Genomic DNA, 144,179 nt, shown 5'->3' with positions numbered 1-144,179 from the left:
GTTTATCCCACAAATGCAAGATTGCTTTAATATTTGAAAATCAGTGTAATTCACCACATTAATAAGTAAAAGGGGGAGGTGATTAAGTCATGAAGGCAGAGCCTCATGGATGGAATCAGAAACCTCATAAAAGGACTTCAGAGAGCAGTTTGTTCTCTTCTGTCCTTCCATCATGTGAAGACACAGGGGTCTGCCTCCTGCCTCCTCCCCTCCAGAGGACACAGTATTAGAGGACACGGTACTCAAGTACTATCTTGGGAGCAGAGACAGCAACCTTCACCAGACACCAAGCTTGCTGGCACCTTGATCCTGGACATCCAGCCTCCAGAACCGTGAGAAATAAATTTCTGTTTTTTAAAAATTACTGAGTCTCAGGTTTTTTTTTTGTTTTGTTTTGTTTTGTTTTTTGAGACGGAGTTTCGCTCATTACCCAGGCTGGAGTGCAATGGCGCAATCTCGGCTCACCGCAACCTCCGCCTCCTGGGTTCAGGCCATTCTCCTGCCTCAGCCTCCTGAGTAGTTAGGATTACAGTCACGCGCCATCATGCCCAGCTAATTTTTTGTATTTTTAGTAGAGACGGGGTTTCACCAAGTTGATCAGGATGGTCTCGATCTCTTGACCTCATGATCCACCCGTTTTTTTAATGGACACATTAATGGACTAAGGCAAGACTTGGCTGGACACTGTGGCTCACACCTGTAGCCCACCTTTGGGAGGCCAAGGTGGGCAGATCATGAGGTCAGGAGATTGAGACCACCCTGGCCAACATGATGAAACCCCGTCTCTACTAAAAATACAAAAATTAGCCAGGCATGGTAGCTGGTGCCTGTAGTCCCAGCTACTTGGGAGGCTGAGCAGGAGAATCGCTTGTACCCAGAAGGCAGAGGTTGCGGTGTGCTGAGATCGCGCCACTGCGCTCCGGCCTGGTAACAGAGCAAGACTCAATCTAAAATAATAATAACAATAAAGACAAGACTCAACACAGTCAAGTTGTCAACTTGCGCCAAATTGATCTGTAGATTTAATATGTTCTCAATAAAAGTCCCAACAGGATTAATGTGGAAATTGACAAGCTGAATACAAAACACAATGAAAGGCAATGGACCTAGAATAACAAAAACCCTTTTGAAAAAATTAATATCACCTGACATGAAGAGTCAGCATAAAGTTACAATAATAAAGACAGGGTGTTACTGGTACAGGGATAGACATGCAGACCAACGAACTGAATAGAGAATCCAGATGTATATATCAAGTCAATGGGGAAAAAGCATAGAATAAAAAGGTATTCATACAGGAAAAAGCAAATCTCAAATTTTACTTTATATCATACACAAAAACAACTCTAAATGGATGGTAGTTCTAAATGTAAGAGCTAAAGCTATAATATTTCTAGAATAGGAGTTACAAATTGTTTTCTTTAAAGAAACAGATAGCAAACATTGTATGCTTTGCAGGCCAAAAGATCTCTATTGCAACTACTCAACTCTGCTACTGCAGCACCGAACAGTCATAGATAACACACAAACAAACAGGGGTGGCTACGTTCCAACTAAACCTTATTTACAGAAATAGATGGTGTTCCAGCAAAACTTTGTTTACCAAACTAGGGGCTGTAGTTTGCAGATCTTTGTTCTAGGAGAAAGCAAAAAATAAAATACTTTCGAATTTAGGTCAGAGAAAGATTTATTAGATTTAACACAGACAGCATAAACCATGAAAGAGGCCAGGCACAGTGGCTCACACCTGTAATGTCAGCACTTTGGGAGGCTGAGGCAGGCAGATCACAAGGTCAGGAGTTTGAGACCAGCCTGGCCAATATGGTGAAACCTCGTGTCTACTAAAAACACAAACATTAGCTGGGTGTGGTGGCATGTGCCTGTAGTCCTAGCTACTTGGGAGGCTAAGGCAGAAGAATTGCTTGAACCCGGGAGGCAGAGGTTGCAGTGAGCTGAGATCGCACCACTGCACTCCAGCCTGGGCAACAGAGTCTCCAAAAAACAAACCATGAAAGAAAATATTGATAAATTAACCTTCATCAAAATGAAAACTTCTACTTTTCAAAAGAAAATGAAAAACAAGTCAAAGGCAGGGAGAAACTATTATATGTATATATATAATAAGCAACATATAAATATAAATATATATATATATATATATATATAATTTCTGAGACCATGAGATTTGTGGAGGAAGAAAAAGGAGAGCTTTATTTCCTATAAAAGGTTATAAACTGCAGATTGAGAAACAAAGCTCCCATCCCAAACCAAAAGCATATGCTTTAAAGATGAAGGGGAGAGGCTGGGATACATGTCCGATGGAGTTAGCGATACATATATACTTCGCAGGTTATAGGAGAAACTATGAATATTTATGAGAGGAACTAAATGCATGCTAAGTGAGTAAACATATATTTTAAATACATCCCATGTTCACTTTGGGGTGGAGATTTAATATTAAAATGAAGTAAAATTTGGCTGTTTACGTCAAGAGGCAAAAGACAGGACGCACGAAGGCATCTCATGCACAGTCTCTGTGGACTGGCCAGAACCAGGCCGTGGCTGGTGGTCGTTTACCAGGAAGGAATGCTTCGTAAGGCTGGTTGGTTGTCACGGAAAGACCATAATAAGAGAGGGAAGGTCAGTTACGATGTCAGACAGTCTGTCAAGGTTGGTGGGGAAATCTCCCATACATTGTCTCTCAGGAACCAGTTTCTGTTTAATTATGGGAAAGAAAATCTTGTGGCAGTTGGCAGGATAGGGGAGTGTTGAGGGGTGACTGACCTCCTGCCCGTCCAAAGCTGTAGAATCTTGTTTTAACATTTTCTGGGTCTCTTTTTGCTGCAGGGAGTCCATTTCAAGGGCTTGGCCCAATATATAAAGTCTTATAAGTCATTAATAAGTTTAACAATGCAACTAAAAGAGATTAAGACAGATATTTGACAAAAGAGGATATATACATGTACAATATGTACATAAAAAGACACTCAGTATCAGGGACATTCAACCTGAAACTACAGTAAAATCCCATTACATGCCAAGGTGGCTAAAATTTAAAATACTGGCAATGTCAAGTGTAGGGCAGGATACAGAGTAACAAGAGTGCTCACACACTGCCAGTAGGAGTGCAAAACAGGACAGCCACTTTGCAAGACAATTTGGCTGCTTCTTAGAAAGATAAACATATATTTACTATATGACTTATCAATTCCACTTCTAGGTAATTGCCCAAGAGAAATGAAAACATATGTCCACACAAAGACTTTTACATGAATGTTCATAGCCGTGTTTTCATAATAGCCCTGTATCAGTTATCTGCAATCAAGAGACAGAAACCACACGGTAATTTTTATAAGTTTAACATGAAGTTTTTTATGTTAACAAAGTTTAAGAAGTTTAACGTAAAGAATTACTAAACCATGATAAGAGAGTAACTATATGATCCTAGAGCTGAAAGAGAATACTTAAAGAAAGATCAAACTTGGAAGGGGGATTCTTCCCAAGCCTGGGATTTGGACCTTTGTTGGAGAAGGGGTGATCACATCCTGCTGGATGGGGAGGAATGTTGATTGGTTGCCTTGGCCGGAGCTGGTCCATAGTTCCTGGGCAGCTGACAGCAACCGTCTGGGGAACAGGAAAGCTGATGCTGATGGGAAGATGTGTGGAGTGATCAGGGCACCACTGTGGGCACAATGCTTAGAACATGCCAGTGTCCATGTCAGGAAGGGCAAGCAGAGGTTGTCACTGGGCCTAGCCAGGGCTGTGAGGTTGCTGAGGGCCTAAATACTCTGAGTCGACAGCTGGGACAAGCACCAATGGATCACCCTGCCCCCTGCTCCCCACCTCACACACACAGACACTGCTGAGACCATATAGCAAGAGCAAGAAACAGCACAACACAGCACACCAGCATCAGAAAGAGAAACCCCCTTCCTCCTGCAATGTCCTTCCAGCATCGTCTGCTCACAAAGTATCATTAACATCATGTTCACCATAAAAGAGAAGTGCTTACAGAGTCCAGGGTGTTATTGCACAGCAGATATAGGAGGATGACTTTGAGCTGAGAGGTAATAAATTAGCCATTGCCACCATCCACTTCCATGGCTACTTATTTTCCATATGTGCTCTCTATATACATTTGAACTCCTATACAACAACGAAACAACTTCACACTTCTTAACAAAATACAGCCATCCTTCTCACAAGTGAAGTTCTCCTCCCTACCCCACATGAGAAGACTCATTCCGAAAACTCATTGCATCCACTGCCAGTTACATTAATCACTACTCAATTTCATTTAGGTTCCACTGAATATTCTACTACCTAAAGACTAAAATGCAGTTAACTTCCAGCAACTTGAATATTTAAAAAATAGGAGAATGAAAAAATGGTTCGTATGTATAAATAAACACACGCATTTAATAAACCGAGAGAAAATATTCAAAGGTACTACATTTCCATTTTTATAATTGGTCATGAGGTTGAAGCTGACCTCTCTGGTTTCCTTCTTCAACTTCCGATTCCGTATTTCCCTTTTCCTCGGCAAGACCTGCAGCTTCTTGGCCATCTTCACCTTGGGCGGTGACCCAGACCTTTATTCCCAAGGGCCTGAGTCCTCAACTGTCCCGCCCTTTCTTTTAGTTGCTGCGGTTTTCCATGAACTTCATGACAGGGCATGGATTTATGGAGAGGAGCCCCAGAAAAAGCTCCTGGGTTCCAGAACTAGTTCCCCTTGTCTTTATTGAGCAGGAGTCACTCCATTTCCCCTTCATAAGCACCACTTTGTAAAGCGATCAGAATCCCTCTTGTGAGTAGATTCACTCCTTTCTGTCTATTGATTCAGTCGCATAAAGAGCTCACAATGACATAGCGGCGGCCTCATATTCCGATTTAATGGAATCATCATTGTGGCCCCAAATAGAAGCATTCCCTTCTTATGGGCTAAGAGCTCCAACACAGCAAAGTCTAAAATTAGGCAGTAAGCAAACAATCTGTGAATGACTGTTTTATTTGGCCTGATAGTGAAAGGAGTCGTTCCCATTTCCACCTCTCGATACCCAGATCCATGTGTTCTGGCTATGGAAGTGACAGGACCATGTAACAGGGTCTGATTTACTGCATCCTGCAAAACAGTGCCCCTTCCTTTTAGGGTGCTGTTTCCAAACTGGCATCATAAGTGAGTCTTCAACAAGCCATCCCACATTTCAATGAGAAGAAGTGCTTCTGGGGTGACAGAGTGTGTGGCAAGACCAATTTATTCCATGGGTGTGCGCTCACTGCCACACTTTCTTTGTTGTGAAATGAGTTCACTGATGAGACACAATGTTGTAAGGGAGGTCTTGATGGGGAATAAAGTGTTCTGTGAGTTTATGGATGGTGGTGCGGACATGATGAGTGAGGAAAGAAAATCTATTCCAGCATATGTGTCTATTCCAGTGAGACCAAACTCTGGCCCTCCGTATTAGAGAGGCTCCATGTAATTAACCTACCACCAGGTAGCTATGGATCCTTATCAGGGCTCAATGTTGTTCCTTCTGTTGGCAGATTAAGCACTCAACAGTAGCAGTATCAGCCAGGTCAGCCTTGGTAGGGAAGGTTTGTGTTGTTGAGTCCATGGATAGTCTCTACTTGGCCACCATGGCAGCTTCTTTATGGGCCATTGGGCAAGCATTGAGGTGGCTTGGGAAACAGGCTGACTGGCATCTACAGAACAAGTCATTTTTTTTTTCACTTGGTTAGAAGCCTCCTCGGCAGTGAATGTCCCTTTGGTGGTCATTCACACGGCACACAAATATATCTTCACATTTCTGTGCCTGATCAAAGAGGTCTGTCCACATACTTTTCCTTCCATTTCTTTATTGCCAATCCTCCAATCCTGTTCCTTGCAAGTGCCTGACGACTCAAGCAAACCATTGCTTACCATGAATCAGTTTAGATCTGTACTTCCGGCTCTCTCTTTCTCCTTCTCATAATCAAAATCACTGCTCAAAGTTCTGCCTACTCGGACAATTTCCCTTCACAGTGTCACTAGTCTGTTCTTGCATTTCTATAAAGGACTACTTGAGGCTGGGTAATTTACACATTAAAGAAGTTTAATCCGCTCACAGGTCTGCAGGCTGTACAGGAAGCATAGTGCTGGTATGCTTTACTGGTGAGGGCCTCAGGAAGCTTATAGTCATGGTGGAAGGTGATGAGAAGCCAGCATGTCATATGGTGAGACTGGAAGCAAGAGAGAGGAGGAGGAGGTCCCAGACTCTAAAATAATCAGATCTAGTGTGAACTAACTGAGCGAGAACTCACTTGTCACCAAGGAGATGGTGCCAAACCATTCATGAGGAATCTGCCCTGATAATCTAATTACCACCCACCTCCGACACTGGGATTCACATTTTGACATGAGGTTTGGAGGGACAAACATTCAAAGCATATCAGCTGTCCTTCATGATCATTCTTTAGTGGGGTGCAAAAATTAATCTGTGGGTCTAATTCTTCTTTCCTGGCTAACTGGTTTTAAGAAACATTGTGGGAGCCCAAAGGCACGTGTTAAGGGAGCGAAGAGAATGCAATAGAAGAAAACGCATTTTGAGTCCCAAGCAGTTGAGATGGAGGAGTCTGAGTCACCTGCTCATGCCACTTGCTTGTACTTTCCAGAACTATTTGAGTTTGGTTTCTTACATGCCATTTCCATTCGATAATAGAATGCTGCTTTGTACAGTAAGACTTTTGACTAGGTAGATCAGACAACATCAAATTCATGATGCAAAGCCCAGGTTACGTGGTTACCTGGCGTTCCATGGTTAAGCATTCCGTCTCTACAGAGGCCGAGTAGCAAGTCAGAAGCACTTTCTCAAAAATAGAATAATAGATTTACTCCAGAATCCTAGAGGTCTTCGCTGTCTGCAGTACTGTTCTGCTGGTACTTGCCAGAGGCTCCACAAAGCAATTCTGTTTAGCATTGATATTTCAACTATCGAAGGCTCTCCTGGGTCACAGAACCAAGTGGAAGAGCGGCTTGCCCTGCAGCCCGAACCGCAGCAGAGCCTTCTCTTGTTCTGGGCCCTGCTTGAAACTGAAAGCCTTTCATGTGATTGTGTAGACAGGTCAACATAGCATACTTAAATGTGATATTTATCACCTCCCCAAATCCCCAAAGACCTAACAAATGAAGTGCCTATATTAGTCAAGGTTCTCCAGGGAAATAGAACTAATAAGACAGATATGAAAGATATAGAGATAGACAGACAGATTTACCATACGGAATTGGCTCACACAATTATAGAAGCTGAGAGGTCACGTGATTTTCCCCCCTGCAAGCTGGAGACTCAGGAGAGCTGGTGGTAGAGTTCCAGCTGAAGTCTGAAGGCCTGAGAAGCAGAAGAGTTGATGGTGTATGTTCCAGTTCAAGTCTGTCTGAAGGCAGGAGACCGATGTTCCAACTCAAAGACAGGCAGAAAGATTTTTTTTCTTACCCAGGTTTCTGTTCTATTCAGGCCTTCAGTGGAACAGATGTGGCCCACCCACATTGGGAGGGCTGTCTGCTTTCCTGAGTCTAACAATTCAAAGGCGAATCTCATCCAGAAACACTGTCACACACACAGTCAGAATACTGTTTAACCAAATATCTGGGTACCCCAGTCAAGCTGACATAAAACTATGACGGTGCCTCATCTTTGTGTGTGTGTGCTAGCTGGTTCAAGGAACAGCAATTTGCCTCATACCAGAAAGAGGATATCCCAACATGCTTCAGACTATTGAATCCCCAGAAATTTATCTGAGGTGACAGGCCCCTCTCACCACCTGAATTTTTGTGGAGTGTCTACTACCCTCTGGTCTACATACATCTTATTAAGGCATCTAAAGTATGTGTACTTCTTACTCATCAGATCCATCAGCATAATGTCATCGGTAGAGTGAGCCAGTGTGATATTTCATGGAATCTCAAGACAATCAAGATCACTTAGACTCTATTATGGCAGAAAGCAGCAGAACTAATGTAGCCTGCAGAAACACCGTAAAGGCATACTGCTGGTCCTGTTGGGTAACATCAAACCACTTCTGCTGGTTCTCGCAAACTGGTATGGAGGAAGAGACACTAGCTGGATCAGTAGCTGCATACTGACTGTCAGAGGCTGCTGTGTTGACCCGCCCCAGTAAAGATGCTACATCTGAGACAGCAGCTGAAATTGGAATCCTCACCAACTGCATTTACGACAATCCGTGACCACTCTTCAAGATTCATCTGGCTTCTGCACAGGCTAAACTGGTAAGTTAAACTGGAGATATTATAGCTATCACCACCTCCGCTCATTTCAAGGTTTTGATGGTGGCATTTACCTCCGCATCTCTCCTAGGAATGCAGCACAGCGTCTGGTTTACTATCCTAGTAGAGAAGCTCCTGGTGTAACCACTTAGCCTGTCCTTCCACAGCATGCGTCAGAGAACCAGTGTGGGAATGTGCCAGTTGCCATGTGTGTCTGTTCCATGGTGTGTACCTATTCCCATAGATCATGCTGAGATCTGACCTGACTTACAGATCTCTCTACATTTAGGAACTGGGAAATACCTGCAGGGTGAGTCTGTGGACTAATCTGGCCCACTGTTAGTGAGACATAGGACTCCATCTATCATCTTACCACCACAAACCTCTACTTTGACTTGCTGACTGTAGTGACATTTTGAATCGCTAGGAATTAGCACCAATTCAGAGCCAGTTTCCAGCTTTCCCTAAAAGTTCTGGGCATTTCTTGCCTTCCAAGGCACAGTAACTTTAGTAAGTGGCCCACAGGTCTCTTTAGGGAAGGCTTGGAGGAAAATGTATGGTATGAACCTGGAGTAACAGTGTAGGGCTGTCTTTTCTCAAGGGAATCAAGTCTCCCCTTCAATCAAGGGCCTCAAGATCTGTGAACTGACTTACGAAACTACATTTGGAAACAAGTTTGGAAACTAGGTAAAAGGCCATGACTCTCCACCGTGGTCCCTCGAGTCAGGTTTTTGGCTAAAGATCTGGAGTTTTTCCTTTCCTGCAGCTCAGGCTACGCTCTAGTAGATGACCCAACTATTTTATTCCTAGGCAGAAGAAGATCAATGAGAAACCACCAGTGGGTTCTGCAGGCCGACGCATTCTGATCATCAGCACATTTCTTCTGCCTTTTAAAACAAATGTACTCATCTCCTTTTTGATGGCTAAGTGCTGTTACATGTTCTCCCTACTCCAGAATCTCGTCATTCCAATCGAAGTCAGGGAGCCTGTCTCAATAAGAACTTGCTGCAGTCATGCCTGGCCTGCCACGGTGCACTTTTCCCAACCCAGGTACTCCTCCCTGTCACATATTTCCCAGCGTCTTAGGGAGGGAAGTGTCTTCTGGGCCCTCTTGTGGAACACAGCCGGTCAGCAGGTTGGCAGGTCACACATGCTAAGACCAGTCCGACATTTTTATCTCCCTAAGCCTTTGGATTCCTCCTTCACATCGTGACAGGGAAGCACTGGCCTCTCAACCTCACCTAAAGTAAGCCAGGGTTAAGCCCACATTTCAGTCACTCACCTGGGTAAGCTATGAGGGCCACCTCGACCTAAGACAATCAAGTCAAACTCTCAAGTAAGTACACCCTTGTCAATGAATTCAGCTTATCTGGTGTTATATGCTGTCTTCCTTGACCTAACACCCTTAGAAACCATTTCCACACACATTCTCCAGGTTTCTACTGATATATATCAGTGAAATCTTGAAAGTCTTTTAGTGTTTGAGCTCTGTTCTCCTGGATCATAGTGTATACCTATTCTCATAGATCATGCTGAGATCTGACCTGATTTATAGATCTAGTGGCAACAGGGAATGGCTGTGGTGAGACTTGAGAAAAATGAGTATCCCTTTTTGAGGCAACTGTCCCAGGTGAAGTTGCCACCTTTAAGTAGAAGAAGTTATCTCCTTGGACAACAGAGGGCAAACCATTTAGAGGGAGGTTCAAAATGATCCATGGGTTCAATATCGTCAGATTCATCTGACCCAACCAGATTTCTCTAATCCGCCTTTCAAGATCCCATTCTTTCCTGATCAATACCCTAACTTTCACATGAGAAGCATGGCAAGATTGTGAGTTTAACTGTTACTGTTAATTCAGAAACGTGTATAGCTAAATTTTGTGTTTGGTTTTTAGCAGTGTTGTGACGATAAGAAATAAGAGACTTTTGGGGGCTGCCACGGAGCCCTCTGGTTGTCAGAGATTTCTTGAATTGAAGGTTAACAGGCCTGAGCTTCTCATTTTCTCTCTGCAAGAGCTCAGTGTCCCCAAAAGAATGAATTCCACACCACAGCCCTTACAGTTATCGTTACTGTCATAATGGTCAGACGCAGCAGCCATTTGGCTCACCACCAACCACAGGGATGCCGCTGGGCTACTAGCCTCCCATTTCCCACTAGCAAGGAGTTCAGCACTGCATATGAGCTGGAGGGCAGGATCCATCCCATTCTCAGACTCCATGTTCACAGGTCTGTATTTCCTGAGACCAATCACAGAACCAATTCTATGTCAGTTTGGAACAAGAAAACTAACAGGCAAACCAGCAGTTGGTCGTGACTCAGGAAAGCAGTCACTGTAGAGTAAGCAGGGGAGGTAGAGTATAAAGGATTATTAAACTGTGATTCGGCGAGTGCTGTAAAGATGTAAAGAAAGGCCGGGCGCGGTGGCTCAAGCCTGTAATCCCAGCACTTTGGGAGGCCGAGGCGGGTGGATCACGAGGTCAGGAGATCGAGACCATCCTGGTCAACATGGTGAAACCCCGTCTCTACTAAAAATACAAAAAATTAGCTGGGCGTGGTGGCGCGTGCCTGTAATCTCAGCTACTCGGGAGGCTGAGGCAGGAGAATTGCCTGAACCCAGGAGGCGGAGGTTGCGGTGAGCCGAGATCGCGCCATTGCACTCCAGCCTGGGTAACAAGAGCGAAACTCCGTCTCAAAAAAAAAAAAAAAAAAAAAAAAAAAAAAAAAAGATGTAAAGAAAGCTCTAACCAGTAGCTTAGGGTTGGATAGACACTGTGGTACAGGAAAAAAATGTGATATATGATCTTACATATGGTATGTACGAGAAAGAACACATTTGGAAAGGGCTCTCTTTCCCCAAGAATGGGATTTGGACACGGTTGTTGGAGGTGTGGTTGCAGCTTATCTACTTGATGAAACCGGATTTTGCTGGGTTGCACGGCCAGCGCTGGTTGACTGTCCCTGGGCAGCGCAAAATAGCCCTCTGAGCTTGCCAGCTCACTGGCAGGACAGCACACAGCCTCAGCTGCACGGTGTCCATGTCGGGAGGCCTGCGGCAAGGCGGCCTCTAGGCCTTACCCAGGGCAGTGCGGTTGCTGAGGGACAGCACACCCTGAGTGCATGGCCGGGGTGCGGTGCCACTGGGTATGACCAGAGGATGTGCAAAAGCAAGAGAAGGCAGAACAGAGCGCAGCAGTACCCGGAAGAGCCCCTTCCTCTTGCGGTGTTTCTCTAGCGCCCTCTGCTGACAATGCTCAACATTTTGCTCACTGTAAAACGGAAATGCAGGCCCTTAACATGGAAAAGGTACTCTTAGGGCAAATCCACAGCTAAGAGGCAATTAATTGATAACTGGCGCATGCCCCAAAGTAGAAACCACACAAATGTCCATCAGCAGGTGGCACACCTTTACAACGATATACTACTCAGCAATAAAAAGGAATGAACTACTCTATGCATAACAACACAGATCAGATGCATCTCAGAAACATTTTGCTGAGCACAAGAAGCCAGGCCCCAAATAGTACATCCTATGCGATTCTATTTATATAAAAACTTTAACAGGCAAACCAGCACTTGGCTGTTACTCAGATAAGGCATCACTGCAAAAGGGTATGAGAGACTTTCTGGAGTGATGGAAGTGATCCATATGTTAATGGAAAACTATAGCCTTTCAATAAATGCAGGACCATTGAGAATTCAAACCCTTCAAAGTTGCAGGTTTGGGTCACCACTGGGTTTAGTAGTATCTCAATCAGCTGAAGTATACTAGCCAATAGCAGAGAGAATACGGGAAGGGAGAGTGAAGGAAGAAAATCACAAATATTGACTATAGCCTCAAGACTAGTTGCATAAATGAAAACCTTAAAATATGGCATCATTTTATGGTGTGTGTAAAGCAAGCATTTTCCTTCCTTCTTTCTTATTATTTAAGTAGTCGTGGTAGTAATCTTCACTTTTTGGGTCACAGAATGTTCAGGTAAGATTTTAAGTGAATCAGAAAAGGAATTAATATCCAGACAACATTATGATGACTAATGTGATTCTGTGTTCCCCTTTGCAGGATGAGAATGACAGCAACTCCTCCATCAAGTATGGTTGCGTCATATTGGAAGAAGAATGACGTTTTGTTATTTTTGTCGTATACAATTTTGCATATAGGTAGTGAGGTGTGTAGCAATGCTGAGCTGTGAAAGGAGTGAACACATGAGCTATTTTGTTGTAACCTAGCTCCATATTCGCCTTTTTTTCTTTGCCCTCCACTATTAGAACTGGGAGTCAAAAATCTACATATCCTAGATTGACAGCTGGAGTCATCAGTTTCTAACAATAAAAGGCATCAGCAGGAGATCAGAACTGAGGAAGACATACACTTCCTGCTCCTGGCTCACATACCAAGTAGTTGCTTAATGGCTGTGGGCGGGGGCCTGCTGAACTCCCATGGCCAGTCCCAGCACCTGCAGCATAGGAGTGGGGAGTAGCTTCTGGATTCCTGGATATGACACCTTCCTTTTGGCTCTTCCAGCACTTTCAACTCATTTGTAACCAATTCCTCATATAAATGCCTCTCTGTTTAAATACCTAGCGTGGTTTCTGTAATAATAACATCCAGCATCAAAAATTGTGGTTTGGTAAAGATGGCAGGTGGAAAACATATGTTCAACTTCCTTATCTCCCAGAACCCAACTGAAATGAAGGTGTATATATTCACAAAACTTATCAACCCAAATAGCAAAAGGAACAAGAAGGGAAAATATCAACAGGTGAGAGTTCAAGCCATGTACTGCAAATTAAATGTGGATAGAAATCTGTCAATGTTTGAAATGACAGAGAGCCACAGTCCAGACACAGTGGTTATGAGTAGGCGGCTGTCTTAGTTAGCTCAGGCTGACATAATACAATACCATAGACTGGGTAGCTCCGACAACAGAAGTTAGTTCCTCACAGTTCAGGAGGCTGAAAGTCTAAGGTCAAGGTGCGAGCCCATTTGCCTTCTGCGGGGTAGGGAAGACTCTCTCTTCCTGGTTTATAGACAGCTGCCATCTTGCTGTGTCCTCACAAGGTAGAGAGAGAGTAATTTTTCTGGTGTTTCCTCTTATAAGGACACTAATCATATTGGATCAGGGTCCCATCCTTATGATCACACTTACTTCCTGACTCCAAATATAGTCACATTTGGTGTTGGGGCTTCAACATATGAATGTGAAGTTGGGGTAGACACTATTCAGTCCATAGCAGCAGATCAAATAAAATATACCCCATAATTTCTACTTCTTGAAGCTCTTAGATTCTTTCTAATGTAGATTATGGCAGGTAAGTCTTGGCATCTCAATTTTATTGAATGTAGTTGATTGATGGACTCAGGTTTGAGCTGGCCAGGCAAATAAATGTTAGAGCCATCCCCTCACCCCCATTGCTGGAGCTGAGCATTTAATCCAGAATCTCAGGTACTGGCATAATACTGGTAAAATTTTCCCAATTCAACATTATATTCCATCCTCATTGAACTACCATCTTTAGAATCTTTTCCCATATGTATCATTCTGTTGTTGCTGAATGTTAATTGGCCAAACTGTTTTGTTCTTTTTGTGGTTGAACTATATCTATTTGGGTGAGATTGAGCACTTATCTACAGTGGGATCTGACTCTAGTTATGAATCCAGAAGCAAAGAGGGTGGTAGGCTGGGTGTTGAGGATAAGAAGCATCACCCTCAGGTGGGGTTATTACTAGGTCTTCAGGAAAGGAAGGATAATCTCTGGTCAGATCAGGTCAAGTAAGTGTAAAGTACTTAGCAAAATGCAGACAAATAGTAAACATTACGTAAGTCTTTATACTCTGTTTACAGTTGCTACTATCAGCTGAGTCAGCCCTGGTGAGCAAGGACTTGGAAATTTCCCAGTCTGTCCCCCCACCCAGCCTTGGCATGGGCACAGAGGAAGGAGGAGCTGTGAGGCCAAGGAAGAAGCCCTGAGGAGTCAGATGCAGGAACAAAGTCCAAGCCTGCTACATCAGAATCACCTTGGGAGATTAAAGCAGATTCAGACTTCTACCTCAGCCCTCTAAACCAGAATCAACAGGTGAAGTCACAATATTGGTGTTTTTAGAAATTCCCCACACAAGTCTGATAGAGTAGGTACCTAGATGGAGGAAGAAGGCCCTTAGTCTGAGGTCTGGATGCAGGTCACCGGTCCTCACAGAGAGCATTTGGCATGGCTGTGGGACCAGAAGCCAGCATGACGGGGCAGTGTGCTGAGATGCAAGAGGTAGAAGGTGGAGGTGCTTGCTCTATTTGCTAAGTGATTCAGCAGCCAGGCAGAACAGGATGGCACTCGGGCTTACAGGGAAGAGTCAGAGAACAATGTTTTTGGGATGGTAGCATCCTCATCATTTTGTAGTGTAAGGGGAAGAATCAGAGGAAGAGATTAAAGATATAAGAGAGGGGTAAAAGGTTTGAAAGTGGGGTCCTATAAAGGGGGAATGAGATTTGGAGCAGGTAAACCCTTGTTTTTGGAGAGAAAGACCGGCACCTCTTTCTCTAGAAGTGAATTAAAAAGAAGTGCAAGTAAACGGAAAGGAAGCAGAGGAAAACCCAAGCGTGATGCCTCCCGTTGCTCGGTGAAATGCAAGGCATGGTGGCTTTCAGAGAGTGGAAAAGACGGAGGGAAGGTAGTTCACCTTTTGGCTTTATTACGCACTACAAAGGACACTAGATTTCACCCTCCTCTCTCAACCTTGAACTTAGTTTTTGCTTATGTTAAATGAGTATCATAATCCCTGCCTCACAGGGTTGCTATAAGAATTTAGCAATATCAAACCTATAAAGCAGCAGCTTCTAACCACCTCAGAAGTGCTACTGCAACTGTCTACTCCACTGAGACTTTTTAAGAATGACATAAATGTATTCTTTTAATATCTTATTCAAAAATTGACAAAAAAGGACTTCTGGTTCTGGACAAGATAGACTCATTTCTTCCTATTCCTCCACCAAGTAAAACTAAAATCCCTGGAGATACATGTAAATAACAAAAGAATAATCTTAAAGGTAGAGAAAAAGAGAGACTGTCCAGGGGCCTTGAAGTCTGAGGAACAACATAGGGATGGGGGTTCCCTGGGTTTTCTCTTTGCCTCCTATATCCCACACTTGGAGCTGAACAGGCTGGCAGCCCACAAATACTAGTGGGCACAAACAAAAAGAGGTCCCCGAAAAGTCTCTTCTCTCTAGCCAAAGGAACAGGAAGCGGGCAGCCTAGCAAGATAGAAAATATTTAGACTCTAACTTTTAAAGAAGAACTAAGTAGAAATTTTAGAACTAAGATACAAATGAAAAACATCAAATCCCACAGATATCACTGGAGCTCCACCCCCACTGGCCAAGAGCTAGTGTGGAGCCTAGACTTCCAACTTGACCTACGTGGCTATAACAAGGTGACTCCCCCCACCCACTGAGATGGTGTCAGAGAAGGTCAGAAGCAGGGAGCATGAACTTCCACACCTGTTCTGAAGTCATGAGGAACTGCCTCCCTGGGGTGTCACCAGAGGCTGGGGAAGAAGCTAGACTTCCATCCCCACCTGGCAGTACCAAGAGAGCACCCTCCTCCCACTAGTGCAGTGCCAGAGGAGGATTGCTGAAATAATGGATTTTGATAAGAACCTGGGTCTCATAATATAATACTCGACATGCTCAGAACGTACTAGAAAATCACTAGTCAAATCAAGAACGAGGAAAATCTCAACTTAAATAAGAAAAGACCATTAACAGAAGCCAACACAGAGAGGGCATGAATGTTGGAATTATCCGGTGAGGATTTTAAAGCAGCTATCATAAAAATGCTTCGGTGAGCAAACATGAATACACTTAAACAAAAATACAGAAAGTCTCGGCAAAATAATACAAGATGTAAAGAAGAATCAAGTGAAAATTTTAGAATTAAAAGATCCAATGAAAAACTCAATGGATAAGCTCAATGGAAAATGGGAAGAACAGAGTAATTAATCAGTGAAGTTGAAGTTAGAATAATACAAATTACACAATCTAAGAACTGACCCAATCTCTGAGAAATGGAGAAAAAATAGACCGAAAAAAAAAATGACTGCAGCTTCAGAGTCTTATGTAACTACAACCAAAAAAAACCCCTAATATTTTGCCATTGGAGTCCCAGAAAGGGAAGAGAGACAAGGTGGGGCTTTAAAAAGTATTCAACAAAATAATGGCTGAAAACTTTCCAAATTCAGCAAAAGAAATAAAAACAGATTCAAGAAGGTGACTAACTCTGAACGGTATAAACCTAGTGGAATCTATGCCAAGACATATCATAGTCAAACTCCTAAGACAAAGGAAAAAGTCTCAAAAACAGTGAGGGAGAAACACCACCTTATCCGTAGGGGAAAAAGTAAAAATGGTAGCAGATTGCCTCTTGAAAATCGTGATGGTCAGAAGGGAGGGCACAGTATTGTTTCAAGGAACTGCAGGAAACTGTAAACCCAGAATTCTACATCCAGTGAAAATACCCTTTAGAAATGAAGGGGAAACCAAGACATCCTCATATGAAGGAAAACTAAGAGAATCTGTCAACAGCAAATCTGCATAAAAGATCCTCTTGAGACAGAAAGGAAATGATAAAAGAAGAATTTTGGAACATCAGGGAGGAAGAGTAAAAAAATTGAAAAAGTAAAAGTATGGGTAATGAAATACACTTCCTTCTTCTCTTTTTTTTTTTTTTTTTTTTTTTTCTGAGACCTCTGCTGCTCAGGCTGGAGTGCAGTTGTGCCATCTCAGCTCACTGCAACCTTCGCCTCCTGGGTTCAACTGATTCTCCTGCCTCAGCCTCCCAGGTAACTGGGACTTCAGGCTTGTGCCACCATGCCTGGCTAATTTTTGTATTTTTAGTAGAGGTGGTTTTCACCATGTTGCCTAGGCTGGTCTCGAATTCCTGACCTCAAGTGATCCACTCATCTTGGCTTCCCCAAAAGCCGGTATTACAGGTGTGAGCCACTGCACCTGGCCTCCTTCTTGAGTTTTCTAAATTACATCTGGCAGTTGAAGCATATCAATGTTACCTCGAGTCTACTAGATAACAATAAGCATCCGTGTCAGGCATGCCCTGTAACTGAGGTTTCAAGCTGCATGAAATAGCTTATATGCGTAAAACGTTTAGAACAGGCCAGGCACGGGGGCTCACACCTGTAATCCTAGCACTTTGGGAGGCCAAGGCAGGTGGATTACTAGAGGTCAGGAGTTCGAGACTAGCCTGGCCAACATGGTGAAACCTTGTCTCTACTAAAAATACAAAAATTAGCTGGCCGTGGTGGCGGGCACCTGTAACCCCAGCTACTTGGGAGGCTGAGGCAGGAGAATCACTTGAGTCCTGGGGACGAAGGTTGCAGTGAGCCGAGATCATGTCACTGCATTCTAGCCTGGGTGATAGAGCAAGACTCAGTCTCAAAAAAATAAATACTTAAAACAGCACCTGACACATAAAACAATAAATAAGATATCTAAATGCAGTAAATGTAAAAAAGACAAAAAAAATCAAGAGAGGGCCACCCACTAGCAAATAAGGCACTGAATCCTTTCCTCCCCTAAATGTGGGCACAAAGCAAGTGCAGGCAGAAATCCATCTAGCTTTTCCACTGGAGTCCCATACTGAATTATCTGTTCTTAGCATACCAGGATTGAGGTGACCATAGAAACTATTTTAGTGTGCTTAGGCTGCCTTAACAAAATGCCATGCATTAGGTGGCTTAAACAACAGAAATTTATTGTTTTCACAGCTCTGGAGGCTGGAAGCTGAAGATTAAGACACAGCCGGTTGGGCTTCTGGTGAGGGCTCTCTTCTTGGCTTCTAGTGGACACCTTCTCACCATGTGGTGACATGGCCTTTCCTTGGTGCATGGGAGAGGGAGTGAGCAATCTCTCTCTTCCGCTTCCTCTTCTTATAAAGCCATCAATCCTGTCATATTGGATCTCCACCCTTACGATGTCATTTAATGACCTCCTAAAAGCTCCAACTCCAATACAGTCCCATAGTGGGTTAGGTCTTCAACGTATGGATTGGGTAGCGGGAGGGCACAATTTAGTCCACGGGGTACACGTTTGGGGGTAGATGTGAGTTCTTCTCAGTCTTTACCCCCACGGGCTTTCATGTTGCCAGCTCCATCCGAAAGCTAAAATCTGTTCTCAGAGAAAAGTCCTTCCCTTCATTTTCCATCCTGAATATACACTTTTCCCCAGGCCCTGAGCCACAGAGCCTGGAACATAAGGAAAATATTCTGCTCTTACTGCTCTTATCCAACTTCTTTCATCTGATATTTCAAAATGTCCTCACAGCTCTAATTAGGTAATGAATGAATCAACAAAGTCACTGGTTAATTGGCTTTCATTTTTGGAAGTACTTCCAGAAATGTCAGGAGCAATGACATTCTTCAGAGTTTAAAAATGCATTGCTCAGCCTGAAATGAAAAGGTTTCCTGTTAGACTAGATCAGAGCAAACAGCGGGGAGGTGTAGGGGGCAGGCTTTTCGTGGCAGTCTGCTGCAGGCTGGAGTGCGCACCCTATGCTCTCTCCTCTGATTCTGTTTCAGCGGGCTAGAAGAGAAACACCGCATTCGAAGTCCGAAGACCAAGGCCCCAATCTCTGACCATAACCCAGCTCTGTCACTAACCAGCCACCTTACCTTAGACATCAATTCCCCAAGCCGTGCCTACAAAGTGGATATTAATCTACCCCATCTAGCCTTTGGAAAAGAATTAAATGATTATGTACGTAATCCATAACATGGATATATATTGACACAATCTAGCCTTTTATAGGAGTTAAATGAGTATATATACAAAAGAACTTTGTAAACCACAAAATACCATTACACAGTCCTTTTCACAGTATGGGCACCCAACTCAGGCTGGGGTAGAGAAGTTGAGGCAAGGCTTCAAGGAAGAACTAATAACTGCGTTCAATCATGAAGTATGAGGAAAGGAAAGCAGGGACATTCTGGGCCAAGACAGCAGCATGGCAACAGTGAGACGGGGCCTGGCACATCTGGCAAAGCGCCTGATGTTTGCATAGCTAGGCCTAAAAATTAAGGGGAATGGGGTAGGAGGAAGGATGCTAGAGAAAGGGTGAAACACTTTGCACGCCATCCTAGGGAGTGTGGACTTTTCACAGGTGTAGGAAACAGTGAAAGCATTTAGAGAGGAAATGCCATCAGATTTGTAGTTGGAAAGCTCACTTGGTGGAAAGCAGTACAGCAGACAGATTGGAAGCGTCTAGACTAGACAGAGAGGTCACGCAGGAAGCAGGTGCAGTAACCTTGTTGAGGATCTAGGGCAACTGTAACAGAAGTGGAGAAGAAGAGTTAATCAGTTCATTCATCCGAGTGGTTCTCAGGAGGTGGAATCCAGAAGACGCATGGCTGGTAAGCATGGAAGCAAAGGAAAAGCTCAAAATTGACTCCCCAGTTTCTGGTTTGGGCTAACAGATAAATGGTGGTGGTTTCATTCATTTGGCTAGAAGGAGCAGTTAGGAGGAAAAAGACTAAATCAAGTTTTAGAATGTTAAGTCTGCGGGATAAGAAGTAGAGGTGTCTAATGACTGTTAAATATAGGGTTCTGGAGCACAGGAGAGAGATCTGAAATGGATAAATGGAAGACAATATGTTTTAGAATCACATTATTCACTTATAGCTAATATGAAAGATACTCTATATCTTTTTCAAACTCTGCACTCACTTTCACAGATTTTTTAAAAGAAATTAAACTGGAATTCCAATATCTAAAATATGTTTTAAAAGTTCCTTGGATGGTTTAAATCTTCATCTTGCATGCACCATGGTTTTAAAGCCCTCTGACTCATAATAATCTGAGAATACTGTTGCCTCAGTATGCTTTTCCAGGATAGAGAAGCCTCAGTAACATGGTCAGTGTCATATAACTTTTGGTCAAGAATTGTCCTCCATATCCAATGTAAATTTCTTTTGTCTACTTAAGCCCATTGTTTTAGGTTCTGGTCTTCATTGGAAACAGATTAATTGCTTGTTGTCAGCTCACACAATAATTGTTTACAATTTTAAACCTGTGATTTGACTATTACAAACATGGATGAAAAATTTTAAATGCAGTTGTCCAGATGTTTCCAAATTTCAACTGATAACATTGACATTATTTATGCTCATGCCCCTAGGATAGGGACCAAAAAAATAGTTAAAATTGCCCTGAAGGCCCTTCGTGGTGTGAGCCTGGCCTACCTGTTCAACCTCATTGCACAGCCTTCTCCCTCTTGCTTACTCTACTGCCACGGTGGGCTTCTTTTTATTTCTGGGTGGCACTGGCCCTTATTTTCACTGTTTGTTTTTTTTTTTTAATAATAACTGCAAATAAGCTGATACACAAATTAAGATCAAGAACAGAAATGAGATCACTTCCTCTTAGCTGTTAGTTTCTTCATCTATAAAATAAGAAAGTTGAACTAGATAAAACTCTAAGGTTGGGATCCCTGAATTCCTGGGGTGGGGAGCTCAGCAATATGAATGGGAGCTAGTACGCTTACTAAAACCAAACTTTTGCCCATGAGAAGGCTAGAAAAAGGGATAAACATTTACTAACTACCCTCTTAACAGCTCATTTTTCCTCACAGTTCCTTAAAAGTAGGTGTTGTTATATCTATTTTACGATTTCCATTTTCAGATGAGGAAATGGTCCTACAGAAAGACAAGATAGCTTTAAGGCAGAGCTAGAGTTTACAAGGCCAAACGAAATACAAAAACCAATTTCTTTGCTTTTATAGGAAATGATATCTATAAGATAATCCAGTTCGAGAAAAGAAAAAAGGAAAAGGAAGGGTATCAGGCATGGCCTGACGGCTCATGTCGGTAATCCCAGGACTTTGGCAGACAGAGGTGGGAGGATTGCTTGAGCTCAGGAATTCAAAACCAGCTGGGCAATACAGCAAGACCCCATCTCTACAAAAGATATTTTTAAAGTAGCCAGGCGTGGTGACATGCGCTGTAGTCCCAGCTATTCGGGAGGCTGAAGTGAGAGGATCACCTGAGCCTGGAAAGTTGAGGCTGCAGTGAGCCATGATCATGCCACGGCACTCCAGTCTGGTGACAGGGTGAGACCATATCACAACACAAAAACAACCAACCAACCAAACAAATCAGTGTATCTTTGTTTAACAGAAATCTTTCAAAATATGGGCTCATGTGGGAAGCAGATCATCAGTGGTATCCCTCTCAACAAAACCTGGAAGCCAGTGGAATAGCCTTTTCTAAAGCAAAGATCTACAGTTCAAAAAGTACTAGGAGTCTAAGAAAACCTGTTGACACAGTATGTGCATTGACAGCCAACTGCCACAAGATGGCAACATTCTCAGGAAAAGGAATGAGGTGGTTCCAAGTCTGAAATCTCACTTTTGCCTTCTCCACTTAGAATATCCTTTTTCTTTTAGATATTGTCTTGAGATTTCAATTTAGTAAGAGCTAACTTATAAGAATGTGGTATTTCTTTGGCCTAAAATCTCTTCCACCCTCTCCTCCCTCCCTCCCCCGTTAACTCACATTCATACTCAGTTATCACCTAAGATATTATTTCCTTCGAGAACCTTGCTTCCCTGGACGAGGTCTGTGACCCTATGTATACACTCACTCCCAGAGCATCTTGCCCTTAGCTATCAAAATACTTTACACTGTTGAACTTTCTGACTTCTAGATTGTAAGCTTCATATAAGGGCAAGGAACCATATTGATGTTTTTTGCAGTTCAAACCTAGAGGCCAGCTCAACGTTTGAGTCACAGTGGGTACTCAATAAGTATTTGGTCAATGAATAAATTAATGGTAGATTTTAGTGGGAAAAAAAAATCTTTCCACCAAAAATTAGCAGATAAACTTGCAGCTACCAACTCTGTATAATGGTGGGAGACTAGGAATGCATATGAACTAGTTAGCAATTCTTTAGTATCATATTATTTTCTATAATTGTTAATGTAATCTAACCATCAACTCTTGGAGCACTCAGCTAGAGTAATAACTGAGTCTCTGGTGGCTCATAGAACGGCTTGGACCTAATGGGAAGAGGGGATTTCCTCCTGGCTGCCAGAAGTGGCAGCATCAGGGGTATGAACTGTGGCATTCTCCTGAAGTGTGCTATAGCTGCTCCGTGCTTTCCAGCCTTTTGGGTTTGCTGTGTGCAAAAAGCCTGAGCACAATCCATCAGGAAGCTCTGAAAGGGATCCCTGCTCCTTTTTTATTTGTGTGCTAATTTCAATTTATCTCAAATTAAATTTAATTAGACATTGAGCACCTGCTGTATGCAGGAAACTGTGCTGAGTGCTTTAGGTGATATTGAGAAGTGAAAGGAAGTTTGCAAGCCAGTAATTCTTATTTCAGCCCTGTGATTCTGTCATTCACATTCAGGTTCTATTTTGGACAACAGAGTCTTCAGGAGAGCCTAATAGGATCCTGTGTTAGGTGGCAGGTGGGAGCAGGGGTAAGTTGTGAAGTCACTGCAAAGAATATATTCAGTATGTCCTTATTGATTTTATCATTCTAACTACAGAAAGTCAAGCTCAACAAAACTATCCTTCAGAGGTGATAAGCACTAGATTAAAGGATTAGTAAATATTGATTACATTAATTTAAAATTAGTGAGGAGCCAGGCACAGTGGCTCACGCCTGTAATCCCAGCACTTTGGGAGGCCGAGGTGGGCAAATCACTTGAGGTCAGGAATTAGAGAACAGCCTGTCCAACATGGTGAAACCCCTTCTCTACCAAAAATACAAAATTAGCTGGGTGTGGTGGCAGGCACCTGTAATCCCAGCTACTTGGGAGGCTTAGGCAGGAGAATTGCTTGAATCAGGAGGTAGAGGTTACAGTGAACTGACATGGTGCCACTGCACTCCAGCCTGGGTGACAGGGTGAGACTCAGTCTCAAAAAAAAAAAAAAATACATATATACATGAAGTAAAATAAAATAAAATAAAATTAGCGAAGTTCAACTGATGTTCAACATTTTCAGCATAAAGGTATTCTATTTACAAAATCCTGTCTCCAGCTTCACCACTCCAAATACTCCAGCAATAATCTATTTTCTAACCGTTCCCAGTTACTGAATACCTGCCCTAAGCTTAAGAATCAGCAGGTATCACCTGCACTGCCCATCTCACTCACGTCCCATGCCTTCCCTTATGCTGCTACCTCTATTTGGACTGCTCCAGCACCAACAGCCTGGTAAACCACATAGCTTTAAAATCCAGCCCAAGCTTTACATCCTCCAACTAAGACTCCCTCCCTCCTCTGGGACTTCACTTTGTAGTCACTGCTTATTCACATGGACACCAACGCTCGCCCCCACTACCCAGAGTGTGAGGGCAGGAACCTTGCCTTATTCCTGTGGTACTTCCGAGCTCTAGCACAGGGCTGAGGACGCTGAAGAACCTCATTCTCTCATGTGCTCCCTAAGTTCTCCACAGATGAGCTGATGGCCTTTGAATCAGGAGTCACAAACTCTATCTTCCCAACATATCCATAGCCACAGCCCTGAAATACAAATTACTTTTCATGAGAAACTGTTTTAAGAATCTTAGAGTCATCTGAGCTGGAAAGAACCTTAAAGATCACATCTGATCCTCTTTCAAGTAAAAATTAAGACCAGGAAAGTTCAAAGATTTGTCTCAAGTCCCAAGATCTTGCAAGAAAAGCAAGGTGTGTGTTAGTTTTCTATTGCTGCATAACACGTCACCACAAACTTAAAGGCATACAACTACATTCATTCATTAGCTCATAGTTCTGTAGCTTCCGAGTCCAGCATGGTCTGGCTGGGTTCTCTGTTCAGGCTCTCACAAAGCTGAAGCAAGATGGCAGCCAGGCTAAGTTCTGGTCTGGAGGCTCTGGGAAAGACTGCCTAAGCCCATTCTTGTGGGCAGGTTCAGTTCCTTTCAATTGAAGAACAAAGGTCCCATTTCCTTGCTGGCCATTGGCTGCGAATTGCTCTCAGCTCCTCATGGTCTCCTCCATCAAAGTAAAAACATTGCAGCAAGCCCTTCCCATTCTTTGAATCTCTCTGACTTCTGCTACTACTGCTGGCCAGAATGAAATCTCTGCTTTTAAAGGTCTCGTCTGCTTAGACCAGGCCCACCTGTGTACTCTTTTAACATCAGCTGTGCCTTTAATATTTACTGCCCTATAATCATGGCAGTAAAAGCAATCAAATTCACAGTCCTAAGGTTTATATAGAATGTGTACGTGGGATAGCAAAGAGGGAAATCTTAGAAGACAAAGAATCCTGCCTAGCATGCAAGGATTTGGGAATCATTCAGACATAGATTTGATAGCAACATTACCACTTAACATCTCCAACTGGACAAATCATTAAATTTCACTGAGCCTATGTTTCTTCCTCTGCAGTAAGAGAATAATAAATAACCCACATGCCGATACATGCCTTTTGTAAGGGTTACAGAGAAGACGGATATGGAAGTGCCTTTTAGTTTTTTGAGATGCAGTCTTGCTGTCACTCAAGCTGGAGTGCAGTGGCCACGATTCACCGCAACCTCTGCCTCCTGGGTTCGAGCAATTCTCCTGCCTCAGCCTCCTGAGTAGCTAGGATTACAGATGCATGCCACCACGCCCAGCTAATTTTTGTATTTTCAGTAGAGACAGGGTTTTACCATGTTGGACTGGCTAGTCTTGAACTCCTGACCTCAGGTAATAAACCTGCCTTAGCCTCCCAAAGTGCTGGGATTACAGGCATGACTCCACGCGCCGTCTGAAAGTGCTTTTAAGGTATAAGGTGCTACCTGGCACGGTCTAAAGTATTGTGTGCAGGTATATGGCATCCCTTAGAAAAATCTTTAAGGTTAGAGGCTTAAGGATGTGACAAAACCAGGGACTGCCTCCTCTGCATGAACCTTACTGTCTTTTATTGACAGTGAGATGGAAGTTTAGGGTACCAAGAAACAAGACGGTAGATAAGTTTCAAATGGCCATTTATTTCCTATCTAAGGCAATGCCAAGCCACATTCAGATATATCTACACTGCTCTGGTGCTCAGCTGAAGGTGGGATTTCTTCAAGTGGCTGGACAGTCCTGGACCTCCATACTGGTATGGCTCATCTAGTACAGTTGGGACCTAACTCAGATGATTGTCCTACAGATTAGAGCAAGGCACTGCAGAGGTGACCAGGCAAGTGTTTCAGCAAGGAACACAACCTGTCTACCCCTCCCTGCTTCTGAACATTCCTTAGGGCAGAAATTGTGAGTTTTGATAACAAATCTAAATTTAGAACCCTGAGGGGCAAGATTCTCTGTTGTCTGAAAGAACCACTGAAAGCAAGCCAACATAAGCATCTGCAGGAGCTCCATTTTTCTCTTCCTTCAGGGTGGCTTAGTTTCTGAGAAAGGAGCACACAGACTTTAGTGCAATCTGCTTAAGAATGATTATAGTACATGAACTGTTTCCTCCTTAAGCAGAAGAAATCATTATGTGATGGTCTCTTTCAACTCTTCCTTGCTAAATACACAGGGCCTGGCACATAACAATTATTTCAAAAAGCATCTACAGAATGAATAAATGAAACCAACCAGTCAGTGAGCTGGAACCCAGTTCTTTCCACTTCCCATCCAACACTTTTTCTAGCATACAATTCTGTTTCCCACTATACTGGCCTCATGGCTGCCTTCTGAACAGAATTAATAAGTAAGTATTGAGGCTCTAGCTAAACTTAAATGTGCTAGCTCCAAGAGTCCCTAGAAATTCTAAGCCAGGCTGTCAAGTTGAAACCATACTGGACAATAGCCGTGCAGCTGAGGAAGTGAGCAGCACGCTGACAATCTGCTCCCTTTCTTCTCTTGAGAGCTGAGCTGATGGAATTCACGGAGGTTAATGAGCCCTCTCTGGCTCATGTAGTCTTGCACAATCTGTGGGTCTGGGTCTCATCCATTTTAGAAGATAAACACACACATGAAATGCCTCTGGTGTGCACATGCCTATGCAATGATTAGAGCTCTCTTGCCAAAGTGATATGTGAACTTTTGAGAGGTTCTAAAGGAATACTTGAAAACTACTCAGCCTTTGTAGTCAGACAGGCCTTTGTAGTTCAGGGTTATGACCCTTGATTTCTCCACTTATTAACTGGGTAAACTTTGGTTCCTTTTACCTCTCTGAGCCTCTGTTTCTTCATATATAAAACGAGAATAATACAAAGAGTTATGCTTTGCAGGGCTATCCTGAAAATTAACTGAATTAAGTGTGCAAAGTGCTCAGTACAGAACAGGCATTCAACACACGGGCTACTGTGGTTATTGGTATGTAACTAAACTCCCTCTGGAATATATTTCTATACATTTACTTCTTCAAACCATCCATGGTATTGACACCAAAGGTTTGAAACTATCCCATCAAGATTCACTAAGTGACTAATACACGCAAGTACCTGCACTGAGTGATGAAAGCAGACATTACTGGACATCAATCTATTTTCAGTAGACATCAATCTATTTTGAGACAAATAAGAGAATGGCATAGGATAAAGGGGGAGGAAAATAACATTTATTGAGAACCCATATCGAACTAGGCACTGTGCTATGTGCTGGGAATCCCAGGCAAGTAAGTCACAGCATTGGAATTTAATGAATTTAATGCTTATTTTTTCATTTCACACATTCATTCCTTAATAGAAATCAAGTTCATGAAAGTTCCTATGGCTTTCTGGTTACCAGAATCTCTTCTCTGAACGTCACTAGAGCGGAAGAATGTACCTCAGAGACTTGCTTCACATTCCAGCCAGGCCTCTCCTGAAGTCTCAGCTTGCCACTCCTCTCTATCCTCAGTTGCCCATTTGCAGTGATGAATGACTCCAGTGTCTGAGCCCTGGGTGCCCTTGGCCTCAAAATTACTGATTTTGACAGTAACTGTGTTGCAGCGGTATCATCCTGCCCTCTTAATTAAGGGCATTTGTGCTTTGGTCCTTGTCCCATGTCCTCCTGGTCAATTAGACTTATTTATTCCCTATTGTCAATTCATCACTAGTAAGTCCTCTCATATAATGTTATTATAACACAAGCGATACGCTTCTATATAATTTCAGGAAAAAGTAGACATAACTGGAACGAAAAGTGCTTACAGAATCACATGATGAAGAAAATATTTCAGTGTTGGTTTGTTCTCTATTTCCCACAAATCTACAGTAACAAATTACAGCTTTTAAAAATAACCCTAGAGTAACCCCTCTCAATTGAATAGCTCAGTTTTTTAAAAAACTCATCACAGTCCCAACAGCTATCTATTTTGCAACACAATAATTCTAGAACAATTAAAATGTAAATGTTAAAAGAAACCATAAACATTCCAGAACAAAAAATAAGTGAAAAGCTTTATGCCCTCAGGTGGGGAAGGCATTTCTAAGCATGCCATGAAAAGTAAAAAGCATTAAGAAAATCAACAGAATTGATTTCAAAAAACATTTAAAACTTTCTATGGCCAAAAATCCTTCATAAACAGAATTATCCACTAGAAACAAAATAACAAAAATTTAACAAACATAAAATAGGAAACATATTTGCAATCCACAAAGAGCACTTAACATACAAAGTGCTTTCACAATTGCAAAATGGGCAAACAATTAAAAAACCACAATATCCAGTAAACATATGAAAATATGTTTGAGTTCACTGATTAAAACAATAAATTTTTTTTCACTCATTAGATTGGCAAATATGAAACTTATGGGTAATGCCAATGTTGCATACAAACCAGCATTCTCAAACATTCTTAGAAACATAAATGGGCTTAGTTTCACTGTTTTGCAATACACAAAGAAAAAGATTTAAAAAGTATACCATCTGACTTAGCAATTCCACTCTGGGCATTATCCTAAGGAAATAATCACAGAAGTCACAAAGGTATATGCATGAGGACATTTACTATAACAGTTTACAATGAAGAAAAACTTAAAACAACCTAGTATCTATAGAGGATAGTTAAATAAATCACATTATAGCCACATAGCGGAATACTGTTACTATTAAAAATTATAATGATTCTCTCTCCCTTGTTGGCTTTGAAAAAGTAAGCTGCCATTTCTGACGTCTAAGGAGAGGACCACAAGGAAAAGAATTGAGGGTGGCCTTTAGAAGCTGACAGTCAGCGAGAAAATGATGACCTATTTATAGCTGCAAGCAGATGAATTCTGTCAGTAACCTGACGGCACATGGAAGTGGATCTTATCCCAGTTGAGCTTCTGATAAGATTGTAGCCCTGGCCAATACCTGGATGGCAGTCTGTTGACAGAAACTGTGACAGGACTGATGATGCACAGAAACAGATAGTAAATGTGTGGTGTATTTTTGTTTTTGTTTTTGAGCCAGAGTTTTGCTCTTGTTGCCCAGGCTGGAGTGCAATGACACAATGTCAGCTCATCCAGCCTCCACCTCCTGGGTTCAAGTGATTCTCCTGCCTCAGCCTCTCGAATAGCTGGGATTACAGGCGCCTGCCATGGCGCCCGGCTAATTTTTGTATATTTAGTAGAGACGGGTCTCACCATCTTGGCCAGGCTGGTCTCAAACTCCTGATTTCATGATCCACGCACCTCAGTTTCTCAACGTGCTGGGATTACAGGCATGAGCCACCACTCCCGGCCTAAATGTGTGATGTTTTAAGCCATTAAGTCTGTGGTACTTTGCTATGCAAAGCTGTGTTACGTAAAAAATAAGTTATATGATATAATCTTATTTTAAAGTACTTTTATATTTGAATAACAGTACATATGATATAAAGCACATTAATATTTGAATAACAGTACATATGCTATAATAGTATTTTAAAGTCCATTTATATTTGAATAATTGTTCATAGAAAAATGTCTTGAACAATGTAAACCACTATGTGTATTCCTCACCGTTTTCTGCCTTTCTTGAAACTTACTTTTAATGAACATATATTTTATAAAGATAGATGTGTTCTCATTTTTAAGGAAAAAATGATATTCAAAACTTTGATAAGTTTGTGATGGTGTAATTTTTGTGTCGTCATGACGCTACAGTTTTAAGCCCTTAGAAATTTAGAAGACTAAAGAATTTATGTATAACATAAATAATACAGTGATTTATTTTTTTCCCCCACTGAGGAGTCTTGTTTTTATTGAGTTGGAACTCCAAGAAGGTTGTTAGGTAAACATGTAATGAAAGTAAAACTCAAGACGGCTTTTCCACATATGACTCAAATCTGTGGAATAACCATCCAAGTTATAGTCATGATGTCTACATAGTCCACATTTCCCATTCAGTGCTTACTTAAAATACTAAAGTCATTGAATTTTTGGTTACAAAATATAATCCGAATAACTATAGAATATACCTTTCGAAGGCCTGAAATACACGGATGGAAGGAGAGAAAAAGTGAGATTTTCGTTAGAGAAGACCTTCTAAAGAAATGATGATTGACCCGAGCCTTGAAAATCTGGCTTGAGAGGATCAAGCTACGTAAGCGGAAGGGCAGTCCTAGTAGAAGGCCTCCATCACTTAGGAATAAGCCCAACTACGGGCACTGCTCTCTGTGGGACCAATGCTGAGAAACACCAAGCCGACGTTTTCAAATCTCTTCTCATCGGCTGCTCACTAAAACACATTTTTTACATCCCCATACTGGTGTTCGGATGTCACACTATTTTTGCATTGAGGTATTATGCGGGGCCCGTTTCCGGAGCTACAGAGCAGAGTCCTACGCTCATCTCGTTTGTTGCTTCCTGTCGTCTTTAGGCAGAGTGGCCTTTGTGGACTTGGTACAGAAAATTACATTGTTAGGTCCATGTGCTTCCAACTCTGCAGCCAACTGGCATCAGACCATCTGGTCAAACAGCCTCTCTACACTCACAGTTCGCCACCGTTTCTATCCTCCGGTGTCATCTGCAACGCGGGGCTGGTAATCCCTACCTAGAGAAAGTAAATGTGAACATATATGTAAAGCATCTGGCGCAGGGTCCGCCAGAGAGCACTGGTTTGCCTAACGAGCTGCTGTGCGGACGCCGGGGAAGGGCTTGCTTCTTCTGAGCCGCGAGACGCAAAAACACCAGCTGCGGCTGAGATCGCTAGTCGCTGAATCACATTCACTCTTCATTTTGGAAAAAAGCTTTTTCAGGGAAATCCATGTGCCCAGTTGAGATGACCGCTCCCAGCTCTGCGAGGCACGTTGCTAACTCCGAGCCTACAAGCTGCAGTTGGAAGCGGCTGCGTGGGGCTTGCAGAAAGACCCTTTGTAAAGGAAGGACGTGATGGCTGGCGCTCCAGCTGCTGCTTTGGTCCACGAGGCGAGCGCGCGGGCAGAGCCAGGCTGCACAGGTGACCGAGCCGCACGAGCCTGGGCACCCGCCTCCCACGTGCTTTCGCAGGAGAGGGGACACAGCTTTAGGATGCCGGCGTCCGGGGCTTTCCGTCACACGCAGGCAAACGCCGTCGGCCTCCGCCACCTGCCGGGCCTTGCCCTCACCCAGACTCTGCTGCTCGGACTTCTCGGACCCACGTGGGGCCGCGACGCCGTGAGAGCTGGGCCGACGGGACCCGGAGCAGCAGGCGGAACAACGCCGGACCCGCGGCCCGACGCCCGGCTCCGTCCGCGCCGCTCCGGGGCCCTCCCGGCCGCGCCTCCTTCACTCACCCCGAGAACGCGGGCGGAGCGCGCTCCGCCGCCCTCCTTCGCCGGCGCCCCTTCCCGACCCGCGCCGCCCGCTCAGCCGGGGTCCCCTCTCCGCCCCCGCGCCTTCCCCTCAGCGGCCCTCACCGTTCTCTCACCTCCCGCGCCGGTTCGAAAATGCCCCGAGCCGCCGTGCGCGTCACTGTCCGCTCCGGGCCGCCGTTGGCCGGCGCAGGTCACGTGCGGCGGGCGGCGGCTCCCATTGGCTGGCGAGCGGGCGCGCGGAGGGCGGCGCCGGGGACGCGGCCTTCGCGGGGGCGCCCCGCGGCGGGGAGCAGCCTCGGCGCCGGGAGGAGGACGTCGCCTGGCGGGCGGGGCCGGGACCCCTGAGCCGCCGGGGCGCGTCGGGACCCGCAGGGATCCGTGCCGCGCCGCGAGGGTGCGAAGGGGCCGCGCCCGGGCCCGCTCCCCGCAGACCCTCCGCGGGGCGGCGTCTCCGGGCCGGCCGCAGCTTGGTCCGTCGGCCGCAGACGACGTGCGAGACAGGCGGCGCGTCCCGCCGACCCCAGCCGGCGCCCGGGGCTCGGAATCCCGAGCGGGAAAAGGTTCGGAATCCGCCTCTAGTTGAGCGGCGCGCTCAGCGTGGCGCTTTCAGATTTGGTGTTGAAACGTCTAGTTGTTAAGTGACGCGTGGTTGGAGGCAAAGCGGTGATGGCCGTGAGCTCGAAGCTAAAGTGGAAACGTCTGGGGTTGGAGGGTCTCGCGTTCACGTGGCTGCTGGGAGGTGCGGGGAGAGCCCCCACGTTCCGGGCTGGCGAGCGCCCCTAAACGGCCGCGCAGAGCGGTCTCAGATTCTTCGTGAGAAGTTGAATATCGGGATGTTTATGTGAAATCTCTTGATTTGTAGATGTTGGCAACCAATTAAAAAACGAAATACTGGAAGCCAAACAAAAGACGTGTATAAGCTGGTCCTCGTCTGCCAGTCTGTGGCTCGTCATTTAGATCTAATTCTGCCGCTAAATGAGTCACGTGACCCAGACCAAGTCGCGTAACTGTCGACCTCTCGGACTTGCGTTCCCGGCAGGGGTGGTGGTGCTCATGTTCTTACGGGGCAAAGAGATCGCAGATATTACCGTTCTCTGTGGCCTTCCAAGGAGCCTCAAAACAAGCAGATGCACGTTATACCTATGGCACTGAAATTTTATGGGGTTGGCAGATTTGGAAATGTCTAAAACGTCTCCTGGGAAGAGAGGGAGAAAATGAAGAAAAGGTTGAGAAACTGCTTTAGGGAGGTGGATAAGCAGATGATCCTGTGGCAGTTGTGTGTGTGGAAGGATTAAAACGTAGTAGCATTCATAGGCTGAGGGCTGGAAAACCCCAAGAGGTCCATCTTGTAAAAGTTCTGTGCCAGGCAGCGTTAGCACACATACGCACATGCATAATACGCACACATACATATGCCCACACAATTTTATTTGATCTCCACGACAAAGTGTCATTTCATTTACCCCGTGGGAAAACAAGCTCAGAGGGTTTGAGTGACTTGCCACAGTCAGAGCTGTTAATGTTAAATGGAAGAACTGGGATTTAAATCCATGTCTATATGGCTCTAAAACCACCCACGCATCCCGTTGGTTCCCAGCTTGTCCAGTTGTGTCCAAACCTCTTTGTGCACAAGAATTCCACCTTGTGGCTTTTTAAAAATGCAAAATCTCAGCTCCCACTCCAGATAGGAGGATTCAGTATCAGGGACTGGGCTGGAGGATCTGAATTTTCATATCATCCTAGGATGATTCTCACATTGGTGACTCAGGGACCATTTTAAGAAAAAGTGTTCTAGTCTAATTTCTCACCCAATCCCAAAGGTTTCATGGGGTTGTACCCAAGGGTCTCAAATTTCTCCTCCCAAGCAGAGATTCCATCTTCTTTTCCAGACGAGTGACCATTCAGGCTTTGGAAGGAAATCTTTCGTTGGAGGAAACCAGGGTTTAGGAGACAGCACCCTATGCCGTGGAACAGCTCTCATTTTGAGAAGGTCCTAACAGTTTTGCTTTGCTTTTTTAAATATGAGCTTCCTTCTATGCTATTCTCATCCTCCTTGAAAACTTTCAAGGAGGTTGAGAGCATTTACTTGAAAGTTACTATTAAACTTCTATTATTTATTTACTTATTTTGAGACAAGGTTTCACTCTGTCACCCAAGCTGGTCTCATACTCCTGGGCTTAAATTCAGCCTTGGCCTCCTGTAGTGCTGGGATTGCAGGCATGAACCACCACACCTGGCCTCACAGTTGTCTTAAAAACACATCCTTTTTCCCTCCCTCCCCTTCTCTCTCCCTTCCTTCCTTCCTTTTCTTTCTTTCTTTTCTTTTCTTTCTTTCTTTCTGTTTGAAGCGGAGTCTTGCCCTGGTGCCCAGGCTAGAGTGCAGTGGTGAAACCTCAGTTCCCTGCAACCTCAGTTCCTGGCATCCTCTACCTGCCAGGCTCAAGCAATCCTCCCACCTTGGCTTCCCAAGTACGTGGGATTACTGCTGTGTGCCACCGTACCCAGCTACTTTTTTATATTTTTTATAGAGGTGGGGTTTCGCCATGTTGCCTGGGCTTGTCTTGAACTCCTGGGCCCGAGTGATCTCCCTGCCTCGGCCTCCCAAAGTGCTGGGATTACAGCTATGAGCCACCGTGCCCAGCCTGCACATCCTTTTTCAAAACCAACTGCCTCAAAGTCTGAACATTTTCTTTGCTCTAAATTAAGCAGTATAGAGGATGTGAAAATGTATATATTGAAATGTTTCTTCAGAATTATGTTTTATGTAATTACATATTTCTTTTTCTAAAAATGATATAAGTTGAATAATCAAAACATTCCTTTGCAAGTATTATCTGGATTGTTTCATGTACTTAATGTGTTGTTACTGAAAACATTATATTTCATTTTTCTGGTTTCTGTGGAGGCAACATGCGGTAGAGGAAATAAAGTGGGTTGAAGGAAGAACTGGTGTTCTAATCCCAAATCTAGTACTTTCTAGTTATATGACCTTGGGCCGGTGACTTCCTTTCTGATTCTCAGTTCTTCCTCTCTGATTCTCACTTTCCTAATCTTTCAAATGGGGACAGTGCCTCCAGGGTTGTGACAGTTATATGAGACAGCTTGTGTGATGCCCTAGCAGAGTGCTGAACACAACTGTTTTCTATTAATATTAGTTCTTTTCCTCTCTCACTCTCTTTAGAGCAAATTTATGAGTTCCTGTCTTGCTGTAATATTTAAGATCATTTTCATTTCCAAAAAGATGCATTTTCTGAAGCACTTAACTGAATGTGAGATGTAAAAAATATATATATATATAAATAGTGGGCCATCTTTTTTAAGAACTTTGCTGAGAAAACTAAGGGTAAATTGACTGTCTAGTTCTTTATCAGGTTTTGCTCTCTATGACCAAAATCATCCATTTGTTAATTCAGCAGATATTTATGAACACTTGTTATGTGCCAGGCAGTATGGTAGATGTAGACAATATAACTGGGAAGAAGATAGACAAGGTCCCTAACCTAAAAAATTAGATAAGGAAAAGATAGTAAGTAAATAAAACAAAGTAATTACAGATTGTGATAAATGCTTAAACACTAAAACTGAATGATGTCCATGGATTTAACATGGTGAAAAGTGTGTGCCTCACTGAGTTTAAATTTGCGAAAAAATATTAAGAAATTGTCTTAAATTCTTAAATCTCAGTTAAGATTTTGAAATTAGATTATATGTCAGAAAATGGGAGATTTGTGGCCAGGCATAGTGGCTCATGCCTGTAATCCCAGCACTTTGGGAGACTGAGGTGGGTGGGTCACCTGAGGTCAGGAGTTGGAGACCAGCCTGCCCAACGTGATGAAACCCCGTCTTTACTAAGAATATAAGAATTAGTGGGGTGTGGTGGCATATACTTGTAATCCCAGCTGCTCAGGAGACTAAGGCAGGAGAATCTCTTAAACCTGGGAGACGGAGGTTGAAGTGAGCCGAGATTGCACCACTGCACTCCAGCTGGGTGATAGAGTGAGACTCACTCTGTCTCCAAATAAATAAATAAATAAATAAAAACAAAAGAGAAAATGGGAGATTTAAGGAAAATAAATGAGAACACAGTTAAAGATTTCCTAGGTCTGAAATGTTTTACAGTTGATCCAAGGGATGTAATTTACATTTTTTCCATTAATATGTCAATGTTTTGATAATTTTTCTGCTTCTAAGAAGTTATATCCTTTTTCTTAGAAATCATTCTTTTTAATAACAATATGGACACTTAATTGTGCCACCAATAGTCTTTCTCAGTGGTTTCTCTGACATTTTTAAATTTTATTTTAAATTGATAATTTATAATTTTATGTATTTATGGAGTACAAAATGATGCTATGATTTATTAATTCATTGTGGAATAACTAAGTCAAGCTAATTAACATATTCATCACCTCACATACTTATTTTTTGTGATGAGAACATTTGAAATTTACTGTTATCAATTTTGAAATGTATGTGATTCATTTAGAATCATCTTCTGCAGTCAATCATAATGTGTTTCTTTTATACCTTATAATGACTAATTCAACTCTAAGGTAGAAAAGATTCTAGGAATTTACATTTTCTCTACTTCTTTGAGTCTTCTGTTTTAGGAATTAAATTGCCTGTTTAATTGATGTTGGGACTGTGTTTTTATTTTATTCTGTTCCCAGTACTCTTTCCCAAGAAGTTTTCAATATAGTGTAATATACTGTTACTAACTATATTCACCATACTGTGAATATAGTTTTTAAAAACCCAATCCTCCTTGTCTAACTGATGCTTTGTACCCTTTTGCCTTCATCTTCCTAGTCCTCCGAAGTGCCAGTTTCTGGTAACCACCATTCTATTCTCTGCTTCTATGAATTCAAGTGTTTTAGATTCCTAAAATAAGTGGAACATGTGGTATTTGTACTTCTGTGCCTGGCTTATTTCACTTTGCATAATGTTCTCTTAGTTCTCTTACTCCATCCATGTTGTGGCAAATGTCAGAATTTATTTCTTTTTTAAGGCTGAATAGTAGTTCATTGTGTATATATATATCACGTTTTCTTTATCCATTCATCTGTTGATAGACCCTTAGTTTGAGTCCATAATTTGGCCATTGTAAATACTTCTGCAATAAACATGGGCATGCAGACGTCTCTTCAACTCATTTAGAATATTTTGGGTAAACACCCAGAAAAGGGAATGCTGAATAGAGTGGTAGTTCTATTTTTAATTCTTTGCAGAACCTTCATACCGTTTTCTATAGTAGCTATACCAATTTACATACCCACCAACAGGACACAAGGGTTCCCATTTTTCCACATCCTTGCCAACACTTATCTTTTGACTTATTCTTAATGCCATTCTAGCAGGCGTGAAGTGATATCTCCTCATGGTTTTGATTTGCACTCCCTCACGATTAGCGATGTGAAGCAGCTTTTCGTGTACCTGTTGGCCATTCGTGTGTCTTATTTGGAAAAACGTCTGTTAAGGTCCTTTGCTCATTTTTAATTGGATTATTTGCTTTATTGCTATTGAATTGTGTGAGTTCCTGATGTATTTTGGATAGTAATCCCTTATTATATATATGGTTTGCAAACATTTTCTCCCATTCTTTAGGTTGTCTTCTCATTTTGATTGCTCTCTTTGCTGTGCAGAAGGTTTTTGGTTTGTTGTAGATCTGCTTTTTTGTTTTTGCTTTTGTTGACTGTGCTATTGGTGTCACATCCAACAAATTATTGCCAAGATTAATGTCAAAGAACTTTACCCTGCTCTTTTCTTCTAGGAGTTAGTTTTAGGTGTTAGATTTAAGTCTTTAATCCATTTTGAGTTACATAATTCATGTAAGTGGTGTAAGATAGGGATTCAGTTTCTTTCTCTCTTTTTTTTTTTTGGCATGTAAACTTCTAGTTTTCCCAGCGCTATTTATTTAAAAGATTATCCTTTCCCCATTATGTACTCTTGGCACCTTTGTCAAATATTGACCATATATGCATTGGTTTATTTAGATTAATTTTTTGTCATGGTTTAAAACCTAACCATTGTGTTCTTGGATGGTAAACCTTGTGATACTAACCTGCAACTTTTTGAGTGAGAAGTTCTACCACAAGCCATCACCTGCTTTGATTCTGGTGGCTACAAAAGAATACTTCCTCTCTGTTCTTTCTGTGTGGAATGAGTAAGTATCAATCTCTAGATTAGACTTCCCTGGCTGGATGCTGCAGTGCACAGCACAGGGAGATGGCTACTGTAGGTGGAGAATGATTAGAAGACTCACGAATAATTAATCAAGGGAAACAGAATTGCATTTTTTCATCTGTAAGAGTCATTTCTATACGTTACAATTCAAGCAGCACCATTTGCTCTCTTGACAACTGTTTTATCCGGTAATTTGTGTCAATCTTCCCTTCAAAAGGAAAGTTGCCTTGTCCTATATGTTATGAACTCAGAACATTGTTTTATCAAATTTTGAGCACTTACTATGTGCCAGGCATTGTAAGGTTTAAATGGATCTACTACAATACTACGTGGCTAAATGCTGTATGCTTAAGAAGGTCCAGGTAATGTTAGCTTTCATGGAAACATTTTCTCATTTAGAATCATGCCTTTGCAGTCAATCTTAATGTATTTTATACCTTATAAAGACCAATTCAACTCTTAGGTGGAAAAGAGTCTAGGAATTTACATTTTCTCCATTTCCTTGAGTCTTCTGTTTTAGGAATTAAATTGCCTAATTAGTGCTTTGACTGTTTTTACTTTATTCTGTTCCCCAAGAACTTTGCAGTATGTATTTTAAAAATAACATTGTTTTCTTCTCAAAGTAGTATGTATTGCCAAATTTAGAAAATACCAGAAATCAGTAAATAAAAACCACCCATAATCCACTCTGTTAATATTTTGGTTTATATTTTTCCAGTCTTTTATATATGCGTATGTGTGTGATTCTTTTATAAAAATGAGATCATACTCTGTTCTCTTTTGTAGCTTGTATTTTTTTAAATCTAATATGTGGTAAATAAGTAGGCTTTTTACTCACATGATTCTTTTTAAACAATTTTTTTTTTCTAGAACAGGAACCAGAAGATTACTGTTAATAAATTACTGTACAGTATAAATTCATAAACCCAAATTGTGACCCAAGAACAAAATCCACTTCTCTGCTCCTTTCAGTCCTTAATTTTTCCTGCCCCATTCCCACCCCGTAAGTGCAGCGTAGGAGGGCTCTGTCGGAGGAGTCACCGAAGTAGGAGGGCTCTGTCGGAGGAGTCACGGAAGGGAGGTCACCCAGTCAGAAAAAGAGCGCTTGAAGTTCTCTTCTTTCCAGAGCTTTTCAGCTGACTCTTGAGGATGTTCTGCTGTTAATGTACAAATATATTTGATTATTAAATTATCTGTTTTGGAATACTCAGTGTTTTTTACTTCATTCTAAATGTCTTCATAAGAAATTATATACAAATAACCCAGGCCACAGGTTAAATAACTTTATACTAGCTATTAAAAACAATGCTATAAATGTATTTTAAAATGTAGCATGAAAGTATATTCCTAAAAATGTACGTAATAGTAGCCAGTGCAGCCATAGTCATTTGAAAATTGCGTTTTTATTCCCATAAAAGTAAAACATTGACTATGAAAATGTAGAAAATACCGATAAGGGTCAGGTGTTGTGGCTCACACCTGTAATCCCAGCACTTTATGAGGCCAAGGCAGGAGGATTGCTGAGCCCAGGAATTCAAGACCAACCTGGGCAATATTGTGAGACCTTGTCTCTACAAAAAAAATTTAAATGAGGCAGGAGGATTGCTTGAGCCCAGGAGGTTGAGGCTACAGGGAGCCATGATCATGCCACTGTACTCTTGCCTGTATTACAGAGCAAGACTGCCAAAAAAAAAAAAAAAAAAGTAAAAGAAAATACCAATAAGCAGAAAAGAAATCATTTACAATTCTACCATTGTGAATATTCCATTAGTTTACTAATCTGTCTCTTACTTAATCTATAGTAAATTCTATTAAAAATGGTTATATCAAAGGATAGCTTCTTTGACTGTTTTTTGACCTTTGTTAAAAATCAAATTTCAACAAATTTAACTTAAACATCTTTTATTAGGGATTTATGAATTGGGCAGCATCCCATCTAATTACTTCAAAAGCCACTCCAGTGAGCTGAGCAAAGGAGATGTAATTTATAAGTAGAAAAAGGCTAAAGAAAGCAGAAAGAAGGAGCAAAAAACAGATTGGTAGTTACAAAGTTACTTTCTTTACAGGATTCAAACAGAGGAGACTTCTTTACCATGCCAGCTCAGGTAAACTGGGCCTCTACTGATTGCTGTGAATCTCTACTTTTTTTGGAAAATTGGCTCATTTCAGAGTTCAGGTTAATTACATTCATGAGTGACTCCATTCTGTTTTGGTCTGGCCAGTTGAGCCTAGTCCAGGATCTCAGTCCAAAACAACGGCCTCTTGTAATTTTTATTTGACATCCTCTTTATTTAAATTGAACATGTATACATTAAGTATCTATTTTTAACCTAGTCCATGAACAAATGGTGTTATTTCTGTTTTAAGATCAGAATCTTTTATCCACTCTGTGAATAAACCACAGCAGGTTTAATTTAATTCCAGATTGATTTCCCCTGGATACCTGGAGATATGTGGGCCATCATGTGTCTTTAGTGAAAGGTGTTAATAACTAATTTTTAAAGTTTGTTTTAGTCATTTGAGGAATAATATAATAACAAGACTATATAGAAACATAAAAAGGAAAAAACCTATACTCCCATCATTAGCATTTTGGTCAATGTGTTTCGGTTTGTGTATATTTATTTTTACATACTTGTACACAGTTTTGTATTTGGCTTCCTTTAAGTTATAGAAATTTTTACCATTAAAACATTGATTTTTAATATATTGCCATGATAATGTTCTGCAACTAATGCCAAAACATATCTTTTCCAACTATTCATACCTGAAGACTCCTAGGTACTGACCATCCTGACTTGGATGATTTGTAATATTCACCATCATCATTGCTGTTACTTCTTGAACAATTCTTATGCTTCTGATACTTTGTATCAGTGGCCTACCTGAACAAGATCTCCTTCACCATGTTCACTGAACATTATTATTGGACAGCTATCTTCTTTTTTTTCTACCTTATAATTGAGTTGGTATTTTCAGCCCCTATGCTGACTGATCTTTACATCTTCCTTCATTCTATATGCCTATTTTGCAAAAGTTCTGTCATTGCCTCCCGTGTAATCAGCTTTAGCATGCCAGGCTGTACAAATCAACTGACTCTAGTTCAGTGTTTTCTTTCCTTTGAGCAAAGTCTCTTTGAAAACAGAGATAACAAGCAAGGACCACAGGGGAGGTTTTCCTCTCTCTGTGATTAATTGCATTTGTTGCCTGTTACACATGGGGAAAGGATTGCCATTTAGATAATTTTCTTCTGTCCCATCTGATGCCACTGTTTAGATAGTTCAAAACAGGGAAAACAGAGTCCTGCTAATTACTTGTGTATTTTTAAAGTGTGAATGCCCTTGCTTAAGAGATTGTGGAATAATTACCCTTTTAGCCTATACCTTCTAAATTCTGTTTTCTAAGTGATTAGTACTTAGATCCATGGTAGACCTCCTTAGTAGACAAATAACTTAAAAATCCCTCAAATTTGTAAAGCTGTAGATAAAATTGAACTGTTTTTATTAACTTTTAGGTTTTCTGTTGCTGGCCAGTTTTACTTGAATACTGCATTGTTTATTTTGTATTTCTACTTTTGCTGTTGGGAGCTCTTTCAGTTGCTTCTGAATCTTTTTGATATTCTCACAGTCTCTGTGTTTTGAGCACTTTCCCACTTTCTGGCACTACTTGATGCTCCAGGCTAATCTTTTATATTCTCTGCTCTAGCCCTAAAATTAATCACTTCAACAAGGACCCCTGGTTTCTTTTATTGGAAAATAGTATTAGAAACCAGATTTGCTCTGATATGCTCATCACTCTTGGAGTGTCATTGCTTTTAGGCCATGCCAGTGACCACAGGTAGGAACTGTATGTATGTATATTAACCTGTGTATGCATACATATTTTAATTTTTATTTTTACTCATCAATGTCTGTATTAAGCTAAAGAAGATTTCATCCTGATGTCTTAGAATCTAATTGAGAACTACACAGTATTCTTACCTTTCCTCCTTACTTATCATCTGTAACTACCCAGTCCATAGTGAGAAACCTGTCTCCTAGCATTCACCATCCTTTTACTTAGTTTTTCAATTCCAATGTACATGTACAGCAGTATCAGAACCATTACCCCATATTTCCATAAAAACCATTACCTACTGCAGAACAGTGCTTATATACAGGGTTTTGTTGTTGTTGTTGTCTTCTTTTACAGTTTCCATTCATTTTAGAGTTTCTTACACTCCATTCTCCCCTTCCCCTTCAGTGAGAGTATGTCATGTCATGCGTTTTTTATACAGCGCACCTCAGAGATATTGCAGGTTGTTTCCAGACCACCACAGTAAAGTTAATATCACAGTGAAGCAAGTCACACAAATTTTCTGGTTTCCCAGTGCCTATAATAGTTATGTTTTCACTATATTGCAGTTTATTAAGTGTGCAGTAGCATTAGGTCTAAAAAAAATAATGTATATATGTTAATCTTTAAATATTGCTAAAAAATACTAAGGATCAACTGAGCCTCCAGTGAGTCATAGTCTTTTTTTTGGTTTAAGATCTTACCTCAGTGATAATGGCTGCTGACTGATCAGGATAGACTTCTGCTGAAAGCTGTGGTGGCTGTGGCTGTTTCTTAAAATAACAATGAAGTTTGCTGCATCAGTTGACTCTTCTGTCATGAAAGATTTTTCTATAGCGTGTGATGCTGTTTGATAGCACTTTGCCCACAGTGGAACTTCTTTCAAAACTGGAGTCAGTCCTCTTAAACCCTGCCACTGCTTTATCAACCAAGTTTAAGGAATATTCTAAATCCTTTGTTGTCAGTTCAGCAGAGTTTGCAGCATCTTCACTAGAGTAGATTCCCTATCAAGAAACCACTTCCTTTGTTCATCCATAAGAAGCAGTCCCTCATTCATTCAAGTTTTATCATAAATTTGCAGCAATTTAGTCACATTTTCAGCTCTACTTCTAATTCTACTTCTCTTGTTTCCACTACATCTACAGATACCACTGAAGTCTTGAACCTCTCCAAATCATCCATGAGGGCTGTAATCAAGCTTCTTCCTAACTCTTGTTAATGTTGATATTTTGACCTGCTCCCATGAATCACAAATATTCTTCATTGTGATTCATAAACGAGAGTTCCTGTTATTCTCCATTCTTGTCAGTACTGATATTGCTAGTTTTTACAAAAAAATCCATTCTGGGCCGGGCACGGTGGCTCACACCTGTAATCCTAGTGCTTTGGGAGGCCAGGATGGTGGATCGCAAGGTCAGGAGTTCGAGACCAGCTTGCCAGTATGGTGGAACCCCGTCTCTACTAAAATACAAAAATTAGCCGGGTGTGGTTGTGGGCACCTATAATCCAGCTACTCGGGAGGATGAGGCAGGAGATTTGCATGAACCCAGGAGGCGGAGGTTACAGTGAGCCAAGATGGCACCACTGCACTCTAGCCTGGGTGATAGAGCGAGACTCTGTCTCAAAAAAAAAAAAAAAAAAAAAATCCATTCTAATAGATGTGTAATGGTATGCATTAAGGTTTTAGTTTGCACATCCCCTATACTGAGCATCTTTTCATATACTTATTTTCTGTCTATATGTTTTCTTCAGCAATGTGTGTGTTCAGATCTTGTGCCCATGTTTTTCAGTAATTTAAAAATATAGCCAGGTTTTATTTATAATTGAAAATAATTATAAAGTTCAAATAATACAGAAACGTATAAAGGGAATAAAATAGCACATACTCTCCGTCTTTGCTCCACACCTGAATCTCTGAAAATGACTTCCCTGTCTCTACAAAAAATATAATAAATTAGCGGGACATGGTGGCTTACGCCTGTAGTCCCAGCTACTCCGGAGGCTGAGGTGGGAAACACACGTGAGCCCAGGAGATCAGGGCTGCAGTGAGCCGTGATGGCACCACTGCACACCAGCCTGGGTGACAGAGTGAGATCCTGTCTCAAAAAAATTAAAACTCCAGGAAACCAAAGATCATGTAGCTTTTCTCCAGTATTTTCTTCTAGAAGTTTGATAGTTTCTGCATTTACATTTAGTTCTGAGATACATTGAGTTAATTTTTATGTAAGCTGTGATGAGGTTGAATTCACTGCATATAAACATCCAGATGTCTTGCATCATTTGTTGAAAAAATTTTTCTCCATTGGATTGTCTTTGCGCCTTTTTCAAAAATTAGTTGACTCTATTTTTCTGGGTCAATTTCCAGTCTCTCTTCTGTTCCATTAATTGATGTGTCTAATGTTTTACCCCTCTATATTGTTGTAGCTTTACAGTAAGTCTTGAAATCAGGTACTGTAAATCCTGCAACTTTGCTCTTCTTTTCCAGAATTGCCTTTCCCTTTTCATGTAAATTTTAGAATAAGCTCTTATATGTCTACAAAATACCTGGCTGGGATTTTAATATGAATTTCATTACACCTGTATATCAGCTTAGAGAGAATTAGTATCATTACTATGTTACCTTTCAATCACAAACACAAAATATTTCTTCATTTATTTAGATTTACTATAAATTCCAGGGTACATGTGCAGGATGTACAGGTTTGTTACATAGGTAAATGTGTGCCATGGTTGTTTGCTGCACAGATCAATCCATCACCCAGGTATTAAGCCCAGCATTAGCTGTTCTTCCTGATGCTCTTCCTCCCCCCACCCACCGACAGGCCCCAGTGTATATTGTTCCCCACCATGTGTCCATGTTTTCTCATCGTTCAGCTCCCACTCATAAGTGAGAACATGTGGCCTGTGTCAGTTTGCTGAGGATGAACTTTGTATCTTGCAACCTTGCAAAACTCACTTGTGCGGGATTCTCTGGGGTTTTCTGCATGCATGGACAACCATGTTAGACAATTATGTTATCTGTGAATAAAGAGGCTTTCTTTCTTTCCAACCTGTATGCCTTTCTCTTTTTTTTTTTTTTTTTTTTTTTTTGAGACGGAGTTTCGCTCTTGTTACCCAGGCTGGAATGCAGTGGTGCGATCTCGGCTCACCGCAACCTCCGCCTCCTGGGTTCAGGCAATTCTCCTGCCTCAGCCTCCTGAGTAGCTGGAATTACAGGCACGCGCCACCATGCCCAGCTAGTTTTTTTTTTTTTGTATTTTTAGTAGAGACAGGTTTCACCATGTTGACCGGGATGGTCTCGATCTCTCGACCTCGTGATCCACCCGCCTCGGCCTCCCAAAGTGCTGGGATTACAGGCTTGAGCCACCGCGCCCGGCACCTTTCTCTTTTTTTCTTGTCTTATTACACTTAGCTGGGGCTTTTACTATGATGTTGAATAGATGTGTTAGAGAGCACATCTTGCCTCGTTTCTGATTTAAAGGGGAAACATCAGGTAAACACTATTAAGTATGATATTAACCGTAACTTTTTAAAAATAGTCTTTATTAGGTTAAGGAAATTCTTTATTTAGTTTCGGTATTAGGTTAATGCTAGCCTAACAGAATGAATTGGGAAGTGATCCATACTCTTCTATTTTCTGGGAGAGATTACAGAATTGGTATTATTTCTTCCTTAAGTTTTTGGTGGATTCACCATTGAACATCTAAGTCTGGTGTTTTCCTTTTTGAGGAAGTTTCTTTTCTAATTTCACTACTAATTTTATTGCTTTTTTAGATGTAGGACCATTCATTATCCATATCTCCTTGAGGGAATTTTAGTAGTTTTTGCATTCCAGGAATCGGTCCATTTTATATAAATAATCACATTTACAGGCATAGATTTGCTCATAGTATTTTTTTATTGTCTTCTTGCTGTCCATGGGGTTACTAGTGATAACCTCTCTTTTATTCTTGGTACTGGCAGTTTGTGTCTTCACTCCTTTTTTGTTGGTTAGTGGTCTGTCATTTCCTTCCTTCCTTCCTTCTTGCTTTAGGTTTAAATTGGTGCTCCTTAGATTCCCAAGGAGGAAGCGTAGGTTATTGATTTTAGGTCTTTCTTCTTTTCTAAAATGTGCTTTTAATACTATAAGCTTATCTCTAAACATTACTCTAGCAGCATCCCATAAATTTTGATGTTGTATTTTAGAAATTATTTTTAATTGTAAAATACACATAATAAAATTTATCATCTTCACCATTTTAAGTGTGCAGTTCAGTGTGATTAAATACATTCACATTGTTGTGCAAGGTATATATATATTTAACTTTTATTTATTTCAAAATATTTTTAAATTTCTCTTGAGACTTTTTAATTTATGTGTTATTTAGAAGGGTGTTGGGTATTTTTCAGATGTTTCCAGTTATCCAACTATCTTTCAGTTATTGATTTTAGTTTAATTCCGGTGGGGTCTAAGAACATACTTTGTATCATTTCTCTTCTTTTACATTTGCTGCAGTGTGTTCTATATCCCAGATTGTGTTCTATCTTGGTTTTCTCTTCTACTGTTGGATGGAATGCTCCGTAAATATAAAGTAGATCAAGTTTGTTGATAGTGCCATTCAAGTTATCTGTATAATTACTGATTTTTCTGCCTGCTTAATCAATTACTGAGAGAAAGATGTTGAAGCCTCAACTATCAATGTAGATATATAGTGGGTTTGTCTATTTCTCCTTTAGTTTTTGCCTTGTATTAATAAAGTTATATTTTTAGGTTCTTGCGATTGGATGTATGATCAACTTTGAGTTAATTTTTATATGTGGTATGAGAGATTGTTTGAGGCTCATGTTTTTGGTATATGGATTTTCAGTTGTTCCAGCACGCTTTGTTGAAAAGACCATACTTTGCCCACCTCATTGCCTTTGCATTTTGTCAAAAATTATTTGTCCAGTAGATGTGGGTATATTTGTCCAGTAGATGTGGGTATATTTGTTGTTCTGTTGCTCTGTTGCTCTGACTTTAAGCTACTACCTCACTGGTTTTATTACTGTAGCTTGAAATCGGCTGGTGGTGTTCTGACAACTTTTTCTTCTTTTTCAACGTTCGTTTGCCTAATGTAGCTCCTTTGCACATCCATATGTTTTATTTTATTTATTTTTATTTTTCATAGAGACATGGTCTGACTCTGTTGCCCAGGCTGGAGTGTAATGGCAGAATCATAGCTCACTCCAGTTTCAAACTCCTGGACACAAGCCTCAGCCTCCTGGCTTAGCTTCCCAAGTACCTGGACCACAGGTGCGCACCACCACACCCTGCTAATTTTTATTTGTATTTTTTTCATAGAGGTGGAGTCTTGCTCTGTTGCTCAGGCAGAGTGCAGTTGTGCATTCATAGCTCACTTCAGTTTCAAACTCCTGGGCTCAAGCAATCTTCTTACCCCAGCCTCCCAAGAAGCTGAAACTGCAAGCACATACCACCACACCCTGCTAATTTTTATTTGTCTTTTTTGTAGAGATGGGGGGTCTCACTATGTTGGCCAGACTTGTCTTCGACTCCTGGCCTCGAGCAATCCTTCCACCTTGGCCTCTCAAAGTGCTGGGATTACAGATGTGAGCCACCACTCCTGGCCCTTATAAGTTTTAAAATTGGCTTACCCATTTCTACAAGAAACCTTGTGGGATTTTAATTGGATTGTGATCTGTAGGTTATGATGGAGACAGCTGATATCTTAACCTGTAGTCTTCTGAATTGTGAACACAGTAGATCTTGCTATTTATTTAGGTCCTTTTCAGTTTTTCTTAGTAGCGTTTTATAGTTTTCAGTGTACAAGCCTTTCATATCTTTTTTCAGATGTATGGTAAATATTTTATACTTTTTGATGTTATTGCAAATGTGTTTTTAATTTCAATTGCATTATTCATCTCTATTAATAAGATGACTAATTTTTATATATTGGTCATGTTTACCACAACCTTGCCAAATTAGCTTACTATTTTAGTAGATTTTTTGCAGATTTCACGGGATGATCTGTGTAGCTGAGCATACCACCTCTGGGTAAACATAATTTTACCTCTTTGTTTCCAATATGGAAGCCTTAGATTTCTTTTTATTGCATTATTGCTCGGGCTAGAACCTAATAATATGTTGAATAGAAGTAGTAAGAGTGGACATGTGTGTCTGCGAAGGGAAAAAACATTAAATAAAAACCCAGCCTATCAAAATTTGTGAGCCACAAGTAGAGCCTTGTTGAGAGGAAATGCAAAGCTGGTCCAGTATTTGAAATTTAACCAGTATAACCCACCATCATATTAATAATAGGCTAAAGAAAAAAGTTATAGGACTGTATCAGTTAGTGCCAAAGAAACATTTGGCACAACTTGACACCTGTTCATTATTTTTTTAAAACTCTCAGAAAATTAAAGAATAAAATGGAACTGCCTCAACTGGAAAAGAGATCTTTTTCTTACAGAACTTACAGAAATACAGTCAAAATTGAGTTTAAACTTATAAAAGTATTACTGTTTTTATATATCAATCTTGTATTCTGTCACCTTGCCGAACTTGTTTATTAGTCCTAATCATTATTTTTAGTGAATTCCTTAGAGTGTTCTATATGCATGTTCACATCATTTGTAAAAGGAAACAGTTTTATTTTTCCTTTTCAATATGGAAACCTTTCATTTCCTTTTCTTACATTATTACACTGGCTGGAACCTCCATTACAATGTTGAATACTGCTAGTTAGAGTATATATTCTTATTTCTGATCTTAGGGGGAAAGCCCTAAGATTTTCACTGTCAAGTATGATGTTGTGGGTTTTTCATAGATGCTGTGTATCAGGCTATAGAAATTTGTTTATAATCATAGTTTATTAAGAATTTTTATCTTGAAAGACAGATTTTCTCAGATTTTTTTTCTTTGTCTATTGAGATGGTCATGTGGTTTTTGTCATTTAATCTATTAATAATTGTTAATATTCTACATTAATTGATTTTTGAATGTTAAACCAACCTTGCATTCCTGAAATAAATACCAGTTGGTCATGGTGTATATTCTTTTTTTATGTTGTTGGATTCAGTTTGCTAAATTTTTTAGGATATTTGCGTCTATATTCATATAAGATTGGTCCTTGGTTTTCTTGTAATGTCTTTTTCTCATTTTGGTATCAGTGTAATATTGCTCACTGAATGCATTCTAACATGTTTCCTTTTCTTTTTTTTGAAAGAGTTTGAGAAGGATTGGTGTTCCTTTTTAAATATTTGATAGAACTCATCAGTGAAGCCTAGCTTTTCTTTGTGGAAAGGTTTTGAAATATTTTTTTACATGTTATGGGTTTATTCAGATTTTCTGTTTTCTTCTTGAGGCATTTTTGATATTTTGTACTTTTCTAGGAATTTATTTTACCTTCATTACCTATTTATCTGCATACTTTTCTTCATAGTATTTTCTTATAATCCTTTTTGTTACTGTATTTGGTTATAACATCACCTCTTTTGTTTCTGATTTAGTAATTTGAGTATTCTCTTTTCATTGGTTAGTCTAACTAAAATGTTGTCCATTTTGTTTCTCTTTTCAAGGAAACAACTTTTGGTTTCATTGATGTTCTCTATTGGTTTACCTCTTGCTATTTTATTTATTGCCACCTTAATCTTTTTTATTTCCCACTTTCTTAGTCTGTGTTGTGTTGCAATAACAGAATACCACACACACTGGGAAATTTCTAAAGAAATGACTTATTTTCTTACATTTCTGGAGGCTGGGAAGTCCAAGGTTAAGAGGCCCATATGTGATGAGGGCCTTCTTGCTGCATCATCCAATGGCAGAAGGCAGAAGGGCATAAAAGCATGTGTGTTAGAAAAGAAAGGGGTGGGACTCATCCTTTTATTAGGAACTCACTCTTGTGACAACAGTGCTAATCCATTCATGAAGGCAGAGCCCTTATGACCTAATCACCTCTTAAAGGTCCCATCTCTTAACAGTGTTAAATTAGAAATAAAGTTTCCAACACATGAACTTTGGGGTATACATTCAGACATAGCACCTACCTTTTGCTTGTTTGGGGGTTTATTTTGCTCTTCTTTTTCCAGTTACTTAAGGTGGAAGGTTAGGTTATTGATTGAGATCAAGATCTTTCTTCTTTTCTAATATGCACTTATAGCTATAATTTTCTCTGTACACTGCCATAGCTTCATTCCTTAAGTTTTGGTATAGCGTATGTTTGTTTTCAGGCAACTCAAAATATTTTATATTTTCCACTGTATTTTTTTTACCTTCACTCGTTACTTATTTAAACATATGTTTTTCTTTGACTTTCACCCATTAGTTATTTAAACATGTGTTGTTTAACTGGTATATATTTATGATTTTTCCACATTTTCTCTGTGTTGTTGACTTCTAATTTAATTTCATTATGATCAGAGCACATACATTGTAATTTTATTCCTTTTTAGTGTATTGAGGTTTGCTTTATAGCCTAGCATATGGGCATATGGTGTACACTGGAGAATGTTCCGTGTGCACTGAATGTATATTCTGCTGTTGTTGGGTCTAGAATTTTCTATAGATGTCCGTTCTGTAAAAGGACTAAGTATGCAAAATGACCCGCAAATGCTGAAAGAGCAGAGAAACCAGAGAAGGAGGCAGACAGATTTAATTTGTTGGTATTGATGGATTTATTGAGGAAACTTTGTGGTCATTGGCAGCCACAAGACAGCTGGAGATCTGTACTGTTACTCCTCAGACCCAGGGCTTATATACCATAGGGAAAGGGTATACATACTGTAGCAAAACAAAGGCAACCCTCCAGAATAGTCAAGGATGCTAAATGCATTATAGCCTATAATTGATGTGCTAACATCAAGGCTGCTTTGATCTAAAAGCAGGAGTAGATGTTCTTACACTAGAGACAGTAAATAAACTGGGAATCAGCAGGCATTCACAGGACTGGGGCTAGTCAGAAGTCATTGTGGTGGATTAGCATCACAAATGGAGTTACTTTTGTCTCCACAGCATCTCTTAAGATTAGCTAATTTATTGTGTTCTTCTGTTTTCTTGTTGATCTTCTGTTTTGTTTTTCTGTCCATTATTGAAAATAGGGTATTGAAGTCTCCACCTATTGTTGAATTGTGTATTTCTCCCATTAATTTTGTAAGTTTTTATTTGATGTATTTTGGGACTCTGTTCTTAATTGCACAAATGTTTATAATTATTATATCTTCCTTATTAATTGACTCTCTTACCATGATAACATATCCTGTTGTCTCAAAACAATTTTTGTCTTACAGTATTTTATGTAACATCAGTATTGCCATGTCAGCACTATTTTGATTACTGCTTGCATGGTATATCTATTTTCATCTTTTTATTTTCAGTCTATTCATGTCTTTAAATGTAAAATGTGTCTCTTGTCAATAACATAGTTTGTTCATTTTTTAAATCCATTCTGCCAGGCTCTGCTGTCTGATTGGGATGTGTAATCCATTTTAATTTAATGTAATTACTGATAAATTAGGATTTATTTGCCTACCTTTTTTATAGCTTATATCTTTTGTGTTCCTTTGTTTCTCAGTTCCTGACTTCTTTTGTGTTAGGTATTTTCTATTATACCTTTTCATTTCCCTTGTTTCTTTTCTGTATTTTTAAATTTATCTTTCTAGTGCTTCCTCTTAGGATTACAATTAGCATCCTAATTTAAAACAGTCTCTTTCAGATTAATACTTAATTTCAATAGTATGCAAAAAATTTCCTTTAGTGTACTTTCATTCACTTCTACCTCTTTTGTACCATTGTTATAAATACACATTACATCTTTATTATAAGCTCATTAACTCATTTTTATAATTATTGCTTTATGCAAGTGTACTTTAAAACAGGTCAAGAAAAAAGCTACATATATGTATTTTTATAATATCGATTTATTTATCTTTATTGGTGTTATTTCTTTGTATGGATTTGAGAATTAAAATTTACTGTTTTTTCATTTCAGCCTAAGGGATTCTCTTTACTTTTTCTTCTAGGGCAGGTCTGCTACCAGCAGATTCTCTCAGGTTTAGTTTTGTTTTGTTTTAATCTCGAGGTGTTTTAATTTCTCTTTAATTTTCTTGTTTTTTTTTTTGAGACAGATTTTTTTTTTTTGTCGGCTGGAGTACAATGTCATGATCTCAACTCACTGCAACCTCCACCTTCCGGGTTCAAACGATTCTCCTACCTCAGCCTCCCAAGTCGCTGGGACTATAGGCATGTGCCACCACACCTGGCTAATTTTTTTGTATTTTTAATAGAGATGGGGTTTCACCATGTTGGTCATGCTAGTCTCGATCTCCTGACCTCAGGTGATCCACCCACTTTGGCCTCTCAAAGTGTTGGGATTACAGGTGTGAGCCACTGCACCCAGCTCTCCTTCATTTTTGAAGGGGAGTTTAACTGGATATGAAATTATTCACTGACATCAATTTCGTTCAACACTGAACAAATGGTCATCTTACTGTCTGTGGCTTCCATCTTTTCTGATGAGACTCAGTCACCTATACTAGGACCATAACTTCCCCACTTTGTTTTAGTTGCCCCTTTACTTTTGTGTGCTTTCTGTCTTCTAAAAGCTGACGAGATAGCAGGTTCTTGGATAACCAACTCTTGTTCCGTGCTCTATGGGCTTATTCTTTATAAAATTTCTTTACCAGTCTTTTCACCAGAGTCTCAGGAGGAAGGGAAGGCTAGTATATGAGTTCAATCACTACCTAAACCAAATGTCCGGTGTATCTTGCTATGGATGATCTGATCTAAGCCTTTGAATTCCCAAGAGCTACACACCTGCCTGTGTTTTAAGACACCCAGGCTTGCCTCCCAGACACATGAAATAGGTTTCCCAGAATAACTATTAGAAAAATAGAGAAATAGTTCAGGAATTGAAGAAGTAGAAAATCTTGTTATACTTCCTAGTCTGCATATAAATAGGGATGAAGTGAATAACAAATTCTACTATACTCAGTATTTTGAGCTTTTCCCTGTCGAACTAGCTGAAATTATTATTATTCTTTTTTAAGACAGGATCTCACTCTGTCACCCAGGCCGAAGCGCAGTTGTGTGATCATGGCTGACTGCAGCCTCAACTTCCCAGACTCAAGCAATCCTCCTGACTCAGCCTTCTGAATAGCTGGGACTATTGGTGGTCACCGTCACACGTGGCTAATTTTTTCTATTTTTTGTAGAGATGAGGTCTCACTGTGTTGCTCAGGCTGGTCTCAAATTCCTGGGCTCAAGCGATCCTCCCATGTCAGCCTCCCAAAGTACTAGAATTACAGGCATGAGCCACTGCACCCACCCAGAAATTATTAATTGAAAAACATTTCAAGCAATGTCACAAAAGTTGTATTCAAAGGTAAATATGATTATGTATCTACAATATTTTTATGTTTATTAATACGGATATTCAGATAATGAGCATGTATTGATTATAAAGTCACTTTATGGTGTCCAAACTGTGGTATCTGGTACTTCACTAAAAAGTGTCTGATATTTGGGGAGTCTTTGATCCTGTTGATACCACCTATATAGCAATGCTCAGATTTCAAGTGATGTCTTTATCCTAAAACAGAATTTTGGTAGCCAGGTCTCATCTAGGAATATGAGCCTCCTTTTAGATCTGGTTGGTGATGTAGGTCTTCTTAACTGTATTTCATGATTTTGTGAAGGTTGGCTTAGGAATTGTAAAAAGAAGGTTTTTAGTGTTTGATAACTAAATAGAACCCAGGAAACAGACCTTCACAGTAACCTATGTGAATATGAATACTTGCTGTTAGGTAAAGGCAAACTGCGTGCCTAGTACAGTGATTCTAAAAACATCAGCATCACATGGAAATGAGTTAGAAATGCAGAATTATCAGTTCCACCCTATAACTACTAAGTCCAAAACTCTAGAGGGGGTGCCCAGCAGTTTGAGATGTTAAGAAAGCCATCCAGGTGATCTGATTGATGTTAATTAAGAATTGTTGGCTTTTTGATGAGCTTAGAAGTATCTTTGGTAGTCTTTGATTTGAGGTTGATAGAACCTATGGGAGTAAGTTTTAATCAAATAAGCCATGTGTGGCTGCTTGTGGGAAAAAGGATAGGAAATACAGAAACCTTAGTTGTAACAAACAGCTTCATCTATAGTTAACATCTTACCCATTCTTTATTATAATGTGGTTTCTGAAGAATCCAAATCAAATAGCCTATTTCTTTAAATGATGAAATAGCAAGGTTCCTGCTGAAGTGTTGTTTTTCCCCAGTCTGTGACTAGTCTCCTGAGAGCCCTGGAGACTTCTCTAGGGTGTATTCGAGGTGTGAAATCACAGAAGCCAGTGAAGGTAATAGTGTAGTAAACTGCCAGATATAACACATTTCTAGGTGGCTCTCACTCCTTTCCCCAGGACTAACCTAATCAGAAATATTGAAGGGTCTGAAAAAGGAAAAGAGTGTTTTTTAGTGTTGCCTGGCTTCCTCCAGGATGATTTGAAAAGAAAAGAAATTTTATATTGTCATGTCATTTTTTAGTTTATAAATTCAGAGGTGAGGACATTTCAGTTTAAAATAATCTATTTTTGTTTAATTTTACTACATAAGGAATCAAACAGTGCTTTGATTCTTTAAGAAGAAAATACTACAGTTTTATTAAGAGGCTGTTTTTGTAGCATCTGAGTCACATAAACCTAGGTGGTACAGTAGATCTTCGCTCAGCCATACCTGATGAAGGGATGTGAATAAAATATGTAATTGGTATTAGGTAAGGTATCCTAAAGGAAAGAAAATTTGGGCTGAGGGTTGAGGTTTTACTGCTGTCATGCATATTTGGCTGAGAGGAAAACAAATCTGTCATTTAGAAAATGGGCAGGAAGTTAGAGATATAAATGTGATCAGGAAGACTAAATAAGGATAATCCTGTTTCTTGTATTTGCGTAGTGCTGCCATATAATTATATGTGTTCTTAGTAATAACCCTGAGATGGATAAGTTCCTGCCTTACAGATGAAAAAGCTGACATTCAGAGAGATTAAGTGATAATAGTGTTGGTGGTGGTAGTGGCAGTTACCTTTTATTGAATGTTTATTCAGGCATACATCCAACAAATACAGAGCACCACTATGTGCAGGTCCTGTTCTAGGCTTTGGAGATAAAGAATTGACAAAGCAGACAAAAAAATCTCTTCCCTCATGGAGCTTACATTCCAGTAGGAGAAGGCAGGCAATAGACAGGACAAATAAACAAAGTATATGATGTGTTAGATGTGTTTTCACCGTAAGTCCTGTGGAGAAAAATGAAATGAGGAGGAGTTGATTTAAATTTTAATTAGGATTATGTGGAGGGGTGACATGACTGGCTAAAGTTCACAGGATTACTGTAGCTGCTGTATTGAGAAAGACTGACTTACATGTTGAAGACGGAATTAGGTCTGCATACAGGTTGTCATGTCATCTTTACAGTGACCCAGTATGGTAGGTAATAAGTCTCAGAGATACTAATAAATGTGCCTAAGATCACAAAGCTAATAAGTGCCAACTCCTCTATTGAAAATGTGTTTGGATTTTATAATCTTGAATTATAATCTTAAATCTTAAATTATTAACAAGACTAGCGTTCTTGTTTCTGTTAGGAGGTAGGAGGCTAAAATGTGTGAAGGGGCCACGTTCCTGATACTTGTCTTTGGGACAACAGTGAGTGAAAATTTGGATTAAAAAATCAGTAAATTATTAATATCTGTACAAAGGAAAACAGATTTGAAAATCTCATAAATAGGGACAGCTGTAAAGTGTCTTTTAAGTGAAGAAATTATAAATGGAAATTAATGGTACAAAAATGCATCTGATTTAAGTGAATCTGATTTAAAATACATAAATAACAATGAAATTTCTATTTAATGTGGGATTTGGTAAATAAAATTTATGCAAGCCCATTGATTTGGACTAAGTTCCTGCGTGAGACCCTAATAGACCAAACCAAAATGGAGTCATTCATGCTACATGTCACGTAATTAAACTGAAACTTAAAAAACAAACCAATAGGAAATCCTCAAATGGGCCAGTTTTCTAGAAAAAAAAACAAAACAAACAGGAGATTTGTAGCAACCAATGAGAAGGGGCCCAGTCAACTTGGCCAGCATAAGAAAATCTCTTCTGCTTTAACTCATACAAGGAAAGTAACCTGAGGATAACAAATCTGCTTTTTGTACTGGGCTGTTTTCCTGTTTCTGCTACAGCTGCCTTATAAAAAGCCAGTTGTCCTGCCACACCCATTGGAGCTCCTTTCTATTTTGTAGCGTGGATATTATGTTGCCCAGTTCGTGAATTGTGAATAAAAGCCAGTTAGATCTTTAAAACTCTTATTTTTTCACATTTTATTCTTTCATAGGTCTTTATCATTCAGAAACGATGTGTGTAGTCCTTAAGAAGACAAACTCTAGCGCTGAGCTTTGGGAATTCGAATTCCACTTCTCGTGCTTAATAGCTGTGTAACTTTAGACAAATTATTTGACTTCTCTTTGTCTTAGTTTCCTCATCTATAAACAGGAATAATATACAGAACTGAATACATGCTTACTGTACAATCAGCAGTTGTGCTACTTGGTATTTACTCAGATGAGCAGAAAACTTAGGTCTACACAGAAATCTGCACATGAATGTTATAGCAGTTTTATTCATCATTGCTTAAACCTGGAAGCAACCAAGATGTGCTTCAATAGGTGAATAGATAAATAAACTGTGATATATCCATACCAAGGAATATTATTCACTGCTAAAAATAAGTGAATAATATTAATTTAAGGTTTAGTAGCCATGAAAAGATATGGAGGAACCTTAAATGAACATTATCCAGTGAAAGAAGCCAGTCTCTAAAGGCTGCCTATTGTGTGATTCCACCCCGCGGCATTCTGGAAAAGATGGAGATGGTAAAAAGATCAGTGGTTCTCAGGGTTTCAAGGAGAGGGAGAGATTCACAGTTAGAGCACAGAGGATTTTTAGGGCATTGAAACCACTCTGCATAGTGCTATTATAGTGGATACATGTCATTATACCTTTACTAAACCCACAGAATGCACAACACAGAGTGAGCCCTAAGGTTAAATATGGACTTTGGGTGATAATTTTGTATCAGTGTAAGTTGATTGTTAACAAATGTACCACACTGTGTGGGGAGTCTGCTGGGGATGGGGAAACATGGGCATATGGGAAGCCTCTGTACCTTCTGCTCAATTTTTCTGTGAACCCAAAACTGCTCTAAAAAAACGAAGTCTAGGCCGGGCACAGTGGCTCACGCCTGTAATCTCAGCAGTTTGAGAGGCTGAGGTGAGCAGATCACAAGGTCAGACGTTCAAGACCAGCCTGACCAAAATGGTGAAACTCCATCTCTACTAAAAATACAAAAATTAGCTGGGCCTGGTGGCGCATGCCTGTAATCCTAGCTGCTTGGGAGGCTGAGGCAGGAGAATTGCTTGAACCTGGGAGGCGGAGGTTGCAGTGAGCTGAGATTGTGCCACTGCACTCCAGCCTGGCAATAGAGCGAGACTCCAAAAAAAAAAAAAACCCCTCTATTTTAAAAACAAATGGGAATGCTAGTAGTACTGAATGTGTGGTGAGGATTAGATGAGCTAAGATTATATAAAGCACTTGGAACAGTACCTGGCATGGAGTAAGCTTATGTGATTTAGTTATTGTAATATATTATTAAAGAGTATAAAATATTTTTATGGCTTTTATAGGTTCATTCAGGTAGTTGGGCTTCCAGTTCTATTTTTTCCCATGAAAGCTTAAGTTTTTCAGCCTAAAATTCTTCTGCTATGATTGCTGTCTAGAATCTAATCACATTGACAATATTTATTTAAGTGTAGGTAGAGGGCCTCCTACATCAGAATCAGCTGGAGTATAAATTGATAATATGGATTGTTACATTCCTTCAGATTTACATTTCCACAAGCATCCTGCACAATCCTGGTGCATTCCAGAGTTGGAGAGCTAGTGCTATGAGAGTCTGGGAAGAATTATACCATTTCTGACCTCCCAGGCACTGCTTAATGTAGTTCCCCGACAAATTTGCTCAAAAAATACACATGTAGATTTTGGCAGAACACCATGTGCCTGAGAAACAGAAAGGAAAGTAGTGACCTAAGAATTATTCAGTCCGTCTCAGAACGTAGTCTCTTTGTGAAACGACTTTTATAAAGTAGAACATTCTTTGTGTTCTATTCTTCTTAGAATGAGTGATAGTCCATTCCTGCACTTAAGTTTTAAGTATTCTGTACTAATTACTGAGTGTGTGGCTATTTCTAAACAGTTGAGTAATTTGGGTGCTTTTAGGGATAAAAGGAAACTGTAGGCCTCGGCGAACAAAATGTGTGTTATTGACAACAGGAAATAGACTTAAATAATATTTGATTGTGCAGTGAAATGACAGGATTATTATTCAAACCCTTCTCCTGATTCTACAACCAGGCATATGAAATAAGTTCAGTTGTGAATGGAAATAATGTTTTTATAAGTCAGAGGAGTTTCCCATTACTAACATTTGTTTCTTTTTTGTTTTTGAGGCTAGGGTGCAGTGACACGATTACGGCTCACTGAGGTTGCAGCCTCAACCCCCTGGGTTCAGATAATCCTCCCACTTCAGCCTCCCAAGTAGCTGGGACTACAGTAGACATGTGCTACCATGCCTGGCTAATTTTTAAAAAAATTTTTTTATAGAGACAAGGTTTTGCCATCTTGCTCAGGCAGGTTGGTTTTGAACTCCTGGGCTCAACTGATCTGCCCACCTCAGCCTCCCAAAGTGCTGGGGTTGCAGGCATGAACCACTGCTCCCAGCCTATTACTAACTATTAATAAGACTATTGGACAGGTATGAATAGAATCCTTTACAAATTCTCATAAAAATAGGAGGAAAATAAAGTGAGTACAGACTAAGAAGGTAAAAAGCAAAAAGATATTGCAGATACTGGTTTGCAAATTAAAATAACAAGTATTTATTTAAAAATACTTTAAAGCCGGGTGTTATGGTAGGAACACACACACACACAAACACATACACACACCCCTGTCTTTATCCTCACAACAACCAAGGAGAGTAAATATTGTAGTCTTCATTTTATAGAAGACATTGAAGCTCAGAATGGTTCATATAGCTGACAGTGAACAGTCAAGACTTAAACACAGAACTTTTGATTCTAAAATATAGTTTAACATACTTGAACTGTAATTTTTGATCACCAGTTATATATAGTTGGACTATAAATGAATGTTTTTATGCATAGGTAATGCATATTTGGCACTGTTTCACAGTACCCCTGGATTTGAGTTACTTGAAGAAGGCCGGAGGGGATTTTCACTTTCAACCAAGATGAAATAAGAGAGACTAGATTTATTAATATCTTTCTGCCTAAAACAACTAGAAAACTGGACAACATATATAAAAAAATGTCTTTTGGATTCTGGAAAGCAAGCAGCTGAGGACCTGGATCTCTAAGAGAAGAGAAACAAGCACTTTGCTACCCCAAGGTATTTGGTTGAGTACCGATCTGCACAAACTCCTCTTTGTAGTAGGAATCCAAAGATCTTGGAAGAAAAACATCTTCAAAAAGCAAGTAGGTAGTATGATTAATTAAGAAGCTGAAAGATTGTAGGGCTGTAGTGAAGATTTGTATTACTTTAGTCAGAAAAAAAGCTATTGGGCTGGGCGCAGTGGCTCATGCCTGTAATCCCAGCACTTTGGGAGGCTGAGGCGGGCAGATCATTTGAGGTGAGGAGTTCAAGACCAGACTGGCCAACATAGTGAATCTCTGTCTCTACTTAAAAAAAATAATACAAAAATTAGCCGGATGTAGTGGTGGGCTTCTATAATCCCAGCTACTCAGGAGGCTGCAGCAGGAAAATTGCTTAAACCTGGGAGGCAGCGGTTGCAGTGAGCTGAGATTCTGCCACTGCACTCCAGCCTAGGGGACAGAGCGAGACTCTGTCTCAAAAAACAAACAAACAAAAAATGTATTAAAACCTAGGGGTACTTTGGGAGGCCAAGGCGGGCAAATCACCTGTGGTCAGGAGTTCAAGACCAGCCTGGCCAACATGGCAGAACCCCATCTCTACAAAAATACAATAAAAATTAGCCAGGCATGGTAGCGCATGCCTGCAGTCCCAGCTACTTGGGAGACTGAGGTAGGAGAATCACTGGAACCCAGGAGGTAGAGGCTGCAGTGAGCCAAGATCATGCCACTGCACTCTAGCCTGGGCAACAGAGTGAGACTCTGTCTCACAAACAAAGAAAAAACATGCAGAAAGTCTACTTACTAAGAAACGTACTGTCCAAATTTACAACAAAACAAAATACGTCTTTATTTTAAGCAACTGATGGAGTGAAAGAAAAGATAATCCATTTGACACTCATGCTTGGAATATCTTTAAGCGTCACAGGTTTGGCGATACAAGATGGTAAAAAAAAAAGTGCGTATGCACAGATTACATGTATATATGTATTTTATATGATAGTAATAATTATATTGTATTTTGTCTCACGTTTTAGATTAAGCCTACAGAAAAAGCTTGAGAAAATTATAGATTAACTGAAATTTAAAAGTTAATCTTCATATAAAAATCGTATAGTTGGCAGAACTTGAAAGTGAAGGGGAAAGGAAAGTGAACAGTAGTGTAAGTTAACTAATTATATAGAGGGAATTAAGATACTGTTTAAAATTTATGATAGAGTAAGAGATGGTTAAAGGATGTTCACCTTTAAAATTTACAAAGAGAATCAGAATTTAAAATTACAGAGATAATCAGAAGACAAATATTTTGGTGTAATAAATAGGGGAAGGTTTGGCATGATGGAAGGTAGGGAAAATGAGCCAGTGTCCTCATCTTTATATCAGGAATTCAGCAGTATTGTTTAAAGATGATAGTGTAAGAACCAGAGGTCTAAGTATAGTGACTATTACCCTCAGCCCCAAAATAACTAAAGTCGGAGTTTAAATAGTTTACCTCTGTGGGATAAAACTTGGTTTTGGGGGTTATGAGGTGGAGACTTTTATTTTTCATTCTCTATCATTTATTCACTTTAAACTTTCATACATGTATAACTATCCTTAGTGATTATCTTTTTTAGCCTCAAAATATATGGACCAGCTTTATTCTTTTTTTTTTTTTTTTTTTTATGAGAGGGAGTTTCGCTCTTGTTACCCAGGCTGGAGTGCAATGGCGCAATCTCGGCTCACCGCAACCTCTGCCTCCTGGGTTCAGGCAATTCTCCTGCCTCAGCCTCCTGAGTAGCTGGGATTACAGGCACGCGCTACCATGCCCAGCTAATTTTTTGTATTTTTGGTAGAGACGGGGTTTCACCATGTTGAACAGGATGGTCTTGATCTCTTGACCTCGTGATCCACCCGCCTAGGCCTCCCAAAGTGCTGGGATTACAGGCTTGAGCCACTGCGCCCGGCCTATTCTTTGACTGTTGTTGTGTCTTGATGTCTTGAGATTGTTGAAAATACTAATGCGATAATAAACCACATAAACTTTTCCAATAAGGAGGATGACTGGTTTTTTTTTTTTTTTGAGATGGAGTTTCGCTCTTGTTACCCAGGCTGGAGTGCAATGGCGCGATCTCGGCTCACCACAACCTCCGCCTCCTGGGTTCAGACAGTTCTCCTGCCTCAGCCTCCTGAGTAGCTGGGATTACAGGCATGCGCCACCATGCCCAGCTAATTTTTTGTATTTTTAGTAGAGACGAGGTTTCACCATGTTGACCAGGATGGTCTCGATCTCTCGACCTCGTGATCCACCCGCCTTGGCCTCCCAAAGTGCTGGGATTATAGGCTTGAGCCACCGCACCTGGCCACTTTTTTCTTATTTTTAATAATCATTCCACATCTGGAGACTAGACTTCAGTTCTGGGCACTAGAATATTAATAACTACAGAGTGTATATATAGAAAATGGCATCCAAGCTGGTGAGGAGGTAGAACCATTACTTATGATGAAAGGTAAAGGGAACTGCTGATGTATCATCTGGGAAGCTATACATCAGAAGTGAGGGGAGCATGATCACTAGCTTTAGATACATGGAAGAAAGGATGTATTGTTCTGTGTGAGCAGAAGTAGGACCAGTGAGTAGAAATTACAGAGTTGGTAATATAAAAAGCTTTCTAGCTATCAGAGCTGTATAATGATGTCACTGTTACTGTTTAAACAAAGATTTTGTGGAGAGTATGCTCATGTTTGGTTAGGATTCTCTTAGAGGAATTCTGCAGTTAGAAATCTTTAAAGCAGTCTGTAATTATACCTGTACTCTTTGTGACCCGAAAGAGTACAATTAACTCAACGTACACTTTTTTAGTAGTCATTGTGTTAGTCCGTTCTCACGTTGCTGTAAAGAAATACCACAGACTGAATAATTTATAAAGAAAAGAGGTTTAATTGGCTCACGGTTCTGCAGGTGTACAGGAAGCACGGCAGCATCGGTTTCTGGGGAGGCCTCAGGGAGCTTTTACGCACGGCAGAAGGCAAAGCGAGAACAGGCGTCTTACATGACAGAAGCTGGAGGAAGGCAGGGCGAACATTTACATACTTCTAAACAACCAAATCCCATGAGAACTCACTCACTGACTGTACAGTACCACAGGGGTATCTTGCTGAATCATTCATGAGAAGCCTGCCTCCATCCGTGATCCAGTCACTTCCCACCAGGCCCCACCTTCAGCACTGGGGATTACAATTCCATATGAGAGTTGGGTAGGGACACAGATCTAAACCATGTAATTCCACCTCTGGCCCCTCCAAATCTCATGTCCTTCTCACATTGCAAAATATACGTATGCCTTTCCAAGAGTACCCCAAAGTCTTTATTCATTCCAGCACTAACTCAAAAGTCCAAAGTCTCATCTGAAACAAGGCTAGTACCTTCCACCTATGAGCCTATGAGATAAAAAACAGATGAGTTACTTCTAAGATACAATGAGGATACAGGCATTGGGTAAATACTCCCATTCCAACAAGGAGCCATCAGCCAAAAGAAAGGGGCTACAAGTCCCATGCAAGTCAGACCCAACAAGGCAGTCATTCAACCTTAAAGCTCCAGAATACTCCATGAGCACACTGAGAAAGGGTGGGCTCCTAAGGCCTTAGGCAGCTGGGCTCCTGTAGCTTTCCAGGGTTCATCTCCTAAGGCAGCTCTCAGGGGCTGGCACTGAGTGCCTATGGCTTTTCTGGGTGCAGGGTGCAAGCTGCTGGTAACTCTGTCATTCCAGGGTGGGGAGGACAATGGCCATCTTCTCACAGCTGCACTAGGCAGTGCCCCATTGGGAAGTCTGTGGGGGGGCTCCAACCCTACATTTCCTCTCTGTGCTGCCCTGGTAGATGTTCTTGAGGGCTCTGCCCCTGCAGCAGGCTTCTGCCTGGACATTCCAGTTTTTCCATTCGTCCTCTGAAATCTAGGTGGAGGTTTCCAAGCTTTGGCTCTTGCATTCTGTGTACCTGCCCACTTAACGCCACGTGGGCGACACCAAGGCTTATGGCCTGCACTCTCTGAAGCAGTGTCCTGAGCTGTACTTGGACCCATTTTAGCTATGACTGGAGCTGCTGGGGTGCAGTGAACAGTGTCCTGGGGCTGCACAGAGCAGCAGGACCCTGGGCATGGCCCACAAAACTATCTATCTCTCCTAGGCCTCTGAGCCTATGCCTAGAAGGTCTCTGAAATGCCTTCCAGGTGTTTTTCCCATTGTCTTGGCTATCAGTACTTGCCTTCCTTTTCAGTATGCAAATTGTGGTAGCTGCTTGAATTGCTCTCCTGCAAATGGACTTTTCTTTTCTACCATAAGGCCAGGCTGCAAATTTTTCAAACTTCTAAGCTCTGCTTCCCTTTTAAATGTGAGTTCTAGTTTCTGGTCATGTTTTTGCTTATGCATATGCATGGCCTTTTAGAAGTAGCCAGGTGACTGACTTCTTGAACACTTTGTTGCTTAGAAATTTCTTCCAATAGATACCCGAAATTCTCTCTCAAGTTCAAAGTTCCACAGATACCTAGAGCACGGACACAATCCAGCCAAGCTCTTTGCCAAGGTTTAACAAAAGTGACCTTTGCTCCAGTTCCCTGTAAGTTCCTCATTTGCATCTGAGACCTCCTCAGCCTGGCCTTTGCTCTGCAGATCACTATCAGCATTTTAGTGACAACCATTCAACAAGTCTCTAGGAAGTTCCAAATTTTCCCTCATCTTCCAGTCTTATGAGTCCTTCCCACTCTTCCAACCTCAGCCTGTTACCCAGTTCCAAAGCTGCCTTCACATTTTCAAGTATTTTGTATTGCTATAAAGAAATACATGAAACAGGATAATTTATCAAGAAAAGAGGTCTGATTGTCTCATGGTTCTGCAGCATCTGCTTTTGGGGAGGCTTTATGGTGTAAGGCAAAGTGGGAGCAGGAGCAGGAGGAAGGGCAGGGAGGTGCTACACACTTTTAAACAACTGGATCTCATTAGAACTCTACCACAAGACAACGTCAAGAGATGATGCTAAACCATTCATGAAGGATCCACCCCTATGACCTAATCACCTCCCACAGGCCCCACCTCCAACACTGGAGATTATAATTTGACATGAGATGTGGGTGGGGGCACAGATCCAAACCATATTAGACATGTTTTCAGTAGGCTTTAGGATACTGAAGAGATAAATAAGACATGAATAGACTCAGGGAACACAATGTGGTATGGTCCATTTCACTTTGACAGTTGTGTCATAGGGTACCTATACCGGCTTTTTCATTCTCTAGAGATGTAAAGGTGAACCAGTCGTAACTCCTCCTCATGAGCCCATGGTCTAGAGGGGAGACTGTCAGGTGTACATGTTTCATTACATTACATCTGAAGAACAAAGAGGGAGGGCAGGGAAAGCTTCACAAAGAAAGTGATGACTGATCCAAGTTTGTCACCAACATGCTCTGTCACTCTCCATGTTGCATCATGTGGGACAGGGTAGGACCTTCTCTGGGATATGGATCATAACTTCTCTTATACAAAATAGCCAGGGCTAGAGTCCCAACTGCTCCAAAATTCCATGATTCTAATATGGTAATAATTGTTTTTCTCATCTAAATGTTTTAAGAAAATAGTCGAAATTTTAAAATAATGTGGTAAAAATGAGTTTCATCTAAGTCTCGTCTTAATGGATATCCTTTCAAGTTAAGTTTTTGCTCATGAATTTCCTGGAACAACTTGTTCCATTAGTCCCTTTACTTACTCATTTGAAATATTAGGCACATTATAAAATTTTGCATGAATTAGTATGATATCCAGTTTGAGACATTATTAATATTTCAGGAAGCATTCTTTTTTATTTCACTTTAGATCACCCCTATGATTTTAATTCCGGTATTTCTTTTAAAGGGAAATAGCTTTATTAAATAGGATTTTAGATTTTAAATTTTGTACCTTTTGAGTGTATAAAGATTGCTTTTAGAAGTCAAATTTTAGTGAACTTGAAATTCTCAAAGAATCACTGAGATTTGAGAAGTGACTTTTTTCTCACAGGAATAATCCAGTACACCAAAGAAAAATATTAATTAGGGCTGGATTTAATTACCACTGTAGACTTACTGGTACAACAATTTCAACAAGTTTTTTGTGCCTTTAAATAAAATTCATAGCCTTTAATAAACTAATAAAAGTATAATATTTGACCCCCAGTAATAGATGTTCAAACCATAAACATAGTTTTGCAAAGAAAATTGTTAAAATTATTATTTAGAAAAAACTTTTGAATTGTGTTACTTTCTCTTGTATCATTGTCTACTCCATAAACTTTTCTGGGTTATGTGCTTGCATTTTATGGAAATAGTTTTATCATTTATAAAATTCTACAACTGAGTTTTGTTTTATGAATATTTAAATTGAGGTATGGTTAGGAACTACAAAGTTAAATTACACAGTTGTTTATTTGGAAGCTCAAAAATGTTGAGATCATCTTTCATCTGCAGCTGTGTACTAGTTGAAAAAACTGAACTGGAAGTTAAAAGATTGGATTTGTCTACCACCCTACTACTTAGTGTGTTAACCTTACTGACATGACTTCCATACCTTTAAAATAGGGGATGATAGCTACTTCGTAGAGTTCTTGTTAGAAAAAAGTGATTTAATATTGGTGTCTGGCATATAGAAAGAACTTAACAAAGGTGATAGTTTTTGGTTTTTTGACATCTAAGAAGATTTAATTAACTTTCCGTAATGGAAACTGTATCATTTGAGCAATATAGCAGTCTCAGCCGTGAAAAAGCATGAGCTGAATAAAGACTGTTAACTACAGATTAATGTCCTATAAATGCAGTAAAATAAAAAGAATCAGGGAGGGCTTAATTTTAATAATGTATTTTATATAATACATAATATGCCAAAAATATTTCCGTGTGTAATTAATGTAAAAATTATTAATGAGGTATTTTACATTGTATTTTTGTGTGTTGAATTTTCAGCATCTTGTGTGTATTTTACACTTATAGCACATCTCAACCTGACTAGCCATGTATTTCAAGTATCCACCACTTGGCCAATGACTGCAGCATTGGATAAGAAAGTTCTAGCCGTAGTTTGGATGATTAATAAATGACTATCGCAAGGCAAACTTACAAAAAAGATTTTTTTTCCAACAGACTACCATGGCTGCAGGAGTCTTACCTCAGAATGAACAACCATATTCTACCATGGTGAATAACAGTGAGTATGCTGCAAACATGAAAGGTAGTATCTCTTTAATATATTTCTGTGTCGCTCTGTGCAAGCTAGTGTTTAATGAAAGTAACTATATGAATGGACATGAAAGAAAAGGCTCTATTCTTCATACTGGAATCCCAAGTTGCAGGTATTGCTGCCTTACCATGCTGGCATGTTAGAATTCCTTTTCAAAATCCTGAATAATGACCTTGGTCTTTTAACTTCTTAAAATACTCCTTTGAGTGTTGCAAACTGTTTGTCTCCTGCATTATTATATCAGCTGAGATTATGTATTTGTTCTTATCATCACACGCCTACTTATGAGTCAAACTTTAATTTCATTCTCCTTTCATTAGTTGCTGTTGCCACTTAGCACATCCAGAAGCACTCCAACCCTACTTCTCCCACTGTTTTTTCTCCCATGTTGTTTTGATTTTTATATGGCACCCCAGGCAAGGACAAGTGCCATGACTTGAACCCTTTCTACCACACTTGCCCTTTACTCCTCCTGACCATCACAAGCTCTGAGGTGGGAGTCTCCCTGCTTCTGCTTTGATACTGCTGGTCTTGCTGCCGCCACCAGCAGTTAGCCAAGGGACATGTTAAGTAATTTCTCTTGGCAGTACCACTTGCAGTATGTTGTAAATGTCCCCTTGGGGCTTTGCCCACATTCACTTTAGTCCTACTGTATAGAGAATGAAGGATTTCTCCCCGAAGTGTGGACTAGATGATAGGAAGAAGAGTTAAAGGAGGAAGGGTCTAGCTAAAGATACTGAGTTCAACATTCTAGGAACAGTTCTGCTGTGTTTTTGTTGGAATCGGACCGCTCCACTAGGGGGAGCGCTCTCTCATCAAGAAAATCGTTTCCCACTGGTTATCTTGTCTAAACTCCGTATCCTTGTAGATCCTCCTTCATCTGTCTTTGCCGTGTTTGGCCCTAGAGGCACTAATACTACTGGTGACTACCGTCTATGAACAGCTTCTAGGTGCCAGACTTAATATGTTGGTTTCCCTGGCCTTAGAAGTACTCTCTAAAACAACTGAAACAAACCCAGTAATGATGTCTGCTAGCTGCTTCTCTTTTAGAATGTTTCTTTTCTCCCAAGTAACTCTTCAGCCAACAAGTCTGAGTCAGACGAACCTTTTTCCCTTTTCTTCCCTCTGTTGTAATGTTTCCTCTTAGTTGGTATTTCTCAATGGCAATTCTGTTGGCCTTGGGGGTGGGACAACTCTTTGTTGTACTGGAGAGCTCTGAGTACCTAAGATATATAGCATCTCTGACTCTTCCTGCTAAATCCAGTAGCATCCCCAGGTTCCAGTGACAATGAAAAAACCCTGCATATTTCCAGACACCCCAAGAAGGTTGTACTGCCTCTATTGTGATCCACTAGGTATGCTGACTTTTACCTTTCCAAAAAACATTTTTTAATTAAAATTTTCTCTTAGTACAAATATAGCTAATTTTTAATTAGGAAAAAATCTGGACAAATAAAATATACTTTATGGCTAATTTTCTTAAAGCATATCTCATCTATAAAGGTAGTTATACTTCATTATGTTTATGGATGGAAAGTATTTTTTTTCCAATGTCTAATGAATCATGGGAAAATTTAATTGGGGGAGATACATAAATAAATATTTATTTTTAAAGGAAAATAGAAAACTTATCAAGAAGTAGCTGTGTAGTGAGACAGACCTAGACTTAAATCTTGATCCTACTTTTAAAAAAAATGTTTTTTTTTAAGACAGAGCCTCACTTTGTTGCCTAGGCTGGAATGCAGTGACACAGTCGTGGCTCACTGCAGCCTCCACCTCCCATGTTCAAGAGATTCTCCTGCCTCAGCCTCACCACACCTGACTAATTTTTGTATTTTTAGTAGAGATGGAGTTTCATCATGTTGGCCAGGCTGGTCTTGAATTCCTGACCTCAAATGATCCGCCCACCTCAGCCTCCCAGAGTGCTGGGATTACAGGCATGAGCCACTGCACCCAGCCATAAAATAAAACTAAACAAAACAAACCTTTTATTATGGAAAAATTCAAACACAAAAGTATGCAGAATGAAATAAAGATCCCCGTATTTGTATCAACACAAAAGTATACAGAATGAAATAAAGATCCCCGTATTTGTATCATCTCCCATATATGCATCATCCCTCAAATATGTACCATCACCCAGCTTTAACAATCTCAGCCACTCACTTCTCTCACTCAGTTCCCTGCATTGGTATTGCTTTGAAGCAAACTCAAGGCCTCACATCATTTTATTTGTTAAATAACCACATCATTACTACCATACCTCAAATAATCAACAGTATTTACTTGATATCATCAAATACCTGTTTAGTGTTCAACTTTCTAATTGTCTTATAGATGTATCATAGATATATTTATATAAATTGTGTGTGTGTGTGTGTGTGTGTGTGTGTGTGTGTAATTTGTTTGAATTGGGATCCAAAATAGGTCAGTACATTGTAATTGGTTGCTGTTTAGCATCAATCTCTTTTCTTTTTTATCTCCCAGGCTGGAGTGCAGTGGTGATATCTCAGCTCACTGCAACCTCTGCCTCCTGAGTTCAAGCGATTCTCATGTTTCAGCCTCCTGAGTAGCTGGGATTACAGGCATACGCCACCATGCCTGGCTAATTTTTGGGTTTTTTTAGTAGAGACAGAGTTTTGCCATGTTAGCCAGGCTGGTCTCCAACTCCTGGCCTCAAATGATCCACCTTCCTCAGTCTCTGAAAGTGTTAGTAGCTTGAGCTACCGTGCCCAGCCTTCAAGCTCTTTTAAACGTGGGTTTCCCTCTGTCTCTTTTTCCTTACAGTTTATTTGTTGAAGAAAACAGGGATTTTGTTGTTGTTGTTGTTGTTGTTGTTTTGCCTTGTAGAGTTTGCCACAATCTGTATTTTGCTGATTATATCGATGTGATATTTTCTGTAAATTGGTAGGTGGATGTAGAATCTAGTCAGATTTTTTTTTAGCTGGCAAGACTATCTCTTGGGCACTGCTCTGTTCTCCCTCAGGATGCCCAGGCTGTATGATTGTCTTGTTTTTTGTGATGTTAATTTTTTTATTTTGAAATAATTTCAAACTTCCTGTAAGGATACAAGAAAAGCAGACAAAAGAATTCCTACTTTCTGTTCACCCGGAGACCCCTATTCGAGTTTTGTCAGCAGTCCCAATAATATCCTTTAATAGGAAAATGATTCCGCTAATGTTTTTTAAATCTCTTTCAAAGGCCTTAGGCACTCCTTTCTTGACCTTTATGACCTTAACATTTTTTAAGATGACAGACTATTGTAACATGTTCCTCAATTTGGGTTTGTTTGCTGTCTCCTTATGATGAGACTGAGATAATGCATTTTTGGTAGAAGGGTCACAGATCACACAAGATGTCATTTTGCCCGTCACTGGTAATGTTTAGTTTGATCATGTCAGTAAAGTGGGATCTGCCAAAGTTTATCCATTATAAATTATTCTTTCTCCCTTCATAATTAATATTTTAAGGAGAGATGCCTTCAGACTACATAAATATCCTGTTCCACATCCAACTTTCGCCTAGTAGTTTTAGCATCTATTGCTATTTCTTGCCTGAATTATTACTATGATAGATAACTGGAGATTTTCTTCCCTTGCCCAACCTTCTGATAACTGGAGATTTTCTAATTTCCTTATTCCTTCTGCCTTTATTAGTTGGCATTCTGGTGTAAGGAAGACTTTATTATTCTTATTTATGTGTTCAATGTATTTATTCAGCATGCCTTCCTATTTTGTTCAGTGGATTGTAGTCCTTTACTATCATTTATTTTGATGCTTCAGTTTCCCCATATTTGGGCAGTAAAAGCGCCTTCAGGCTGTTCAGAATGTTCATTTTACATGTCCCCACCATTCCTGTATTCCTCACTCTCTGGCACAGCAAGATCTTCCAGCTCATCTTATTCTTTTCTTGCTCTGGCCCAGAAATCAGCCATTTTTTCAAGGAGCCTTGGTTCTTTTTAGTAAGGAAATGGTACTTAGAAAGCAAGATCTGATATGCTTACTACTACTGGAATATCATGATTCCCAAACCCTTTTAGGGACAAAGCTAGGAAACGTGTTGATGCATGTATATATGTATCTGTCCATTTTTACATAAACAGTCATCCCTCCAAATACACAGGGGATTTGTTCCAGGACCTTCCCACCCAAGTATACCAAATTCATGTCTACTCAAGTCTCACACTCTCCTCTGTGGTACCCAGCTATGCGAAAGGGTTTCGCATCTTGCGAATACTGTATTTTCAGTCCCTTTTGGTTGAAAAAATTCTGCGTATGAGTGGACCAGCTCAGTTAAACCTTGTATTCAAGAGTCAACTGTATATTCATTTCTGTTTCTGTCTATATATATTGAAAACAAGTTCACTCTGGTACTTTTAGTTCTTTTTTTTGAGATGAAGTCTCACTCTGTCACCCAGGCTGGAGTGCACGGCAATCTCTGCTCACTGCAACCTCCACCTTCTGGGTTTAAATGATTCTCCTGCCTCAGCCCCCCGAGTAGCTTGGATTACAGGTGCCCACCACCATGCCTGATTAATTTTTATATTTTTACAGTGTTTCACCACGTTGGCCAGGCTGGTCTTGAACTCCTGACCTCAAGTGATCTGCCTGCCTCGGCCTCCCAAAGTGCTGGGATTACAGGCATGAGCCACCATGCCTGGCCGGTACTTTTAATTCTAATCCAATATTACACCATTATTACCGCTTTTTCCATTTATAATTATGTAAGAATGAGAAACCTGGCTCTTATTATCCCCAGTATGTTTGCTTATTTACTCAGTCCTCCTTTTCCTAACGGATCTCTCAACCCTTCCAGGCCATCACCCAACTCAGCTGTATTTTCCACACAGGGCCCGCACCTGCCAGGCCCCACAACATATACCATGTACCCTACTAGTTACCTTCCTTGTGTTGGCCCTGACCTCTGCTAGATGACCCTTGCGTAGGCTTTATGTATGGTCCTTTCTGTTTGATTATATATGCATTTTTAATTCAAATATTGAGATAATTGGGGATTCACATGCAGATATAAGAAATAATACAGAGGGATCCCGTTTACCCTTTCTCCAGTTTCTACCAATAGTAGCATCTTGAAAACCTATTGTATAATAATAATATCACAGCTGGGATATTGACATTGTTATGGTCAAAATACAGAACAGTTTCATCAACATAGGATCCCGTCTATTTCCTTTATAGTCCAACCCACCTCCACTTATGACACTGGCCTGTGGCAACCACTGTCTGTTCCCCAGTCCTACAATTTTGTCATTGCAAGAACATTATGTATGCAAAATCATATAGTATGTAACCTTTTAGGACTGACTTTTTCAGTCAGCCTAATTCCTTTGAGATTCATCCAGGTTGTTGTGTGTACCAATAGTTGATTCCCTTTTATTGCTGAGTACGATTCTGTAGTATGGATGTACCACAGTGTGTTTATTAGTTCACTCACTGAAGGGTGTCTGGATTATTTCCAGTTTGGGTCTATTATGAGTAAAGGTGCTGTAAACTTTCACGTACAGATGTTTGTGTGTAGATGGGTTTTTATTATTCTGAAATAAATACCCAAGAATTTACTTTCTAGGTCATATGATAGTTGTATATTTGGCTTTATATGAAACTACTAAACTATTTTCCAGAGTAGTTGTACCATTTTACATTCCTACCAGCAATGTACAAGTGATCAAGTTTCTCTACATCCTCACCAGCCTTAGGTTTTATTAGTATTTATTTCAGCCGTTAGAGCAGTTCTGTAGTAGTGTCTCTTGTGGTTTGAATTTGCATTTCCTTAATGGCTAATAATGATAACCTCTTTTCATGTGCTTATCTGCCATCTGCATATTCTCTTTTTATAAGTCTGTGTATGTCTTTTATCCACTAATTGGATGTTTTTCACTGTTGAGTTTTAAGAGTTCTTTATATACTCTAGATATTAGATCTTTCTGTGATACATGGTTTGCAGATACATTCTCCCACCTGTAACTTACCTTTCCATCTCTTCATATGATCTTTCTCTGAGAAAAAGTTTTTAATTTTCTTGAAATCCAATTATTCTTTTTTGGATTACACTTTTGCTGTCAAGTCTTCAAAACTTTTAATCTATCCCAGTCCCCTGAAGCTATATGGATGTGTTTGTAGATTCACTGTTCTGTTTCACTGATCTATATACCTGTCCCTCCACCAATACCACCCTGTCATGAATACTGTAGTTAGGTAATAGGCCTTTGTATTGGATAGAGTGATTCTTCCCACTTAATCCTGTTTTTCAAGATCATCTTAGATAGGACTGGTGACTTTCTGTATACAATTTTAAATAAGCATATTTATGTCAACAAAAAAATATTACTGGGATTTTGATAAGAATTAAGTCTGTCGATCAATTTGAGGAGATTGCCATGTTTACTTTGTTGCATCTTATAATTTATAATTGTAATATGTTTCTCCATTTTTTTATATCTTTGATTTGTTTCATCAGAATTTTATAATTTTCAGCATATAGATTCATACATGTTTTAAGCTTTTACTTAAGTATTTCATTTTCTTTGGGGTGACTGTAACTGGTATTGTGGTTGTTTATTTGTTTGTTTGTTTTGAGATGGAGTCTCACTCTGAGTGCAGTGGCATGATCTCAGCTCACCGCAACCTCTGCCTCACAGGTTCAAGCGATTCTCCTGCCTCAGCCTCCCAAGTAGCTGGGATTAAAGGTGCCTGCCACCATGCCTGGCTAATTTTTATATTTTTAGCAGAGACTCGGTCTCACCATGTTGCCCAGTCTGGTCTTGAACTCCTGACCTCAGGTGATCCACCCACCTCGGCCTCCCAAAGTGCTGGGATTCCAGGCATGAGCCACCACACCTGGCTTAGGTATTGTGTTTGTAATTGCAGTTTCCAAATGGTTTTTGTTTGTGTATAGAAATGAAATTGATTTTTGTGTGTTGATTTTATGCCTTACTACTTTGCTGAACTCACTTTCCATTCGGGGAAGTTTTTGGCCATTCTTTGGGATTTTCTTACATAAACAGTCATATCTGCAAATAAGGATAGTTTTATTTTCTCCATTCTAATTCGTATGCTGTTTATTTTTGTTTCCTTGCCTTATGATAGTAGCCGAAAGCTTCTACCATCCAGAATTAAGAGTCACAAGAGCAGAAGCTTTGCCTTCTTCCTGATCTTGGGGAAAGGCATTCAGTCATTCACCTTTCAGTATGATGTTAAGAGGTGGTGGTGTTGTTGTTGAGACAGAGTCTTGCTCTGTTGCAGTCTTGCTCTGTTGCCCAGGCTGGAGTACAGTGTCACAGTCTAGCTCACTGCAACCTCTGCCTCCTGGGTTTAAGCAATTCTACTGCATCAGCCTCCTGAGTAGCTTGGATTACGGGTGCCCACCACCAGGCCTGGCTAATTTTTGTAATTTTGGTAGAGACGGTGTTTTACCATGTTGGCCAGGCTGGTCTTGAACTCCTGACTTCAAGTGATCTGTCTACATTGCTCTCCCAATATACTGGGATTACAGGCGTGAGCCACCAGTTGTTTTCCATAACAAGTTGCATTAGTTCCCCTCCATTCTTAACTTGCTGAGAGTTTTTATCATGATTTGGTGTTGAATTTTGTCTACTGCTTTTTCTATGTTGATTGATATGATCATATGATTTTTCTTCTTTAGCTTGTTGATATGGTGAATTATATTTATTGATTTTTTAATGTTAAATGTGGCTTATATACCTGTAATACATTTCATTTGGTAGTGGTATGCAATTCTTTTTATGCATTGCTGAATTTGATTTGCTCATATTTTGTTGAGGGTTTTTTTTTCTAAGTTCAGGAGAGATGTTGGACTATAGTTTTCTCTTTTTGTATCTCTTTATCTGCTTTTGGTATCAGGGTAATGTTCACCTGATAAAAGGAGTTGGGAAATGTTCCCTCCTCTTCTATTTTCTGGAAGGCATTGTGGAAAATTGGTGCCCATTCTTCTTTAAATGTTTGGTAGCATTCTCCAGTGAGGTCATTCAAGCCAGGAGATTTCTTTTGGGGAACTTTTTATTAATTCAATTTATTTCATTTTTATAGAACTATTCAGGTTGTCTTATTCATCTTGGTTGAGTCTTGGTAGTTGGCAGTGTTCAAGGAGTTGATTCATTTTTCTAAGTTGTCAAATTTACGTCAACAGCCGGGCGCTGTGGCTCACGCCTGTAATCCTAGCTCTTAGGGAGGCAGAGGCGGGAGGATAGCTTGAGCCCAGGAGTTCGAGACCTGCCTGGGCAATATAGCGAGACCCCGTTCTCCACAAAAAGGAAAAAAACAAAAAGACAAAAAAAAAAAAATAAGCGTAACTTCCCTCAAATTTATGTCAACAACTTCTAAATTGTTTGTATTAGTTCCTTGTTATCCTTTAAATGGATGCCAGATCTGTAGTGATAACTCTTATTTCATTCCTGATATGGCTGATTTTTGTCTTTTTTTGTTTTTGTCAGTCTTGCCAGATCTGTAGTGATAGCTGTGTTTCATTTCTGATATGGGTGATTTGTGTCTTTTTTAGATTTTTGTCAGTATTACTAGAGGTTTATCAGTTTTACTAATTTTTTTCATAGAGCCAGCTTCTTATATCACTTTCACTGTTGTTTTCCTGTTTTTAATCTTACAGATATGCTTTCTTATTTTTACCTGTCCAATGCTTGCTTTGTGTGTGTTTTGCTCTTATTTTTCTAGTTTGCCTAGGTTAGAATCTGGATTACTGATTTGAGGCCTTTCCTCTTCTCTCACATAAGCATTAAGTGATAGAAATTTCTTACAAATCTCTGCTTTACCAGCAGGTAGATATATATTTTGGTATATTTTCATTTTTATTCAGTTCTGTGTGTTTTGTGATTTCCTTTGAGACTTTTTATTTGACTCATTATTTATTTATAAGTTTGACATATAATTTCCAAGTCTTTGAAGTTTTTCTCATTGTCTTTTCTGTTATCGATTTCTAGTTTGATTTCATTGTGGGCAGAGAACATTCTCTGTATGATTCCAGTTATTCTAGGAATCAGTCCTAAGACACATTATAATTAAAGTTCTTATTGCTAATTTTCAGCTTATCACTTATCTCCATTTTGATGTTTGTTGATTGTGTCTTCTGATTCAAGTTGTGATTTTTCTAATTCTTGGTATGACAAGTGATTTTTAACTGTATTCTCGACATTTTGGGTCCTTTTTTTCCTTGTTTGGCAGGCAGTCTTCCTGTTGAAGCATTGCCCAGGAGCCAGGTGAGTGTATATGCCCAGCTCCCTGTTCAGCCTTACTGACACCACTCTGACCAAAGTGGAATGCTTAGAAACATGCCTCAGTCCAGATGACGAAGTGGAATTTAAGCTCTCTCACCAGCTCTATTTGACATTTTTGTGGTAAAAGTGAGGCATTGCGTTGCACTGTCATGTTGCCCTTGAGTCCGGGGGATAAGATCAATAACATGAGAAAAAACATCTGGGCCCCACTGCCACCTGGGAAGAAGCAGGGGCAACTCACGCTGCTTTGTTTCTGCGAGGTGTGGCTGAAGCTCATTTCCCAGCTGCGCCTTGTGGTCCTTGGGAGGTGGAGGTGGGAAGTATAATGCCAGCCCTTCCACCTCCCACCACCTCTTTCCTCCTCATACCAGGGGGAGTTGGGGGTTCAGCTCCCCACTGGACCCCGTTGATACCAGAGGATTGGGGAACGGGAATGTTGCCTATTCTGCTTCACACCCCCTCATTCTGCTTCATTGATGGTAAATGAGTGTGGACGCTCAGCTCCCGTTGAAGCTCCCCAATGCTTGGGGCAGTGGACACAGGAGTGCCAACTAGCACTTCCTCATACTGCACTGTTAGTCTTGTTGACACCAACTGGATGTGGGGGCTTGTCTCCCACTGGGCCTCTTAAGACTAAAGTATGGGGGAAAGTAGAGTGTATACAGGTCCCCACTTGCACAGCTGCTCAGTGTCCTGGATGCTGGGAAAAAAGGTTCAGGTCCCCACTGGGTCCCACTGATGTACAGGCAGATGGTGAGCCTGGTGTTGACTAATCTCGCGTTAAACCGCCCTGTTAAAACTTGTTGCTGCTGGATGAGGCACAGCTCGCAGCTGGACCCCGATGACACCACCCTGGCAGCGGAACTGCAGCACTGCCCATTTCTACCTGATGGGGGGAAATCATCTTTTTTGCTCAAGTCACCACTGCCACCCAGCAGGGGAATCAAAGTGCCACCTGCTTCTTCCAGTTGGGGTATGGAAAATTAGCTCTCTGATCAGCCCGGAAACCACCCGGCGAGGGAATCAAAGCATCACATGGTCTTTCTAGACACAATAGAAGATGAGCCCCATGTTTATCCCTCTGACACCATCTGATGGGAGAAGTAGATTGATTCCACTTCTGCAGAGCAGGAGTGTTGGATAGACGATTAGCTCCGTGTTCATCCTCCCTAAACTGGGGGTTGGAAGACAATATGGTGTTTTTAACTGGTATTTAACTGGAGTAGCATGGGTATTCCCAAAAATATATTCAGTTGTTAGGTCATATTTTCCACAGACCTTTGGCAAAGGGGGATAGATATTTCTTATAGCTTGTTCTGAATTGAAGGATTCTGCAGCCCCCTATTTGGGATCTATGGGAGGCAATAAAGAATCCCAGGTAGCTCACAGCCATATTGTTCTGCAAGTCCTGAGGTCCTTAGACAGTCTGTCCCTCTCAGAGTCTTCCTATGTGTATGTGTTCTATTGTGTCCAGAGTTTCTAAGTTGTAAGGTTGAGGAATGGGGCTACCCTGCCTGAACAGAACCAGAAGTCTGCCTACTAGCTTTTTGCTTTATTTATTAAGCAAAGGAGAACAGGAAGGAGAAAGAAAGAGAGAATTTCCTTTAACTTCTTTGATGCATAATTATCAATAATTCACCCATTTGTTTTTAGAACATTCAGAGAGCTATGTACCCAACACTGCAGTCAGTTTTGGAACATTATTATCACCCCAGAAAGAAACCCTTTGGATTTTTGTTTGTTTGTTTGTTTTGTTTTAAGACAGAGTTTTGCTCTTGTTGCCCAGGCTGGAGTGCAATGGCATGATCTCAGATCACTGTAACCTCTGCCTCCCAGGTTCAAGTGATTCTCCTGCCTCAGCCTCCCAGGTATCTGGGATGATAGGCATGTGCTACTGTGCCTGTCTAATTTTGTGTTTTTAGTAGAGATGGGGTTTTACCATGTTGGTCAGGCTGGCTGGTCTCAAACTCCTAACCTCAGGTGATCCACCCATCTCAGCCTCCCAAAGTGCTGGGATTACAGGCGTGAGCCACCACACCCGGCCACCTTGTTGTGCTCTTTAGCAAGCACCAGTTCCCGTTTGTTCTTCTCCTTCCCTCTAGCCCATGGAGCCACCAGACTATTTTTTCTGTCCTACACATTTCATTTTTTCTGGACATTTTGTATAAATGGAACCATATAAATACATGGTCTTTTGTGGTGGGCTTTTTTCACCTAGCATGTTTTCAAGGTTCATCCATGTTGTAGCATATGTCAGTACTGCTTCCTTTTTATGGCTGAATAATTTTCCATTGTGTAGGTATACCACATTCTATTTATCCATTCCCCTGATGGGCATTTGGATGCTTTTCACTGTTTTGCTATTATGAGTAATAATAAAACCTGAGTTTTTGTGTGAGCTATGTGTTTTTCTTGGGTATTTACCTAGGAGGAAAGATCTGGGTCAATTTGGTAACTCTGTTTATCATTTGAGGAACTGCCGGACCATTTTCCAAAGTATTTGCATCATTTTATATACCTACCAGCAGTAGATAAGGGCTCTCATTTTTTCTACATCCTCTCATTTTTTTTACATCCTCACTGATGCTTATTATTAATCTGACATTTGATTGTAGCCATTCTAGTAGGTTTGAAGTGGTATTCGTTATGGTTTTAATATGCATTTCCTTAGTGACTAGTGATGTCGAGCATTTTTTTATGTATTTATTGAAACTTTCTACATCTTGTTTGGAGAAATGCCCATTCAAATTATTTGCTCTTTTTAAATTATTGAGATATAAGTCACATACCATAAAATTTACCCTTTTGAGGTAGTCATTGGTTTTCAGATACACTTAAGGCTGCAAAATAATCAGCACTATTTAAATCCAGAATATTTTCATCAAACCAAAAAGAAATTTTCTACCAGTTAGCACTTGGGAATACATAGGAATAAGCAAACTCAGTTTCTCCTGCTACACTCTTATGACATGTTTCTGACACAAGATGTGTGGGTTTTTTCCCCACACACCAAGCCAGCAATACATTCTTCAGGGGACTCCAGATGGATGTCCTCCAATTTAATTCTGACATTATCTACCTAGAGATAGTGTCAGATCCCACAGGTTGAGGGCTCAGTCTTATAAGATTGCCTCCTACTTCTGATGCCAGTCACAAGCCCCAGCTTGTTTAACCTGTGCTTCTGACTGATTGGCTATAAATTGGGGTTCCCACACCCCTCTCTTTGTTTTTGATTAATTTGCTTATAGTCACTCACACTACTCTAGGAAACACATTTACCAATTTATTACAAATGCTGTTACAAAGGATACAGATGAAGAGATGCGTAGGGTGAGGTATGGGGGAAGAGGCACAGAGCATCCATGCTGACCCCACTTGTGCCACCCACTGCAACCTGCATGTTCTCAGCTTGCTGAACCTTGTCCTTCTGAGCTTTTATTGAGGCTTCATCACATGGACATGATTGACCAAACCACTGGTCATTGTTGATCAGCTTAAACTTCAGCCCTCTCCCCTCCCCAGAAGCTGGGAGTTGGTGCTGAAAGGCCCAACGCTGTAATCCTACCTTGGCCTTTCCAATGGCCAGCCCCCATCCTGAAGCTACTTAGGGGCCGACAGCCCCAGTCAACTTGTTAACATACAAAAAGATACCACCTTGGAGAGTCTGAGGACTGCAGGACCTATATGCCAAGAAACAGAGACCAAGACCAAATATATATTTCACAATATCCCCACAGTCAGTACCCATTCCACTTTCACCCTAGTCCCCCTGGCAAACACTAATCTACTTTCTGTCCCTGTCAATTTGCCTCTTTGGGTCATTTCATATAAATACTGTCTGTTGTAATTTACTGGTGTCCTTTCTTTCACGTGGATTCACATTAATCTTGGGCAGGCGTCCCCCAACTTTTTACACAGGGGGCCAGTTCACTGTCCCTCAGACCGTTGGAGGGCCATCACATACTGTGGTGCGCCTCTCACTGACCACTAATGGAAGAGGTGCCCTTCCTGAGGTGCGGCGGGGGCCGGAAAAATGGCCTCAGGGGGCCGCATGCGGCCCGCGGGCCGTAGTTTGGGGACGCCTGATCTTGGGTATTTGCTTTTAATCTGAAGAGCCTCCTTAAAATTCTTATAAGCTGAGTCTGGTAGCAACAAATTCTCTTCTTTTTGTTTACCTCGGAATGCCTTTATTTCCCCGTTATTTTTGACAGATAATCTTGCTGCATGTAAGATTCTTGATTGACAGCTTAATATTTAGCACTCTGAATTTGTCATTCCTCTGCTTTCTAGTCTCCATGGTTTCTGATGAGACATAAATTATTAATCTTTTTAAGGTTTCTTTGTATACAAGGAGTCATTTTTCTCTTTGAGCATTTTTGCTATGATGTGTTTTAATGTGAATCTATTTGTGTATATCCTACTTAGAGTTTATTGAACTTCTTGGATGTGTAGATTAATGTTTTTCATCAGATTTGGGAAGCTTTAAGCCATCATTTCTAAGTTTTTTCTGCTCCTCTCTCAACTCTCTTTCTGTTCACTTGTGAGGTATATGTTTGTTCACTTAGTGATATTCCACATTTCTCTGAGGCTCTGTTCATTTTTTCACTTTTCTCTGTGTTTTTCAAAGTGCATAATCTCTATCAGTCTATCTTCAGGTTCTCTGATTCTTCCTTCTGCCACTTCGGCTCTTCTGTTGACTCCTCTAGGGAATGTTTCATTGTTTTTATACTTTTTAACTTCTGAATTTCCATTTACTTCTTTTTTTATAATTTCCGTCTCTTTATTGGCGTTTTCTATCTGAAGTACTGTCATCATAGCTTCTTTCGCTTCTTTAAACATGGTTTCCTTTAGTTCTTTGAACATGTTTGTCATGGCTGCTTTGAAGGCCTCACAGGTAGTGTCTATTGACTACTCTTTTTTCTGTGTATGGGTCATATTTTTTTATTTCTTTCTATGTCTCATACTTTTTGTTGAAAACTGGACATTTTAGGTAATATTTTTTAGCACCTGTAGATACTCTTCCCTCCCTGGGCTTGTTTTTGTTGTTACATGCTTGTCTATTTGGTCAGAGACTTGATTAGACTATTGTAGTGATGGACTAGTCTTTTTTCTTCGTAGTTTAAAGCCTCTGACGTGACTCCTAAGAGAGCATGGCCTTGGCCAAGCAAACAATCACCCCGAGAAGACAGTGGTTTTTGTTTTGTTTTGTTTTTTTAAACAGTGTACCCTTTCTCTCTTCCACGCATCTCTCTGTTATGCTGTCTCAGTTGGTAGCACACCAGGTTTTGGGTTCCACTAATCACCTACTGATCCCTCTGCTGTTTTTGACAAAGCCCCGGATCTTCTGTTGCCCCACAGTCTGATCTAATTAAGTTTGGGCAGTGGTCGTTTTTGAGGTCAGTCTTGGAGGTTTGCTTAGTTGTCTCCCTGGTTCTCTCTGGCAAGCTAGCCTGACTACAGTTCAGTTTATTGCTCTCATGAAGCTATGAGGCTACTCTTACTAATAACTGCTTAACCAAAGCCTCCATTTTTTTTGAAAGCATCCTAGGCTTGAACTTCCCCATGCTGTGTTTCAGATAAAGATAGTTTTGCAGGGGAAGAGCTTCAGAATTCTGTTTTTAAGGCCCACTCCTCTTTCTGGATGAAGTCTACTAGCCATGTCTCTGGAGCTTGAGGCTGGGACAACAGCCCACTTCTCTGAGTGATACCCCTGCATTGCAAGCTAAGCAGGAGTGTTAGTTTCTGATCTTCTTGGCTTCTCTAAGTATAGAGTCTTTGACCTACAGATGAGGTGGAGCAGGGGCAACTCGGAGAAGCCAGCCAGGGTAAGGAGGAAATCCATATCGTAGGGCAGCCCAGCAGTGATGAAGCCTGGGCAAGATAACACCTGTGTGGGAGAGTGACCTGGCCTGGGTGTTAGAACATTCCCAGGCATCCGAGCTTGGGTCAGCTTGGGAGGGTTCCTGTGTGGTAGGGTGACCCTGCATGGAATATTGGAACATAGGCAAGGCGAGGAGAGCATTTACCCAGGTAGGTGGCAGCAGTAGCCTGGCATAGGTATTAAGAGTCCAGATGGGATGAGAGAGGCATCCACATGGAAGAGGGAGCAGAGGCAGTGATGGCAGACTGGTTACGTGTGGGGGGCTTGGTTAATTAGGTAAATATATTTAAAATTATGGTAGCCACACTTCTCCCGGAGTTATAGGTACAATTGTGGAAAGGGTGGAAATGAGGGGAAGCTCTATGGTGTTGGCTTGGAATTGGTGGTATCAGGGTAAATGCCTTTTTCCATATGTATATATTCACACACAGAGACATAAATGTAGATGTAAAGTGCGGTATTGTGTGTGCCTATGTATAATATGCATATTCTTTAGCTCTGTCCACCCAGAGGGCCTGGCAGCAGTAATACCCTAATGGCAGTGAGCATACTTAACACGCAGACATTAGTTTCTAGATGCCATTCCTTTTTTTTTTCTTTCTTTCTTTTTTTAGGCAGTCTCACTCTGTTGCTTGGGCTGGAGTGCAGTGGCATGGTGTCTTGGATCATCACAACCTCTACCTCCTGGGTTCAAGTGATTCTCCTCCCTCAGCCTCCAGATTAGCTGGGCCTACAGGCATGTGCCACCATGCCCAGCTAATTTTTGTATTTTTTAGTAGAAATGGGGTTTCACGATATTGGACAGGCTGGTCTCAGACCCCTGACCTCATGATCCACCAACCTCAGCCTCCCAAAGTGCTGGGATTACAAGCATGAGCTACCACACCTGGCGATACCATTCTTTACTAATAAATGCAAGGCTTCTGAGTCTAATCATGAGGAAACAGCATGCCCAAATTCTACAAAATAAGTGGCGTATACTCTCCAAAAGTGTCAATGTCATCAAAGTCGAGGAAAGACTGAGGAATTTGTTCTAGTGTGAAATAGGTGAAAGAAACAGGACAACTAAATGCAATGTATCCTTTTGCTGTAAGGAACATTTTTGGAGCAATCAGTGAGGCTTGAATGAGGTCTGAGGAACAGAAGGCAAGTAGTAATATCTCAGCCATAATTTTCTGATTTGGCGTAATTTTCAAGAATGTCTTTGTGGGAAATATACACTAAATTATTTGGATTAATGGGGCAGCATTTCTGTTACTCTCAAAAATTCAAGGAAAATACACATACATACATACATACATACATACATACATTTTTGAGATAGTCTCACTCTGTGACCCAGACTGGAGTACAGTGGTGTAATCTCAGCTCACTGCAACCTCTGCCTCCCAGGTACAAGTGATTCTCCTGCCGCAGCCTTCTGAGTAGCTGCGACTACAGGCGCGCACCACCATGCCCACCTCGTTTTCCTATTTTTATTAGAGACAGGGTTTCACCATTTTGGCCAGGCGGGTCTCTAACTCCTGACCTCAGGTGATCTGCCTGCCTCGGCCTCCCAAGGTGCTGGGATTATAGGCATGAGCCACTGTGCCCAGCCAAGGAAAAATATTCTTTGTACTCTTTTGTAACTTTTCTTTAAGTTTGACATTGATTCAAAGTAAAGAGGTAAAATATTGTTAAAAATATATAGGCCAGGCATGGTGGCAGACACCTGTTTTATTGGCTGCCAAGGAGGCTGAGGGAGGAACATTGTTTGAGGCCAGAAATGTATGACTCCACTGAGCTATGATCACATCACTGTTCTCTAGCATGTGTGACAGAGCAAGGTATTGACTTTTTTAAAATTACAAATTAAAACTAAAGCGTTCAGTTGTGTTGGATGCTGCTGCACAGTCAAATAGGAACTCTAAAAGAGTCCACCTTGAAACATCATCAGAAACCTTGGCAAGAGCAGATGGAGTTGAGAGTGGAAGCAGAGACCAGAGCTGAGTAGGCTAGGGATGGGACCTGCGGCATGTGGAGGTGGCAGGTCAGTCACCTTGGTTTGGAGGTTTAGCTACGAAGGGGAGAGAATAAAGGTCCTCAGAAGAAGGGAAATCATAGTGAAAGATCTAGAAACAATGACATATACCCAGGAATATTTGAAAAACAGAAATAGCGAAAGTCTTGGAAAAGTTCTGTCTTCAGATATTTGGAAATATTTCAAGACAAAGAGATGCTTTATTCTTTATTTTTAGTAGGAAGAACCAGAACCAATGCTTACCGAATGGATTTTAACTCTGCACTAGAGAACATTTGAAGCCCAGCGTGGTGCAGGCATCTGTAGTCCCAGCTATACAAGAGGCTGAGGCAGGGGGATCCCTTGAGCCCAAAAATTTGAGCCCAGCCTGGGCCACATAGTGAGATCCCCACCACTAAAGAAGGAAAGAAGGAAAACATTTGAGCCGTCTAACAGTGGAATAGTTCCCATTTGTAAAGTGAGCCTCTTGTCACAAAAAGTAGGGAACACGAGGCTGGAAATTCAGCTGTTCAGCAAATTCCTGGAAGTGACTTCTCCATGGTCTTAAGAATGCGGATAGATGGGCCTCCCACACCCACCAGGCACCCACTGCATTCTCAGCCTATTGTTCTATGACTGTAGGAAGTAATGGGCCCTTTCTGAAATCTTGAGTATAGAAGGAAATTACCAGTTCTTGGTGTTCTAGACCTCACTTTTCAGTGTTTTACCTGCCCACTTGTAGAAATTAAGGAAGAAAAAACTCAGTACTCACTGGTACATTTTAGTGAGTTTCTTTGTTGTATTTATTGTGCCATATATATATATACATATATATATATATATATATATATATATATTTAATGGCACATTAGGTTCTGGGGTACATGTGAGGAACATGCAGGATTGTTGCACAGGTACATACATGGCAATGTGGTTTGCTGCCTCCATCCCCATCACTTATATCTGGCATTTCTCCCCATGTTATCCTTCCCCAACTCCCTACCCCCCGAAGTCCCTCCCCCTAGTCCCCCACAACAGACCCCAGTATGTGCTGCTCCCCTCCCTGTGTCCACGTATTCTCATTGCTCAACACCTGACTATGAGTGAGAACATGCAGTGTTTGATTTTCTGTTCTTGTGTCAGTTTACTGAGAATGATAGCTTCCAGGTTCATCCGTGTCCCTACAAAGGACACAAACTCATCGTTTTTTATGGCTGCATAATATTCCATACTGTATATGTGCTACATTTTCCCTGTCCAGTCTATCATTGATAGGCATTTGGGTTGGTTCCAGGTATTTGCTGTTGTAGACAGTCCTGCAATGAACATACATGTGCACATGTCCTTATAGTAGAACGATTTATAATCCTTTGGATATATACATAGTAATGGGATTGCTGGGTCAAATGGAATTTCTGTTTCTAGGTCTTTGAGGAATCGCCACACTGTCTTGCACAATGGTTGAACTAATTTACACTCCCACCAACAGTGTAAAAGTGTTCCTATTTCTCCACATCCTCTCCAGCATCTTTTTCTCCAGATTTTTTTTTTTTTTTTTTTGAGACGGAGTGTCGCTCTTGTTACCCAGGCTGGAGTGCAATGGCACGATCTCGGCTCACCGCAACCTCCGCCTCCTGGGTTCAGGCAATTCTCCTGCCTCAGCCTCCTGAGTAGCTGGGATTACAGGCACGCGCCACCATGCCCAGCTAATCCAGATTTTTTAATGATCACCATTCTAACTGGCGTGAGATGGTATCTCAGTGTGGTTTTGATTTGCATTTCTCTAATGACCAGTGATGATGAGCTTTTTTCATATATTTGTGGGCCCCGTATATGTCTTCTTTTGAAAAGTGTCTATTCATATCCTTTGCCCACTTTTGAATGGGTTTGTTCGTTTGTTTCTTGTAAATCTGTTTTAGTTCTTTGTAGATTCTGCTTATTAGCCCTTTGTCAGATGGGTAGATTGCAAAAATTTTTTCCCATTCTGTTGGTTGCCGGTTCACTCTAATAATTGTTTCTTTTGCTGTGCAGAAGCTCCTTAGTTTAATTAGATCCCATTTGTCTATTTTGGCTTTTGTTGCCAATGCTTTTGGTGTTTTAGTCATGAAGTCCTTGCCTATGCCTGTGTCCTAAATGGTTTTGCCTAGGTTTTCTTTTAGGGTTTTTATGGTGTTAGGTCTTATGTTTAAGTCTTTAATCCATCTGTAGTTAATTTTATTGTACGTTGTCAGGAAGAGGTCCAATTTCTGCTTTCTACACATGGCTAGGCAGTTTTCCCAACACCATTTATTACAGGGAATCCTTTCCCCATTGCTTGTTTTTGTCAGGTTTGTCAAAGATCAGATGGTTGTAGATGTGTGGCGTTGCCTTCAGAGCCTCTGTTCTGTTCCATTGGTTTATATCTCTGTTTTGGTACCAGTACCATGCTGTTTTGATTACTGTAGTGTTGTAGTATAGTTTGAAATCAGGTAGTATGATGCTTCCAGTTTTGTTCTTTTTGCTTGGAATCGACTTGGCTATGTAGATTCTCTTTTGGTTCCATATGAAGTTTAAGGTGGTTTTTTCCAGATCTGTGAAGAGGGTCATAGGTAGCTTGATGGGGATAGCATTGAATCTATAAATTACTTTGGGCAGTATGGCCATTTTCACAATATTCATTCTTCCTAACCATGAGCATGGAATGTTTCTCTATCTGTTTGTGTCCTCTCTTATTTCCTTGAGCAGTGGTTTGTCGTTCTCCTTGAAGAGGTCCTTTACATCCTTTGTTAGTTGTATTCCTAGGTATTTTATTCTCTTTGTAGCAATTGTGAATGGGAGTTCATTCTTGATTTGGCTCTCTTTAAGTCTGTTATTGGTGTATATGAATACTTGTGATTTCTGCACATTGATTTTGTATCCTGAGACTTTGCCGAAGTTGCTTATCAGTTTCAGGAGATTTTGTGCTGAGATGATGGGGTCTTCTAAATATACAGTCATGTCACCTGCAAATAGAGACAATTTGACTTCCTCCTTTCCTAATTGAATACCCTTTATTTCTTTTTCTTGCCTGATTGCTCTGGCTAGAACTTCCAATTCTATATTGAATAGGAGTGGTGACAGAGGGCATCCTTGTCTAGTGCCAGATTTCAAAGGGAATGCTTCCAGTTTTGCCCATTCAGTATGATATTGGCTGTAGGTTTGTTATAAATAGCTTCTATTATTTTGAGATATTTTCCGTCAATACCTAGTTTATTGACAGTTTTTGGCATAAAGGGCTCTTGAATTTTGTTGAAGGCCTTTTCTGCATCTGTTGAGATAATCATGTGGTTTTTGTTTTCGGTTCTGTTTATGTGGTAGATTACATTTATAGACTTGCATATGTTGAACCAGCCTCGCATCCCCAGGATGAAGCCTACTTGATCATGATGGATAAGCGTTTTGATGTGCTATTGCAGTCGGTTTGCCAGTATTTTATTCAAGATTTTTGCATCTGTGTTCATCATGGATATTGGCCTGAAGTTTCCTTTTCTTGTTGAGTCTCTGCCGGGTTTTGGTATCAGGATGATATTGGTCTCATAAAATGATCTGTAAAGAATTCCCTCTTTTTGGGTTGTTTGGAATAGTTTCAGGAGTGGTAACAGCTCCTCTTTGTATGTCTGGTAGAATTCAGCTGTGAACCCATCTGGACCTGGGCTTTTTTTGGTTGGTAGGCTATTAATTGCTGCCTCAACTTCAGCCCTTGTTATTGGTCTATTCAGGGTTTCAACTTCTTCCTGATTTAGGCATGGGAGGGTGCAAGTGTCCAAGAATTTATCCATTTCCTCCAGGTTTACTGGTTTATGTGCATAGAGTTGTTTGTAGTAGTCTCTGATGGTAGTTTGTATTTCCGTGGAATCGGTGACGATATTCCCTTTATCATTTTTTATTGCATCTATTTGATTCTTCTGTCTTTTTTATTAATCTGGCTAGTAGTCTGTCTATTTTGTTGATCTTTTCAAAAAACCAGCTCCTGGATTTATTAATTTTTTGAAAGGTTTTTTGTGTCTCTCCTTCAGATCTGCTCTGATCTTAGTTATTTCTTGTCTTCTGCTAGCTTTTGAGTTTTTTTGATCTTGCTCCTCTAGCTCTTTCAATTTTGATGATAGGGTATCCATTTTAGATCTTTCCTCATTTCTCATGTGGGCATTTATTGCTATAAATTTTCCTCTAGACACTGCTTTAAATGTGTCCCAGAGATTCTGGTATGTTGTGTCTTCATTCTCTGGTTTCGAAGAGCATGGTTATTTCTGCCTTCATTTCATTGTTTATCCAGTCAACATTCAAGAGCCAGTTGTTCAGTTTCCATGAAGTTGTGAGGTTCTGAGTTAGTTTCTTAATCCCGAGTTCTAATTTGATTGCACCGTGGCCTTAAATATTATTCTAAATTTTGTTCTCATGTCCACAAGTGCGTTCATTTGTCTTCATCTGCCACATCTATGCAGGATATAGTCACAGCACCTCATTGTTGGGAACACTGAGCAAGCTTGCAGAAAGGGCTGTTTGTACCTTGCAGAATCCTGTTTACGTTAGGCTTGACTTCCTTAGACATTGGCACAGGATTACTGACTGTGTAGTAACTGGGGTCAGCTCAGTTGTTTTATGTTTATTTGAGGTCAACCCTGGTCTCAGGATTTCACCACAGAGATTATTCTTGAGGGGATCTATAAACCATCCCTTCCTTAGCTTGGTCCAAATACATCCTACCCCTTATCTAATGAAATTAGTTTACATTTTTAGTATGGTTGAAAGCAGTACTTTTGACTTTTCTCTGTAGATGTCCCCAGATGTTGGTTCTCTAGTCCATGGATTTGTCTATGCAGAGCTCACCACTCTTTCTCTTTCTCTAAGTTAACATTCTCAGAAGCACAGACTTGCCTAGAAATCTTTGTAGACTCCCTCTTACTCAGATAGCAAACATACAACTCCTTAGTTTGAGCATTTAGGGCCTCCTGCCAGTAAGTTCATGTTCTTACCATGCAGACCTCTCTGCAGCTGCTGTTTCTGTGTTGCGTTAGGGTCCTGCAGGCCTTGCCTACAATAATCCTCATGTAATTCCTCCGACAGGAAAGCTGTGCTTTCTTCCATGGCTGTTTTCTAAATAACAAAGGCGTGATACTACACATAGAGTAGCAATTTGGACACTAAATTGAGATTCTGTGTCCCTGTCTTATTTGACAAAAGTGCACATTGTTGGGGAGATGGAGGCGGCATTTTAAAAGGAACTTGGTATATAGCATTAGTAATCATTAAAAGAAAAAAAAAAAAACAGAAAATAACCTTATCTCTGGCAGTACAGTAGTTGTTTCTGTGCACACACATCTGCAATACCATTTGTACAGAGAGAGAGTGAGCAAGCGAGGGCGAGGGCGCAGCCTGACATTAACAAGGGAGGAGGCGGACAATGAGTACATTAGCGGTTGTTGCACTTTCTGTTTTCTTTATATCCTTTATCTTCACGTTGCAACCTCCCCCTCATCTGGTTCCTTAAAAAAATGTGATACTTAGTGAGTTTTCTTTATATGCCTCTGCCAAGACATTATTGAAGCTTCCTTTTTCCCCTCACTGCAACAAAAGGCACAGAATGGTGTTTGAGTTTTTCAGAGGCATGGCTTCTGTAACTGTCCAACAGAGGCATAACTAAGAATCAGGTTTTCATAGTCTGAAAATGTCAAGTTAAATGTCTTCCGATAATATATCACCTCTAAAAATGTCTTTATTTGTTCTATCCAAGTATTTCTTTGATAGTTTTACCAAGAAAAAAGTAAGAGTGGTTTTGGTTGTGAAAAATAGAATATTTTAATAATGTTGTAAGGTGTCCAGCATATCCCACTTTATTACAATTAACTTTTCTCTACACTATTTAAAAGAGGAGTAGAAAGAGAATTTTTTTCAAAATATCCAGAGACAGGCTATGAAAGGAATAACAGAATTTAAGCCTTTTAATGTGTGTGTAAAAGGCAGTGTTTGCATCATGAAGACAGTTTTCTAAATTCATTACAATATTTTGGGGGTAGTTCTTTGAGTAGTTAGATCTTCTAAGTGCATTTGAGAAACAAAATTTAGTAATAAATGTATTTAAAATTTATATTATTCTTCCCTCTATTTGAACAGTTGTTCCAAAATGCAATCTGTTCAATAGGATTTTGCCCGTTCATATCTAAGTGGGAATCAGTACTTTCTTTGTTTGTCACCATGGAAACCAGTCAGCCAATCTGAATGGCTCTTAGATCACACAGAACCATGCAATGCTCCGCGCTCTCAGTGCAAGTTCCTCACTGAGTAAGTGGGGCTGACTCTTCCCTGCCTCTGGCTCTTGCCTCCCAGTGCCATGCAGGTGCACGAAGCAGCCAGGCGGCCCTCAGCTGTGCACTTCCTCAGCTCCTTTCTCCAGGGCCGCCGGCACTCCACCTCGGACCCAGTGCTGCGGCTGCAGCAGGCCCGGCGGGGCTCCGGCTCAGGCTTGGGCTGGGGCTCTGGCTCCCGCTCTGCCACGAAGCTGCTGTCCTCGTCCTCTCTCCAGGTGATGGTGGCCGTTTCCTCCGTCAGCCATGCAGAGGGAAACCCAACTTTCCCCGAAAGAAAAAGTAAAGATCTCTTTCTTCTTATAGGTTGTAATACCTTTGTATGTAAGTTTGAGGAATGGAAATCGGCTGTGTTGTGTTTATACCTTTTTAAATACTGGCAGTTTAGTCTATATTATACTTTTTGCTCTCTGTTATGCTAAGTATTTTAGTGAATAGATAAGAAGATATAAAATGATCAAATGTTTTGTGTTTTTTTAATTAAAAATATAGGTTTTAACAAAACTCATTCTCTCGTAAAACTTTTACAGTTTCTTCTTAATTGCCAGTATATGTGGAGATTATTATATGTGAAAACATTTTTATGTTAAGCGATATATGTCACTTTGATGACAAGGAAACAGTTTTCTTTTCTTGACAAAATGAAGGGGATTTGGCACTGGCTTGTCATCTACCATCCTGAGATAAAATGGAAGCTGTTTCCCATGTTACAGTTTCATCTGGAGAGTGGAATTTTGAATTTTCCTTTCCTTATATGTTCTAGGAAATTTAGGACATCCAACACCAAAGTACACAAAAGTAGGAGAGCGTTTACGGCATGTCATTCCTGGACACATGGCTTGTTCCATGGCGTGCGGTGGGAGAGCTTGCAAGTATGAGAACCCAGCCCGCTGGAGTGAGCAGGAGCAAGCCGTTAAGGGGGTTTACTCTTCCTGGTGAGTGAGCCTGTTGGTTTTTCGTAGTTCTGTCCGTTCTGTGTGAGCCAGGAGCCCGCAGTGTGGGAGGAGCAGTGTGGGGCTTTGAAGTCAGGACCTCACTTTGGCGGTCAGGTCTGGCTTTGCCCAGGCTGTGTGATCTTGGCCTACTGACTCTCAGTTTCTTTATCTGTAAGGTGGAAATAATAAAACCAAAACCATAGATTTGTTTTTTAATTAAGTGAAATGATATACATATAAAGTGTATTGAAGAAATGGGTAATTAGCTCTTAAATTTCAGAAATGTTTAGAAATAATAAAACTTCATCTATAAATTTGAGAAAATTATTAGGTACATGTGTAATTTTTCAGTTTCCTAGTGGTAGCCTTCAGCTTTTATGTTGTTACTGTATTCTCTATGAAAGGTCACATTTTCATACAAATACTCTTCAGTCTACCCTAATAGAGGTTGTATAGTTGTCAGCTCAGTAGACAACATACTTGCTTTTTTTATGGTGTATAAGTACAATTAATATTGTTCTTTAATCATACTGCTTTTTATTACACAGTAAACTAATCAAGTATACCTTTTTGATGTAGTAACATCTGAAAAGTGCTGATAAATCATATTTGAAGCATACTTAGAGGAATTCACTATTTAATACTAGTAGTGAATTATATTATGCATCAAGAACCCATTTTTAAATTAGATATTTGTTAACTGATATATCCAGCTTACAACCTGTACTTTTTGCTCAGTACATCTGTAGTGATACAGTCTGGGGTCCACTGTCATTATCGTTTGCCACAGATCATATAATGGTCCATCACTATCATACTAATAGTATGAAGAATGAAATATTCATAGACAAGAAAATTTCTAATAATGTAGCTTAGGTTTTTGCATATTTTTGCTAGTCACATGAGTCTTTTTCACCTCTGCTGCTTTCACATTACGTCCTCCCTCGTCTTACACTAATTATCATTGAAACGCAGGCGTCCCAAACCTTCTGTTTAAACCACATGCCTTTTTTCTGAGGGAAAGGTGTCATTTTGGCTCCCGCTCTGCCAGTCTCTGTTATTCCTCTGAGATTCATGTGACCCACATCTTCCAACAGACTATCTTGTATATCTCATTAGGCCACTGATGAAAAATTTGAACAGAACAGAGTGAAGCCAGAGCCCAGAGGCCTGACAAGAGTAATAGTCATTTATTGGGCATCTGTCTACCCATTCATTTGGCTCAGTAAATATCCATTTGGCTGGAGGCCAGTCAGTGTGCTACATGCTTTCGTATTATTACCTTTTATCTTCATAAAACTCTTGTGAGCTGTGAATGCGATTTTATTGATGACAGAATTGAGTTCCAGAGAGACCAAGCAATTTGTTACCAAGCTAGAAAGTAGAAAAGCCAGCATTTGAAACCAAGCCCAACTGACTCTGGAGCCCATATTTGTCACCAAATTACAGTAACTCAGCTTTTATTCGTAACTGCATGCCAGGATTTGTGCCAAAGACTTTATATCCACATCATAATGAATTCTCACATCAAACCCTGTGAGGCAGGCATTATTATCCCCATTTAACAGCTTAGGTAACTGAGGTTCAGATGGTTGAATAACTAAAAATATCTCCCAGTTGGCCCTCCTCTTAAGTCACTACCCAGTGGATAACAATCTAGACTGTTACTTTACCACCAGCTGAGTTTTCTCCGTCACGTCTACTAGAAACTCTTGAGAGTCCTTGAAAATACTTTGCTGGAATCCACAAATAATTTATGTCCTGGAGTTTTTTCCAGGGATTTAAGAAACTAGAGTCTCTTAGAGCTCTAATCATGCAAAATTGAAGCCATATTTGTATAAGAATATTCTTACACAGGTACCCAAAATCTCAGAATTCATCACTAAAGAACTCATGTTTGTAACCTAATATCATCTGTACCCCAAAAACTATCAGCATTTTTTATATTAACTTAAAAAAAGCATAATATCTAACAATACCTTTACTACACAACCTTTTGTACAAGAAAAAGCAGATAAATAAGAATTAATTTTCATATTTGCAAAAAGAAACACTAAGATGATAAACACAAAATTAATACACATGATTACATATGGGGAACAGACTGGATGGAGTGGATGAAAACGGGTGAGAGCAAACATTTTCGTGCATACATTTTTGTATTGTTTTGATTTTATTGAACCATGAAACTGTATTACCTGTTCAAATAAAATTTACACACAGAAAAGAATATTCTAACAGAATTGTTGAAATCATAGAAAAAAATCATCTCTCAGGGCTGGAACATCGCTTTGGGCTGGAGCTTCCTAGGTTTCGGCACATCTCACCAGTCCCTCCACCCGTTTGCAGGGTCACTGATAATATACTGGCCATGGCCCGCCCATCCTCTGAACTCCTGGAGAAGTACCACATCATTGAGCAGTTCCTCAGGTAAACGCCGTGGTGTTCACACAACGAGTGAGCAGACTCGTGTTTTTCTTTCATTGCCTTTGTTTTCAAATAAAAAAGTGCTTTCATTTTAACAATAGGCAGTGAAGTGTATTTCAAATAAGAAATTAAGATTTTGAAAGTAATTAATAATGTTGATTAATACCAAAAATGGTTAATTTTTTTTTTTAATGCTAGCTCCCAATATGACTGACTGCTCTTTTTCCTTTAAGCCATGGCATAAAAACAATAATCAACCTCCAACGCCCTGGTGAGCATGCTAGCTGTGGGAACCCTCTGGAACAAGAAAGTGGCTTCACATACCTTCCTGAGGCTTTCATGGAGGCTGGCAGTAAGTTCCTCCCACCCTCCTCTCATGAATTATCAAGGACAGCACTCAGAGACTTTTCTCTGCTGGGTTCTTAGATTAAAAAGGTGATGGAAATAAATACCGCCTGCACAGTAGTAGGGTTCCAAAAAAAAAAAAAAAAAGCTACCATTCGTGTTGCTGTTGAAAGTACAGAATTTCTTTGTTCCTGTAAGAGAGATGTTGGGAGGAGACCCTGTAGTAACAATGATTAACATTAGTTAATGCTTGCAGCATGCCGGCCATTATTATCTCATTTAATCCTTAAAACAGTTATGTAACATAGTCGTTGTTTCTGTTTTACACATGAAGCCACAGGGGCTTAGAGAATTACCTACCCACCGAAGATCACACGGCTTAGAAATGGTAGTCAGGTTTGGAACCTGGACATGATTGTGGTTTTACATGCTCGTTGTCCAGCCCCACTCCCAAAATGATGCCCGAGAATTCTACTTCTAACAATTTCAAAGCCTTCTCAATCACAGGAGCTTTAGGATGAAATACACTCAACATGTGTCCTTCAAACCAAGCTGGAAAGGATAAACAATCTGGAGCTTATTTTTAAGAAGCTGATTTACACTGGATAGAAAATCAGTATGTGCCGTCTTTAGCTATTTATCAGTCATTTAGACACATTTCCTTGCTTAAACAAGAGTGAATGCATTCCCCCCATAGCTGAGTAACTATGGCATGAATCATTGACTTTATTGATTTACAATTCTACTTTGCCGTAATTCTTTCTGGCTGAGTTTCTGCAGGAAATGTCTTAAGTAATATAAAATGTGCTTTGCAAGTAAATGTTAACAGTAAAGTTACTGGGAATGTGAAATCCCTCTTATTTTATGCAGTGTATGCACTGAGATCTACATGCCTCAGTGTAGATCTGTGTACTTTTCATTAATGTGTGTACTTTCATCAATTTCCTGTATGTTGATTTTCTTTTCCTTTTCTTTTTTCTTAGTTTATTTCTACAATTTCGGATGGAAGGATTATGGTGTAGCATCTCTTACGACCATCCTAGATATGGTAAAGGTGATGACATTTGCCTTACAGGAAGGAAAAGTAGCTATCCACTGTCATGCAGGGCTTGGTCGAACAGGTAAGTCCTAAGAGGTGGTTTTATTGTCTCACAGGCATATTTAAATGTAAAAGGAATAAGGTTTCCTAATTTGAGATAAACATTTCTCAGAATCCTGTCAAAGCTTTGGAGTCAGGTGGAAGAAGGGAATAAGTTCTAGTCTTCTGTACCACTGTAGGCTGTCTATAATTAACAATTACATATAGTTTCAAATAGCTAGGAGAATATTGAATGTTCCCAACACAAAGAAATGATAAATGTTTGAAGATTATGCATATACTAAATACACTGATCTGATCACTATACATTATAGGTATTAAAACATCACTATATACCCCATAGATATGTATAATTATTATATGTTAACTTCAAAAATTAAATCAAAAATACTTTTAAGATACTTGAATATTTGAATATTTTTTAAGATACTCTAAACAGTTAGTTACAATGACCATATGTATGTCATTTTGAAGTCTTCGGCAACAATGTGAGTTGAAGAAATTGCAGTTTGAGAGAAGTAAAGTAATTTCCTACATTTAGTAAGTAGCAGGGTCAAGCTTTAAAGCCATGGTTATCTGACTCCAGAGTTCATGTGCTTTCTATTTTTGAAGGTATAAGGATTTTGTTTGTAAAGGAGAGTCTATCTGTGCCTAGAAGTCTATTAAAAAGTCAGTGATTTTACTTAAAAATTCAGCAGAATTTCATTACAACGCTGGTATTAGGGCAAAAACAAAGACCCGAGGGCTGAGATTTTCCTTGTCATCTGCTCCAGGCACATGCACACAACTCTGTCTGCATCATACCTGTGCTCCCACCAGGGAACCTGCCACATGCTTGGGAGCATGCTCAGGGAGGGACTCAGCTCTGCTCGAGACTGGTAGCTCATAGGATCAAGCCAAAACCTCACTGTTTCTAGACATTGACATGATAGCTCTGCAGACATTTTATATTTTTACTAAGATCTTCTGTGTTCTAGTGAGAAAGGTATGATGTTCCTGACTGTGAACTGGAGAGCATGCAGTTTTCAGAGGTTCTGATTTTCATATGTAACAAGATGTTCACAAACTTGGGGATCAAATAGGTATATTTGATTTGCCTTTTACTTTAATATTAATGGACTGTTATATTTGAATTAATTTATTAATTATTACCTTTTCATTAGTTACTCCCTTTAATTAGATGTTAATACGAATACATAATGTTTATACCATTAAGGCTGGCTTCCTTAAGATTGCTTAATTTTCCTAATTGCTTATGGAAAAATAGAGGTATATCGTGGTCTGAAGAAAAACACATATTAGTATAGGCACAAATCTGGAAAAGGAATTGCCAGGAAGAAAAGTAGGCTGTGAATGTGAATAATCCCCAAAGAAGAAACTGCCCTGGTAGGGAGAATGCCAAGCTGTGAAGTGCCAGCAGTTGATGGCAAAGATGGCAGGGTGGGAGGTTCCAAACACAAAGCGTATGGATTGATTGGATGGAAATTCTCAAGAGCTGCTCAGAGTGGAAAATAGAAACAGATTTTCTTTCTCCTGTTGGAATTGAGTAGAACAAGGAGGATAGATGGGCCAGATGATCAGTTTCCCTTCCCTCCTACACACTTCCTCACCTACATTGTGCCTCTGCTGGCACAGCTCTGGGCTACTGAGATGACTCAGTCATGGGGAGGGGGTGCCATATAGACGTTTAATAAAGTTCTATGCAGTAAGGAACATGTAGTAATAATACCTCTACAAAAAGTCATCCAGTTCTCATCGTAATTGTCCTTAGAATGTGTCTCTATTTATACGGTTTTGTAACACACTCAAAGTTTAAATCATCAAGGAGTGATAAACTAAATAAAAATGTAAGCTTTTCTCATACCAGTCTTCTCTTCTTCACTGTTTAGGTGTTCTGATAGCCTGTTACTTAGTTTTTGCAACAAGAATGACTGCTGACCAAGCAATTATGTTTGTGCGGGCAAAACGACCCAATTCCATACAAACCAGAGGACAGCTCCTCTGTGTAAGGGAATTTACTCAGTTTCTAACTCCTCTCCGCAATATATTCTCTTGCTGTGATCCCAAAGCACATGCTGTCACCTTAGCCCAATATCTAATTCGCCAGCGTCATCTGCTTCATGGTTATGAGGCACGACTTCTGAAACACGTGCCAAAAATTATCCACCTAGTTTGCAAATTGCTGCTAGACTTAGCTGAGAACAGGCCAGTGATGATGAAGGACGTGTCCAAAGGACCTGGTCTCTCTGCTGAAATAGAAAAGACCGTGTCTGAGATGGTCACCATGCAGCTGGATACAGAGTTACTGAGGCCTAACAGTGATGTGTCCAACCCGTCTAACCCCACTGCAGTGGCAGCAGATTTTGACAATCGAGACCTGATTTTCTCCAATGAGCAAGAGTTTGACCCCCTTTGGAAGAGGCGGAATGTTGAGTGCCTTCAACCCCTGACTCATCTAAAAAGGCGGCTCAGCTACAGTGACTCAGATTTAAAGCGGGCCGAGAACGTCTTGGAGCAAGGGGAGACTCCACGGACAGTGCCTGCCCAGGTCTTGGTTGGTCACCACCCCAGGCAACAGAAGCTCATAAGCCATTGTTATGTACCACAGTCTCCAGAACCAGACTTACATAAGGAAGCCCTGGTTCGCAGCACACTTTCTTTCTGGAGTCAGTCTAAGTTTGGAGGCCTGACAGGACTTAAAGACAATGGGTCACCAGTTCTCCGTGGAGGGCTCATTCCAAAGGAAGCACAACAGAGTGGAGCTTTCTCTGCAGATGTCTCAGGCTCAAACAGCCCTGGGGAGCCCGTTTCACCCAACTTCACAAATGTCCGTAAGGATCCAAACCCTACTCACCAGCAAGTGTCTCACTGTCAGTGTAAAACTCATGGTGTTGGGAGCCCTGATGCTGTCAGGCAGAAAAGCACGATTCCCCGAAGCCCTCTGGACTGTGGCTCCAGGCCCAAAGCACAGTTCTTGGTTGAACATGAAACCCAGGACAGTAAAGATCTGTCTGAAGCAGCTTCACACTCTATATTGCAGTCTGAATTGAGTGTTGAAGCAAGAAGAATACTGGCGGCCAAAGCCCTAGCAAATTTAAATGAATCTGTAGAAAAAGAGGAACTAAAAAGGAAGGTAGAAATGTGGCAGGTATTATTAGTACTTTATTTAATTATAGATATGTGGGAAATATTTATGTCAGAGCAAAAGTGTAATACATTTTCTCAGACTTCCCAAGTGAAATATGAAGATGCATAATACTTAACTTTCTAACTTCAGGTTTCTCATCTATGATGCGAACCTGATGTTACAGAAAAAGCACAGGGTGTTTGTGTGGTTTCATTTAAATCCGCATATGCAAGAAAGCACTTAGCACAACGCTTGACCCACACAAGGCATTGATATAGGTAGCTTCCTTCTTTCTTTCTGGGTCTGTGGGGGCAACTGGCCCACAACAGACAGCATTAGAAACTCACTTGAAGCATCTTTAATCCGAGGCCTGGCAGAGGGAACCATACTTTGAGGACCACTGAACTAGAGACATAAATAAAATAGTTACTTTCCAAAGCTCATCAGCGCTGGTGCTGAGCAAGGTCAGAAGAGTGAGGCTGTCTCCTTGGCGTCCTCTCCTTCAGACTTGCCAATCCTGCTCTGACAGGGCAACTCTGGGGAATCAGGAGAGCAAGCGGGAGAAACCACGGATTACCGCGTGCCGTTCACTGTAGCTGAGATGAGGTCTTTGGGGTCCATTTCTTAGCTTTGACTTCAATTAGAATATAAATTTTTAACCCTTTTTTGTGTTGTACTTTTACTAGGATACAGTTTTAAGTCAGCCACACTTTCTTTGCCCTGAATCAGCAGTTGGTCTAGAGAAAAGATAGGCCTTAGAAACCTAGCTATCAGAAGCAGCCAGACTACCCCAAAAGGAGGCTGACTTGGACAGTTGTGAATCACTGAAATCGGGACTTTTGAGCCCAGGTTGGTCACCACCTCAGGCAAGTTATCTCCTTGGAATTATTTTAATAGCTTGCTTTCATAGTCTGCCATTGATTAAACAAGGCATGTAAAATTTCTAAGTGCCAGTGTCTCTTCAGATGCAGAGGCATGAAAATTCAGAGCTTCACGCTAACTGATAACTATATGACGAGAGGAGAGAGCTTTTGATATAAATTTTGTTCATCAGAATTGTTTCGCCTATCCAATAGTTAAATGTATTGCTTTCTCCCAAAATGAATTGTTTTCTTTATTTCCTACTCCAAACTGAAAAAGTCATTCAGTCAGCAAATGTTTCCTGGGCATTACAGTGTGTTAAGAGTTAGCAAGCAAGAGTCTTCTGTTTTAGATGAAAATCTGGCACCCCCACTCCAGGGTCAGCCACAGTGCCCATGTGAGCTCTGCCTGTGGTGTTGAAGAGTTCAGGACTTGGTTTGGGCCAGACTGTATGTAGCATTTTCTGGAGGTGAACACAGGCCTTTAATCAGGAGAGTTTTTCATTTTTTTCATTTCTGTATTTTAGGACTTTTAGTAATCAAAAAAATCAGTTGAATTCTGGAAAAGAATAAAGTGAACATTATTTGAATAGCATAATGCTACCTATGCCTGTATTTAACCATTTCACATGGATTATTTCATGTGATTTTTCACAGTTATAGAACATATCTGTGAGGCAGATGATACTATTTCTAGATTCTTTGTTAATCTTAAGAATTCAGTATCACAGATGGGGATACTAAAGGTCACAGAGGTTAGAGGGTAAGTGACTTGCTCAGGGTCACATGGCATACATGTGGCAGAGTCAGGGTACAGCTTGTGTTTAACACTTTCCATTATCCCAGGATTCTTGGCTAACCTCACTGGAAAGCCTCAGGAAACATCATGATAGATAGTCATTTTGCTAAGAAGGTTTTTGAGTAATGTCAGTTCTGCCCAGCTTGTCTTCTTCATAAGATTGAATAAAGAGCTACTTTGTTACATACATGATCTATGGGATAGGAAGGACTCTGAATAACAAAGTACTGGTGTATTCATAAGATAACAAAGAGAAACCGGGGTCCTTGTGGTGTAGCAGAAGCAGCACAGACTCTGGAGTAAGGCAGAAGTGGATATGATGAACACCCCCTTTGCCATTTTCTGGCTCTTGTCTCCTAGGTGAGTTATTTCATCTTTCTTGAGCCCCAATACATTTATCAGTAGGGAACCTCCCTGCTGGGTGACATTTGAGAGTTAGAGATAAGACATATATTACAATTTCTGTCCCACTGTGTGCATGCAGTAAATATTGGATAGGTGAATAAATGAATGAATGGTAGCAATTATTATACTTCTATTGTCAAAATTTATTTGATTCACTAAAACATAAATCTGAACCCTGTCAGAAATTCATTAAAATCCTTAGCCCACTTTTCCCTTGCTCTCTGTGAGGTAAAATTTCTAAGTCTCATGCTTAAATTTTCTCTAGGCATTTGAGTATTCGAAAAACTTTCTAGTAATTTTCCCCATGTCAGATTTCACGACTTGGGGATTATTGTTAAATCCTACATAGGATTCTAAAAAGATATGTCAAAGATATACATATGTCCCATTTACCAACTTGCAAGCGCTTTTATTTTATTTTTGCAGACTTCAAAGCTGTCAGAGCTTTTCCTTAGACCCCAGGTTAATTTATAAATGTTCCCTTACTTGTACTTTTTCATCTACCGTCGACTTTATTGCAAAAAATAGTTCTGTTTTGTTCACCAGAAGCCTGAAAAGGAAGGTTCTTCTGAACTGTTTCTCTGGTTTCTGAATAAAGTAGAGAACTTGGGTTAACTAAGCCCTTTCTCTGTGCTGTAAGCCTTAACAGACCTTATCTTAGTCAGTCAGCCCAACAGCTTGTGAGGCAGGGGATGAGTTTCGTAGAGGGAAACTGAGGCTTACAGAATTCAGTGTCTTATTCCAGTGTCTAGCCTGGAAGTGGAGAGGCTGGGAGGGGGTTCCAGTTCTGTAGCCTAGAGCCTGAGCCTTTCACTCTCGTGGGCAGCACAAAAATCATCCAGTGTCAAATGGTGCACCTCTCTCTCCTCTCCCTGTCTCTGTCTCTGTCTGTCTTTTTCTCTTCCTTTTTAGAAAGAGCTAAATTCCCGAGATGGAGCTTGGGAAAGAATATGTGGCGAGAGGGACCCTTTCATCCTATGCAGCTTGATGTGGTCTTGGGTGGAGCAACTAAAGGAGCCTGTAATCACCAAAGAGGATGTGGACATGTTGGTTGACCGGCGAGCAGATGCTGCAGAAGCACTGTTTTTATTGGAGAAGGTAAAGTGGCTATGTATGGGACCAGTTAATGACTGTCACTGAGGCTTTTAGTTTTTCACACAGCAAGAAAAATCCATTATAAAAAATGGAATTTATACAGAATCCCAAATCTAGGTCTAATTTAATAATTTTTCCAAGAGAAGAGAAGAAACTAGTACCCAGTGTAAACACTTAGAAAATACAAAAATAAAAAGGGGAACTATCCATAGTCCTGGGAGAGGCACTGCAAACATTTTCAAATCTTTTAAACTTAGCAATATGTATATTAACTTGGTAAAAGTCATTTTAACATACAAGTTTATGTTTCCTTTTTGCTTAAAGTTACAGCTGTTTTCCCATGAAAATGTAAGCTTTTTGTAAATTTTGACTATAATGGATATGACGCTGTAACACAAGAATGTTAATTAACCATAATTAACCACTTTTTCACTGTTGGGTGTTTGTTTCTACTTATTTGCTATGAGCATGCATATGGGCAAAATTATGAAGTAGGTTGGAATATGCACTCATTGATATTTTTAAAAAGGGGTAGGCGTCCCACATACATACATGTATATATAATTTGTATGTGTAAAGTATAGATTTTTCTATGTATAAAAGCTATATGTTTAAAATAGAGAAGATACTTACATATGTATAAAATACAGAAGGAGAAATAAGAAACTGGTAATAGTAGTTACCTGTAGGAAACGATATTAGAAGACAATGGATGTAGGAAATGGGAGAAATTGTATGAATCCTTTTATATAATTTGGCATTTTTAGCCGTACAGAGATACTGAATTTTCAGTGTAACCTAGGCTTTGTTTTGGATTTTTTTGTTTTTTGAGATGAAGTTTAGCTCTTGTTGCCCACGCTGGAGTGCAGTGTGTGATCTTGGCTCACCGCAACCTCCGCCTCCCAAGTTCAAGCGATTCTCCTGCCTCAGCCTCCCAAGTAGCTGGGATTACAGGAATGCGCCACCACACCCCACTAATTTTGTATTTTTAGTAGAGATGGTTTCTCCATGATGGTCAGGCTGGTCTCGAACTCCCGAACTCATGTGATCCGCCCTCCTTGGCCTCCCACAGTGCTGGCATTACAGGTGTGAGACACCACGCCTAGCCTGTTTTTGTTTTAAGAAACAATGTTATCTAATAATCAGCCTTGAGTTACCTACTATGCTGCAGCATAAACATCTCCTCAGTTTCTAAATTTCACCAAAACTCTTCTGCTGTTACTATACACACACACACACACACACGCACGCACACACATGCACACACACGGACACATGGACACATGCATATGCAGACATGCAGATACATGCACTCACACACGTGTACACAGAATACACGACCATGTGCGTGCCTGCACACACACACACACACACACACACACAGACACTCACACAATACACGTCTTTTAAGAAACAATTTTTCCTGTATCCGACGTCCTTTTCTTAGGACATTTTCTCAGCAATTAAATCACAGAGATAAAAGATGAGAGGGTGATAAGGGAGATTAATGTTTGGTGGGTTACTGGGCCAAGCCTTTCAGGACATAATTTCCATTTTCTCTTCCGTTGATCTCAATACCCCTCAGAGGTAGAGGCCCATTTCATAGACAAGGAAAGCTGAGGTTGCATGCCCAAGGTTGGCAGCACATGTCAGAGAAGAATTCAAACTCGCTCTGGCACAAAGCCCATGTGCTTTCTATTACATAAGGCTGTCTTTTATCCTAATTCACCCTCGCTTCATGTATAGGGCATTTATATTGCTTCAGGTTTTTTACCTTAATAGGAGTCATTGTAATGATAATTTGTGCTTGCAGGTGTTTCTTTGTTATAGATTATGCTCTTAGAGTAGATTTTCAAAATTGAAATTAGTGGGTCTCTGTACATTACGTCTTAGATATGGATTGCTAAAGGCGATGGAATTTCTCCTTTGCTAAGGTGAACAGCCCCCAGGAGTCAAGTCACTAGACACATTTTTAAGTATCTTAGCCCCTTAGGTTGGAGGCCAAGCACTTAAGCACTGCGTTGTTCCTGGGGGACTGGGGTTGTCCTTGTCCTTTTCTTTGTCTGCTCGCCTCCCTCCCTAATCATCTGCAGCGGCTGGGTACTCAGATCCTGACCACTCAGTGCCCAGTAAGTCCATGTATCTCTATGACCTGTCATCATCTACTGGACAACTGAAATAATTATATCCAGAAACAACAAGAATGGGAAAACCTATTCAGTTCACTGCAAGAGAAAAACTTTGTTTAAAGTTGCAGTGATCTTTAAATTTACTTTTACTTTGTGCAATAGCTAGCCAGCTTTGATATTATTTCCTGAAAGCTTTTTAAATTATATTAACACATAATAATAAACATTTGTTGATGTTTAGATATTTTGTTAGATGTTTTGGCATTTGACATTGTGAGTACTTGGTCACAAACCAATTCTTCATTCTACAAAAGTTTTTGAACAATTTTTAAAATTTTGATTTCTGCAAAAACAGGGACAGCACCAGACAATTCTCTGCGTGTTGCACTGCATAGTGAACCTGCAGACAATTCCCATGGATGTGGAGGAAGCTTTCCTTGCCCATGCCATTAAGGCATTCACTAAGGTGGGTCACACTCTTAACTTTCCCCTCTCTGAACCATGGATCAGCATCAACTTTGTAAATCAGAATCCAGAGGTCACCATTGTCCTCCAAAATAAAACATGTATGTGTACGTTTCCCCTTCATGGAAATGTGTTTGACATGTCTTCTGAGTAGTTGCAGAGTTTTGACCAAAAACAAAGTTTCCAAACAATAATCTTAGGAAAAGCTGAACTGTGGGTTTTTTTGAAGGAGAATGTTGTAACAAAGAGCTTTTATGTAGAGAAACAACTGGGCATTGAATTCATATTTTTAGGTCATATGCCTAATTAGAATCAGAGAATCTTTGCTTGTCGGGCCAGTTCTACCTTGGGTTTAAGTTAAGAAACCATTTATTGAAAATTAAACATCCAACGTCGCTGATTCAGTACTGAGTCCTGGTCGGCAAATCCTAAGGAAAGAGTTAAAAAAAGCTTTTCTTTCGAAAAGCCCATCCTTTTGGTCGCAGCAGTTTTTCCTGGCTGAAGAAAGAAGCATTAGCCAGGTTCATACCAAGAGAAAACTTTTCCCTTATGCCATCAGCTATAATTTGTTCATATTTCTTATTGATGGGAAAGTATCTATACTTTGCTTGTTACTTCTCATTGATATAAAAGCGTCATTAAACGAAGAACCCGGCTTTTGAATGCCAACATCTTTGCTATCATTAATGATAACAGCAGTTATTATCTGTACTCATTCACAAGTTGTAAAGGTTCTTCATTTTTAATATTTGTCCAGTTTCCTTCCCCGCCACTCTTTCCAAAGTGATGTTCTTACTTCAGCCTTCTTTGTTCCTCATCTGGATTTTATGGCACTAACTGCTGACATCTTTTCGGTCTGTTCTCTATTGTTTCCAGAGTCAGTAGTCTCAAATCCAAACCACGTGGTCCTTTACATCTGTATTTACATTTTCGTAGACTGAGAGGTTACCTACCATGTGAAGAAGGTTGTGGTTTGGTGTTTAAGAAAGTAAATAATTCACACCATTATTAATGTTAATAAGGAGTTTTTTGCAAATGGGATAAACAATATAGTAGTTAGATAAATTCCTGAGCTTGACTGAAAAAAAAAAATTCCTTAAGATTAGTCTCTTTGAAAGCAGTAGGAATTCTCTACAACTTCTATTGGCCTTTTGAGGGGATACTAATGAAAAGTTACAGAATCAAAAGCGAGAGTTAGCAGTCATTCAGAATCTGTCTATAGAAAACGTTAGGAGACAGTTCTTGGGTCTCTCGTGTCTCTTCATAATCTGATGAGCAGATGCACTGACCAGTCTCTTTGGGGATTCACTCTTCACTGATGTCTGGAAGGCTCTGCCGGGAGGGCAGAAGGCACACATTCTGCCTTCCAGGATAAAAATCTTTCCCTTCAGGGCAAAGATTGGCAGACTTGCTTGCAGCCCCCTTGTAAAACATTGGAGTTTCCTAAGCTTGGGGCTCCTCAGCTATGAGGCGAACCCCACGCTTGTGCAGCCTCCACCTGGGCCCCTCTGCATTGCCCCCACGGGACTTGGGAGACAAGGAGAACCCGTGTGAATTTGAAGCACACGCAGCTGTGAGAAATAAAAGTTCTCTGTCTCTGACCCAGGAGTCATATCTTGTACCAGTGTCCATGACACTGGCAAGCTAACAGGTCAAAATCTAAGATCCTTTACAGTTGTTGACAGAGGAAACAACCTTCCCTTTGTCAGAATTTATCAGAGAAGGAGAAATTCCAGGAGAGAGGCAGCGATTGTGTGACCCTGATTCTTTCCCAGGGAGTCACACGTTACTCTGAGTTTGGGTGGTGGACGGGTACACACTCTGGTTCTCTGTCTTGCCATCACTCCTAACCCAGAGTATGGTAAACTGGGGTGAAAATGCAAATATGTGTAAATAGTGCTCTCCCATCAAGGGGAAAGGATATTTACTTTGATCAAGGTGGGGTTGGTTGGTTGGTTTTTTTGAGACAAGGTCTCACTCTGTCACCCAGGCTGGAGTTCAGTGATGCAATCTCAGCTCATTGCATCCTCTGCCTCCTGGGCTCAGGCAGTTCTCCCATCTCAGCCTCCCAAGTAGCTGGGACTACAGGCATGTGCCACCATGCCCGGCTAATTTTTTAATTTTTTGTAGAGGCGAGGTTTTGCCATGTTGTCCAGGCAGGTCTCAAACTCCTGGGCTCAAGCAGCCCTCCCACCTAGGCCTCCCAAAGTGCTGGGATTACAGACATGAGCCACTGTGCCCAGCCAAGTGAGGTTTGTATATGTACAAAACATTAGACTCAGATACACTATCTTAGGAAGTGGGAATCCTTATCTCTGATTTACACAGGAGGAAATCGAGGTCCAGAGAGGTTGGGTATGAGATGAGCACAGCTCGCAGGTGGGGAACCAGGCTCCTATTCAGGTCATTCTGCCTCTGTCCGGAGTGGCCACAGGGCCTCTCAGCAGGACACATACAGCTGATGTGCTGTTTTAATATCGGAAACTTTTCCCTTATACCATCAATGATTGGTCTCAAAAAATTCATTTCACACTCATTTTTTTTTTTTTTTTTTTTGAGACGGAGTTTCGCCCTTGTTACCCAGGCTGGAGTGCAATGGCGCGATCTTGGCTCACCGCAACCTCCGCCTCCTGGGGTCAGGCAATTCTCCTGCCTCAGCCTCCTGAGTAGCTGGGATTACAGGCACGTGCCACCATGCCCAGCTAATTTTTTTGCACTTTTAGTAGAGACGGGGTTTCACCATGTTGACCAGGATGGTCTCGATCTCTCAACCTTGTGATCCACCCGCCTCGGCCTCCCAAAGTGCTGGGATTACAGGCTTGAGCCACCGCGCCTGGCCCCTTTTTTTTTTTTTTTTTTTTTCCAAGGGAAAACAATATGTTTATTAAGAGCCATGAAAATGCATAAACTCATTTGTAAATAAATGTAGTATAATTTACTCAGTGAAAAAATAGCTAAAATCCATGAGTAAACTGGATTTTATATTTGAAATGATTTTACATATTTGATCTCCAGTGATTTCCCCTCCATCATGATCTATTGGTAGCAGCCATTTTGCAATGACTATAGAAAAAGCTGTTACCAACAATCATCATACCAGGGAAAGTTTTTCCAGAATGCTCTTTAAAACCGAACCAGTGCAAACACATTCAGATTACAAGGGATATGATAAGACCTGGAGCTTACCTTCAGAAATGTAAAAAATAAAAATCTCAAACATGAATTCCTTAAGAAATGAAAAAACAAACTACATTTTGATCAGTGAAAAATATTATAAGGATATATAAAACATTCTCAACCAGTGATCGCAATAATTACATTGATAAATGTTCGTTCAAGTACTATTGTTCAATAAACATTCAAATTCTCATTAAAAGTAACACTAGATATAGACACACCTGGACAATGTCTCTTTTGATTTAGCAACAATCATGTCAACAGGAGGCAAGTGACCCTTCAAATACTGTCATTGGCTCTGTTTTGTTCTATTTGTCTGTGAATGATTTCTTCACAGTCTGTATTTTTTTCTGCAAGGACCCAAGAAATATATCTCACAACAGCTAATTAAGAAATCATTTTTATAAAACAACTCTCAATATTACAGAAACAGACATTCTAAAACACAAGTTTAGCTCAAAAAATAACAGGGCAGAATCAGTTTTCTGTTGACTTACTTCATGACTGGGTGTATATAATTAAACTAAATATCCAGGCACTAGATTTAATTTTGGGGTTTTCATTCTTAAGTTTGGTATTGACATGGTTGGCAGTTCTAACATAGTCTTTCAATTAAAATGTGTGAACTTTATTATTTGTATTTCATACAGAGTTTTGTTTGTAAATCTTTTTTTTTTTTCTCCACCCCCTCCTTCTCAAAATAGAAACTAGTTAAAATTCTTGTTACAGTGTCCTGAATATAAATTTCTTTGTCACCAGGTTAATTTTGATTCTGAAAATGGACCATTAGTTTACAACACCCTGAAGAAAATATTTAAGCACACGCTGGAAGAAAAAAGAAAAATGACAAAAGATGGCCCTAAGCCTGGCCTCTAGCTTTCCCTCGTGGTGAATATTTCAGACCTAAAGATCCAGATAATTTCTCTATTCATATGGGAATAGGTTGAAGTTTGTGGGACTACTTTTTCTCATAGCACTTTATTTTAAATGTTGTTGGTTTGTGCTGAGAATGGTCGTCCCAATTTGAACCAATTATTTATTTTTAAATATCCTTGAACTACATTTTTGTTTTGAAAAATTGCCATGAAGTTGGTGCCACTTTCTTTTATTTATTTGACTGAGTTAACATTTTAATATATGGTGTTTACATTTTTCTTTCTTTTGACGTTTTAGAGAAAATCGTAACTTGTTTTTCCAAAATAACTATTTTCTTGATGGAACTCTTCCTAGAGTTTTTACCAAATACCTAACTTTAGTAGTAAGACTTCATTGTGTATCCATTCCCCAGCAAATGAACTAAGAAAGTCACCAAGTGTCTTAAACTGTTTTATATTTGTTACTAAGAAGGCTATTGCTACAATATTTTTAAAGGGTTTTTTTTTTTTTTTAACTTTGAAAGTTTTGTTTTTCCTTTTCTTTTTATGAATGTAACAAAGAGTTTCAAAGCATATTATTTTTCAGAGAGATTTAGTTTTACTTTAATGGGGTGACTGTGAAGTGGTTGGCATTTTTTACTTGTAGAAAGTAGACTTGCTGTTTGTCAGATTTCCAAACAACCTTGCCAGCCTTGACTGTCAAGAGGAGGCAGGAGCAGTTCTCAACACATGAAGCCTTATTCCCACTCCCTTGGGTTGCTGCTGAGCCAAATAGCATCTTTACAGAGGAAGTGGGATCAGAGGCAGGAAGTGTGGAAACTTGCTAAGAAGCAGGGCTTGCCTCTGTCCTCCCAGGGACTCCGCAGGGACATTCGTGCAGGGCAGGGATTCTGTGCCAGCCCTGCTCTCTCAGGTGCCACAGTCACTGCAGAGGCAACTCTTGGAGCTGGAGGAAGCCAGGGCCGGGCCACTGTTTGTGCTGATGGTGTATTAGTGTGAGCAGCCTGGCTCTGGCCTCAAATCTGCTACCCCATCGATCAACTTGCCTCAAGGCTCTATATTTGGCTGCTTTTTTATGACAATTAAGATTTTTAAACTGAAGTTGACCATACAGGTTACATTAACCCTAACTAGCTTCATAAGAAGGGTGACTGCCTAAACTAGTTCCTTGTAAGCTAAACCATCAATTAGCAATTGAAACCATACTTTTATTTAAATTAATATGTGGAGATACCAGAGGCCAAGCCACATAGAGGATAATAGTTTTTCCCAGTAAAGGTGATATTAATCAGACTAATTTCAAACTAAAGAAGTTATTACTTAAAGATGGAATTTCAGGGGAAGCAAGACTAATTTAGAACAAATGAAATTTCTCCAGTTCCTTCATTTCTGAATTAACCTCTAGCACATCAAAAATATCTCAGTCACTATCAGTCTCACTAACTCTAATGCCAAATGCTAAATCCAGTGTTCTTTCACACAGTTTTAATTTTCTTGGGAAATCAAATCCAATGAATATTAATGAACTGGGTTGCCCATCCCTGAAATGTCTTATTTTCAAGTGCCTGGCCTGGGAAAGAAGGGGAAGAAACAATTGCATTTTATCCAAAGGTACATTATAAAAATAGAGTTTTTACCAAAAAAGGATATTTGTTCTCATCCCAATCAGCCTCATTTGGGCAAGTGACCCACAGGTCTTTTGGCGAGTCCGCTATTTGCCTGTGCATCTAAAATACTTGTTTCAACTTAGAGAGTAGTCATAATGTGACCATAGCACTGAACGTCTAAAAATCTAAGCCTGAAACCTGAAAGAAGAGATATGACAAGGGAAATTAATCAGGCTATATACAAGTATTGTATTTATTTGAATAAAAGTAAAAAGAACAACCCATAACCCTAGTCTTGTACTTCTTTACCTTGATGCTCTAGACATCTGATGATAAAGATGAAATTTTGCTCTTAGATTATCCTGACAGGTAGATTAAGTTGTCAGCTGAGTCAGTGAGCCAAGCTCTAGTTAGTACAGACGACGTCCATCAGTTCAGCAGCATGACCAAACACTGAGGGACTGGGAGAGGTGAGTTCTAAGAAGAATAGCCAACGAAAATCTCCATGCTGGCAAGATTCTTGCCTTCTCATATTTGGGTGAGGAGTTCTTTGTAGCCTGGAGGATACAGATCTCACATAGTGGGAGAAGTGATAAGGTTGAAAAATTCAGTTCAACAGAAATGGGAAGGTTGAGGGCATATACATATTAAGAACTTACCATGGGCCAGTCATATCCATTACCTCACTGAATTCTCTTGACAGACAGAGACGTCTTTTTTTTTTTTTAATTTACCTTTATTTATTTTTTTGAGATAGGTTCTTGCTCTGTAGCCCAAGCTGCAATGCAGTGGCATGATCTTGGCGCACTGCAACCTCCGCTCCCAGCCTCAAGTGATCCTCCCACTTCATCCTCCTGAGTAGATGGGACTACAAGCACATGCCACCACATCCACCTAATTTTTTGTATTTTTTTGTAAAGATAGAGTTTTGCCATATTGCCCAGGCTTGTCTTGAACTCCTGAGCTCAAGTGATCCTTCCACGCCTGGCCTGAGAAGTCTTAATCATAACTGTGATGTGAGATAAGGAGTCTGATGGACTCCATGCTGTGCCTTCCTCCCTGCTCATGTTACCTGCCTCTAGGACTCAACCTGGCAAGGCTGCCCAGTCAAAGTGCCTTCGCAGGGACTTTGAGGTCCCTTTAGCACTAAATTTTATGATGGCATTAGAGAGCACTGTGCTGTCCATATTTAGTGAAAACATCACACATCTGTACTCTGGAAAAGGCTGAGCCAGCTCTATTTCTATCATATGATGCTTTCTAGTATATCACACTTCTCTTGCCACTGTTGTGTTTTCTTTTCTTTTTTTTAAATTGCATTTTAGGTTTTGCGGTATATGTGAAGAACATGCAGGATTGTTGCATAGGTACACACATGGCAGTGTGATTTGCTGCCTCCCTCCCCATCACCTATATCTGGCATTTCTCCCCATGCTATCCCTCCCCAACTCCCCACCTGCCGCTGTCCCTCCCCGATTTCCCCCCAACAGACCCCAGTGTGTAGTGCTCCCCTCCTTGGCCTTTTCTTACTTCAGAGAGCTTACTAATGCCCTTTAAGACAAATTGCTGCTGGTAGTAGAGCTTGCTCCATTTATTTATGTAACTCAGAAAATCTGTGCTGAGTTACTCAGTCATATCTTCAGCCAGCTTCCCAGTCTTATCTGAGAAAAAGTATTTGCTTCACTATGGATTCCATGAAAAACACCATATATCATAATTCAATAAAGATCAAGTTTCTCTATTTTCTCTTAAATGGAGAACACTTGCTGATATGATTGGGTGCTATTTCAGACTTGTCTCCGGATGTCTGAAAAAATATCCGGGGACAGTATAATGTAGGCAGAGTGTAACCCCAAGTTCGTGACATCTGACAGCCCCCATGTAATTTGGGTGATCAATTTAAAAATGACAGCTTACTCATAGGATCTTCATTGTTGTTTCAAGTTAACAAGCATTAATATATTTTCATTGAAATATATTAATATATTTCAAGAACAACATTATGAATGGCACAAGATTAGTGTGTTACCTAAGAGCTTTTCTCGATGCTAGGTGGGTGCGAATTGTTTGCAGATAACGTGGCAGGAGAAAAATTCAACAAAACCCTGTTCCTCAGTGGTGCATCATTTTTTTTAGTTATGCTTTTAGGCATGAGCTAATCTCTTATTAGCCCAACACTGACAATAAAACTGATTTATAAGTAATCACAATAGAGCCATTCAGTATTGGAGTTTGACAAGCCTTTGTTCTAAGCCCTCCAGTCACTAAAAATAATGTCCCAATAAGACTTAAATGTCGTAAAACCTTTTGCAACAAAAAAGTTTCATACATGCACTGAAATTTATATAGTAAGAGAAGCCTGCTAAGCCCTTGCCTCTTGGCTTTCTTGATTAAAATGAGAAAATATTTTACTCTTGAGATTGCCTATTTTAGAGAGAAATTACATTTTGGGGATGGGCTCCTACTTATCTGACCCTTATAGTGTGGTCTGACAGTAGCCTCTGGTTTTGATTTAATGAGTTGCTTTATCATTTTTGTCTCCTCTTAAAAATGAAAACAGGCCGGGCGCGGTGGCTCACGCCTGTAATCCCAACACTTTGGGAGGCCGAGGGGGGCGGATCACGAGGTCAGGACCTTGAGACCAACCCAGCCGATACGGTGAAACCCCGTCTCTACTAAACATACAAACTAGCCTGGCGCGGTGGGGACCACCTGTAGTCCCAGCTACTCGGAAGGCTGAGGTAGGAGAATCACTTGAACCTGGGAGGCGAAGGTTGCGGTGAGCCATTCACAGCACTGCACTGCAGCCTGGGTGACAGCGTGAGACTCGTCTCAAAAAAAAAAAAAAAAAAAAAACCAAAGAAAAGAAACTGCTCGGGCTTTTCACTTAGGTTTAACCATAGGGATTGGCCTTTTTTTTTTTTTTTTTTTGGTAAAAAATGATCGAGCATTGGCCATTCCATGTGGTTCAACCTAATATCAAATTCAATATTTCCAGGACTAGTAGGTGACATTTCCTGAATTAATTTTGGTAGGCTTAGATTAGGTGATCAATTATTTTCTAAGACTATCCTGTATGCTCACAGTAGAGTTCCAATACAATTGTAAGTGACAAATATGAAACATATTCTTTTAGCAACATGTCTTTGCCTATTCTGCTTGGCCCTCTGCTAATTCTGGGGACACACGGGAATTATTATTCAGTCATTTGTCCCTCTAGGAGTCGCACTGCATATCCCTCAGAATTCCATGTGTTGGAAACTTAATTCCCAATGCAACAGACTAGGAAGGTGCAGGCTTTTAGGAGGTCCTGAGAGTACCACCCTCATGAATGAATTAATGTCATAATTAAAAGACTTGATGGAGGGGATTCTTTTTTTGCCCTTTCACTTAGTCTTGTGAGGACACAGCATTCTCCCCTCCAGATGACACAGCATACAAGGCACCACCTTGGAAGCAGAGAGCAACCCTCACCAGATGGCAGTGCCTTGAACTTGGCCTATCCAGCCTCCAGAACTGTGAGAATAAATGTCTGTTGTTTAAGTTGCCCAGCCTATGCTATTCTGTTATAGCAGCACAAAATGCACCAAGACAGAGATTAGTACCAGAGTCGGGTGTTGCTAAAACAAATACCTAAAAATGTGGAAGCGGCTTTGGAACTGGGTAATGGGTTGAGGCTAGAAGAGTTTTGAAATGAAAGCAGGAAAAAGCTTGTATTGCCATGAGTGGAGCATTAAGGGTGATTCTGGTGAGAGCTCAGAAGAAGAGAGCTGTAGGGAAAGTCTCATTCTTCCAAGAAACTGCATAAGTAAAAATATGGACGGTAAAGACCATTCTGATAAGGTCACAGAAATGAGGACTATCAACTGGGGGAAGACCATCTTTTGTTACAAAGTGGCAAAGAACATGGCTGAACTATGTCCATGTCCATGTTCTAGGACTTTGTAAGGGGCAGAACTTAGAAGCAATGAACTAGAATATTTGGCAGAAGAAAAGTCCAAGCAAGAAAGTGTTCAGAATGCTGTATGGTTTCTCCTAACTGCTTATGCTAAAATGGGAGAAGAGACATGATTTAAAGGCATAATTGATAATTCAAAGGGAAGCAGAACATAAAGATTTGGACAATTCTTGGTCCAGCCATGTAAAGAATAAAAACATGTTTAGGCCAAGTGTGGTGGCTCACGCCTGTACTTCCAGGACTTTGGGAGGCTAAGGCGGGCAGATCGCTTGAGATCAGGAGTTCGAGATCAGCCTGGCCAACATGGCGAAACCCTGTCTCTACTAAAAATACAAAAATGAGCTGAGTGTGGTGGCAGGCACCTGTAATCCCAGCTACTTTGGAGGCTGAGGTAGGAGAGTCACTTGAATGTGGGAGGCAGGGCTTGCAGTGAGCTGGGTTGGGTGGCAGAGTGAGACTGTTTCAAAAAAAAAAAAAAAAATGTTTAGGGCCGGGCATGGCGGCTCATGCCTGTAATCCCAGCACTTTGGGAGGCCGAGGCGGGTGGATCACTTGAGGTCAGGAGTTCAAAACCAGCCTGACCAACATGGTGAAATACCATCTCTACTAAAGGCCTATAACGTCAGCTATTTGGGCGGCTGAGGCGAGAGAATCACTTGAACCCAGAAGGCAAAGGTTGCAGTGAGCCGAGACGTGTCACTGCACTCCAGCCTAGACAACAAAACGAGACCCCATCAAAAAAAAAAAAAAAAAGTGTTTAAAAGATAGCACACAGGCTGTGGCCCGGCCACGATTTGATAAGATTAGTATGGAGAGAAGAAAGCCACGTGCTATTTATCAAGACAATGGGAGACTGACCCCAAAGGTATTCTGGACATCTTGGTACAAGAGGAAGGGGCAACCATGCCCATCAAAAGCCCGGAGTGCTAGGGTCTTGGGGATAGAAGAATTTTGAGAAGGGGCCCAGGGTGCCCATGGGACCTGAGTGCTCAGTGCTGAGAGCCACCTTGGGTCTCTGCACCCTGTACTCTGGCACAGTCCTCCTTGGCCACCCCAGCTCTGATTCAAGCAGGCCCAAGTGCAGCTAGGGCACTGCTCTGGAAGGTACAAGCAGTGAGCCTCGGCACATCCATGTGGTGCTTAATTCTGCGGGTGTGCAGAGTGCAACAGCTGTGGAGGCTTGGCTTCCTTCACCCAGATTTCAAGGAATGCCTCAGTGGGCCCAGGCAGAGAACTACTGCAAGGGCAAATTCTCTGCAGAAAGCCCCCACTAGGGCAATGCCTAGTGAAGTCATAGGAGTGGGGCTACCCCAGAGACCGCAGAAGTATAGAAGCACCAGTATACAGTGCCAGCCTGGGAAAGCTGAGAGCATGCTATTTCAGCATGGAAGCTAAGCCATGTGGGTGGGCCTGCCTGAGGCCATGGGGACCTAACCTGTAACCCAATGTACTTTTAAGATAGGACACAGAGTCAAAGATTATTCTCATGCTTCAAGATTTAATGTGGGGCTGGGCACAGTAGCTTGCACGTGTAATTCCAACCCATTGGGAAGCCCAGGAGGAAGGATTCCTTGAGGCGGGAGTTTGAAACAAGCCTGGGCAACATAGTGAGACCCCCATCTCTAGGAAAATAAAAAATTTAGCTTGGCAGAATGGCACAGACATGTAGTCCTAGCTATGCGAGAGGCTGAGGCAGGAGGATTGCTTGAGCCCAAAAGTTCAAGGTTGCAACGAGCTATGATTATATATACACTGCACTCCAGCCTGGGTGACAGAGCAAGACACTGTCTCAAAAAAAAAAAAAAAAATTGAAATTAAAAAAAAAAAAGATTTAACGTTTGTCCTGTTAAGTTTTGGACTTACGTGGGACCTCTGACTCCTTCCTTCTTTTCCGTTGCTCCCTTTTGGAGCGGGAATGTCTATCCTATGCCTGTTCCACCATTGTATTTTGGAAGCGTATAACTGCTTTGATTTCACAGGCACACAGCTAGAGAACGGTCTGCCTCGGGATGACTCTTACTTTGAGTCTCACCCGTCTCTGATTTAGATGGGACTGTGTACTTTAGCTTTGAGTTGTTACTGGACAAGTTAAGACTTTAGGGGCAAAGGGATGGAATGAATGTATTTTACAAGTAAGACATAAATTTGGGGGTCAGACATGGAATGTTACAATCGGAATATGTACCCCAAAATTCATGTGTTGGGAACTTCATCCTCGATGCAATAGTGTTAGGGAGGTGTGGCCTTTCGGGAGGTGTTTAGGTCTTGGGGTCTGTACTCTCATACATTGATTAATGCTATTATAAAAAAAAACTTGACAGAAAAAAATGTCCTTTTTTGCCCTTCCGTCTCTGTCATGTAAGGACACAGCATTCCTCCCCTCTGGAGGATGCAGCATTGCAGGCATCATTTTGGAAACAGCTAGCAAACTTCACTAAAAGCTGGCATCTTGGATCTTGGCCTTCCCAACCTCCAGAACTGTGAAAAATAAATTTCTGTTGTTTATAAGCTACCCAGTCTGAGATACTCTGTTACAGCAGGACAGGTGGACTAAGACACAAGTCTAGTGCGTATCCACACCTACAGCAGTGCTTGTCCACCACGTCTTCGGTACCCCTGTTGTCGCCCTAATGAGTTTGGCACGGTCTACCACCTCGATACCTCCTTCAGTCCACACTTTCATTCCTTATATACAATCCTGGAAGATTAATATTCAACGTGTCCTTCAAAACTCAGTTCTGTTTCCTTGGAACAGAACGCTAATTAACTTTTTGGTAAATATAATTAAATTCATCTATCTGACTACCACACAGTCCAGAGAGATGGGGAATTACTATGGACTGAATGTGTCCCCCATAAAGTTCATATGTTGAAGTCCTAACCCCAATACCTCAGAATGTGATTGTCTTTGGAGGTAGGGTCTTTAAAGGGGTAATTAAAGTGAAATGACGTCATTTAGGTGGTTCCAATTCCAATCTGACTGGTGTTCTTATAAGAGGTGACTGACACCAGACATGGTGGCTCATGCCTTTAATCCCAGCATTTTGGGAAACCAAAGCATGCAGATAACTGGAGGCCAGGAGTTTGAGACCAGCCTGGGCAACAAGGTGAAACTCGGTCTCTACAAAGAAAAAAAAAAAAAAATTCCTTGGCCTGGTGGCTCTTTCCTGTGGTCCTGGCTACTTGGGAGGCTGAGGTGGGATCACTTGAGCCTGGGATGTGGAGGTTGCAGTAAGTAGAGATCGCACCACTGCACTCCAGCCTGGGTGACAGAGGGAGACCCTGTCTCAAGTTTTTAAAAAAAGAGAAGACTGAAACACAAACATGGACAAAGGGAAGACTGTGGAGACACAGAGAGAAAATTATCATCTACAAGCCAAGAAGTGAGGCCTCAGAAAGAACCAACCTGGAGACATATTGATCTCAGACTTCTGGCCTCCAGAGCCATGAGACAGTAAATTTCTGTTGTTTAAGCCACCCAGTCTGTGGTACTTCACTATAGAGCCCCTAGGAGACTAATAAGACAAACTTCCCTGCTCTCTCTCAGTTCTTCTGCTATAACTTATATGTATTTCTTCGTAATTCTATCTTAAACAACATAGTTCTTGATTTTGCCCATTTATAAACTTTACATAAATTGAACAAGGCAATGTGTATTCTCTTGTGACTTGCCTTTTCTGTTCAACATGCTATTCACGTTTCTCCATACAGCTTGTGTTCACTGCTGTATGGCATTCCATTGTGTGAATATTCCACAGATTGCCTCTCTTACTTGTGATGGGCATTTGGGTTGTTCATATTTTCACGTCTCTGAGTGTACATGTGCAAGGGTTTCTGTAGGCTTCGTAGCTAAGAGTAGAATTTGTGAACTTTAGGGTATGAGCAATTTCAGTTTCCTATGTAATGACAAATTATTTGTCAAAATGATTGTACCAGTTCATACTCCCAACAGCAGTAAATCAGAGTTCCCCCTGCTCTGTGTCCTTGTCAACACTTAGTATTGACTTTTTGATTTTTGCCAGATCCTTTTTGTATATTACCTCAACTGTGTTACCTTATTACATGTTTTGAGCCATTTGTGTTTCTTTTCTCTAGTGCTCGTTTGTGTATTTTCCTTTTTTTTTTTTTTACTGTAGTAAAACCTAACAAAATAACAAATAACAAAAATAACAAATAATAAAAATAACAAAACTTATCATTTTATTCATGTTTAAGTATATAGGCGAGTGTTATTAAGTACATTCATACATGTTGTACAGCCATTACCATATCCATCTGTTTAACTCATCATTTTGTAAAACTGAAATGTTATACCTATTAAACAAGAACTCCCCATTCCTCGAACACACCAGCCCCTGGCAACACCATTCCATTTTGTGTCTCTCATTTTAACTACTCTAAATACTTTATATACGTGGAATAATACAGTATTTGTCTTTTGTTCCTGGTTTATTTCTCTTAGCAAAATGTCTTCAAAGTTCATCTATGTTGTAGTATAATGCAAAGTTTCCTTCCCCTTTAAAGTGGAATAGCATTCCATTGTATGTATATACTACATTTTGCTTATCTGTTCATCTGTCAATAGACACGTGGGTTGCTTATATGTTTTAGCTATTACGAATTATGCTGCTATGAACATGGGTATACAAATATCTCTTCAGGACTACTTCAGTTCCTTTGGGTATACAGCCAATAAGTGGAATTGCTGGATCATAGGGTAATCCTGTGTTTAAATTTTTGAGGAACCACCACACTGTTTTCCACAGTGGCTGTACCATTGTATGTTCCCACCAACAGTGCACTAGGGTTTAAGTTTCTCCACATCCTTGTCAACACTTGTTATTTTCTGCATATTTTTGATAACAGCCCTCCTAATGGATGTGAAGTGGTATCTCACCGTAGTTTTGATTTGCGCTCTCCTAGTGACTAGTGAGACTGAGCATCTTTTCGTGTGCCTGTTGCCCTTTCATGTGCCTTCTTTGGATAAATGTCTATTCAAGTCCTAGTTGGGTTGTATTTTGTTGTTGAGTTTTGTGAGTTCTCTATATATTCTGGATGTAAAATCCTTATTAAAGATGTGATTTGCAAATATTTTCTCCCATTCTATGGGTTGCTTTTTTTATTCTGTTGACTGTGTCTTTTGATGCACAATTTTTTAAAATTTTCACGAAGTCCAATTTTCTATTTCTTTTTTGTTACCATTTCCAAAAAATCACTGCCACATCCAATATTGTGACGTTTTTGCCCTGTCTTGTTTTGTTTCCCCCTAATAGTTTTATTGCTTTAGGTTTTACATTTAGGTCTTTCAACCATTTTAAATTCATTTTTTTACGTGACATTAGGTAAGGGTCCAACCTTATTATTTTGCATGTGGACGTCCGATTTTCCGAACACTACTTGTTGAAAAGGACTGTTTGGTTCGGTCTTGACACCCTTATCAAAAGTTATTTGAAACTGGGTGTGGTGGTATGGGCCTGTAATCCCAGCTACTAGGGAAGCTGAGGCAGGAAGATTGCCGGAGCCCAGGAGTTCAAGACCAGCCTGGCAACATAAGGAGACCCTCTCTTAAAAAAAAAAAAAAAAAAAAAAAAAAAAAAAGTGGCTGGGCATGGTGGCTCATGGGTAGCTCATACCTTCAATCCCAGCACTTTGGGAGGCCGAGGCAGGCAGATCACTTGAGGACACGAGTTCAACACTAGCCTGGCCAACATGGCAAAACTCCATCTCTACTAAAAGTACAAAAATTAGCTGGGCATGCACCTGTATTCCCAGCTATTCAGGAGGCTGAGGCACGAGAATTGCTTGAACCTGGGAGGCAGAGGTTGCAGTTAGCCAAAATCGCACCACTACACTCCAGCCTGGGCAACAGAGCAAGACTCCAACTCAAAAAAAAAAAAAAAAGGTAATTTGACCATATATGCAAGAGCTTATTTCTGGGCTATTTTGTCTCTTTGGTTCATATGTCTGTCTTTTTGCCAGTGCCATGCTGTTTGGATTAATATAGCTCTGTAGTAAGTTTTGAAATCAGTAAGTGTGAGTTATACAGCTTTGTTATTTTTCAGTATTGTTTTGGCTATTAAAGATCCCTTGAGAATCCATATGAATATTAGAGTGAGTCTGTTTTATTTCTACAAAAAAAAATCATTGGGTTTTTGATAGATATTTCACTAAATCTGTAGATTACATTGGGTAGTTTTGACATTTTAACAATATTCTTCCAATCCATGAACACAGGATGTGTTTATAATCTTTAATTTATTTCAGCAATTTTTTTTAGTTTTTATTGTGGGAGTCTTTCACTTCTTTGGTTTACTCTTTTTGATGTTGTTTTAAATGGAACTGTTTTTGTAATTTTCTTTTAGATTGTTCATTGTTAGTGTATACAAATGCAACTGATTTTGATGTGTTTATTTTGTATCCTGCTATTTTGCTGAACTTACTAGTTTTAATAGGTATTTTGTGGACTCTAGGGTTTTCTTTATACGATTATGTCATTTGCAGATAATTTTACTTCTCCATTTCCAATTTGGATGCCATTTATTTATTTTGCATAATTGCTGTGGCTATAATTTCTAGTACTATGTTGAATAGGAGTGGCAAAAGCACACATTCTGGCCTTGTTCCTGATCTTAGAGGAAAAGCTTTCAGTCTTTCACCATCATGTTCGAGTGTGATGTTTGCTGTGGGTTTTTGATATATGACTTTTATTTTGAGATAGTTTCCTTCTATTCCTAGTTTGTTTCATGTTTTTAATCATAAAAGAGTGTTAAATTTTGTCAAATGCTTTTTCTGCTTCAATTGAGGTGATTGTGTGGGTTGTTTTCTTTTTTCTGTAATGTGGTATATTACCTTGATTGATTTTCATATGTAGTACTATCTGTGCATTCCTGAAATAAATTCTATTTGGTCATGGTATACAGTTCTTTTAAAATGCTGCTGAATTTGTAGTACTTTGTGAATAATTTTTGCATAAATGTTCATAAGGGACTATAAGAGAATGGGTAAAGGGAGCTCTGTAAACAAAAGCAAATAATAACAGAAGATGGCTTGGAACTGCTGAAAGGGGAAAAGAACATTGGAACGAGTAAATGTAATAGACTAGCCACATGAGATTATTAAATTACATGTAACGGTTGAAGTAAAAATTTTACCATTTGATCTGATGTTTAATGTATATAGAATAAATACCTAAGGCAATTGTATTTAAGAACTAGGAAGGGTATGAGGACATTGTGGAAGCAAAGTTTCTCTACTTCAATTAAAGTAACAAAACATCAATACATGTTAGAATGTACTAAGTTACATTTGGATATATGTACTACCTAGCGTAATCACTAAGGAAACTGTACATAATGTTCTCACTCATAGGTGAGTGTCGAACAATGAGAACACATGGACACAGGGAGGGGAGCACTACACACTGGGGTCTGTTGGGGGGAAATGGGGGAGGGGCAGCAGGGGTTGGGGAGGTGGGGAGGGATAGCATGGGGAGAAATGCCAGATACAGGTGCAGGGGAGGAAGGCAGCCAATCACACTGCCACGTGTGTACCTATGCAGCAATCTTGCATGTTCTTCACATGGACCCCCAAACCTAAAATGCAATTTTAAAAAAGTGATTTTTTAGAAAATGTTCAAGTAGGCCAGGCACGGTGGCTCATGCCTGTAATCCCAGCACTTTTGGAGGCCAAGGCGAATTCAGGTGAATTGCCTGAAATCAGGAGTTCAAGACCAGCCTGACCAACATGGTGAAACCTGTCTCTACTAAAAACACAAAAATTAGCTGGGCATGGTGGCGCGTGCCTGTAATCCCAGCTACTCAGGAGGCTGAGGCAGGAGAATTGCCTGAACCCAGGAGGCGGAAGTTGCGGTGAGCCGAGATCGCGCCATTGCTCTCCCAGCCTGGGTAACAAGAGCGAAACTCCGTCTTAAAAAAAAAAAAAACAAAAAAAAACCTATCTACTTCATAGACGGCAACTTGACACAGCATATTAGAAACTTGCAACTCTGCAACTCAAAATATGGTCTAAGGGTACAGCTGGCATCACCTGGAAGCTTGCGAGAAACAATTTCCACCCTTATATCCATTAAATCCCACCTGCATTTTAGCATTTTAACAACATCTCCAAGTGTTTCATATGCACATTAAAATCTGAGGAGTTCTGTCAACCTAAAAATGGGAAAACGCTTTCACTAAGCAATTCTTGTTTTAGGTATTTATCCTGAGAAAATGATTAGGCTAAGTACACAGCATTTTTATAACGACAAAACTTTACAATGAACGGAAAGGTCCACTAATAGAAAACTGACTAAAGCGCTTTATGGTTCATCAATGGATACCCCACTTGCCAGCCAGAGCCAACTCTACAAAGCAAGCTGGTTCTTAGCGGGCGCTGGTGCCTAGGATGCCTGCTCCTCAGCTAATGCATCTACCGTGAACACAGATGTGTTTAGTTGACACGAAAGGGCATTAATATCCCACATCAGTCATCCCTGGAGGAGAACGAGGACATCTGCCGCTGTCATCTTTCAAGGGTTCGGCCAGTTTAAAAGTTGGCTTCTGGCCCTGCCTGCCGCACCTCTCCTTTCTTCTGCATCTCCAGGCTTGGAGCGCCACCTGGGCTCCTCCTCCTCCTACCGCACGGTGTTCGGGGACGGCTCCCCCTGTCCGCGCGCCTCTCGGGGCCGGTGGCTTCCGCTCGCAGTCGCTGTCCCGCTGCAATGCGGCCTCCTCGGCCGCCTGCTCCTCGGCCTCGTTGCTCGGCCTCAGTCTGGCCTATCGCCGGCCGCCGGCGTCCGACGGGCTGGACCTGAGCCAGGCGGCGGCGCGCACCCACGAGGAGCAGCAGCTGCAGGGACTCCAGGACCGCTTCGCGGTGTTCCTCGAGAAGGTGCAGCAGCTGGAGACGCAGAGCCGCGCGCTGGAGGCCGAGCTGGCCGCGCTCAGGCCCTGCTGGAGCGCGAAGGGCTGGCCGAGGAGGTGCAGCGGCTGAGAGCGCGCGGCGAGGAGGAGGAGATCCGCGGACGCAAAGGTGCCGAGCGCGCCCCGAAGGCGCAGCAGCGCGACGTGGACCGCGCCACGCTGGCCCGCCTGGACCCGGAGAAGAAGGTGGAGTCGCTGCTGGAGGAGCTGGCCTTGGTGCGCAGGTGCACGAGGCGGGGTATCCGAGCTGCTGGCCACGCTGCAGGCGTCGTCACAGGCCGTGGCCGAGGCGGATGTGGCTGTGGCTAAACCAGACCTGAGCTCGGGCGCTGAGGGACATCCGCGCCCAGTATGAGTCCCTGGCTGCTAAGAACCCGCAGTCCGCGGAGGAATGGTACAAGTCCAGTGCACCACTCTGTCTATGCGGTAGCCGTTCTTTTATTCATTTACTTTCTTTTTTTTTTTTTTTTTTTTTTTTTTTCTGAGACGGAGTTTCGCTCTGGTTACCCAGGCTGGAGTGCAATGGCGCGATCTCGGCTCACCGCAACCTCCGCCTCCTGGGTTCAGGCAATTCTCCTGCCTCAGCCTCCCGAGTAGCTGGGATTACAGGCACACGCCACCATGCCCAGCTAATTTTTTGTATTTTTAGTAGAGACGGGGTTTCACCATGTTGACCAGCATGGTCTCGATCTCTTGACCTCGTGATCTGCCCGCCTCGGCCTCCCAAAGTGCTGGGATTACAGGCTTGAGCCACCGCGCCCGGCCTATTCATTTACTTTCTTAATAAACTTGCTTTCACTTTACCCTATGGACTCACCTTGAATTCTTTCTTGCTCAGTATCTCAGAATCCTCTCTTGGGGTCTGGATCAGGACCCCCTTCTGCTAACAGTTCCACTCCTAGGCATTTACCCAAAAGAAAAAAAATGCATATGTCCCTACAAAGACTTGTACATGAGTGTTCACAGCAGCTTTATGTGGAATAGCCAAAAACTGGAAATAACACAAACATCCATGACCAGGTGAACAGATAAACTCATTGTGGTTATAAAAATAGGCGAAATACTATTCAGCAATTTTAAAAGAACAAATTATTGATACATACAACAGGAATGAATTTTCGACCTAATTATGGCTGAGTGAAAGACTCTTGACAAAAAAGAATTGTATACTGTGTGATTTCGTTTGTATACAACTCTAGAAAATGCACAGTAATCTGTCATGACAGATAGCTGATCTGTGGTTGCCTGAAAGTGGGCAAAGGAGAGAAAGGAGGCATGACCATAACCAAAAAGCAAGTTAGTTGCTTGCCACATACAGTGTCCAGCTAACAAGAGTCAGATCTAGTACAAAAAACGTGAATTTATTCTGAAGTTACCTTATGGGAAGAGGCACAAGGTGCCGTGACTTTAAATGTGCTGTTTCACTTTTGGAGCAGAAAACTTTTCTAAGGTAGTGGGTAAAGTGTGCATGGGCAGGGGGTCCCACTGCTAGCTTGGTGCCTTATCTATCCAACAGTTGAGTTGGCGCTTTCCTGGCCAGAAATAAGTTGTAAAAGTGGCCACCCCAGCATGCTTTGGACATGATCTCTGCGTGGGTCCAGGTTCTGAGGCAACCCACTGTAGGTGAGAGTTCCATGGGGCATACTTTGGTCTGCAAATCAACTGTCAGCTCTCAAGGAGAGATCTGTCTTGGAGCACATAGTTAGATGAACGTGCCCTGTAGGGAGTGTCTGGTGATGGAAGGTGAAGGTTATATTTGCATTTCTGAAAGGGAAAGTAGGAAGCAGGAAGCAGAGGGGGGAAGAAAAAGAAGGAAGGAAGAGAAAATGTGTATTTTTTAAAATTTAAACTATCTTGGCTAGGGGAAGTGGCTTATGCCTGTAATCCCAGCACTTTGGGAGCTCTCTTGAGACCTGGAGTTCAAGACCAGCCTGGCTAACATGGTGAAACCCCGTCTCAACTAAAAATAAAATAGCCAGGCGAAGTGGCACGCGCCTGTCATCCCAGCTACCCAGGGGGCTGAGGCAGGAGAATCGCTTGAACCCAGGAGGTGGAGGTCAGTGAGCTGAGATTGTGCCACTGCACTCCAGCTGGGCAACACAGTGAGACTCTGTCCCCCCAAAAATAATAATAACCACCTGATCATCCCCTGATGGTTGCCTGACATTCCCCTTACCCCTGCGGGCCCTCTCCTGCCTCGCTCTTCTCTGCCTGACTACCTACCATAAATCATGATGGTGGTTTTCTCTGGGGAGGGCCGTGAAAAAGGGTTGTTATATACAAGGGGAACTTGAGCTTTAACTATCATTTGAATTTTTACGGCACAAATGTGCCGACATATGAACTATGTTATTTTTTAAACTTAGGAAAAAGTTCTCTAGCTCACAACGGAGCTCTGACGTTTGTTGATTCTGAATCTTCAGCAAACCTCTAAGTTGTAATATTTTTACAGTAGGAGCTTTGTTTTTATGATCCAAAATATCTTTAAACGAACTAAAATTCATTTTTATTTAAAACATTTTTCCTAAGAATTTCTAAAGGATTGTGTTCGGAAAAATCTGCTTCTTAACAGATGTCTTACATTTCCTCCTCAGCGCTGTCTCTAAATATTACTTGGTAAAAGTAACACTGTTTTTCTAGACTCTGACTAATGCTTTTTTGGGTTTTTTTTTTTTTTTTTTTTGGCCACCACCCATTCAGAACACAACCTCTGTTACCAGATGTTTTTCTTCCTGCTTTCTATATTTAATAAAGTCACAGACGAGATTTAGCTATTATAGCTACATTATTATTTTTGGTCAACAATTTAAAGTTTTGACAATTGGCATTGGCAAACTCATTTGAAGACCAAAACAAACCCCCCAAAAATCTTGATTTAATTAAAGAGCTTAGGAAAGATTTCAGCCTGTCTGACTTCCGCAGGGCAGAGCAGGAGGTCAGAATGGCGCTCAGAAGTCCTCCTCCACAGGAATTCTGACTGGGAGCGCCTGCTGGCCGCCGCCCAGACACTGAGTCATGAAGAAACCCCGCGTATAAAATAATCCTCTAGGCCGACGGGAAACGGTACCTTAGAATGGACTGTATCAGAGCCACAGACTCAAGATTTGAATGAAATATGGAGCCAGCTAAGTTCTTCCCTGCTGGTGCCATTCATTCAGCACTTCACTAAGGAGCATCTTCTGAGTCCTTCCTGGGCTTAGGGACACAGGACCACAGGCGGTGTCTGCTCCTCAGCTGTTCAGTTGAGAAGGGAGATGGGCTCTGGCAACAGACGGCAGCCCCAGGCCGGATGGCTTCTTGCCGGGAACACACCAGGTCATGTGAGGCCAAAAAGCCCTTTGAGAAGGCGGAGAAGGCTTCACAGAGAAGGGGACATGCCTTGTGAATCTGTATGCAGAAAACAGAGGGACTGGAATTCTGGACGAAAAAACAATAGGTACTAGCACTTCTGGCCTTTTGCTCTGAAAAGCCAAATCATTCTTTGTCTGTGGACTGTAGGGAGAGGGTTGGGGTAGAAATAAAGTTGGTGGGCCATTCTGGTGGCAAATTTCAAAGAGCCCCAACGCTTTTTAAAACAATCCACAAACAGGTGAGCAAGAAGTAACACATTTCTTCACTTTCTTTAAACCAACTCAGTGTAGACGTCAAGTCCCTGTCTCTCCCCAGATGGTCAAAATACCTGATCTCAGTCATGCCAGGCCTCCAAGAATGTGCCATGGTCCTGAAACCATCTGAAGCTCTACAGGTTGGGCCGCATCCTCTGCTTCCCATCCCAGGGCCTGGGCTGCTGAGACGTGGAGCCTCTGGGTAGGGACCACCAGCAACTTTGGAACTCCTGTGTATTCTCTCTTTAAAGGATAGAAATGTGCCTAGAGGCCAGCCTTTCCAAAGCATGCAGAGGGCCCCTCTCCAGCTGGGCTGGGGGTGGGTAACGATAAAACCTTGGCATTAAGCCTGTTGCCACTCCACAATCTGTAGTGGATGGCTCTGTCCGAGGTTTTCAACCACAGACATCCTGGTAATCAGGTTCTGGGAGTTCAGAGAGCTATCTTCTAATGTGGCATCCTCTCTTGACCCCAAGGAAATCACTTTTATCTTTCTCTTTGTATGAAGTCAGCTGGCCCACACCCCTAGCCATTCAATTTGTCCACAGATTCTTGGGCAAATGTCTTTCAGCGTTCCCTGTCTTCACCCCCAGGTCAGTCTCTGGGTCTCTTACTACTTCCCTCCACAACCCTCACAGCCTGTCTGTAGATGCATCCTCCACATTCTTTCCCTGCTTCCAAGTCCCACGGTTTCCCTGGCTCTGTCTGACAGGTACCAAAATGAGCCCCAACCAGAGTCCAGCTTGGTGCCCACAACGGGGGCCAGCGTCCCATCATCCCGCACAGTACACCCCGCTCACCTCTGCGACCCGACTCCTGCTGTTCCCACCCTTCCTCCTGGCCCACCTCGGGGGACCTTCTCCATGCAGTTCACCAGGCCCCAGCCAGTGATCTCTTAGTCTTTCGGGAACTGGCAAATTCTTCTCCTCAGAGAGCACCCACTTCCTGCAGGGAGTATGCTGCCCCAGCTGACTGTAGGCTCCTGGGAGGCAGGGGTGGCTCGTGACAAAGATTTCCCCAGACCAGCAGAGCCCGCCGGTGTCCACGGGGAGCAGAGGAGGAAGAATCTGCTACAGGGAGCGAGAGTGTGGAGAACATTGCAACAAGGTAAAACCACATCAGCATCCCAAACCAGGCGGGAATGGGGCAGGCTCCACAGAGGCAGGAAAGGGTCCCCCCACCCTGTTTAAGTCGGGTGACCTCTGGAGAGGGGTCTGGGGGTATGGGGCAGACCTCTCCCTCTCTGCCCCGCCTAAGTACCCCCCCAGCCTACGTGTCCCCCTCCCTGGCTTGTGCTCCCACCGCCTTTGCCCTCGTCCCTGGCATCTGGCCTCTCTGGAATCAGTCACCCATGATGTCTGAAATTCCGAGTCCTCTCCCTACTCCGACCTCAGAAGCAGCATAGACTTACCCGCTTTCCTCCCTTGGACCCTCTGGCTGTCCGAGCCCTTTTCTGGGTCATATTTTTCCTCCTGGCCCGAGTGTCAGTGCTGCCCACACCCCTCACTGCCTCCTGGGGAGGGGGCCACTCCACTGTGCCCATCCCACCCGGCCTGGGAGCTGGCATTCACCACCCAGAGCCAAGCGCAGGGCCCTGGAGGTTGCCCTGTCCCAGGGCCACCAGGCTGAGGGCTGGCTGTCTTGCCACCTGCTGTTCCCTCTTCATTTCTTTTCCATCTGTAAAAGGCAGTGCCAAGAATGGTGGCTGTCAGGGGCTATGAGGAGGGGGAATGGGGAGCTGTTTAATGGGGACAGAGTTTCAATTTGGACTGAACCAATAAAAACGTGCTGGAGATGAATGGTGGTGTTTGTACAATCATGTGAATGCATTTAATGCCACTGATCTGGATGCTTAAAAATGGTGAGGATGGTACATTTTATGCTATACATATTTTATCGCAAATTTTTGTTTGTTTGTTTGTTTCGAGATGGAGTCTTACTCCGTCGCCCAGGCTGGAGTGCAGTGGCTGGATCTTGGCTCACTGCAACCTCCACCTCTCTGGTTCAAGTGATTCTCTTGCCTCAGCCTCCCAGGTAGCTTGGACTACAGGCGTGCACCCCTACGCCTAGCTAATTTTTGTATTTTTAGTAGAGACGGGGTTTTACCATGTTGGCCAGTCTGGTCTTGAACTCCTGACCTCAGGTGATCTGCCCGCCTCAGCCTCCCAAAGTGCTGCGATGACAGGCGTGAGCCACTGAACCCAGCCCAGTTATGACCTTCTTTAATCTGCAGTCTCCACAGACACCACCAACCCACACATGTGAATATGTATTAGATTCTCACCAGTTAAATACATATCAAATTGCAAACTAAGAAGTCATATAAACACACTTTTCACATACACACACCACCCCACGTATCTCATACCCCGTCAAAGTCCAAAACAAACCTTTCTTACATTCTCAAGTACACACACTGACCCAACTGCCCAAGAAGACACACACACGTGTGCAGTAAATTTTAGATGTAATACATGTGTAGCCTACAACGTACAAATAATATACCCTACTTTCTATTATAAATTCCACATAAGCAAGTGATTCTCATAGAAGCTTTTCTCGACTTTGGCCACACTCTTGCATCCACAACCAACTTGTGCTACCAAGTGAACAGACGACGACTACAGGCCTGGTCTTGGACTTTGCAGCCGCTCACATCATTGACAAATGAGGTACTGGAACCTGCATGCTGGGTGATCACTCTGATTAAGTCAACAAGCTTCACAACTCACTCAGTGAGGACGTCCGTGAGAACGTCACTGATTTTACCAGGACAGGAGCTACTTCTTTGCTGAACCGCATCACGGTTTCAACGGCTGGGGTTTTCCTCAAGCTCTTGTGTTGTTCAAAATGTGAGAGGCACGGAGGAGACACACTTCGGGGTTCCCACTGCACCGTTAAAGCTCCTCCCTCATTTCGGGGCCAGGCCGGCCAGGGAAAGAAGCGCGGTCTGGGGGTCCCGCGGGGTCCCCGCTGGGCACGCTCCCTCCTTACGCGCAGCCATAGGCCCGCTGCGGACACCGACGACCAGCGGGAGCACGACCAGGAGGTGACTGCCTTCTAATCACACGTAGTTTTATTTTTAGGTAACACCAGGAGGACGCCATGAGAGCCAAGGCCGTTGGCGAATGGCCATTTCCACGCGCGCTGCGCGTCTCTCCGCCCCAACCACCTGCAACGGACACCGGGAGCCACTGAGGGCGCGGGAGCCCCGCCCGCCTCGAGGCCGCTGCGCCTGCACGCGGGGACCCGGAGGCCGCCCTGGGAGGGCCCCGCAGGAGCTGCGCAAATGGAGAGACGGAACCGGGGCGCTTCCTGGGGCGGGCCAGGCGACGCCTCCTCATGGGAACCTCCATGACCGTCCCTCTGAGAAACCAGCGCGTCCCAAACCGCCGCTCCTGATTTTCGGTAATACAAACCGGCAGTCCACGCACGTGGCTAACAGCCTCGCTGAAAGGTTTGCCTTTGGAGGGTTTACCCTCAATCAGTTTCCTCAGACTGCGAAAGTCTTGCATTCCCCCTTTGGGCTGCATTTGTTTCATTCCCGCTCATGCCTTTTAAAAAAATACTATGCCCTGTTTTCCTACCCAGTCTGGAGGATCCATTAAAGAACATTTCTGGCAAAGAGTTTTAGACCTGAAAAAGCGCTCCGAAAGATACTTTCTTCGGACTCCATGCCCACAGTTTTTCCTACTCAAATGATTTCCAGAAATGTTTTCGTTATAGCTTTGATCAATTTCAGTAGACAAAGCAGCAGATAGTAAGGGAATAATTCCACGCTCCCCCGAACCCCACTCTGCAACCTAGTGCAGAATTAGAGTTGGCAATAAAAAACTAGTAGAAAAGTAACTCACTGACTTGAATTTCTAACAGCTTCGGAAGAAACTTCAATTATCAGATCCTTTCTGCTCATTTGCAGGTTCCTATCGTTCGTGGCTCCTCCTGATAACAGTAAAGCGTCTTCACATCTATGTTGGCCCAGAGCCTCAAGGGCAGAAACTGAGAGCTCTGTAGGACACGGCATGGACCCGCCATTCCTCTACCTACCTTCCGTGATTGTGTGGAAGAGCATCTGTCTTCTGAAATGAGATCCATGCTCTGAGGCGTTCTTTCTCAGCAGTCAGTGCGGCCCAGGACTTCCTGACGTCATGCTCAGAGAGCAGGGGCCAGAGGACTTTTAGCCACCACCTCCCGTGGCCAGTCTTCACAAATTACCTTTGGCTAATTTGACTGTCTCTCCTCCTGGGATCTAGGACTTCAAACACACACAGAGAGGATTGCAGAATTCAGACAAGAGGCTGTTCCACAGTATACTTTTTCTGTCAGTGGCTCAGAAAAAAGACTCATTCATATCCGATATCAAAGCTGTGCATGAGAATCTTGAGAAAGCGTCGGCTGACTGGCTTGACAAGGGGAGGAAGCAACCAAAAATTCTGCCCTTCTTCAGCGCCTGAGGAGATTTTCCATCAACATCCCTCTGAGATGAAGCAACTGATTGAAAATCATTCAAGTTTACCCCATGATAAAAGAGCAAGTCCTCAGAAAGGTCTCCGAAGTGTTTATGTTGTTTTTGTTTTATTTTGGTTTTGCTTGAATTGCTCTCCATCAGTCTTCTCAGCTAAGATCGAGGTGGGCTGCATGGCAGAAGAGGGCTGCATGGAAGAAGGCGGCTCTGTCTCAAGAGGACAAAAGGCCTGGGGCACCCAGACAGGCAGGCACTGCGTGGAGGTCACTCCCCTCCCAGTGGCCACTGCGGAGGCATTTCATAGAAATGCTCAAGGACCATTCAGGTTTAGCGTTGGGACCAAACCGGGAACCCATGAGGAATAGTGGACAGGAGTTAGGAAATGAGTTTCTCACACACCTGAGCAAGGAGCGGGGAACCCTGGGCTCGAGACCTGCGATCCGCCGCCCTCCCTGCCGTGTGGCCCCGGTTATGTTTTCCTGCAACTCTGCCCGCCTGAGTCCAGTTGTCTTCCGAAGGGGCAGATGCTTCGTAAGTGCCAACAGGGAGCGTTTCAGGAAATGATCCCAGTGTGCACTCATCCGTCCGAAAGCGTCTTCCTTTCCCCAACCTCCTCCCATGTTTTTTTGCGAATAGGCAGCCTTCATTTCTCAGTGACAGAAGCATGTTTGAGATGCTGTGGGAAACCAAATATATAATAATAAAAATATGAAAAGGTGATGTTCAACAGAAGTGAAGACAAAACCCTATGCATCGGGAGAACGAGAGTAAACTGGGCTCCCACCGTCAGTGGGCTGGCGCTGTCCATCCGCAGGAGAAAGGGAAGGAGGTAGAGGGAAGAAACAGAAGCAGTGTTCCATTTTCTTCCTCAGCAATGACATGCTTTTTTCTCTCCGTTTGTACTCCTCCCTGAGAGTCCCCTCCTTTCTCCCACACTCGTTTTCCTCTGCTCATGACTCCTGTAGGGAAGTTTCTTCAAACAAAACCCAGCTCCTGAGTCCCCAGATGTTGTTCTGTCAGTTGCCAAAGGCCGCCGCTGACCACTGCGTGGGGATCCAGCCCATTCAATCAATGTCTTCATCTGGAAGAAGGGCTGTACCTTCAATTGAAAACCTTGTGTTTGTTTGTTTGCATTTTCTTCTAAAATCACTGGCCAAGATTCTCATCTCTCAGAGCAGCATTCGCATCTTTCCCAACGCCCGTTTGCTCCAGGAAAGAAAATGCTGTGGACAGGGAAAGAGGTGGGAGGAAGACCGGTCACCGCCTAGTCCACTGTGCACAATTTGAATTTGGAACCATGCAAAAGTATTGCCTGGTTGGCCGGGCGCGGTGGCTCAAGCCTGTAATCCCAGCACTTTGGGAGGCCGAGGCGGGTGGATCACGAGGTCAAGAGATCGAGACCATCCTGGTCAACATGGTGAAACCCCGTCTCTACTAAAAATACAAAAATTAGCTGGGCATGGTGGCACGTGCCTGTAATCCCAGCTACTCAGGAGGCTGAGGCAGGAGAATTGCCTGAACCCAGGAGGCAGAGGTTGCGGTGAGCCGAGATCGCGCCATTGCACTCCAGCCTGGGTAACAAGAGCGAAACTCCGTCTCAAAAAAAAAAAAAAAAAAAAAAAAAAGTATTGCCTGGTTAAATTAAAACCATTTAAAAGATAAAAAAATAAACATTTAATACCAGCACAATATGCTGGGAAACAAAATGAAAGGCTCTCTGGCCACATAGCCACTCTTTCCCGGACTGAGGCTTTCCAGCAAAGGAGATGGGAAGTAAGGCTGGCCTGCTGGTGTGGACAGATTCCAGCACCATGCAGGACCCGGGGGCTCAAGGACGGCTTCCACAACGGTGATGAGCACACAGCCACCTCATAGCCTGGATCCTCTGAACCAGGCACAGGATCCAGACGTGGATCGTCTGACAAACACAGGGGTTCTTAGGAAGTGTCCTAAATTGTGTTTAGGAAGTGCAGCCCCTGTTGAAATTCATCAAGAGCGGGAAAGAGCCCAAGTGGGAAGGAGCATGGGTTGAGGGGCACAAAAGTAGGTCTGTTGACAAAGAATGGAAGTAAAGGGGACATCAGGTTGAAGCTTTGTGCTGTGAGTCAGAAGGACAATTGAAAAGTTGCCTAAAGAGGCGCACACAGTCGGCGCTGCTGCCGTCCAGCTGGAAGGGAACCTCAGTTCTTGCCTATTGGCCGGAGCTCTTCACAGAATGTCCCCCACCCCTACCAGTACCTGCTGCACTGCCCCTCCCCCTCTGCAGAATGTCTGGGGTCCTATGTTCTAAACCTATTTACTTTCAAATTTTCCCTGATCTACCTGAACTCAGGAGAATCTGTTGAGGCAGTTCACTCTCTGGGTCCTGCCCTTGACTTTTCTCATTGTGGAAACTGTCAGACAGCGGTGATCAGCACCCAGCCTAAGGGGATGGCTTCAAATGGAGGTGAGTCTGTAGGGACAGGGGCATTATCCAAGTCTCTGCCATGTTTCAAGTCCTTGGGAATTCAAATTTGACACTGCCCTGGGGACAGTCGATAGGGCTGATGTTGAGGGAGGGAGGGAGCATTGGATGTCCCCAAAGACATCATACCTGGGGAGGGCCATGGCACCCTGAGTCTGTGGTTAGAGAGGATGGCTCCTTAGAGGCAGACCAAGATGCCTGGGGGAATACACCGTGTAGGGGAAAGGACGGAGTGGATGTATTGATTCTTTCTAGAGGGGGACAGGTCACGTCACCGTGTGTTTGCAGGGCGTGGTGGGATGGTGTTGTGCTGGTGGCCCAGGGAAGATGACAGGCAAGCCTGAGCCCTGTGTTGTGTCTTCAGACTCCTGGAAGGTGTCCTTCCATAGTGTTCAGAGGGATTTGGACTGGATTTTTCTAGATCTTAGGGAGGAGTGGGGAAAAGTGGTCTCAGCCAGAAAACTGTTGGGTGGGTTGTCTGTGACAGAGCATGCAGTGACAGCCTCTGGGTGGGCGAGGCTGGGGCTACTGTAACTGCTGCAGCCTCTCAGCTCCTTCCCCAGAGGTGGCTTCTTGGTCAGTTCAGGTGGCTGTTGGCTCTGATTTAACAGGGGTGGGGGCAGTTGGGGAAGTTCAGGCAACACGGCCTGGGCTTCCCAGGTTGTTCTGAATTGTTCATCCTTTGGTGGAAGCTCAGGTCTTCAGACCCACTTCCTCCTGTCTGCTAGCTCATGGCCTGTCCTCTGCACTTTGTGTTACTGTGGAGAGGAAGGATTTGCTTCTGTTCCATGTCTACTACCTCGTGAACAGGGGACAGGCATGGACTCTTGCTGGTTCTCAGTGGAAGGGTCTGGAAAGCCTGGTTTCCGATTCAGTAGAGGAAGGAGAATAACACATAAATAGGAAGACGGTCCTCTTATCATTATTATTATTATTATTATTATATTCAAGTTAGGCTGTGTGTCCTGACTGATGAGCTGCACGTGCTGTATCCCTATTCCCCTTGACTGGAGACTGCATGAGGTCCTAGGGAACAGGGACGAGCTCCAGACAACTTTGCCTACCTGACCGATGGCCCAAGAACCAGAGGTTCTTGGTTGGTCATTATATTCAGTTACTGGGAGCTCAAAGGAAAAGGACCAGAGGTGGGCTCCTTGTCCCAGGAACTACTGTAACACGCCCGGCAGCTGTGAAAATCCCCGGACACCTCCCCTGACAGCCCCACTGCTCACCGCTTGCTGGCTGTGCTCTAATCGTGTGCCGCTGTTGCTGGCTGCGCAATGACAGTACCTCAGGGAACGCCACCACCGCTTCTCAGACCTGCTCCCTGGGAACAGAGCTTCCTGAGTGGCAGCCAGGACCACCAAGCACCGAGGAAAGGGTGGCCCAAATCTGATCCCTGTGTAGCACTTGCTGTGCCTGGTGCCGGGACAGTCACTTGCAGGCTGGGCATGACGTGTGTGGGTTCTCTTCAGGGCTCACAGGGTGCTGGCTTGGGAGAGATTCCCATCCAGTGGTTTTCTTTCATTGTTTCTTTTTTGAGACAGATTCTTCCTCTGTCACCCAGGCTACAATGCAGTGCTGCAATCTTGGCTCACTGCTGTCTTTGCCTTCCAGTTCAAGCAATACTCCTGCCTCAGCCTCCTGAGGAGCTGGGATTACCCGCGTGCACCATCACAATCAGCTGAGTTTTGTATTTTAGTAGAGACATGGTTTCACCACATTGACCAAGCTGATCTTGAACTCCTGATGCCAGGTCATCTGACCGCCTCAGCCTCCCAAAGTGCTGGGACTACAGGCGTGAACCACCACACCTGGTCTATTCAGTGGTTTTCTTTTGTTGTGCTGAGTTAGGAAAGAAAGGGCTTTACAAGAGCTTCAGGAAAAGGAAGACTGAAGAGGAGATGGGGGCACAATATTAGGAACCTTCTGGCTTCCCGTAGGCCTTCTGAGTGCAGAGCACTGTCCTGGTGGAGGCCCCTCACCTGCTGCTGAGCGTGCCGAGGGCCACCAAGCCGGCGAGAGATTCATCCCTGACCCATGGCTTGGGAAATGCCTGTAAGGCTGGCAGGGTCTGCCAGGGATGCCCGAGGGAGACCCTCAGACGCAGTGAAGGCTTGGCTGTTGCTTCTGGCAGACAGGGGTCAGGGAGTCTAGTGGAGCCGGGGCCAGGCTCTCTAGTGAGGCGACCCTCCCGTGGAGGAACAGAGCATCCGATGCACACACAGGGACACTTGCAAGCTGCAGAGTTTCCCTGTCACACGCCCTCAGTTCTTGGGACACCCCTCTGATTCCCAGTGACTACTGCAGACCTGGAGACCCCAGCTCATTCACCTCTTTCCTTTGTCTTCACAGCATACCCAGTGCTGGGACCGGGCATGACAGAGAACCCTGGCGCCTCCATGCCAGTTTTCATGGCTCTGCCCTTCGCCACACCTGCTCTCGGCCCAGCACACGGGCCGCCCCTCGTGACTGCAGCGGTTCCTCCAGGCGGCCCTCCGGTGCTGTCTGCCTTCCCCAGGACCCCTCTGGTGGCAGGACAGGATGGCCAAGGCCTGAATTGGCCCGGGGCTTCCAACGTCCTTGTCCAGATGAGGACAGAAGTGGGGCCTGTGAAGGCCCCTGAGGCACAGACCTTGGTCCTAACTCAGGCCCCCCTTGTCTGGCAGGCTCCAGGCACCGTCTGTGAGGGGGTCGCATGTCCACCTCCCCGACTCCTGGCAGCAGCCCCTGTGGTGCCCGCTATGGCTGCCCAGGTCTTTTTGGGCACCCAGGCCTGCGAGGGAGGCTGGTCCCAGGGCCTTCCTCCTCCAGCACCACCACCGGCTCCCCAGCCGGCCCCGATGACGGCTCCAGGGAACGCTGGTCCATGGCCACAAGGGGCTCATGGAGAGGGCAGCCTGGCTCCCTCCCAGGCCAAGGCCCCGCCGGACGACTCCTGCAACCCCAAGAGCGTGTATGAGAACTTCCGACTCTGGCAGCGCTACAAGCCCCTGGCCCGGAGGCACCTTCCCCAGAGTCCGGACACGGAAGCGCTTTCCTGCTTCTTCATGTGAGTGTCCTCGGGGCACCGGAGCTCGTCCTGCAGCTCACCCGTAAAGGGGCTGCGGGATGGACGGGAGGTCACGCTGTTCAGGGGAGCTTGCCGGGCAGTCTTGAAGGCGATGGGCTGAGCTATGGAAGGGCACATTTTCAGCAACATTAATCTGGCTGCGGCTCAGGACAGACTCTCAGGGGCCACATCTCACCTGCCCCTCACTGTGCTGTGAGTCCAGCCCATCCTCACTTTCAGTCATTTTCATGACAATGTTTACAGTAGACCCAGGTCAGAGAGGGTTCCCGGTCCGACATGAGCCACGGGTTGCGTTTAGGACTTTGAGTTCACCCCAGTGCCTCCCCTTGACCTGGGTGGCGAAGGCCAGGGGCACAGCACATGGGGCTGGGGTGGGAGCTGCAGGAACCTGGCACACGCCCACTGTTCTGCCGAGGTCCCGCTGGCACAGCGGTGGTGGAGCCTGCACAGGGGATGGTCTTGGGCCCCGCACTAGGGTCCACGCTGGGCAGGTATTTGCAGCTTCGCCCTCGATCCCTCCTAGAAAAAGGGACGATGATGCTTCATTCAGAGGATGGTGAAGAGGTGACTTGAGCTCACATATGAGGCATGTAGCACAGTGCCCGGCACATGCTGTGACACATTACATGACAGCAGTTATGATTACTGTCCCTATTGCTGTCATTATCAGGACTAGGCCATCTAGGACAGCGCTCCCCAGAGCCACGGGCTCCAGTGATGGCTCTGAGTGCACCACGAGCCCAGCAGCCCAGGGCCGTGGACTGTGGTGCCTGAGGCAGCAATGCCAGCATCTGGGGGAGTTTTTCGTTTCAGTCCCAGTCCCGCCTCTCTCCATCCTGCGGTGCCTCTGTGACCCTGTGTCTCCCGCTGATGAGCAAACCCATATTCCATGGGAGCTTGGGCACATCCACGAGGGAACACACTGGCCACTCCCTAGGCAAGTCCCCTGCCCAGGGTGTAGGTGTAAGGAGGCCCCATCTTTGCTCCCAAAAATCTTGCCACCCCTGCATCCTGGGACTGGTTGCCTTGTCCCTTGCAGCTGAGTCCCGGTGCACTGGGGACCCTGATTCTCGGAGTGGAGCCGCCCCAGGCTACAGGCTCCGCGTGCAGTGGGCTTGGATCCCGCTCTGCTTTGGTTCTGGTTTCTGCTCCTCTCCAGGACCCAGAGGCTGCGTCCCCAGGGGCTGCCTTGCTCCAGAGTCCCCAGGAAGCTGGTTAAATGCTCAGTCCTGGGGCCCTGGAACCTGCACGTTAACCCTCGCTCCCCGGTCATTCTGTGTGTGCGCTGTCTCGGTCACCTCGGGCTCCGCCATGACAAATGCTATAGACTGGGTGCTTTATCAGGACAGTCACATCTCCCAGTTTCAAGGCCGGAAGTCCCAGGCTGAGAGGGAGAGCCCTGGTGTCTCCTCCTGCCCTTATCAGGGCTCAGATGCCAGGACAGGAACCCACCCACATGACCTGCTCTAACGCCGATTGACTCCAAGGACGGGCACACCGGGGCTGAGGGCTTCAGCACAGGAATGCTGGGGACACACACGTTCAACCCACAGCACTGAGTTCACTTGTCAACACTGAGGACTCGAGGGGCAGTCGGAGAGGCCACCCGGTGGCTTGTGTTGATGTTTGATCTCGGGGGCGTGTCCTGGAGGTTGAGGAGCCCACGCTGGGGAGAACAGGACCGGGACAGATGGCAGGACAGGTGTGGGGAGGACAGGGGTCCAGTGTTGGGACCAGGTGGGCTTGGGAGGGACGGTGGGCTTGTGGACGGGGACTGACTGCACCGCCTTACAGCCCAGTTCTCAGATCCCTGGCCCGGCGGAAGCCCAGCATGACCCTGGAGGAGGGACTGTGGCGGGCCGTGCGGGAATGGCAGCTCAAGAGCAACTTTGACCGGATGATCTACTACGAGATGGCGGGAAAGTGAGTCTGGGGTGCAGGGACAGAGCCCGCATGGCAGGGTGAGACAGGGTGACAGAGGCCAGGTGGCCATGGTGGCTTCTCAGCATGGAGCATGAGGAGGGTGTGGCCAAACAGGCTCTCCGGGGCCCCCGGCTCCCTCAGGAAGCTGCTCCTCCCTCCTAGAGTGCTCGGGGGTCTCTATCTTGCCCTGGTGGGTAGCCACGCCCTGCCTGGCCTGGGGATGAGCCCTGCCTGACACTGGGGGTCATGGAGGGAGCAGCCAGCATCACAGCCCAAAGGTGGTCACCACCAGCTGTGGGGATGGGGGGAAGGGGCGCTGGCGACTATAGACAGAGTGGGGTGCACTCTCCTCACAGCAGTGGCCACAAGTCGGTTTTCACCCATCCCGGCCTGGACAGGATTGGAGAAACCTGTGTTGGGTCAGGGGAGACCTGTGTCCAGGACACCATGAGACCCATCTCTGGCCTGCCTGCCTTTGCTCCTGGGCAGTCCCCTCCATTAAGACAGACAGACAGCAGCCTCAGGGGAAAGGGGCCCTGTCTCCTGGGCCCAGCTTTGGCTTCCTCCCAACCAGGCCTGGTGCTCCTGGGTCATCCCCACAGTCCCAACCTCAGGACTCCTGCATCTGGGCAACATTCCTGACACCTTCTGCCATAAACCCCACCCCTGGCCAGCTGAAGCCTGGAGGAGGGGTCACCCTGGTGCCTCCAGGGCCTCCTGGCCCTGACTTGAGTCAGGAAGCCCTGTTGATGCCATGGACTCTGCAGGGGCCCGGCGAGGGAGGGTAAGCCCAGAACTCTGGGAGCAGCTCCCTCCTGGGACTGGGTAATGGGTCCCAGGGAGGGTCTCGACAGCCCACCCCAGGCACTCCTTCCCATCCCTGCCATCGGCAGCTGCCTGGTCCTGGGGACAGGGCGCCTGGACCCTCTCAGCACAGCCTGCACCTTCTGCACCCCAGGTTCCTGGAGTTTGAGGCTGAGGAGATGCAGATTCAGAAGTCGCAGTGGATGAAGGGGCCCCAGTGCCTGCCTCCTCCAGCCCCGCCGAGGCTTGAACCTCAAGGACCATCGGCCCCTCAGGTGGTCAAGCAGCCAGGTACGGCTTCCCACGTTCCCACAGGAGCCACGGCAAAGGCCAGAGGGGCCAAGGGAGGCCACTGTCCCCACACCCCATGCCTCCCTTCAAGAGAGGGATTTGTTCCTTCCAACAAGACAGCTCAGGGGAGCCGGGGGCTGGGCGTTCCGTGGTCATGAAGTCCGTATTCACCTGGTCACGTTTCCTAGCTACTCTCTCCCCTCCCCATTCCAAACCTCAACATACAATCTGCCCAGAAGCAGGGATGAGCGGGTACAGTACCCGGCATATCAGTGGCTCCAAACTTCCTCCCAAACGACTCTGTCTCCCATGTGCCCCTCCTGCGGCGTCTCCTCGGGGGCGCTGTGGTTCAGGTGGTCCTGACCCCGCTGGGACCCACTTCACGTCCCCGAGCCCTGCCCTCCCCTGTGTGGTGCAGGCAGGAGGAGCAGCCCTCACCACGCCCGTCCTCCTCTCTCCCTGCCTCAGTGTACCTTCCCAGCCAGGACGGCCCCAAGGCCCCGCCTGCCTGCCTGCCGCCACCCAGTCCCCAGCGGCCAGCAGAGACCAAGGCCCCGGAGGAGATGCCCCCTGAAGTGGTGCAGGAGTATGTAGACATCATGGAGGAGCTGCTGGGGCCTCCCGCTGGGGCCATGGGGCAGCTCAAGGCACAATGGGAAGCGGGCAAAGCAGAGCAGGAAGAGGACGGGATGCTTCTAGACCCAGGCCTCCTGAGCTACATTGACAATCTGTGTTCCCAGAAAGACTTCGTCACCAAGGTGGGCTGGCCTGAAGTGCTGAGGTCTGCAGAATTCCAGGGGGGGAGGAGGGTCACTTGCAGTTCCTTGGAATTAAGCTCTGCTGTGTGTTTGTGCCCGTGATTTTTTACTGTGTGTTTTTGTGTGTGTGTGTGGGTGTGAGTGTAGCGTGTGTATGTTACTTGTGTCTGTGTATTTTCCTGTGTCGTATGTGGGTCTGTCTGTGTGTGGTTTGTGTGTCTCTGTCTGCATGTGTGGATGCTACCAGGTCTGTGGTCTGTGTGTGGAGCTGCTGGTCGCCATGGTATGAGACAGCTCCAGAAGGGCGGGGACGGGGCGCTCGCTGCTTTCTGCGACTCCTCCAGGTGTCCTTGGCTCCAGGTTCCTCCTGCCCGGGAAGCTCACGCCGTCTTCCTTCTGTTTCCAGGTGGAGGCCGTCATCCACCCCCGATTCCTGGAAGAATTGCTTTCCCCAGATCCACAGCTGGATTTCCTGGCCCTAAGCCAGGAGCTGGAGCAGGAGGAAGGGCTCACCCTTGCCCAGGTAGAGCAGGGAGGGAGGGGAACCCAGGTACCCCGGGGGCGGGAGGGACCTGGCACACAAGCCCCACCTGATTGTCTACCCGACCCTGCGGGGATGCTCGGCTTCTTGGGGAGCCGCTCCGAGGTGGGGAGGTGCAGGTTCAGATGGAGCAGGATGGAGAGGAGCCAGGAGGGGAGTCAGGACGAAAACTGCAGTGAGCCCAGCGGGATGCCCGCAGAGCCACACCCTCTTTGACAGGAAGCCCAGCTGCCTCAGGCTTCCCTGCCTGCCACCCAAGTGCCCTGGTCTCCACCACCCTGGGCCCTGCTCACACTTGGGGCAGCGCCAGTAAGTGCCCCCTTTCCTCCCGCAGGTAGCAGAGAAGCGCCGCCTGTCCTTGAAGGAGGAACGGTGTGCCAGGGCAGCCCCTGGTCATGGCACTGCCCGGTTGGGCTCAATCTCTTCTGAGTCTGCAGTGGGCCAAGGAGCAGAGAGAGATGTCCCTGGGCCCCAGCAAGGGGTCAGCGTGGAAACCTGCCCACCCCAGATGGCTGCCCGGGACCCTCAGGGACGAGGCAGAGCACGCACTGGCATGGCCAGGTCCAAAAACCTTGTTAGGCTTTTGGAGAGTCTGGATTCCCATAAGCTGAGGGCTGCCCGGCCAAACTCTCCTCCCCAGGACCAGAAACCCACCCCCCAGATGGCCTCCCAGGACCCTCAGGGACGAGGCAGAGAGTGCACTGGGATGGCCAGGTCCAAAAACCCTGTGGTGCTTTTGGAGAGGCTGGATTCCCGCAGGCTGAGGGCTGCCCGGCCATACTCTCCTCCCCAGGACCATAGACCCGCCTGCCCAGGTGTGGGGACCAAGGACACCTGGAGTCTCCCTGGAGCCTCTCCTGTCAATGGGTCACCCAGGCCGTCGAAGGGGTCAAGTGAGGAGGAGAGGGAAATCCCTGGTGTGGTTTCTGTCGTGGGTACCAACTACAGGCTGCGGCCCTGGAAGCTGTCCCAGAGCCCTGTCCCTGCCTCGGGCCTTCTCAGCCCAGAAGGGCGGGGACCCCAGGGAGCTCTTCAGTCCCAATCTGCAAAGAGAAGAGGCCTCAGCCCAGCAGCCACTCATGCCACCAAGTCCAAGAAGCGAGCTCTCTTCGGAGGCCCATCCCCTGCTGAACGTTCACCCCACCTAGGGCCTGGGCTCAGAGTCTCTGGGGCACAATCCCCAGCTCGGGGGCTGGGTGGCCCCTCACAGTCCCTAAAGAGAAAGGGTGACCCCTGGCTCTCTAAGAGGAAGAAAAAGCAGCACCGCAGCCAGTAGGGGGACAGGGCAGGCCCTCTGGTGCCAATCCTCAAGGGTGGGGCTCTCAACTCTCGGACCCTCACGGCACCGGCTGACCCAAAGCAAAGACTTCTCCCCCAGTGCTGATCTTGATGGGCATTAGCTTTGGAGGGTGGGAGTGTGGGAGGAAGAGGGTGGCTGAACGGAAAGGGAGGGCCTTGGGGGAGGGGGTAGGAGGTGGGGAGCAACACCTTGGGGGTCTCCTGTGTAAATATAATAAATATAGTTGTATTGGAAATGCTCTCGGGGCTGCTGCCTCTGTCCTCAGGGCTGTGCTGCTCAGTGGAGGGGGTCTGTGAGGGAGAGCAGAGGGACCGGGGGATGCCAGGCACTGGGGACCCACGGGAGCCGGCCCCACTCGTTCCTGCAGGTGTAGGCTGCCCCTTCAGACGCTCCAGGGACTGACGGATGCTGAGGAAGCCCTGATCCCTCCCGCCACCCACGCACAAGGCCCCGCCTGCTTTAGTTATCAGCATCCCTGGAAAATCCCGGCATGGAGAGAGCTGGCTGGCTCTTGTTCTGCCCGTGGGAGCTGAGGAGAAGGCAGCTGCCTGCAGCAGGGACACAGGGAGAGGCGGCCGCTCCTGCTTAACCTTCGTCAGGAGGAGCTCGGGCCCCAGGCTGAGGGGAGATGTCGCGGGGTCCATCCACACGGGTGTGCTTGGGATACGACGGTGTGTGGGGAGCAGGGGAAGTCCCTCTGCCAGTTTCTGGGCAGGAAAGAGTCTTGTCCGACTGGCGGAAGCAGATGCTCCTTGCTGTGGCCACAGGGACTGGCCTCAGGGGCCCGGGGGGTCCGCATGGAGCCCCCCACAGCTATGATTCCCTTCCCGTATGATGACTGAACTCCTGTGTGGAATTGATGCAGACACAGATTTACATCGGTATCTGAAACAGTTCCCTCCCAACCCACCGTCACCGACGGGCACAAGCATGGCCAGCATGCCAGGCGCTGGGTGAGTGTGTCTGCTGGTCCCAGGGCCAGGGAGAGCTGGGACCCGGGCCGAGAGGGGCCGAGGGTCAGCCGCCCTTCTGCCAGGCACAGACCTCAAGGGCAGAGCAGGGGCTGCCTGGGATGTGGCACTGGCTGTCTGGGAAGTGCCCTGGTGGTCGGGAGCCAGGCGTTCGCTGAAGGGACCACATAGATGACAGTTGTCCCAGAAGATTATCATCCCCCCTCTTTTTTTTTTGAGACAGAGTTTCACTCTGTCACCCAGGCTGGAGTGTAGTGGGGTATGATCTTGGCTCACTGCAACCTCTGCTGCCTGGGTTCAAGCGATTTTCCTGCCTCAGCCTCCCGAGTAGCTGGGATAACCGGTGCCTGCCACCATGCCCAGCTAATTTTTGTAGTTTTTAGTACAGACAGGGTTTCACCATCTTGGCCCGGTTGGTCTTGAACTCCTGACCTTGTGATCCACCCACCTGAGCATCCCAAAGTGCTGGAATTACAGGTGTGAGCCACAGAGCTCAGCCTTTTTTTCTTTTTTAACTATATGCTATCTAGGTTTACATAAGTACACTCTGTGATGTTCCCACAATGACAAAATCACATTATGACGCATATCCCAGAATGTATCCCCACCGTCAAGCACTGCCTAACTGTATTCTACTTATTGTACATCACGTCTCTTAAACTTTTTCCTCTTACCTAACTGCAATTGTGTATCCTTTTATCAATATCTCTCTATAACCACACCCCCAGTCCCCGGTAACCACAGTTCTACTCTGAATTTATAGGAGTTCAACTTTTTAAGATTCCACGTGTGAGATCAAGCAGTATTTGTCTGTCTGGCTTATTTCATTTCACATAATGTGCTCCAAGTTCATCCATGTTATCAAAAGGAGAGGATTCCTCCTTTTTTAAGGCAGTATAATATTCCATTGGGTACATATGGTCTAATTTTTTTAAGATATGCACTGGTATTACCACAGTCTTTAGAAATGAGACAACAGCTTAGCTAAAAAAGATAATGTTTCTATAAAGGCATATAAATAAACATCTTGCTAATGACATTTGACTTAAAGAAACAGCTAATAAAAATAAGTGATTGAAAAGGGAAAAAGGTTTTGTTTTTTTGGTTTTTTGTTTTTGCTGGGCATTTCTGTTGTAACCATAGACGTATTTCACTATAGCAATTCCAACACAGCTGGAAAATAAACTGAAAATTTCCCCAAGTTTACTCTGGTTGTACCCCTCCTGGATTCAAGTCTCGCATCAAGGTGACATTATCATATGTGACCTCAGGTGATCCGCCTGCCTTGGCCTCCAAAGTCCTTAGATTACAGGCGTGAGCCACAGTGCCCGGCCACCTCGGTGATATTCTTACAAACACTTGGTAGTGGCGATCTAATAAGAAAACATCAGACAAGTCCAAATCGAGACACTATGTAAAGGCCCCGGCCAGTTCCCTTCCAGTGCCAAGGTCGTGAAAGACACAGACTGACAGACTGACAGGTTGGAGGAGACTAAAGAGATGTGACCACTAAACGCCACATGGGATCCTTGACTGAATCTAGATCAGAAGAAGGGGAAGAGTGAAGACCTAGTGGAAAACGCAAATCAAGTCTGTAGTTCAGTTAATAGTATCGTCCCAATGTTACTTTATTAGCTCTGGCAAATGTGCCAAGGTTGTGTAAGATGTTAACGTTCGGAGGGAAACGTGAACTGACCCAGTGGCCCATGGCATCCTACTGTAAGAATAGACTTCACTTATTCATGTATTTACTGTTGATTTAGACCCATAAGGTTTTATTTTCTACCCCCCCCCCCCATGCTTTCTAAGTCATTAGTGTACTCAATTAGATTGATACTCCAATTGTCCCAGATTTGGCCAATGGGTGGGAGTTCCTTCAGACTGACTCTTCTGTCCTAGTGGGATATTCTATCTTTCTTTTTCTTTTTTTTTTTTTTGCATTTCCCTTTTGGCCTGACAAGGTATTCTGGGATCATCGAATCCTAGTCCTGGAAGCAGCGCCTTCTTCAGGTCATCCTGACTCTCATCACTGGGAAGTGGTGTTAAAAGATCTGGATACTGCCTGTGCTCACTGCTACTGGTGTGTCCGCGCTTCTTAGTCTTTTCAGTGGACAGACCTAGAAAATACATATGTGCGTATACACGTGCATATACATGCACACAAAGATGCATGTGCACATAAACACGCATGACCACACACACACGCATCTTAGGAATCCAAAGTTCATACCAATACTTCCAATTCTAGTCCATCTTCACAGGATTCTTTTTCTTTGCCCCATTCCTCATTTGTAGGACTTTTCTTCCACAGTGAGAACCCTGGCTCCCAACAACACAGACACATGTACTCATTTGCTCAACCTGATAATGTATATAAAATAGTTTCGGGATGACTCTGCCCATACCACTGCGATATACAAACTTACCAGAGTTTAGATTTGTTTGTAATTCTAATTCACATGTAACAAACCCTACCCAAGCAAGACTGAGGCGGTATAGTCAAACACTATCTACATTAATTTTCCTTCTTTCTTATACAAGAGGTAACACACTGTATAGACTTTTTCCACATTGCTCTTTCATTTAACATTTCCTTTAAAACTCACTCCATAACAGTTTGCTGATACCCTCTTCATTCTCTTC

General features: G+C 42.6%; 2 protein-coding genes and 1 long non-coding RNA gene across 11 annotated transcripts; 2 read left to right on the top strand and 1 right to left on the bottom strand.

The window, feature by feature from the left end:
• Nucleotides 1-26,777: 26,777 nt before the first annotated feature.
• LOC141583798 (uncharacterized) lies at nt 26,778-31,111 on the bottom strand. The gene is made up of 2 exons (XR_012516694.1): nt 31,024-31,111; nt 26,778-30,179 (listed from the first exon to the last, which is right to left on the bottom strand). It is a non-coding gene; the product is annotated as an uncharacterized LOC141583798 (long non-coding RNA).
• Nucleotides 31,112-31,167: 56 nt separating this feature from the next.
• PTPDC1 (protein tyrosine phosphatase domain containing 1) lies at nt 31,168-118,334 on the top strand. 9 transcript variants are annotated; one of them, XM_074395565.1, is made up of 10 exons: nt 31,168-31,481; nt 65,556-65,643; nt 89,881-90,052; nt 92,402-92,482; nt 92,713-92,831; nt 93,808-93,945; nt 95,813-97,071; nt 100,027-100,212; nt 102,694-102,804; nt 106,740-118,334. In XM_074395565.1, exons 2-10 carry the CDS (start codon nt 65,562-65,564, stop codon nt 106,854-106,856), a joined length of 2,265 nt encoding a protein of 754 aa, XP_074251666.1. In that variant the 5' UTR covers nt 31,168-31,481; nt 65,556-65,561; the 3' UTR covers nt 106,857-118,334. The 9 variants fall into 9 exon arrangements, with proteins under 9 accessions (XP_074251666.1, XP_074251668.1, XP_010347089.1 ...); XM_010348787.3 differs by having other exon boundaries at nt 31,409-31,481; nt 65,556-65,619; XM_074395562.1 differs by lacking the exon at nt 31,168-31,481 and adding an exon at nt 31,516-32,911 and having other exon boundaries at nt 65,556-65,619.
• A 13,375-nt stretch (nt 118,335-131,709) lies between these two features.
• LOC120366381 (NUT family member 2G-like) lies at nt 131,710-140,541 on the top strand. The gene is made up of 8 exons (XM_074392530.1): nt 131,710-131,857; nt 134,231-134,927; nt 136,743-136,871; nt 137,830-137,966; nt 138,435-138,724; nt 139,131-139,247; nt 139,600-139,826; nt 139,980-140,541. The coding sequence occupies exons 1-8, from the start codon at nt 131,842-131,844 to the stop codon at nt 140,539-140,541; spliced, it is 2,175 nt and encodes a 724-aa protein (XP_074248631.1). The 5' UTR covers nt 131,710-131,841.
• Nucleotides 140,542-144,179: the final 3,638 nt, after the last annotated feature.

Source organism: Saimiri boliviensis, chromosome 2 (genome assembly GCF_048565385.1).
Source record: "Saimiri boliviensis isolate mSaiBol1 chromosome 2, mSaiBol1.pri, whole genome shotgun sequence".
Lineage (NCBI taxonomy): Eukaryota > Metazoa > Chordata > Mammalia > Primates > Cebidae > Saimiri > Saimiri boliviensis.
Note: the sequence above shows the minus strand (reverse complement) of the source record. Positions and strands in the feature narration are given on the sequence as shown.

Coding starts and splice junctions, on each gene's coding strand:
- LOC120366381 (XM_074392530.1), top strand. Junction 136,872..137,829: donor TACTACGAGATGGCGGGAAA/GTGAGTCTGGGG, acceptor TCTGCACCCCAG/GTTCCTGGAGTTTGAGGCTG. Junction 139,248..139,599: donor AAGGGCTCACCCTTGCCCAG/GTAGAGCAGGGA, acceptor TTCCTCCCGCAG/GTAGCAGAGAAGCGCCGCCT.
- PTPDC1 (XM_010348786.3), top strand. CDS start 89,144: ATGCAGGTGCACGAAGCAGCCAGGCGGCCCTCAGCTGTGCACTTCCTC. Junction 89,400..89,880: donor AACTTTCCCCGAAAGAAAAA/GTAAAGATCTCT, acceptor TATATGTTCTAG/GAAATTTAGGACATCCAACA. Junction 90,053..92,401: donor AAGGGGGTTTACTCTTCCTG/GTGAGTGAGCCT, acceptor ACCCGTTTGCAG/GGTCACTGATAATATACTGG.